General features: G+C 35.9%; 7 protein-coding genes across 9 annotated transcripts; 2 read left to right on the top strand and 5 right to left on the bottom strand.

Moving 5' to 3' along the window:
- Positions 1–4609: 4609 nt before the first annotated feature.
- LOC135849932 (fatty acid synthase-like) lies at positions 4610–45308 on the bottom strand. The gene is made up of 37 exons (XM_065370588.1): positions 44769–45308; positions 28353–28605; positions 27948–28274; positions 27634–27834; positions 23602–23840; positions 23226–23456; positions 22953–23144; positions 22645–22770; positions 22332–22562; positions 21833–22252; positions 21593–21730; positions 21347–21513; positions 21127–21271; positions 19117–19233; positions 18899–19007; positions 18572–18820; positions 18269–18445; positions 17780–17934; positions 17534–17707; positions 17149–17454; positions 16863–17062; positions 16522–16770; positions 16289–16412; positions 16014–16190; positions 15758–15937; positions 15470–15668; positions 15184–15370; positions 13615–13760; positions 13244–13491; positions 12918–13163; positions 12598–12835; positions 12266–12513; positions 7602–7643; positions 5749–5988; positions 5392–5655; positions 5070–5309; positions 4610–4998 (listed from the first exon to the last, which is right to left on the bottom strand). Exons 2-37 carry the CDS (start codon positions 28552–28554, stop codon positions 4876–4878), a joined length of 7257 nt encoding a protein of 2418 aa, XP_065226660.1. The 5' UTR covers positions 28555–28605; positions 44769–45308; the 3' UTR covers positions 4610–4875.
- Positions 45309–60787: 15479 nt separating this feature from the next.
- LOC135849933 (uncharacterized) lies at positions 60788–65053 on the top strand. 3 transcript variants are annotated; one of them, XM_065370592.1, is made up of 5 exons: positions 60788–61091; positions 61396–62708; positions 62739–64335; positions 64421–64623; positions 64717–65053. In XM_065370592.1, the coding sequence occupies exons 2-5, from the start codon at positions 61412–61414 to the stop codon at positions 64773–64775; spliced, it is 3156 nt and encodes a 1051-aa protein (XP_065226664.1). In that variant the 5' UTR covers positions 60788–61091; positions 61396–61411; the 3' UTR covers positions 64776–65053. The 3 variants fall into 3 exon arrangements, with proteins under 3 accessions (XP_065226664.1, XP_065226661.1, XP_065226663.1); XM_065370589.1 differs by having other exon boundaries at positions 61396–64335; XM_065370591.1 differs by lacking the exon at positions 60788–61091 and adding an exon at positions 61131–61323 and having other exon boundaries at positions 61396–64335.
- A 3834-nt stretch (positions 65054–68887) lies between these two features.
- On the bottom strand, positions 68888–71706 carry LOC135849934 (E3 ubiquitin-protein ligase TRIM23-like). Its single transcript, XM_065370593.1, has 9 exons — positions 71496–71706; positions 71263–71425; positions 71070–71200; positions 70594–70984; positions 70298–70524; positions 70016–70195; positions 69677–69916; positions 69488–69613; positions 68888–69409 (listed from the first exon to the last, which is right to left on the bottom strand). Exons 1-9 carry the CDS (start codon positions 71559–71561, stop codon positions 69230–69232), a joined length of 1704 nt encoding a protein of 567 aa, XP_065226665.1. The 5' UTR covers positions 71562–71706; the 3' UTR covers positions 68888–69229.
- Positions 71707–72056: 350 nt separating this feature from the next.
- On the bottom strand, positions 72057–75856 carry LOC135849935 (polycomb protein eed-like). Its single transcript, XM_065370594.1, has 7 exons — positions 75635–75856; positions 75410–75543; positions 75160–75331; positions 74779–75078; positions 74463–74702; positions 74230–74382; positions 72057–72449 (listed from the first exon to the last, which is right to left on the bottom strand). The coding sequence occupies exons 1-7, from the start codon at positions 75689–75691 to the stop codon at positions 72246–72248; spliced, it is 1260 nt and encodes a 419-aa protein (XP_065226666.1). The 5' UTR covers positions 75692–75856; the 3' UTR covers positions 72057–72245.
- A 268-nt stretch (positions 75857–76124) lies between these two features.
- On the top strand, positions 76125–77979 carry LOC135849936 (methionine--tRNA ligase, mitochondrial-like). The gene is made up of 2 exons (XM_065370595.1): positions 76125–76379; positions 76474–77979. The coding sequence occupies exons 1-2, from the start codon at positions 76218–76220 to the stop codon at positions 77959–77961; spliced, it is 1650 nt and encodes a 549-aa protein (XP_065226667.1). The 5' UTR covers positions 76125–76217; the 3' UTR covers positions 77962–77979.
- Positions 77980–80337: 2358 nt separating this feature from the next.
- Positions 80338–87771, bottom strand: LOC135849937 (uncharacterized). Its single transcript, XM_065370596.1, has 3 exons — positions 87186–87771; positions 86686–87103; positions 80338–81577 (listed from the first exon to the last, which is right to left on the bottom strand). The coding sequence occupies exons 1-3, from the start codon at positions 87515–87517 to the stop codon at positions 81170–81172; spliced, it is 1158 nt and encodes a 385-aa protein (XP_065226668.1). The 5' UTR covers positions 87518–87771; the 3' UTR covers positions 80338–81169.
- A 5970-nt stretch (positions 87772–93741) lies between these two features.
- LOC135849938 (tyrosine-protein phosphatase non-receptor type 14-like) lies at positions 93742–106610 on the bottom strand. The gene is made up of 20 exons (XM_065370597.1): positions 106237–106610; positions 105984–106153; positions 105807–105904; positions 105510–105733; positions 105350–105438; positions 105135–105270; positions 104894–104983; positions 104627–104808; positions 104285–104545; positions 99961–100129; positions 99718–99867; positions 99504–99627; positions 98951–99427; positions 98643–98866; positions 98432–98556; positions 98245–98338; positions 97969–98160; positions 97723–97882; positions 94781–94944; positions 93742–94666 (listed from the first exon to the last, which is right to left on the bottom strand). The coding sequence occupies exons 1-20, from the start codon at positions 106408–106410 to the stop codon at positions 94538–94540; spliced, it is 3432 nt and encodes a 1143-aa protein (XP_065226669.1). The 5' UTR covers positions 106411–106610; the 3' UTR covers positions 93742–94537.
- Positions 106611–113014: the final 6404 nt, after the last annotated feature.

Raw genomic sequence — 113014 nt, forward strand, 5'->3', positions numbered from 1 at the left:
GTTTCAAGTTTCCGGTACTGGAATTCTGCTCAACTTCTCTTTTGTTTGCATATTTACCTATAACTTCTTTTTTCATGCTTCGATTATTATGTTTTCTCATTACCTATTATCATAATACTTATCCATAATCTATCTATAGTACCTAGATATGTAATTCATGGAATCGAAATTGTTTCTGTACTATTCGATTCTCATCATGAAAAACCGAACATTTTTGTAGTTACTGTGGTGTCTGTGGGTCTATGAGATGAAACTGAATGAATAATCATGAAAAATATGAATAATTTTCGGGCTATTTTCAGTCACACTTGATGGAGATTGGGTAAAATTTGTCTTGATCGTAAAATTGCCATCTTCATTGTTACGAGAGGAATTCCGCTAGGTAGGTATTTGCAATTTGCAAATCATTGCAATTGAAGTGTTTTTTTAAAAACTTTTATGGAATTTTGTCCAATTTTGGGAATTTCGTTTTATTTTCTGAAAATACTCATCTTCTTTTCTGGAAATTTTCTTTTGTGTAAGCAAGTTTGGCTGAAGTTACTTTCAACGAACATGATGTTCTTTTCTTCTTTCAAAGCTAGGTATGTCTCTAGTCAGTCAAGTTTTCTCAGCTGCGTTGTGATCATATCACAAGTCGAGATCGTGATTATGACAGAATATTTGATGATCTTCTAGTTTTTTCGATTCAAAAAATAAGTTGGAATCATTTTGTTAGAATATCTATAGGTATACTTGTTCTTGTTCAATGAAGAATTTGATTTGTTGTGTTGTAACATATTTTTGTTCGTGATAGCGAAAAACTATTTTTGGAGGAACAAAAATAAAATTACAAAATTCGCAAGTGTCAAAAAAATGGGTGTAAAGTCTCCTATCCAAGGAAAGTTTTAAACTATGAATATTTTTCTGCTCAAATTCACTCAATGTTTGGAATCCTAAAATGAAAAAAGTTCTAAAAAAAATAATATCAGCGAGAATCTTTTTTAAAAATTTGATAGGTAGGTAGGTACCTAATTTAGGTATAGATATGTACAGGGTGCCCAAAGATATCGAGTACCCATAAAAAAGTTTTCTACTAAATATTTTGATTGTATGGTCAGAGTGAATGATAATAATGATAGCACATGATTGGTTAGTTGGACTGGAGAGATAACATTCCACCAATCATATGTATCTATTTCACGTTGCCAACCTATATTTTTAATGAAAAACTTTTTTAGGGGTACTCGATATTTCTGGGCACCCTGTAATTGAATCGGTGAGTGCAGAAAGGGAACAAGTCCATTTTCGCACTTTTCAGGAATAACAAAAAACTGATTTATTTGAAAATCAAAAATTTTTGGTAAACATGCGTAAGGTCATTGAAAGAGGACCCCACCCAAGACACAATTTTTAGCACTGTTTAGAAAAAAAAAATATTCACGTGCGCCGGCGCTGTTGCTGCCTAAACAAATGGGACTTAGACCCTTTCTGCACCCAATTGACAAAATTTTTTTTGAAATTGCTCGGGCACGAATGGGGCTTGATTCTACATCTAAGTACATCATTTAGACTGCTATCTCGTTTAAATTGACCAAAAACCCCTTGAGTTCTAAGACTTTTTGCCGAAGTTGTTAATTTTTTCATCATTTTTCAGTTCAGAGATTAACTTAAATTTCAAAAAATGGTCTTCTCAAAAATGTTAGTTATTTTTCAAGGAATTTAAAAAATTTTACAAAAAAGTCATAAATGCGGATCCGCCCTTTTTCTGCGCCCAAATACCACTTTCCCGGCAGTTTTGCGGAAATCTGACAACACCAGTCGATCCGCCATACTTTGAAACCCCTATATCCGTGAAAAAAAAATTTCCAAAAATGTGACTTGTTCCCTTTCTGCACCCATCGATTCAATTTTGGTAGTTACCCAATTCATTGATTTTTTCCCGCAATCTGTCATATTTGCCAGAAATTCGACAAGATTTTTTCCCTTTTTTAAAAGTCCGACATAGGTACCTAATGTCGAAAAGTCAATATCTTTTTTTCAACGTTTTCAAGAGTCAATCTCATACTGTGATACTGATTGATCAATTTTCTTCCAAGTTTTTCAATTTTAGTATAAAATAATTTTAGAAAGTCAACAATAAGTAGGGAAGTAGGTACCTACCTATATTTTCAAGTTTTAAAAAGTCAGTGTTACATGGGTTACCGTTTTTTAAATTTCTGACATATACCTGTAATTAGAAAAATTTCAAAAACAAAATAATATTGTGTCATTTCATTTTTAAGGTGTAAAATTGGTTTTTCTAATTTCAATACTTATTTTCCAAAGTAGTTTTTTTGAAATTTCAATTTTGAAAAAAAAAACAGAAACAAATTGATACTGAAACGAAGCATAAAGGCAAAAATGCTTTTGAAAATTAATAATTGAAGATGTAAATTGTAAAATAACTTTATTTTCATAACGAATCAATTTTTCTGCTTTTGTGATCTTTTCTTCCATGTGTTGCTATGCGTGAATATTTTTCACTTCGATATCGTCGTTTTTGCGGGTTTTTTTCTTTTTCGTATCGCTAAATTTCTGTAATAGTAAAATAGTTCTTAATTAATTAGTGCTGAATAATTTTTTGTCGCGATAAGTGTCCGTCAAACGTCAATATTTTTTTTTAAATTCCGTGTCGTTTTATTTTTCACGATTGTTGTGCTTTTGCGAAAAGTGCTTCGGAATCACGCTGGCGAGTTTCTTCTACATCGAATGATGATTACCTATGTCAATTGGCGAACGTACAGTTGGTGAGTCTTTTTTACGAATTTTTCTTAGATTTATTTACTTACCTATTTGTAATTTCTGTTGTGGGAGAGAAACACTGTATCTCACTACATTTATGTACTTACTGATTCCTTCGGTTATAATAAGTTGGCAATTTCTTTTCTACTTCTGCATTACGTAGACTGAGCTGAGGGAATATTTCAAAACATTTTTCTTCCTTTTAAATTTTGATATTGAAAAAAAAAAAATTCATGTTTTTTTTTTGTAGTGTTGATTTTACTTATCACTTCATACAATATTATTACACCCTAAATCTTTACAGTCGAACTAATGTGACGATTTTTTTAGGGGGGGGGGGGGGGATTTTGAAACATTATTAAAAAGCCGAGTAAGTACTTGAAAAATAATTGATCAGGGGGGCCGAACCACGTTCTGCTACCATGTAGACCTCTTAAACTTGAAATTATTTTATCTACCCTTGGTTTTTTTGGTTTGGTTAATCAGCAAATGAAAATTTTTCACTGTGATAGCACCAGGTCCTAGAGGAATCAAATTTAAGCTCTACCCATGATCAGCCAACAGTTCGTTATTTTCATTTCATCTAATCAGTGATGATTTTTGAAATTTTTCCAAAAAATACTTACTTTTTTGTCAGAGCTGATTGAAGGGTTGCATACGCGACAGTATTTCAGGAAAAATTCATTCAACAGCTGCTTTTGGCACTTGAAATGAATCTTGGGAAAAGCACCACAAATCTGCTCATCGCCAGAGTATAATTAATACATTTTTTATCTTGATCTTATAATTCTTGGCTTTTTTCAACAGTCGATTTTTTTCCATCAATTTTCTGAACTAATGTGTTTGATTGAGCATGAAAATTGATTCTAGAGCAATTCTTGCCTACCCATGTACTTTGATTTATGTAAGTAAAGTACCTATTTGAATTTTTCAAAATGAGAATGTTATTCGTGGTTCATTATCAGATTTGAAAGGTGAATGACCTGTTGATGAGTGCCTCACAAGTCACAATGTGCTTCTCCGGTACCCACTTGTTGATCGGATCAGTGTCTCGGTATTAATAGCTATATTTTGGTAGACCGGGTGGTACCTCTACCTACCAGTTACGCCTTCAATTCTGGAGACTAGTCAGGACGCCAGAATATGTTCACTATCCTGTCTAAAAAAAATTCAGTGTGAATTTCATTTTTTTAAATTCAACTGAGATACCTATTTTCGTGGTGATTTCAAATTGATTTTTCAGTGTTGAATTCTAATGGATTTTTTTCGAGTGAGGACAAAATGATTTTTTTCATGATGATCTCAAGTGCAATTTTTGTCGTGATATACATAAAATAAATGGTTCAATGATGGTTTAGTTTGGAACTTTTTCGTCATTATTTCAAAAGAAATTGTTTAAAATTTTTTTTTCTTGATTTTTAGAATAAATTCTTGCCTAGTGATTTAGAATTTCATTTTTCAAAATTCAGCTGAAAACTTTTTGTGGTGATTTCATATTGAATTATTGATATTTTTGTGTTGAATTCTGGTGGATTTTTTTCGAGTAATGACAAATTAATTTTTTGTGAGGATTTCAATTTTCAAGTGAATTTTTGTGGTGATTTTGAATAAATGATTTGTTCAATGATGATTTACTTTGAAATTTTTTTGTGATCATTTCAAATCATTTTTTTTTTAGTAATTTTTAATAAGTAAGTTTTTTTGATAATTTTTAGAACAAATTTTTGTTTAATGATTGAGAATTCATTTTTTCATGATGATCTCATGTGCATTTTTCGTTTTTGGAAGGGTGAGAAAGAACCTCTCAATTTAAACATTCGTGTCGTAGATAAGTAATAAAGCACAGGTGTAAAGACAATGGTAGGCTATATTTAGCTTAATATCTTAACAAACAACAATTATACAAGTTACTAGGTAGGTAAGAGATAGGTACATACAATTATTACATAGGCTGTAGTACACTACGTAGTACACACTATACAGTACAAAGTTACAAACTACACACTTACGACATAGAAAGTATCACATAGGAAAGTATCGAAGAATCACCGTTTGGGGAAATACGCGTTTTTCGGTTCACTTTTTTGTGCGTGCTTGTGCGCGACGCTTAACAAATTACTTGGAGCCTTCTTCGACGGCCGATCGGATGATATCGGAGACTTTTTTCGCAGATTCGCCCAACAGGATTCCGCGATGGTTGCCTTGGACACTGATGATTTTCACGGGTTTTTGTACGATCTGTAACGTTACATATTGCATAAGTACATGTACACAGATAACTGTATTACAGGCAGGAGGATATTAATTACCTGATTTAATCCGTAGTCTTGATCCAAAGTTACCCAATTATCGGTAGCTCTGACTAAGATGGTGTCAGCCTTCAGTTTACCTTCGGGTTTGTATTTATCGCCGATGATCAGTTTACTATAGAATGACTTGACGGCCGAAGACAATTCTTGTGGACTGTATGGAGTTTTGCCTTTCAATACTTCTAAAAATCTGGCTTGCAATTTTTCTTCCGAATTCAACGCCATGAATTCTTTTTCCAACTGAAAAGCAAACGTCGAGTTTAGGAAACTTAGTCCAGGTACAAAGTAAATAGGTGCCTCAAGTTAGGTTAGGTTAGGTTACCTGATTATAATCAATTTCGACGAACAAGGCGATAAATCGTAAGTACGCGCCGACGGCCGATTCGTATTGGTCGACGGTGACGTTTTTCCTATTTTTGTACGCTCCGGTATGTTCGGAAATGTAAGCTGGAGAACCGTCTAAACAGATCAGATTCACTTTTTCACCGTATTTTTCTAGTTGAAGGGTCATTTCGCAAGCTACAGCGCCACCGTAAGAGTATCCGACCAAGTTGTAGGGTCCTTTGCTTTGGATTTTCTGCACATTCTATAAAATCGAAACAACACAACGAGTATTATAGACAAACGTCACGTTACTTTTTGGAGATTCTACGTTATGAACTTAGTAGAAGATTCGAACCTGAATGTAAAATTTGGCTAAAGATGGTATCGAGTCGAGTGGAGCTTCTTCGACGCATTCGATTCCGTAAATTTTGAAGGGTAAGGTGCTGGCCAATGGTTTCAAAGCGGTCGTCAGACCTTCGATGGGATGTACAAAGAATACATTGGGTACTTGAGACGAGGTTTTATCATCAGCTTCCGATGGTAGTCTTGTTATTACTTCAGTTGGCATCAATGATACTGCATCCGTGAATTGAACCTGTAAGATTTAAGGGAACGAACAAAATTAGCTTCAAGTATGTAAACAAGTGTACATCGAATAGCGACAGTATTGAATATTTTATGTGTATATCGAGAATATGGATCTCAGGAGAGTAAAGCAACAGGTACAGCGATGATAATGGTGATGATAATGTGAGATACCACAGGCACAAGCAAATTAATAATGCTCCCATTTTTCCACCCACCAAACTACATGATTGTATTCAGCCCTTGGGGAAAAAATCCGAAATTTGATTTCTCCAATTCTTGAGCCCTGCTCCTTAAAGTAAAAAAAGGGAATTTGCTGATTTTGAATAGTTGTGTTAATTTCTGAAGAGGGTTGAGAATGAAGTCGATTGAAAATCGCCTGTTGGGAATTTCTTTTATTAATCAGTGATTTTAGACCAAGCAATGAAAATTTTACAATGTTGCCACGTTTAAAATATCGAGACTTTGAAACAAAATTCTCATGCGAACAGCAGTGTTAAAAAATGGGACTACGATATTTGTAGTTAAATTTGTATGATTGAATTTGACTCATCATTCAGTTTCGAGATAAAGGATTTTTTCTAAGCAGTGGATTTTCAACCAAAACCAAACTTGAAAGATGTACCTACTTATAGAAGGAAACGATAGATAAAATCCTACTTTTCTGCTTCTGAGGAGTTTGAGATTCAAAATAAATTTTAAAAACTGAAATTTCATGAAATGACCAAAATTTCAAGCATGGAGTTTGAATTTGAAAAAAGTTTTTTTTTGGAAATTTTTAGGTCAAGAGAAAGTGTAAAAATTCAATTAGAGAAATTTTTTCCAAGTAGTGGATTTCCAACAAAAACTAAACTTGAAAAATAAATAAATGGGAACGAAAGCTCAAGTGCCACTTTCCTGTTTTTGAGGAGTTTGAGACTCAGAATAAATTTTAAAAGCTGGCATTTCAATAACCACAATTTTAAGCATGGAGTTTGAATTTGTAAAATAAGTTTATTTTAGATTTTTTTTTGGAAATTTTAGGGTAATTTCATTTTGGATTGACCAAAAATTTTTAGGGTGTTTAAGAGAAAGTGCAATGGAAAAATTTTTTTGGAGAGGATTTTTTCTAAGCAGTGGAACTTGAAAGATTCAGAAAAAATTTTAAAACCTAAAATTTCAAGAAATAACAAAATATTTAAGGTGAAGTTTGAATTTGGAAAACATTTTTTTTTTAAATTTGGATTTTTTTTTGAAATTTTTAGGACAATTTCATTTGAAATTTTTAGGGTAAGAGAAAATAAAAAAATTCCAGTGATTTTGGAAACACGTTTCGAAGATGGAGGAAATTAGTCAAGGGTTCTACTTTTTTGGTATGGTTTTCAATTGCTTCGAAATATTATTAGTTACTCGAGTTACAGTAGTTTTTTCGGAGGGGGGGGGGATTAATAAGTACGAGACTATTGAAATTCGGATCATGATGAAATTAATGCATGCACAGACACAACACAACACATACTACAAGTACATATAAAAAATTACAGGCTAATTGTGCATCGTTGAATACGTTATAATGTCGAGTGCCTATAATTAAAACGTAGTAGCCTATAAAAACGAGCAAAATTAATGAAAACGGTAGCTTACCAAAACATCATTTTTCCTTCGTTCGTCGGAATCGTTTGATACCTGATGTAAGTAATACATGACTCAATTAAAAATCAAATTCTTTATAAAAAATATTGAAAATTTATTGTGCAAGCGCAAATTTGACTACTTAAGTAGTACATATTGGTACGAGTACAAATGTAGATAACCGATTCGGTTGCAGGCTCGCAGGACGACGCCACTTAGCGCCACATACACTAGCTCATCACATTTGAGTATTTCGTAGGAGCTCGCTGGTTTACTGAAAAAAATGCTCTGCCTCTCTCTGACTCGTACAAGTAGGTAAGTGGAGGTGCCAAGTAATCAAGCTCATCAGCTTAACCTTAAGTTATTGAAACGAAACAAAATCTTTACACGACGGTGAGCCGAAATTGGATCACATTACAGCCCAAGGCTCACTAGTCTCATCTCGCGATAATTTTATGCAATTGCGTTGAAAAAACGGAAACCGAAACGACAGCGGTGGCGCCCATTATTGGGCCAGATCGAGCGCGAACGCGAGCCTTTGCTCTTGATTTGAGGTTTGCACGTGGAACTTGAACGCGAACAAAGCCTTGGTTCAACCAACTATGTACCTATATGTCTTTCTCTATCTATCCTGCGTGTATGTATTTGTCAGTTTGCCTGTTAAGGTATCTATCCATTCATTCATATAGTTAGCCACATTTTTTTGTATCATGATAATGTACAAGTGAAATATGCATAATTTGCGCATATTTTTCTGAGTCGAGTACGTGCCAACCTATCGCGCTCAATGCACATTCTCAAAGGGCACAGCAAGTACTGTCAATAATGCTCAAGTAAGTCCTTCTGGCTCTTCTGGCAAGAAAGAGTGCTTCGGATTGTCCGATTGTCTTTTTTTTCAAATACGAGTAGGTAACTCCTTCCTTTTTGTTCGAATTTTCAAACTGACGTTTTTAATTGAAACATCTTCAATGTTCAAGTAGCAAAAATTCAAAGCCATGACGAAGTGATGTTTCATGGGAGAGGGGGGGGGAACTAAAATTTTCTCAATTATTTTCGCCAGATTTTCTCAACTTTTTACCACAGACCCCCCGCCCCGTCCAGCATTTTTCATGCCGATTAGCCAAATGTGATTCGAACAAATTTTGGAGGGGGGTGAGGGGTGGCGAGACTTAAATTCTCCCAATTTTTTTTTCGTCGGATTTTCTTCAATTTTTTACTTCAGAACCCCCCCCCCCTCTTCCAGTATTTTCCATGGTAATTAACCAGATGTGGTTCGAACAAATTTTGGAAGGAGCAGGTTGGAAACAAAAATGTTGAAAAATTTTCTATGTTCAAAAACGATGCTTTTATAGGTACTTGACAAGAAATTTGAATTTTATTGTTCTGTTGCCAAATTCGTACTGAAATCCAAAATCCAAAATTCGCAGTTTCTTCGTGTCATTTCCTTTTTTTTTTTTTCAACTCTTTTTCGATTTTTCCCAGCGAAGCAAGGGCAAAGAGCATCAAAAAATTAAAATTCTCAATTTCTGAGGTACAAAAAAATCATTTTCAATGTAAGAAGTTTCAACGGCAAAATTTTGTGCTTTTTGGCATTTTTGAATAAAATTTTGTCCTTTTGTCATTCTTAAAAATTTTTGAAAAATTGTACAGTAGAATTCAAATCTGCACGAGCGAGTCGAGAGCAAAAACTTTGAAAAAATGAATAATTCGAAAAGTAAAAAAACCGATGTAAAAAATTGGTTTACTTAGCTCCAACATTTAAAAATTTTTCCAATAGTTTTCAGGAAGTTGTAGTAATATTTCCAAAAATTAAAATACAGGTCTGAGCGAAACGAGAGGGAGAAAGTTTTCGAAAATTTACGGTTTTTCATAAATAAAACAACAAAATTTTCAATGTGAGAAGTCAATTTTTCAACCCTCTAAATTTGGCCAGAGAAAAAAAGAAGGAAAGTGATCTAGCCCGAACGAAGCGAGGGCGAAAGCTGTGAAAAATTGATTATTCATAACGTAAAACATGATGATTCTTGAATTTTTGATAGCTAGAAAATTCACAATTTCGTTTTTTCATGACACAATTTTTATATTTTCAAAAATAACCAATTTTGTCGAAAATTATTAGAAATTATTGCTTCCGAATTTTCGGCGAAAAATAAGACCATTTTTTTTTTTTTTTGATATTTCAGCAGAAGTTGGCACTTGTACCTAGGAGTTTTGACTGAAATGCATTGGAGACCTTTTTTATTATTTTTTTTTGAAAATTAGTAAAACAACATTATTTTAAAATTTATAATTTGAGAGGCCACTTTTTCTACTCTCTAACTCTGATTTTGATTTTCCTTGCTTACGCAATTTCTTCCCGAATTATACCCAACTTTTTCCAACTCCTCCAACTTTTCCCAAAAATTGGCAAATTTTCGCCTAAATTTTTCTTTTTTTTTGGGAGGGGGGTAGGAGGGAGGGATTCGTTCGGCAAGCCACGCCTCTGTAAAACTTTAGATGAAAAAATTGGTTGTTCTACACAATTAAGTATCATCTTCATGGGTTTTCTTTGTTTCAAGTTTTGACATTTTTTGAATAATTTTTTGAAAATTATAAATTTTTAGAGTGCATATTTTTTTTTTTTAGGGATTTTGTGAACATATGTATTTTTTGAAGGGGGAGAGATATTATTGGTCAATTTTCAATTTTCTTCAATACATTTGAAAAGTTTTCTTTGGTTTTGAGATTTTGTAAAACACTCTGGCATTGGCAATTACTAGTTGATGTACGAAATATTTTTACAGGGTGGCCAGAAATATCGGGTACCCCTAAAAAAGTTTTCGAACTAAATACTTCGGTTGGTCACAGTGAATGATAATAATGATAACACATGATTGGTTGTTGGACTGGAGAGATAACATTCCACCAATCATATGCATCTATTTCACGTTGCCAACCTATATTTTTAATGAAAAACTTTCTTAGGGGTACCCGATATTTCTGGCCACCCTGTATGTATGAAGGTAGGTAGGTAGGTAGGTAGGTTGGTAGGTAGATTGCTTCACACGTATCTCGACGAAATAAGTATGTAATTTTATCTAGAATACCTATGTACACGAAACAATGGCTCAATGGCAATGCTGATGTTGGTATTGGTACTGATGCTCCCGACGACATCAGTGATGGGATGGTTGTGATGTGGTACGCGCAAGATCGATTCGAGTATGCTATTTCTTCAGGAAATATACTCGATAAATAGGTATATGATCAAAGTTGGTCGTCCTGCCTAATGTGGATGATAATGGCAATGAAGTTAACGAATGAAGTGTGTGGGGTTACATTGTTAGTATTCGTATTCGCGTAGACGAATACGCATACGAAGGTTGATACTGGTTTAGGTAAGTAGGTACTTATACTCCGTATAAGTGAGAGAAATACTTATTGAAAATTAGTTAGAAAGGACGTGGTGAAATTTTTTTCGAAACGTTACACGCGTCCATTGAACATGCACTTTTACCATTTACGAACTTACTACCCCATGATATTACTTACTCTGCTATTCTCATACCAGTACATTATGCGTGTATGACGCACGCATTTAGGTAATTTATTGAATATCGAAATCAACAGCAGACGAGTTGACAGAAGTAGAAAACTAAAAACGAATGACGAGACGACCGAGTCGCAGTAAGCGAAAAAGAAGATGAAAGACGAGGAAGATGATTTTTCGACAACAATAAGTTCATTTCCGAATATGTAATTAAGTCGCTATTAGTCGATATCACCAATAAGATAGGAGGAAAAGCGCGAAGATATCGGAATACTGACAAACATTAGCCTCATAACCTCGTTCATACATCTAGAAATACCTCTTTAAAACCAAAAACGTGATTGATAAAGGAAGAAGCGTGAATCGTACTCTGGATTATGCTGTTAATTGTTTTGGTATCATGAACCAAAACTGCTCCAAAAATGCAACAACGATCAGCGACACAGACACGGACAGCTGGAATGACACGCGAACAGAAACAAATGTACAGACCACACCGTTAGTTACCCATACCATGGTCTGTAATTACCCAACCAGAGCCGCAGGCGCGAACAAACGTTCGAAATTACCGTCGAAATTTGAGCAAACGATCTGAACACGCGAATCAACAGGCAGTGCCAAGGCATCAGAGAGTACAAGAACACGAATTACCTGAAAGTATGTACTCGAGGGTACACAGATGCCGATAAGCCTCATCGTCAAAAGAAAGCAGAACATGACCTACGATCGTCGAACATTATTGGAAACCGATTGGGGCGAATGCCAAAAATTTTCACTCAAAATTTCAACACGCTCTCAACATTTGAAACTAACTAGATGAATTCTTCTCTTACAAAATTGAACAATTAGCTACCAAACAGAGAGAGGATCGCATCGTCTGCATAACCAATACAATACCTACCCACACACATTTCCTTCTGCGGCGGATTTCTCAAGACTTCAGATGTCACTGCACCGACTCGGTTAAAAAAAATGGTGGCTCTGGCGAATTTAGGCCTGATTACATTCGGTAGTAGGCCTTAGCTACGCCATGCCGCGCATTTGTTAGAGCCCATTATATGTAGGTACATTGTACGAATATGTACATACGTTAAGCGCGCGTAGAATTAAACTCGAAAGTAAGATATGCAGTATTTCATCATCTTACCTGTTGGTCCTCCGAGCCGGTGTGACCATTTGCGACTCCTGCGGCTGCAGCGGCAGGTGCTGCTGCAGCGGCGCCACCACCTTGTAATTCTACCAATTTGCCCATGGTCAAGTTTCTGATTTCTCCTACGCTTAATACCATATCGAAGTTTCTTTCTAGGGTTTGTTTGATTTCAGCTCCCATCAGAGAGTCCATACCTAATTCGGCTAATGTGGCGGTTGTGCTCATGTTTTTCGTGTCCTTGATACCTGTAAAACGTTGTCGATTCGAGCTTGAGTATTAATACTTTCGCTAATAAGCAAGAGGAGCAGAAGAAGAGAGAGCTCACTTACCCAAAATATTGGCGACAGCATCTACAACGCTGACGGAACTAGTTTCGCCACCAGCTTTACGTTTCTCAGCCAAAACCAGCGAGGCTAGAACCGGATCAGGTTGTTGGAGGAAGTTATCGATGGTGTTCAAACAGGACGGCATTCTCTGCGGCAAGGTACCACCGACGACTGTATCGTTACCACCCATCGTTTCCAAAATCAAACCGACATCTCCGATGGCTCCCCATTGAATGGCGCTCTGCAAAAATCAAAACAATCGACGTGTTGAGCTAGTAAAAAATTTACAATGTGCTGGAATGTTAAACCGACGAGGTACTTACTCCTGGCAGACCAGCAGCCTGTCTAGCTTCGCAAATTCTTTCCATCACCGAGTTGGCAAATCCGTAATTCGATTGTCCGGCGTTACCACGACCGCAAGATACTGAAGAGAACACGACGAAGTAATCGAGATGTGGGCATGCTTTGCGAGAAACCACGTCCAAGTTCTTGGTTCCGATGACTTTCGGTTTGCTGACGATGGTGAAATCGTCGGCTGTCAAATTTTCGATGAAAGCGTCACGTAATACCTGCATCACAATGCAAAACAGTGAATTGAAGCCAATTGATCCAACGATTTCTCATTTAGCCTGATGAGTGCGCAACTTACCGCTGCCAAATTGAAAATACCGCCAACAGGGCCCAAAGAGTTGGCTTCTTTCAGCAATTGCTCGGTTCCGGCGATGGTCACACAGTCAGCAGTCGAGACGAAAACTTGAGTGCCAGCTTGTTGCCACCTTCTGACACACAGAGCTTGGTAACCGGTCTTGATACCGCTACGAGATGTCAGCACGATTTTCTTGGCTCCTCGTAATACCAACCAATTGGCCAATTCCAGACCGAAACCTCCCAGACCACCTAAGAATGAAAGGCAGTGATTAATAAAACGAATGCTATGCTTATGTTCAGTCACTGAATTGAAAAACCAAGCAAGCAAGGAAAAAAACAAAATGAGTAGGTAGGTATTGAGGAAATATTTACCGACTAATATGTACGATTTGTCGGGATGCATGTAGGTACGTGGAATAGCATCGACGTATTTGGCTGCTGGTTTGATGACCTTTTGCGATTCTTCTTCTTTTACTTTGAGTACAACTTTACCAATGTGTTTTCCTGTGGCCATGTATCTGTTCGAAACGAAAAATGTGCACCAAATTAGCAAATAAGTAAAACCATTGATGATATGGTGATTATTACCGTTGAACTGGGAAGGAGTTTAATTTTGGGCTTTTGAAATTTTAGAATTTCAAAGTGTTTTTTTGGGTGTTAGTTTTGAAGAAGAAAAGAGAATAGGCTCAAGTGAGGGCGACAGCTCTTGAAAATTTGTATTTTTTTGAGAAGCGTATAAAAACAATACTTTTAGAAATTCCAATTTTCATATTTTTTTTTTAGTATATTTTTTCAGAAATGCCCATTTGAATATTTTTTTAGAAATTTCAACAATTGATATTTTCTTTAGAAATTTTAATTTTGATATTTTTTTAGAAATTTCAATTTTGATATTTTTTTAGAAATTTCAATTTGATACTTTCTTTAAAAATTTCAATTTTGATACTTTCTTTAAAAATTTCAATTTTGATCTTTTCTTCTGAAATTTCAACTTTTGATATTTTTTTTAGAAATTTAATTTGAATATTTTCTCAGAAATTCCAATTTTAAGATTTTTTTAGAAATTTCAATTTTGATATTTTTTTTTTAGTTTCAATTTTAAGATTTTTTTTGGAAATTTCAATTTTGAAAAAGAAAAGAAAACAAGCTTGAACGGAGCGAGGGCAAAAGCTTTCAAAAATTTGTGTTTTGAGAGTAAAAAAGTGTTTGTTTTTTTTTTTCATCACAGGCTATTCTTTCATTGGGCCCTCCAAAAAGCGCGGGCCTGAGATAAACTGTCCCCTTTATCGCCTTTTTTGACAGCCCTGATCATTGGTGATCATATGGAGTCTTACTGTGTTCCAATAAGATGAGCAAGAATTGTTGAATGTCCTACTTTTTTGCCAGCAGTTGTCAAAAATTAGTTTTTTTTGTCGGGGATGTCTTTTTTTTACTGTTCACCATTAAATCGTGAGAAAGGCCAACTTTTTTTAGGAGAATTGTGGAAAAGCATCATTTTTTGCCAGTATGTGGGAAATTCCAAATAGTCCTGCTCTTTGCAAAAGTCTTGTTTTCTACCAAGGATGGCAAAAATCCTCTCTTTTTATCATAATCAAAATGTCTTATTTTCCAACAAAAATTTCTAAAAAGTGTCACTTTTTTGAAAAAATTCCGAATTTTGGCAATTTCTACCTTTTTTTAAAATTTGTTGCAAAAAATGCTAACTAATTCGCTCAAATTATTGAAAATTCTGCTCTTTTTCAAAAAAAAAAAAATTGATGAGTAGAAAAGATAAAATTTTTGGCTTATACCAAAGCCACTAATTCTTGCTTTTTCATCTGAAATTGCTAAAAATTTTCACTCTCCCAAAATTTGAACGATGATGTCCTTTGACCGACTTCCATGTTAATGTTAAGTAGGGGAGTAATTATCTAATCAAAGCTAATTTTCCTGTCGATTTACCTGAAAGCTTGTTCGACTTGTTTTTCTGCAAATACGGTGGTATTTAACGGTCTAACGGCACCATTATCTATTCCTTCAGTCAACAGTTTAACTACAGCTTGTTTATCGGCATTGTCAGAGCTGGCATCGAACAGCGAATCCAACAGAATACCGTGGAACGTGGTGTTCTTCAAGAATACGGACATTCCTGCGAATAGAATTGCAAGTTAATAATTAATATAATCAAAATTTAATGCGGTGGTTGTTGCTGCAGTATTGTCAATGAAAAGCTGATCTGGATTCTTACCAAGAGGAGAGTTATTGGATAAATCAAGTTTTCCGATTTCCAAGAAGCGACCGTGTTTTGCTAAGCATCTGACTGAGGCTTGGAGTTTGTCTTCAGCCAACGAGTTCAACACTAAGTCAACACCCTTGCCTTTGGTTTGTGTTAGAACATGTTGTTCGAATGTGGTGTCACGAGAATTGGCAATATTATCGTCGGTTAACTGGAATTTAAATTTTACATGCATTAGTAGGTATTTAAGTATCAGACTCATCAATGAATCTATTGGTTATTCATTGGAAATGTGCATACCTTGGGGAAGGTTTTTTTCAGATAGTCACGTTTTTCTTGACTTCCAACTGTGGTGTATACGGTACATCCCATATGCAAAGCGATCGAAATGGCTGCTTGTCCTACTCCTCCAGTACCAGCGTGAACCAATAACGATTCACCCGGTTTCATGTGACCTCTCACGACTAAAGCGTAGTAAGCCTAGAGCACAATCAACGTTAATATTTTGCACAGAATTTACAGGAAAAAAAATTGAAAGACTGAGAGTGATGCTTACAGTTCCATATACTACTGGAATGGAGGATGCTTGTTCTAAAGTCCATTTTTCTGGAACTTCCCACAGGAAACCAGGATCAGCTAATACTGTGGTGGCCAAACTGCGCGCAGCTACCATACCCATTACTCGTCGTCCTTTGGTGTCACGTCCCGAAAATTCTAAACCTAAAATACAGTCCTGCACACACAACAAAAATGGTGTAAATTGAAGTTTAACTATCAATTTCGAATGCATCAATTGCTACATTGTTATATGAGATGGGAACGAAACGTTACCTGGCCTGCTAAATCGCCTGGCAAAGCATCTGGTGGTAATTTTCCAGAAGCCAACATGATATCTCTGAAATTCAATGGCGCGTAATACACTGTGCATAATTCACTTTCTGGGAAGTTTTCTGGTCTGAAAGTTAATAGTGATGATAATTATTGGTATAGGATGCTATTATAGTAGAACTATTACACTAGCATGGGTATGTGAATAATGAACTTGAAGGTAGTCGAATACTTACTGGTAATATTTCAATGGTCCTTCGATCCAGCGAAGACTGGCTAAATCACCTCTGACCAAAGTATTGATGTACGCATGTTCAACTTTCAATAACGATTTCTCAGTAAGATTTTCCAAAGGAAGATGTCTGTATGTTCCGAATACTCCGTTTTTGTACACATTGTGTACTAGATCTTTGCTCAATTGAGCTGAGTATTGCGCTACACTTGGTGCGTATTTGGGTGAACCGCTGCCTTGAATGAACAATGCTCTACAATAAAGAGAACAAAATGAATAAACAATTGAACACACCTACAAATCGAGTCAGCAACAGCTGCAGCAATGCTGGTTGCAGAAGTTTACCTTAAATTGACACCGCCTGGTTCTTTGGTTAAGCAATTGACCAATCCCAAGATACCGTTGGTGTCGTCTCCTTCGGAAACAATCAGCACTTTTTTAGCTTCACGTTCGGAATCTGCCAAAGCAGTCTTGACTTCTTCTACCCAGTTGTAGTTGTCTACAGTTACCTTGATGACTTGTGATGGAGCAACATATTGTCCCACCTGAAATTGATTTCATATTATAATGGGTTGATCAGCTGCACCAAGATGGTGTAGTTGACATGTAGCAAAAGAGAACGATTGCTTACTTTTCTGAACAAATAAGCTGTTTTGCCTTCGGCAGCCAATTTGAAAATTTGATCGAGTCCGACTTTGTTGGCAATGTTTTCTTTGACTTGGGCTGAATCTTCGATGGTAAGCACAAAACCACCGACTTTGACGCTGGCAGCGAGATTGGCCAGGGCTGTTTCGTTATAAGCTGTATTTGAGGCAACTGCCAAGTGGAAGTTTTGTTCAATTGGTCCATTGTTGACGTCTTTAGCGACCACTCTTCCACCGGCTTCTTCAACAGCCTGGTCAACTCCGGCAACCAATGAGGCGACGGCGTAATCCACCTGGAATGCAAACGGTTGAGGTGTTACACCTTATGGAAAGGCAAAGGTAATGAATATGCTGAGAATATGTTGAACTTACACTGAATGTAGGTTCTGATTCGATGATGTCGATTATTTTGTTGGCGTATAAGAGTTCTGGTGGGTTGTCGCCACCAGCTTCAACTACCTTCAACTTAGATGCTCCCGGATTGTTTTCAATTACCAATTGAACGGCGTTGATGAGGGCTTGCTGCAGTCCGAAGTTGATATTGTCCTAAGATGGAAAGAATAGATAGGTTATATTATGCGAGGACCTTATTTACTCATGCAATGTGCTTGACCTTACCTTTCCACTTTCAAATGGAACAAATACGAATTTTTCAAGTTTTGGCGGAGCTTGTTGTTGTTGTCGGCGAGGAGCCAATGAAGCTTTCAAACCTCTCATTTCGACACCTCCGCAAGTCACAACTCCGATATCGTTGTAGTTGTATACGGCAACTCCTGTCACAAAGCCATAGAATAAAAATGAAAAATTATAAAGTAAATAGAAAAATAGCCTACTAATTGTAAAACTAAACTGCGAATGAAGGAAACAAATACAAAATACTGGAACTGAATGCATAGAAAGTGGAAGGAACTGAATCAAAAGCTCATTCAATCGGATTGTTGAATAAATATTCAATCACTTTATGACGAACAAAGTATGTAAAAGTGATTGTTTATTCTTCGGTCGGATTGACGCGATTTGATTAAGTATCCCTCGGCCTCGTTTTCTCCTTCAACCTTCCTCAGTTTCGATCTTGAAATAGAATAAAGTACCTATACGTAGACCTACCTTCTTCTTGCGATAATGATTCGGCGATTTCCTTCTGTTTAAGCGGATTGATTAATATTCTTTGCAGTCTTGTTGGTAAATACAACTCGCGAGTGTTGATTCCGAGTATTCCAAACTGTAACATGGTGTCCATAAAGCTGACGTAATTTCCGTTGAATTCCAATTTTCCACTAACGCCTGGACCGAAGCAAAACAACATTCAAATGTAAAAATTTATAGATAGGTCCTAGATATACTTGGGTAATGTCTTCGTTCAACAACGATAATGACAATGCGATAATATTAGATAAATAACGATTGTACCATAATTGTCAGAAGTTTTGATTCCTCGGAAGATTCCGGAGTAGTCGTAACCACGTAGACTCAATTCTTTGTAAATGTCTGGTGAGTTTAGAGACAGACCTTCCGGTACATAAGGTTCGGGTAGACTCAAGGTCTCTTTGTTCACGTCCTCCGGTACTCTGATGATACCTTTAACGGCTACTGAGCCGGATTCGCAGATTTCAAATTCACCAGTGCCGTCGAAAATGTTTACAGCGAATTTAACCGTACCTGTCAACATAAGGTTGCCATGTGTTAACAATTAATTGAATAAGTTGAAAGAAAATGGTGTAGGTACGTATTACATACCTTCTTTTGGCATTATAGTGGCTCTTAAAAATTGAGCATTTTCAATGAGAACTGGGAATTCTTCATAGGGTTTACCGTGTAAGTTGGCGAAAGTCTGCCATACTAAGGTCTAGAGTAGAAAATTGAACGTTAAATGGACGAATATTTGTACATGACTGATAGGTCAAAAAAACGAAGAAAAAAAATATCGAACTAATGGACTCGTGTGAAAAACGTACCAAATATCCGGTAGCTGGGAACAGAACTCTTCCGTCGATGGTGTGTCCAAGGAAGAAAGCTTGTTCTTCTTTGCTTGTATCTATTTCAATGATCGATTCTCCGGTTTTGTTGCTTCCCTTTAAAATTAAAATTTACTCGTTGTGAAAAAATACATGCGAAGGGCTCCAATTCAGTTAATTTAGCTACTTTTTCAAAATTTTAATTACCTACTAAGGTAGAAATACCTACTTTTTGAAAAAAAATTGAAAATTTGTTTTTTTAAAGTCTTGGCTCTTCTTTTTTGGTGAAAAAAAATGAAAGTGAGAAGCTATTGATTGTTATATTGTTTCTAGAGGAGATGGGGAGGGGGGGAGACGAAAAAGAAGGCGACCAAGAAGTCAAGCCAGATACGCAATGATTAGGTTGAGAACTTTTTTCGAAAAGAGAAGTGAGAAATGAGGTTTATCTGAGCTTCGAGAATTTTGCCATGTTGCCAAACGTCTATATGTTTTCCTAAATTTTTCAATTTGAAAAAAAAATTGATAAAAATAAAATTTTATGCGAAAAGCTGTGCTAAAAAGTACGATTATTATATCTTCAGACAGAATTAAATAATTGAATACTTAATCATTCAGTTTGAAAATTGAGTAGTTGAAGAAAGTAGACGATTTTCAAGAATGTAAGACCTTCTGAAGAGCAATTTATTGTTCCAAAATACAGCAATTTGTCAACTTTTCCGAACACTTTCGGAACCTATCCATGAAAAATTTTTATACCACAAAATTGAAGTGAAAAAAGGTAAGAGGTCCGAGGTTGGAGTCTCAATGTTGAAAAGGTAATCCTTTTGAAGTTTGAGATTTAGAATAAATTTGGTCGAGTTTTGAAAAAAAAAAACAATTTTAGGGCAATCTATCCCCTCACCCCATCACCCAAATGGGACCCTTGGAAGGCTCCAGTTTCAAATCCAACTTCATATTCGTGTTCAGGGGGTTCGATTCATATGAAAACGACACCCACATTGTCAACCTTCATCAGACCCAAAATTGGGTGGGGAGGTGCCCATGGGCCCAAAATGAGATTTTCGAGAAATTGTTGCATTTTCTACAGTTTTTCAAGGATCACGTGCAAAATTTCATAACTCCATCTCATGTATATTTTTTTGCAGTGCTATGACACAAAAACACATTTTGAAGAGTTTTTTGAGTTTTTAAAGATAACCCCCGCCTGGAGAAAAAATTTGAAAAAAATTCCAAAAATATTTAGTACTCTCTAATTGAACATACTTTTGGAAGGAAAATAATTTCGGGCGGTTTCAAGTTTTCTTTGGTCAATATTTCTCCCTCCTACGGGGGGAAGGGGGGGCAAAAAATTTAGAAGAAATTCATGTGGACAGACTCATGCTACCTGTACTTATTTTATGTAAAATCAAAATTTTTTTATTTAAAACTCGTTGAAATGTGATTCCCCCCTTCCAAAAAAAAAGATTTTTGTAATTGTGAACATGGGGGGGGGGGGATTTCGAGTCCACAATTTTTTTCAGAGCTGTCCAAAAATATTTCTTCAAAATTTCAAAAATCCGAGGGCAGGGGTATTTCACCTATTTCACCCGGAAATACTCTTTCCATTTTAGATGAATTTGAAATCTTTGAAAGCGAGCAACTATGGAAAATTTTTCTTGAGCATTTCTCTACAGTTACCCCTCCTGCCACTCCAAAATTTTTAAAACAAGAAAAAAGTTACCGAAGTTTTGAATTTGAATATCTTATTTATTTTCTAGTTGCAATCCCCCCTCCACAGACCTCATGTCAGTGCCCTCCCAGAGCTCACATTTTGAAAAATGTGTGGAAAATTGTAAAATAGTGATAAGACGTGTTTATTCCTATCGAGTTGAGTAAGATAAGGAGTCTTTTAAAATGGAAAAATCAATTAGATATTTTATCATGTCTCGAAGTAGGTAGAAATTAGTCACGTTTTGTAACGATGTATTGATAGTCAAATACGTAGTAGCATGTAACTGATACGAAACTTACCATATCAGAGAAGTCAGCAACACCCCATTCGATGGAATGATCCCATTCGACCATAGACTGAATCATAGGTGTACCTCTGGAAACTGGGAATTTGATCGGGTGGAAAAGATTACTCAATTTAGGCTGTCCGCCGGCATTGAAGCATCTGCAAACCAGAATAAAACGTGATGAATTGCTCGCCAATGCTCATACGCAAGTGTTCGACAACGAGTCAACTCACTTTCCCAAGTTGCTCAACAGGAATTCTAAATTATTGGGGTGCAGTCTTTTAACCAATCCTAAAACAGTGGCGTTTGAACCAAGAGCACGTTTCAGAATAGCTTGCAATAAAGCGTGAGGTGCGATTTCAATAACGATGGCATTTTCGGGAACATGTTGTAAAGCTTCCTGAAAACAGCAACAGAGATATTGACGATTACATTTCGGAAATCATTGCAGCCAGTTAGATAGCTGACTTTGTACTCACGTGGAATAGAACAGGAGACAGAAGATTGCTGACGTGGTAAGCGGCCGACGACAATTGAGCCAATGGTGTACTCCAGCCAGATTCTGGTACCGAGCTACTGATCCATTTGGAGGAACGTGGTTTCGGACTTGGGATGATCTGTGATGAGGGATGAAAAATATGAGAAATTAAAATACGAAGAACTGAAATGACGAGCAAGAGCTACCAACATAACAGTAGCATTGAGGACATGCCACTCACCCTTTCTAAATGCTTCCTCAATTTTGGTCCAGCATCAGCGATATATTTGGAATGGAAAGCGAAACCGGAACTTTTTACTTCTTTGGCGAATACGTCTTCTTTTTGAAGTTGTTGAACGAATTTCGAAATAGATTCAGGAGGTCCGGAAATGGTCACGCTGTCCGTGCTGTTGTGGCAAGCTGCTACGATATCTTTCGGTACACGTTTCTGTGTTTCTTCCCACGATAATCCAATAGCGGCCATGGCTCCCTTGGGCAATTGCGATTCCATAATACTGCGTCCTCTCCAGAAAGTAGCCAAGATAGCTTGTTCGCTGGTGAAAGTACCGTCAGCGTAGGCGCATCCCAATTCACCGACTGAGTGTCCAACAATACCATCTGGTTCGATTCCGATTGTTTTCAATAAATCGACCAAAGCGACCTAAGGCAGGGCAAAAATTCATATTGTAGAATGGATTCACTGATTGGCTGGATTAGTTCACTTGTGAGATGGTACAAACCTGCATGACGGTGATGGAGACGAACGAATTTAGAACGTTATCGAAGGTCGATTCGTCTTCGGATTTCAAAACGTTGTACAAATCGAAGCCTTCAGCTTGCAAGACTTGGGCAGCTTTGCGGATGCTTTGATCGAATTGTGGCAATTTCAGTAAATCTTTGGCCATGCCAGCCCATTGGCTTCCCATTCCGGAGAATACGTACCAAATGGGGCGAACTTCTTCGTTGTAGGACTGTAATATGAAGTTGTTGGATCATTCGAGATAGGCAAATGTAGGTAGGTAAGTATTGAAGCAGGTGTTTAAGAATACTTACGGAGATCTCTTTGGGTGGACTGTTATTCAAAACTGTGAATCCTCTGTACGAATGTCCGGGAATGTTTTGATTGTGAATACTGTGTATTAAAGCGATCAAATCGTCGTCGCGAGATGAATTTATAACCTGAGGATAATAAATGGGTAGGTATATATAAGTTGACAGATTAAAATTCAGTCTCTCTGATCGAATGTGCCCAATGTTTTGGAAGGACGTCAGAAATCGACAATATAGAAAGGATGATCTACTTTTGGTAGGTTCTTTATCGAGATTCAAGGAGGATTAATCATCAATGACAAAACGCTTACCTTGTCCAACATGCTGTTTACAGCGCTTTCAGTTCTGCCCGAAACGCAAACAAGTCTAGGAATTTCATCTTGGATCGGTGATTCTTTGGGTTTAGGATTGGATTTGAGTAAAACGTGAGCATTTGCTCCTCCGAAACCGAACGAGTTCAATGCTACGTAACCTCCATTGAAGGGCCATGGTTTGTTTACAACCTTAGAAAAATCAAAGTAAGATTACTGTGTCACCAAATTTAATAACATACACAATTTCGAGTACAGTGTAGCAAGACGTACTTGTAAGCGTCCGTCATTCAGGCCGGGAATGTCTTTGTTGGGGCTTTGGAAATGTAAATTGGGTGGTATCAGTCCTTTTTCCAAACCGATTAAAATTTTCACCATCGAACACAGACCGGAAGCGGGTTCGGAATGACCCATGTTGGATTTGACTGAACCAATCAACAATGGCGAGCTACGTCCTTTACAAAATACATCTACGATCGAGTTAACTTCTTGGGGATCTCCAACCTGCAAAGCAAATGAAACAAAACCATTGTAATGTCTAATAGGATGGCAAATTACTCTATAATACTAATGTGGATAGACGTATTTGTAGGTAATTGATTAATTAGCTGACGAGGTAGTTGTACGAAAGTGTAAAAATAAAACGTACTTTGGTACCGGTACCGTGCGCTTCGACGTAGGCTACGTCAGCTGGGTTCACGTTAGCTTCGGCGTATACTTGCTGAATCAGATTCTTTTGGCACGCTCCCGATGGAAATGTGATACCTTGTTCTTTGGCGCCATCCGTGTTCGTTTTGGCGTTTACGACCGTAGCGTATACTCTTTTAGCGTCGCTGGATTTTTGCAGATATATCGCGACGACGGCTTCACTTCGTACGTATCCGTTTCCTGCGCAATCGGTGCAAGATTAATATACATAGGTTTAGGTACATCTACATGAGAACTATATACCTATGTTATACGAGAAGTAATTTTGGACTAATTTTGGTTATTCAGCCCTTCTAGAGAGAACACGGTGTCCATTCTGAAGGATACATTATGAATCAGGGATTTCATCCTTGAGGAAAAGTAAACAATAAATTTGAAATTTTCATTCCTAAGTCTGGGAAATTTGATAAAATCGACAATTTTTTTCAACTTTGGGCTTCGATTTAGGCTTCGATCTATTTCTTGTGAAAAATTTTCACCTGTTTCTCTGTAGAAATTTTGTCGCTATTATTTCGTCATCGTAAAAAGAAATTGTACATACTCATAATACACCCCCCTCCACCTCATCATAATTGAGTGTTTAGAGTTTGTATCGTGTTTTCAAGTTTTTCAAATACGTAGATACCTATTAATTAAATGTCAGCAATTTCGAGAATGCGTTTATTTATACGTAACTGCAATTATGAATGAGAAGCTATGAATATTCATGAATGCATTTCAACCTGTCTTCCTAATTGGCTTGTAACTTTATAAATAGGTACATACATACACCTATCCGAAAAAAAGAGGTGCCTGATTGAAATTCAGCGGAAATAGGATAGAAGTCGAGTATGGTGTCGAAATCTCGGTATAATTTGAGTTTGAAAACACAGCTTTTTTAAGTTTATTCAGTTCTTCAGCCCCTGGGCACCTCAATGAGGGTAGTATTGAAGTCGTAATTGTGGAAAAATTTTGGGAAGACTCGTGTCTAAATGTGGTGTTTTATGGGCGAAAAATATACGATTTTGAGGTTATTTATTTGTTCAACCCTTACCTTAAAAACTTCAAAAGAATTATTCTTGACTCAAAATTTTAGATTGGATGAAAAAATGAGATAAGTTTACCGCGAATTTTTTTTTATACTTAAAAGTTGATTTTCTGAACTAATTTCAAAAAAATAATTATTATGAAAGAAAATTGCAGAAAATTTAATTCAAAAACTACCACCAGGGACAAGTTTTTGCTTTTCTTTTTCAAAATTGAAATTTCTAAAAAAAATGTCATTCAATAGTAGGGGAAACCGCATAATCTATAGCACCCCCCACCCGATCCTCCGGGACAACTTTTTTCTTAAAAGGGGAGTCCTAAGGAACGTTTCTAGCCCTTGTCCTAAAAAAAAGTGGCCCTACTTACAAAATGGCGGCCATTCTGATTGACAGGTCAGCCGAAATCGCAGATTTTGCGTTCCAGCATTAGATCAAAAGATCAGGCAAAAATTTATCGTCTGTCAAAATTTCAAGTGCTAAAGTGCAATTTTCGATTTTTGATGAATTTTTGAAAATCAATTTTAGGCCAAAAATGAGGGAAAAAATCAAAAATTTACCAAATTGACCAACAAAGCTGAAATTTGGGATATACCCTATTTTTGACATGCCAAATCGATTGAAAACTGTTTCAAACCGTTTTGAGCAGTTTTGGTGCCTCCAGCGACTTTTTGAAAATTACCGGAGCCTCCAGTAGATTTTTGAAAATTGAAATTTCCCCAAAATTTCGTCAAACGAGGATGGAAAGCCGAAATTTATTCTGCACTACAATTTTAACACCCTCTGAAGACGACTTCAGGTGGATTCACGTCATTTTGGAATATCCACCGACTTTTTGAAAATTACTGGAGTCTCCGCCAGATTTTTGAAACTTGAAATTCCCACAACATTCTATCAAATGGAGTTAGCATTCGCTTCGCAAACTAATTTCAATATGATATGAAGTCGACTGCATGGTGGTTTAAAACGGTTTTGATGCTTCCAGCTACTTTTTGGAAATTTCAATTTTCCAAAAAAGTCATACAACCTTTCAAAAAGTCGCTGGAGGCTCCAAAACGACTTGAAATCTACTTGCAGTCGACTTTGTAGCGAATTAAAATTAGTTTGCAGAATGAATTTAGGCTTTCCATCTCCATATGATGAAATTGTGAGGAAATTTCGAGTTTCAAAAATTTGCTGGAGGCTCCTGTAATTTTCAAAAAGTCGCTGGAGGCTCCAAAACGACTTAAATCCACCTACAGTTGACTTCGTAGCGTATTGAAATTAGTTCGAAGAATGAATTTCAGCTTTCCAACTCTATTTGATGAAATTTTGTGGGAATTCGCGTTTCAAAAATCTGCTGGCGGCTCCAAAATAGCTCAAAACGGTTTGAAACAGTAGTTTCCAATCGATTTGGCATGTGGAAAATAGGGTATATCCCAAATTTCAGCTTTCTTGGTCAATTTGGTAAAATTTTGATTTTTCCCCTCATTTTTGGCCTAAATTTGATTTTCAAAAATTCCCCAAAAGTCGAAAAATGCACTTTAGCACTTGAAATTTTGACAGATGATAATAAAAATTTTCAAAAGTTTTCGTTCTCAATTGGGCCTGTTCTCTTTTTTTTCAAAATTACCTAACATCCTAAAAAAATTTTCAAATTCTAAAATTTTGAAGTCAAAAAAAAAACTTTTTGCATAAAAAACTCGTTTTTAGTTCTCTAAAAATAGGTACACATTTTCAAAAATTGTCGTCCTCGCTTCGTTCAAGCTTGTTCTATTTTTTTTGTTTTTTGTTTTTTTTCTAAATCAGAAATCAAATTTTCAAAATCTTTTGCCCTCACTCACTTATTTTGTCGAGGCCAATTTTTTTTGTTTTAAAATGAAAAATTGATATTTGGAGCTTCCAAATATCCAAAACAAAAATTAAAAATTTTTATGAGTCATAAGAATAAAAATTTGTACTTTTTTTTCCTCATATCGGTTGGCAAATTTTTATTCGAACCTTCCCCCCTTCTCTATCTTCTCTCTTTCTCACTTTAAATTTCTTGTTGAAGTTCCGTCAAATAAGTATCTACAAAAAAATTCAATTTTTGTGGTCAGCACCAAAAAATTAAAAAAATGATAGTAATTTTTTGAAAACATGTAGTGTTTAGAGTTTCCATTCTCTAGAAACGTGGTATGCGTCAGGAAATTTAACTTTTATAAATGTCAGGGAAATTTGAAATTTTTAGCATAAAAACACCGAAAATAATACAGATAAATCCAAAAAGTACTTTTAGGAATATGAATTTTTTCAGCCTCTTTTAATGATTATTAATTGGTAGGCTTTTTTTAATTTGACACCAGTATTGTACTTTTTCTAAATACCTGATTTCTTACATCCTATTTGGATCGCATTTTGGGGCTTAAGGTTGAATGGTCTTCAATAGTAAATGGTGTGATCTAAAAACCCACGTTTGGATGCTACTATTGACTTTTTTTCAATTTTGAATTTCATGCCTCCTCTTTGAAACCAAATTTTTGGTGTTCGAGGTCAAATACGAGTAGGCTTCAAAAATGAGTTCAGTGCCCTTAAAAATCAAGATTTTGATACCCATGTTGTGTTTTTTTTCTTTTTTTTTGAAAATTGTCAGTTTCAAGTTTTGAACCCCTTCTTTAGAGCCCATTTTGAGGTTTGAAGTCGAATGGTCTTTGAAAATGGAATAATACGCCCTCAAAAACCCACATTTTGACACAATTTTGAATTTTGCACTTTTTTTTGTCTTATTTTCGCCTAGGGTCGTATACTTAGTCATCAAAAATGAAATTTGTGCTATTAAGAACCCCTGTACATTGAAGTTCGAACTTTTTCGTGGAAAACTTTTCAGTTTATCTCGATAAATTTTTCATATGGATTACTCCCCTCTTCCCACCCTCAGGGTAAGTCCTAGTACCATCAAGTACTCAAGTACGATTAGCTGAGATTGAACATACCTGATGCGTCGAAAGCTTTGCACATTCCTTGGGGCGATAACATACTAAGTTTGTGAAATTGCAACGAACTGGTTGGTTTTAGTAATAAATTACATCCTCCGACAATGGCAGCGTCACATTGTCCTGTTCTGATGGCAACCAAAGCTTGCTGCAGACCGAATAAACTACTGGAGCAAGCCGTGTCTATAGCGTAACTGGGTCCTATAAGGGGGAAAAAAGAAAATTAAATTGAGCTCTGCTAGGAGGATATGCTTGCATATAGGTATGTATTCGGGTCGCTGTATCAGCTCCCAGCTCGTCGAGCGCGATCTTACCTTTAAAATCGAAAGTGTACGAAACACGATTCGGAAACATGGCTCTGCAACATCCAGTTAAACCGTAACCGTTGACGCGATTCGCTTCGCGATTGTAGAAGTCTTCGGATTCACTGGTCGAGCATCCGATGAAAACACCGGTATTCGAGCCTCTGATGGCGGAAGGATTTACTCCTGCGTCGACGATAGCTTCGTAGGTCGCTTCCAAGAGCAGACGCAGTTGTGGATCCATTACTTCGGCTTGTTTGGCGTGTACGCCGAAGAACGAAGCGTCGAAATGTTTGATATCTTTTAATTTACCGGTTCTTAAGGGTAGACCGAATAATCCTGAAAAAATTCAAGAGTCAGTCACAGTTTGTTGCAGTCGCTCGAAAAGCTAATCAAATACCCTCCCAAAGTATTTACCTGCTGGCCAACGTCTTTCGTCATCTGTAACCATATCGACTCCTTCGTACAAGTTCTTTTCGAACTCCTCGACCGAATCGCTCTCCGGTAATCTGCCCGACATTCCTGAGATGACCACATCGTCTTGATTGAGCCATGATGCCGATCTATTGGATTCCACATCAGCTGGGTGTATGTCTACGTCCGGAACTAAAGCTGGCATGATTAGTATCGTTTGTTGTCTGTAGGACTACGACGACGGTTGCGTCGCTATCTGTAACAATACAATCCATAAAATTAGTATACAGTTGATATGAGATAAAGGACGAAAAAAAAAGTATTCGAATACGACAATTAGATTAGGAGCTACTTGCAGATTTGCGAATATGAATGAAAAACAATCAACGATAATCGCACTACCTACACAATGTACGAGTGTTCGTATTTTAATTGCGTATCATTAGTTGTAATTTTGTTTTCGCAATTCGCTTTCATTTCAAGTTCAACTTATATACGTACGTACGTAAGTTTAGAGTAACGGACGCCCGGCTTAATCACGTTGATTTACACCAAAGGTTTAAATTCCGAGCACGTGTTACGTATTAGACGACCGCGATCGCGACGCAGAAAGGCACCGTGTACTTGACGAGCCATAAAATCTGTACCTACCCAAGTACCCAAGTTAGCCAAATGTGTTCTGTAGGCAGAAATTTAGTAACCAAAGTTGTACTTTTGGAGACCATACGTTTCCAAAAGCTTCATCTGCGGTCCAAAATTTCTCTTTTGCGAATTAAATTCTCAATTTTTGGCAGTTTTTTTTTTGGAAAATTTTGAATTGTCCTGTCGTTGGTATTTGTACGAGCGAAATATCGAACCGCAAGACTATGAAAATGTATCGAGATTGCGTTTGAAACATGGATTCGGCTGACTGGATCGGATTCCAGTATGACGTCGTAATCGATTTTCTTTGGTGCGTCACTGACACAGAACGAACGACTGATTGCCGCAGAGGCATACCTTATAGACCTGCCTGTAGTGTACCTATTACAGTATACATACTACGAGTACATAAACTGTAAAACTCAATTCGGTAAAAAAAAAACAACGTAGGAATATGCTCGATTTTAGTATGATAGCGTACCTACTATACGTCTACATATACACAGTACATTACATATACGAGTACATAACGAACGAGTAATTACCTACATCACGAATATGTACCTATAAATTTACCGTGCCATAAATGCGAAACAGAAAAAACGCGGTGTTCGTCATTCTCTATTTGCCGGCTGCTTGCCTCTCCATACACATCACATAGCACCTTATTTCATCAGTTTGCAGAAAAATAGGCTCGAGTACAGCGCAGAACGCATCACACACCGGTGGAAACGCATTTAGACTGCGAATATTGTAATCCATGAGCCACACGGGGGGTCAAAAAGGAAGAAAATGTCGAATATTCTCAAATTTTTGCGATGAAATGTCCTTTTTTTGGTTTGAGAGGGGGGGAGGGGATCGTGAGAACGAGTTGAAAAAATTCGCTCGCATTGTAATATAGGTACCTAGTCGTAAAATTCGATTTTGATGATATTTTTCATAACGAGGCGAAGAGGAATGATCGAGAAAAGAAATTCGAGAAAAACCACCAGTCGTAAAAATCATTCAAGGTGTGACTCTGAACAAAGTGATCATCAGAAAAATTTAGAATTTTTGCAGAAGGAGACTCTGCAACTCAACATCTTAGTCAGCCAACACTTTGGTTCTAAGGATTTTTCGAAATTGGTATTTTTTGTACGATAAATCGATACACAATCGATAAATCTGACTCACAACAATATTAAACTTGCCTAACATTCGACAAATCGAAAACAAACTTCAACAAAATAAATGTAAATATTTATTACAAACGGTCATTGACCTAACGATCAATAAACCAGACAAAAGAGACTGAGCAAAATGCTCGATGACTTTACTTTACGACGACAAGAATAATATTAACGCGAACGAACTTATTAACTAACGAAAACAACGAAAAAACAACAATAATTTAACAGCCAACAGTTTACGCGATTTTACGAAAAAAACTAAAAAACCATTTTATACGTAACCAACAATATATATATCGCGAAACCGAAATTTATTTTTAATAAAAAATAAAAACTTAAAAGTTACCGAACATAGTTCGTTACGGTTACGATTCCAATTTTGCCAACACCCCACCATAAAAATATTTTCCCTAACACGCGTACCACTAAAATAAACGTAAAACTTGTTGCTTCTTATCATTACCGGTGTTTGTAAACACTTTGAAACAAAGATATTTTTACAGCAAAATTTCAGTTAAACTATACTTAAATTACATAAAAATCGACTCGAAGACTTAATTTAAGCGTTAAATAATGACTCACAGAGTCTGTCGAATACGGTACGTGTCGTGGCTTTGGTTAAAATATCGGCAAGTTGATCCGCCGAAGATATCTTTTGCAAGTAAACGATCTGTTTTGTGACTAAATCGCGTATATGATGATAACAGACATCTATATGTCTGGTACGTTTCGATTCGACCGTATTCGCAACGGCAATCGCTGCATTAGAATCGCAATACACCGGTACGGTGTCAATACGAACTTCTAATTCGACAAACAGATTTCGCCAAGCCAAGACTTCCTTTCCAGATGTACTTAACGCAACGTATTCAGCTTCACACGACGAAAGACTAACACAATTTTGTTTCTTGACTACCCAGTCAATTACGTTACCATAATGTAACACAAAAATTCCAGACGTTGACTTCCTATCTAAACAATCACCAGCGAAGTCCGAATCTACGTACACTCTTACAGAGTGTTTATCGACTACTTCAGGTATTACGTAGGTAAGTTTCACGTCTAACGTACTACGTAGATACCTGAGAATACGCTTACTATATTCGAATAGCTCCTTGTTTGCCAAGTGCTGGTATCTGCTTAGAAAGTTTACAGCAAAAGCGATATCGGGACGTGTTCCCCTTGCTATGTAACTTAAACTTCCTAAGAGACCACGCACTTTGGTTTCATAACTTTTATCGAGCTTGAGATTGGTGATCTTCAAGCCCGGTTCGATTGGAGTTGAGATACTATTCGAATTAGATAAACCGTAATCATTAACTAACTGCTCGATATATGAATTTTGATGTATTTCTAACTTTTCTTTACTACGATTAATTTCCATTCCAATGAACTTCTTGCATTGTTCCAGGTCTCTGATTCCAAAACGCTCATTCAAACGCTTGACCAACCACTCAATTAGACGATCATCGCAACCTGTAATTAGAAAATCGTCTACGTAAACGACAAACACACAACGTAGAGGATTTTCGGCATCGAAATACACACAAGGATCGACTTTACTCCTTACGAAACCGAGCGAAAGTAAGTACTCGTTCAATTTTGCGTTCCACGACTTGGGACTCGTTTTTAATCCATATAACGAACGTTTGAGAATGTATACGACACCTTTCTCTTCGTTAGTCCCTTTCGGTGGGTTGAACATAATACCTCGGTTTATATCTCCATTGAGAAATGCAGTACTCACATCTAGCTGTCTCAACTGCCACTTGTTGACCATAGCTAGATTGAGCATCGAGCGTATTATCGGTTGATTAGGTGTTGGAGCGTATATTTCATCCAACTCATAAAAATGGTTGTCTTTGAAACCACGCAACACCAATCTAGCCTTAAATTTCACCCCACCATTCGAGTTGATTTTTTTCTTTAGAACCCACTTACTGTCTACTTTCGAATAATTCTCTTTATTTACGCTTTTTTCAGATGCTGAATACCAAACGTCTTTGATCTCCATCGCCTTTAACTCTTCATCTATCGCTACACGCCAAAATTTCGCTTCAGGACCGTTTAACGCTTCTTCATACGTAAGGTCATCGACCCCAGCGAGTGCAAAGCAAGCAAAATCGTCGCTACGTTCATCCGAAGATGATATATCGATTAAACTACGATCTACTAAAATATCACCGCTACGTTCGGCTTCAGTCAGCTCATCTGGGTTTATCCATGGAGCAACCAGGAGCTGAATCAACGTTACATACCGGTGTTACCGTCGGTACGATATTTACATCGCTTACACTCACTGATACCGATGTTTTTAACAAATGATCGTTAATAACATCGTGTATCTTACGCGTTTCGTCTACTTCTACGCAACTCGAATTCGTAAATTTATTTCGTAAAACGTCGTACAATACATAACCTGTCTCTGTAAAACCGAGTAAAACCATATCGATCGACTTCTCATCAGTTTTCTTTCTCTTTTCAGGCGGTACCAGAACTCGTGCAACGCTTCCAAACAATCTTACTCTCGATAAATCCGGCTTTCGGCGATTCCACAGCTCGTACGGTGACAGATCGTTCAAGGCAGAATGCGGTAAACGATTGTACACGTAGTTCGCCGTGTATGCAGCGTAAAGCCAAAATTTATTCGTTAACCCGCCTTCGTATAACAGAGCTCGCATTTTTTCCTGGATGGTTCGGAAAAAACGCTCGACGGTGCCATTATGCTGCTTCTCATACGGCTCACTGTTCTGCATCGATATGCCTTTCTCATCGACGAACTCTTTGAAGGTACCTCCGATAAACTCGCTAGCGTTGTCGCACCTTATACGCTTAACCTTCGTATTCCATAACGTTTCACTAATATTAACATATTTTTTTAGGTAGGTACCTACTTCGGCTTTACTTCTCATTCCGAACGTTACTCCCCATCTCGTACAGTCATCTACGAAGCCAATCAAGTATCGCTCGCCCTCTAGTCCTTCAGTAATAGGACCCATTACGTCTATATGAACGAGATCGAGCGGATTCGGATACCTATACCTACTTGAATCGTAGGTATGTTTCTTTTGTTTTGCTTTACAGCAAATTTGACACTGATTGAAAGGTGGGCAATCACATCCACGTAACTCAGGAATCTTATCTAGTACCGTCTTGCTCGTATGAGCCAACCTACGATGCCAGATGTCACCTTCACCTTTTAACCTATTTACTTTCTTTTTATTTTTCAGATTTACATCACTGTCACTACACGTACTGGTATTTCCTATACCTACACTTGAAACGTTCGAAACTACGACTCCAGAATCATTACCTATCGTCGTCGAGGTATTACCTACACTTGTCGAGTCACTGTTATCGTTTGTAATCAACGCAGATGAATAATTGGAACAAGAATACAAGAGAGGAGGTATATTGATCATAAATTGAATCGTATACAATCCATTATCGTTAAGAACTAATCTAGATACTATATTTCCCGCAGGATCGACCAAACGAGGATCTTCATCGAAGAAGAAACGATAACCGTTCGCTACGATTTTCAACACGGACAGAAGACTAAACGAAAGACTAGGTACATAGTATACCTCGTTTAACCAATAGACGTTTCCGTCATCGGCTAAGACTCTCAATTTACCAACTCCCTCTTTCATCAGAGATACCTCACAATGAGCGGATTGCAAACTCTCGTTTACTTTCCTCTCATCGAGTAGGACTCCGGGATGTTTTAGAAAATGCGAAGTCGCCCCACTGTCGACGACAAACGTGATAAAATCGACGCCGTCGTCATCGTTTGTCTCGACATACGCATTTTCTTCACCGAGGTTTAAAGCGGTCGAGTCACCTAAAAAATAATTCGAACCGATATTTACATTACGCGAATTTCCGAAATTTGAAATCGCGATACTATCACCGAAACTGCTACGACCGAACCTATCTTTCACGAATTCATCTACGATATTACACCTACGACCTTCATCTAACGAAAAATTTTCTTTTTTTCCAGATGTCGGCGGAAAAAGACCTAACGCGATAGACGGACGAGGACCTGACGAACCGGACGAACCTGCAGTACCAGACGTACCCGACGTACCACTCGACGAACCGTTACCACCGTTATTACGCGACGAATCACCATTCTGCGGACAATTACGACCTATATGCCCGGTTAGATTGCATCGATAGCAAACGATACTTCCCCAAGGGTTGGTATCGTTTCTATAATTCCCTCCGGCGGATCGACAAGACTTGGCCATATGGCCACGTTTGTGACACTTATAGCAGGTACGATCTTTGGCTTGTACGAAGCCACTATTACCGTTACGATCACCGTTACCGTTCGACGAATTACCGGACGAGTTCGAACTACGATTACGCGACTTATTACGATTACGATTACGACTATTATTATTTTTATTACCGGATTGATCGGATGCGGCCATCGCTGAACCGGTACTTGTCGAACTCTTCGAAGTCGAGGAGTTCTTCGAGGCATCTTCCAAACTCAAAAGCAACGACGAAATCACTTTTGGATTTGGGTCTCCAGCTGTGACGTGAACTAGTCCTCGAGCAGTCATACGCACTGACTCGTACTTAGGTGAGTTGCCTAACGCGTTGATCAGATACGTATAGATTTCCGATGGAGTCAATTTCACGTCCAAACTCTCCATATCGTTTACTAACGTATAAAATGCCTCCAAGAACTCCTTCGGACCTTTGTACATATCGATGACAATCTTCGAAATACGAGTTCGACAGTCGATAATTGCTGCTTGGTTTTCCGCCTGGTACAAGGAGTTGAGCTCCGTCCAGAATACGTACGGGTCCTCTGTCTCCTTGACCAGTCGGAAAACGTTCTCAGCTACGTGCCTAATTAAAATTTCGAGAGCTTTCGCTTTTTTACGCGCCGATAACATATTTACTTCGAGAATCGCGGTTTGAAGTCCTTTGGCCGCCAAAATGACCTTTATTTTTCTCTTCCAGGACACGAAGCCCGTACCGCGAAAAACCATCGACTCCATTACACGATTATCACCGGCACCGAACATACTACCAGACGAACTACTCGAATCGGATTCTACAGCTACGTCGTCGGACTCGTCGTCGCTACTTTCACTACCTTCGGACTCGTCGTCGGATGGACCAGGAGGTGGAGGAGGTGGAGGACCGGATGGTGGATTAGACGGAGGAGGAACTGAATCAACAGGGATCGTCGGATCGTCGGATATCGAATCACCAAAACCTGCTGAACTTGGACCAGCTTCCGAATCGCCGGATGACTCAGATACATGCTGTAACTTTACTTTACTTTTACCTTTCAACTTCGGTATACTTTGTTCTGGTTTTTCCTTTTCAGAAAAACCACGAAACTCGGCGCTCGATTTACGCTTGTCTACACTACTGTCGTCGTCGTCTACGTTGACCGATTTTCCTGACCGCAAATAGGACAGGACTGTCGACATTTACTTCGTCGAACACTACACGAACCAATACGCTGAAGCTACACAAGCCAGAAAATTCCACACAGGACGTCGAATTGCGAGACAGAGCTTTCACGAACTACGCTCTACGCTACCATGTACGATAAATCGATACACAATCGATAAATCTGACTCACAACAATATTAAACTTGCCTAACATTCGACAAATCGAAAACAAACTTCAACAAAATAAATGTAAATATTTATTACAAACGGTCATTGACCTAACGATCAATAAACCAGACAAAAGAGACTGAGCAAAATGCTCGATGACTTTACTTTACGACGACAAGAATAATATTAACGCGAACGAACTTATTAACTAACGAAAACAACGAAAAAACAACAATAATTTAACAGCCAACAGTTTACGCGATTTTACGAAAAAAACTAAAAAACCATTTTATACGTAACCAACAATATATATATCGCGAAACCGAAATTTATTTTTAATAAAAAATAAAAACTTAAAAGTTACCGAACATAGTTCGTTACGGTTACGATTCCAATTTTGCCAACATTTTTAAACAATTTTTTCATTTCCACGAGAATATTTAAAAAATTCAAAAATGTGATTTTTTTGAGCATAAGGTGTCTGGCCAAACTTCAAAACGAAAAATCAGGATTTTAGCAGGGCATTTTTCAAACACTTTACAACTCCTTGTATTTAAGGTAAGAAGGCGGGTGGGGGGGGGGGTCAACATTTTACACGTCAATTTTTTACTTTTTTTAAAAATGTCTTTGGGCACTAAGATTTTTTCGGAGGGAGAAGGGTGTCGAAGCGACCTTTTTCCACGATCTTTTTTTTAGAGCTTCCTCTCCCTCCTCAATTTTTTTAATGAAAAAAAAATCAAGTGAATTTTTTTGAAATGAACAACTTTTCAACAGTTTCCGACAGGAAGGGAGGGGGGGTGGGATCAACATTTTATACGTCAATTTTTTACTTTTTTAAAAATGTTTTTGGACACGAAGATTTTTTTGGAGGGACAAGGGTGTCAAAGCGACCTTTTTCTACGACTTTTTTTTAAAGCTTCCTCTCCTTTCAAATTTTTTATAACGAAAAAATGATCAATTAAATTTTTTTTGAAATGAACAACTTTTTAACAGTTTTGTAGGGGGGGGGGGATCAAACTTTTACACGTCAATTTTTTACTTTTTTTAAAAAATGTCTTTGGACACTTGAGATTTTTTCGGGGGAGAAGGGTGTCGAAGCGAACTTTTTTCACAACTTTTTTTTAGAGCCCCCCCTCTCCATCCTCAATTTTTGAATGAAAAAAAAATCAGTCACATTTTTTTGAAATGAACAACTCAAACTGCAGCATGAAAAAATGAATGAATTTAAGTACATACCTATATGTACCTACTAGTTTACCTTCTCAAAAAATATGAATAAAATTAATGGAGGAAAAAAATATTCTTGATTCAAGGTTAGTAGAAGTGGAATCCAAAATCAAAATTTTCATGCTCTTTTTAAGCTTTTGATCTTTGAAAATTAGAGGTTTTTGAAAATTCATAATTTGAGATGTACCAAAACAATCATTTTTAATTCAAAAACTTTCAACATTGAAATGTCGTATTTTTGGATGGTTTTGAATGAAATTTCGCACATTTTTTCCTTATTTTGCGGTGCGTAGTAAAGTTTTGCATTTTTTTGCATCGTTTTTAGCAAATTTTGGAAGATTTTTGGTGAGAAGTTAGATTTTCTGGCGATTGTAGCGACTTACGCAACTTTGTAGACATCCTGTGCTTTTTAAACGTTTTTTTCCCCAAAAAGAAAAGAACAAAATGCATTCCTAATTCTTCAAATTTTGCATAGTTCCAGTTCCATTTGCTAAAAACTATTTTCTGCTCAATTTTTTTCACCACTTCATCAGTCAGGAGGAAAAACAACGAAATTTTTTCGAAATTCCATAAAAAAAGGGAAATACTTATTTGCATTGAAAATTTTAACTCTGCCTGAAAAAAGCAGCACATTTTAATAAAAAGCACTAAAAGTAGAATAAAATCAGGATATGCAAGATTGTAAAAAAAAACCAATAACATTACATCAGATTGTTTTGGTACAAAACGAAAAATTATATTGCCAATTTGTAATATACATAAGATATGAATTTTTACTCATTTTTGGGTTTTTTGAGTTTTTTGATTTGCAGGTTCTCAACTTTGCAATCTCTAGCTAATCATGGAGGAATAGTCTCAATTGAAAGGAATTTTTAAAAAGGAGAGCGAGAAATGGAAAGAGCATCTGAAAACCTTATAAATAAGCTGAACAAAATGTCAGGAGTTGAATTCAATTTCTCGATTTTTGGCAAATAAAATGAAATGTCGTCCTATTGAAAATTGATTGAATTGCGATAGTGGGCAGAAATTTGGGTTATGCTCGTGTGCTTCGATATCCTGAATCAAACTGTGGAGGTTTCGACTAGTTCTGGGACCTTCATCGGGTTTTCAAACTATCTAGTGTTTGAAAAAATGCCACTAAAATGCAGGGACGAAACTAAGTGGAAGGGGGGTTTGAGGAGTGGGCCGTTCGTCTCCCCAAAGTTAACAAATTTCGATCTGAAATTTCTAAAAACAAACATTCAAATTCTAAAATTTTGAAACCAAAAAAATCACACTCCTCGCATAAAAAAACAAAGCTTTTCACTTTGCCTATCAAAATACGAATTTTTGAAATTTTTTTGCCCTCAGTTCGTTCGGGCCTGTTTATTTTTTTTCAAACTTGAAATTTCTAAAAAATAATCATTCGAATTTTAAAATTTTGAAAACGAAAAAATTAAACTTTTTACATAAAAAACTTGTATTTATTTTCATTTTTCACGTATTAAAATACGAATTTTTGGAAACGTTTACCTTTGCTCTACAAAAAAAATCCATGTTTGAGGCCCCCCCCCCCTAACAAAACCCCCGTTTTGTCCCTACTAAAATGCAAATTAATTTGAATATGTAAAAACGAATTTTGAAAGTTTAGCCCTGGATCAATCAAAGAAAATAACAAGAACGGTCAATTTAATTTTGTGTTTGTTAAACCTGATTTGAGCTTTTTAGGTGAATTTTTTTGGAAATTGGAAAATCAACGCGTCCGGAACTAAATTTTAGTTTTTTGCTTCACATTGGTCAAATTACATTCGTGTTTGTTGTTATTGTTGCTGTTTTTGTTTGTTTGTTTTTTTTTGCATGAAAAACGAGTCCCTGAATTTCCAAAACCTGGCAGAAATAGACAAAATGAAATTCGTCCTAATGATGAATTTTTTCGGTTTTTCATTCAAGTTTGCTAAATTTATTTTTGAAATTGTGATTTTATATGATACACACGAAATGACCCCCAATGTGAAAAATATCGTCATAATCAAATTATACGACCCAAAAAACACTCTTTTTTAAATTTTCTGTAATGACCCAACCTCTTTTTTCAAAATAAAAATTTCTGTTCGGTATTTTCAAATCAATAAAAAAATGGCTTTCAAACAAATTTATCTCGAAGATTATGAATTTTCGACATTTCTCTCGCCATTGGACCCAGTTTTTCGCACCTTTACAGTTTTGGTAGGACCAAAATGGGAATACATTGCCTAAAAATTTGGAAATCAGTCCCAGTTTTCAGTTCATTCGGTACCATTTTGATTTTTCTTCAGGTATGGCTGTTTTTGGATTATACATAATTTAGTATACGTAGTTATGTACTTACTTGGGCTTATCACCTCTACGTAATGTACAAAACGTAATAATTTGATAAAATTAAAAATACGCGTTCGGTTTGATCGATTAAATAAGAGTTATAAGCGTCCGTTTAATGTTTTTGCTTCGTCTCGCATCGCGTAATTTCAAGATAAATCGCGGGTTAATTAAAGGTACCCTTAAATTCCCCTTTACAAGGTGATACGATTAACATTAGCAAAAGTGAAACTTTTTCACAATATCAACGACTTACGCTTCTTTTGACCGTGACCTTGGAATCATTAATCGAGGTAACGTTCCAAGAGCAATAACTGAGTACCTACGTAGGTTACGTAGGTAAAAATTGAAGTACGAAAATTTCTGCGAAAAACGAGGACAACTGACGCGTAATTTTCAATTTGCATTCTACAATCTCCGTAGGTAATTATTATTATTGGTGGGGAATTAGATTTAGGGGTATATTTGGCGCAGAATCTCTTCGAGTAGGGGGTTGGTACCGGTTTCAAATTATGGAAAATAATTAAAAAACAAGACTGGAATTCTCATAAGTAAAGATTCGGAAATCTAAAACTCAAACTAATTCGCAGTTTCACTTTCGTTTTAAAAATTCTGGTCAACTTTGAAGTCTTTCGAATGCGAAAAATGATCGAAACTCGATTTTAAAGAATAATTGGAAAGTGCTCGCTTCGAGAATTATCCATGAGCCGTGACCTTTTGAGTATTTAATATTTATCATTCAAATGTACCTACCTAAAATGATCAAAAACACCGATTGAAACGCGAATCGCAGAATTTATTAAAATTCGTACTCTGAACGTCGATCGAGAAACCATAAAAAATAACGCGAATGCTGACAACTTTGCAAAATGCAACCGTACAAGTGTCGCATGACGCCCATTTCGCTGGATGCGACGATGACGACATTTATACAGACCTACGTATCATTATGTTTTATTGCTTATGATACCACTGAATACGAAGGGTTGATTTAAAACTTTTAAAAAAAAATTTGATCAAAGCTACTAAAAAATTATGACCGAATGACCTCGGTAATAGGTCAATGCCTAAACTTCATGTTGAGGATTCAGATCCTATAGAGCGAAATAATTTCTCAAAACACAACAATTCCTCTTCTTTTTCTGACACGTTCGTAAACTTGAGAGAAAATTCTCCATCTGATCTCAAAATTGAAAGGAAACTAGGGGAGAGGTTCAGGTAGTTCGAGGGGGGGGGAGGAAGGCTCGAATTTGAAAAAGTGTTGCTTTTTAGTTTGAGATTCAGAATAAATTTTTGATAAATGCTGAAATTTTGAAAAAATCCTCCAAAATTTGAAGCAAGAGTTTCAATTTGATTTTTTTTATTATTTTGAATAAATTGGAATGTTTTAAATGAAAAGACAACTTTTAATAATGAATGCAAGAGCTGAATGCTTCCATATTGATCACTTGAATAAATTACATAATAAAAACACTTTCTCATTTTCTGTTCAATGAACTAATTTTCAAAAATATGATCTCTACACCCTCGAGATGGGAAGGGGTACGAAAGTCTTTAAAAATTGTCTCATTTCGTTTCTATTCGACCCCTTCGACCTCTCTTTTCCCCTCCAGCAGTATCTCGAACATCTTCATTACCTATTCTAAAAAATTCTAAGTAACTATTTTTATACGTCGCTCGTTTGTTCGAATTTCGAAGATGCTGAGTTCGAATGTTCGCTCACTTTTTGGGATACGACTCTTCGGTGACTTATCTCTCCCCCCCCCCCCCCCCCCAGAAAAAAGAGCCGAAATGAAAAAAAATAGCATAATTTGATCTGCAATTTGATTTTTACTCATTTAAAAGTGCATGAATTCGAAACTTTTCTTCATTTTCAGATTGCAACTCCCTTACAACATTTTGAAAAATTTATGAAAAAAAATTGCGAAGGAACTGAAGGTGGCATATCTGGGAAATTCAATTTAATCTGAAGTGCCTTACGAAAGTTGAAAGAAATTATTCACGTTTTATAACTTGATTGGTTTGGTTTCAGCTAGTTCTTGATTGGGTACTTTTTCAAACATTTTTGGCTTCTGAAGTTACCTACTTTTTCCCCCGGAAAAGTCGATTGTGCGATAGAATTGAATCCTTAATTAGAGAGCCATTATAACTCATAAATTTTTTTGGAAAAGTACACACAGAAATTTTGCAGGGTGTCCAACTGTCCAACAGTCCAGTAAGTCCTCTTTTTCAACAATTTTATCAAAAAGTCCTGCTTTTTCTTTAACCATGACTGCAAATTTTCAAATTATTAACCCTTTTTCGTGGAATTTTGAAAAATGTCGTCGTTTTCCCACCTTTTTGACAAAAAAAAATTACGTAGAAATAGTCTTTAGTGGATGGAAAAATACAAAAATTTCCAAATCAAAAATTTTCGGCACTCGCGAAACTGATTCCTTTACTCTCTTTGTTTTGCTGTAAGTTATTTTTGAAAAACAATACTTAATGCATTTTTTTTCAACGTTTTAAGAACTTCAGAGTATTTACGAGGACTCCAAAGTCGCTAAAATTGGGTAAAAGTCTAAATTTTCCCCAGAAATCGTCAAAAATTTGCTGAAAATGTACGTATTTAAAAGCATCCAAAAACACGAAAATTTACGTTGGAACTTCTAATGTTGAAAATAACGTATCATTTTGGTAGCTCTCAAGACTCAAAATTGTAAATTTTCAAAAGATTTCACCCTCGCTTCGTTCGAGTAAAATTATAAAGTTTTCCAAAAATTTTGTCCCTTTGCTTCACTTGGCAATAAATTGACGTTCACTTCTCTTTTTTGATTTAATTTTCCAAGATCAAAAAATGGACCTCGAAAAAAAAACACGAGAAAAGAAAAAGTAGTGCGACTTTTCGATTTCGAATTACCTAACAATAAATTAGGAATGTTTTTTTCGTTCATTGAATCAAACTATACTGAAGTTATTGGGTTTTTTCATATTTCTCGAGAGTATGTAAATTATACTTCAAATTCATACATTATTTTTTAATGTTGAGTGGGAACTGTTGATATGTTGAAATTTTGTCATTTCAAAACCTCCTAAAAATAATACGTATAAAAAAGTGTAAATTTCATTGGAAAATATGTTTTTTTTTTCATTGAAAAAATTTTGAGGGGGAGGGGTTGCAAAAAATGTACCGAAATAATCTTGGAATAAAAAACCGAATGATTGACGTGTAAAATATTGACCCATCCCCCTCTCCAGAAGTCGTAAAGTGTTCGAAAAACGTCCTGCTGGCTGCTGGAAGTCCTCTTTTTTCCCCATTTTGAAATTTTATAAGCCACCTTATTTGAATTTTATTTTTCGATTTTTGAAAATTTACAATACAACAATATCTGAGACATTAAACGTCAATTCGACCAAGAAGTGTTAAGGGGGGGAGGGGTCGGCGATTTTTTCGAAATTTTTCCTGCGAAAAGGTTGAAAACCCCCCTTCACTCGATAAAATAAAATCATCACAAAAAATCAAAATTCGAAAAAATTCAAAAAATTCGCGAATTTTTATTTTTTTGCTAAGAGTCTGATTTTTATCAACTTTTTTATGAAATATACGTCAGAAAGAGGTCTAAATAAGACTACTGAATAAATTCAAACCTTTCTTGATGTAGGGAATTGAAAATTGAATTTTTTCGAATTTTGATTGTTTCGTGACGAGTTTATTTCATCGAGTGAAGATGTTTTTTCAACTTTTTCAACGGATACGTAAAAAAATAGGGGTCAAATGGGTCAGCTTCACCAGTCAAAACTTTTTTTCATGTTTTTAAATCAAAAAATCGAATTTTTTCGCAAACTTTCATTTTTTTAAAAATCGACTTTACGAAATAACGCCATTCCAATTTTATAATATGTTGTTCAGCATGAAAAGTTATCCATAATGTATTTTTTTCAGCATTTTTGAGTATCGGAACGATATGAAAACTACGTTTTGAAACTTTTCGAGCTAACTTTTTGTACGAAAAAAATTGGCAACACTGATTTTTATGATATCACCGAAAAGTCTTTCAAAAGTTCAAAACCCCTAACTATTAGAAAAAGTTGAATTTTGGTAGGTATCGCGGTTATCGAGTAATCCACTGCTGAAATGGGTGATATATTTTCAAGTTCACTGAAAACTTTGACACCCCCTAGCAGCCTTTAAAAAAGGGTTAGAGCGCTGCGATTTGCGCCATTTTGGTCATTCCTTCGAACACCGACCCCCCCCCTACCACTTCTTGGTTGAATTGACGTGGAATGACCCATCTGAGTTTTTTTGATCGTATATTTTTTGGAAACTGAAAAATCAATAAATTTACCAAGGGCCCAACAAGGACTGAGAACCATCTTCATTCGATTTGGAAAGTAGGAAATGCGACAGGAACGAAATTTCAGTTTCTCGTTTCACCTTGATCAAATTCTATCCTACTTTGTTGCTATTTTTTTTTTTCACGAAAAGCGAGAATTTGAATTTGTAAAATTTCCCCACGTATCGTAACATGAAATCAAAATCCTGAAAGTTGGTTGTTGTGATGCATTTTTTTGGCATCAGCGTTCAAATTGTACTCAAATTTTACAAATCTAGACTCTATTATGATGCAATAATTTGGCGATTTGTGTTTGAAGATACTCCCTTTTCAAGCCCCAAGGTGAAAAATATCATCGTAATCGAATTTTGCGACTCGAAAACATGTATTTTGATATATCACACGCCTACATGAGCGAATTTTCTCAACTTGCCCCTGCAAACCCCCCCCCCCCCCAACAAAAATGTTGAGAAATTTCACATTCTGAATATCGTAACAACTTTCCAACACTCTATACCTAGGTACAGTTTCAAAATGTTTCTCACAATTATTCAATCATCACGTGGATTTATACGAATTTATTGCGAAAATTAAGATTTTCTGGTATTTCCCTCCATTTGCACCCAATCTACCGGACCTTTGTCAACCTTGAAGTGCGGCAAATCAACATAATCGGATTCTACGTGAGAAATTTTACAATATGCTACCATTTAGAACCGTCAATTTCCTATTTTTTTGTTCAAAACTCTCGAGAATTTCGAGCTTTCGAGCTCTCTCTGATTCGTAGTTTCTGAGACCGGTCTCAACTTTCATTTCGTTGGTCAATTTCATCTGCAAGACTGGCTGCCCAACTATTAACTGTATTGTACTGGTTAGTTGCACGAGATGTAAACTAACGGTGACACACAACCACCGAAGAGTAAAGATACCGGCTATCTGAGTAATTGAACGTAAGAGCCCCCTCCCAGCCCCTCCTCCTCCTCATCCTCCAGGAAAACACTCCTTACGTAGGTACGTTTATTTCGACGAATTATTCAATAGATAGGTAATCGATATTATAGACGAAGAAATTCGATTTTTTTTTCATACTAATCGTAATTATTATTGAATTGTATATACAATGTACACTTGGCACTCACTTGCACTGTAGCAGAACGTTGATCGAATGAAGCGGAAAGTTTGCTAGGTTCTTGTGTCGGTAGGTAGTGCTATTCCTAGTCGTAATTGCTGGTACTGGTACTGGTAATGATAGCTGTAACGGTGGCTGGCGTATCGCTGTTCGCTGGTCAAACGCGAAACAATATGGAGAAAATTTCGAGAAAGTGATAAAAATTTGGCAAAAAAATTTACGACTATTACTCGAGCTTATTTATACGCGGCGGATATCTTTTAACAAATATGTAATTTAGGTAATTGAAAAACCGTTTCTAGAAGTGGTACCGATGAGGAGGGTATAATAATAATTATTACGATATTTGTACGCGGTACGATTACGAAAAACTCGCAGCAGAGTACTCGAATGTATTTGCTTATGGTATATTTTTACGTACGTACGTACCAGCTACGTCGAAGAAAAATAATAAAAAAAATATTACGCAGCCCGAAATTCGAGTTGGAGTTTCAGGTAGGTACGTTCAGATGCTCGCGAGTATAATCAATACACTAACCGACAAAGCGAACGCGTAGTAGACGGTAGACGCTCTCGGATTTATTGAATAGCTTATCTCGTCTGATATCGTGCCATGTGATTTCGACCAATGGAAATTCGCCGTATCATCCCCTCTACCGGGATAGCACGCGATCTCCGTCGTGCGACGAGTGACGAGTCGGGAGTCGACGCGACGCACGTTGGGCGGATGTGGTGTGGGTGAGGTAAGAAGTAGCGTTCCTTTCAAGGGGGGTAAAAAAAAGTGATTCTTCGCGATCTGAAAAGAAAACTAGTACGATCGACTCGTAGATCGTGAACGGTGAAATTTTTCGCGATATTTTTTTTTTTACTAGCTTGTACTAAAAGTTCCATGTTTTCGATTTCAACCCATTTGATGCATTTTGCATCATCTCTCGGACATTCCAATACAATATTGTAGGTACATATTTATGTAGTACGTAGGCGTGTGTACTGTGTATGTACGTGTAATGTGTACGTACATACGTGTACATAGGGTACGTACGTAGTACCGGTACTTTGTATTTATTTACTCGTATCGATCCCGTACACAGCGGTACCCTTGGTAAATAAATTCGGCTTTTCGCATCAGCATCATCAGTATAGGTAATCAATCACTAATCAGTCATCACCGATCATCATAAATGTATGACCGCTGCCACTGCCACTGGTCATTGTGACACCGTCCTCTCGTCTCCTTATCTTAATGTACACTGTATAGTGTATACTCGATACTGTGTATTCGCAGTCGCGAATTTCAAATCGTACGAACCTGGGGAAATGTCAGATGACTCACGAATGCTTATGTGTAGGTATTGTGTGCCGATTTACGCGAAACGCGTAATTTGTACTCGTAATTGATTACATTGAAATATTCCAAGTACGGTGTGAGGTCAACTCTTCGCTCATCGTTGCTAATTCCAAAAAAATTGGAAAAATACGAGAAAGTTTGACATCGTATTATTTTCTTTTAAATTGATGACAGTGTTCCAAAATTTGTACCATGTGTTTTCCGAAATATTCCACCTGCTGTAGATAATGATATTCTATAGTAATATCTTTAGATGTTTTGGCGTAATTCATGCCTTCATGATCCTCCCTCTTCCTATTGGGAATTCACATGCAATCGTGTGGTAAAATCTTTTTTTTTCCATTACAGAGGCGTGACGAAGTGATGTGCCCTGTTGTGGGAGGAGGAGGGGGGTGAGAGGCTGAAATTTTCCCGACTTTTTTTCCAGATTCTCCCAATTTCTTATCTCAGATCGTCCCTCTCCCTGCAGTATTTTTACTGATAATTAGCCAGATGGGGTTCGAACAAATTTTGGAAAGGGGAGTTGGAAACAAAAATATTGAATAATTTTGAATGTTCAAAAATGATGCTTTTATACTTGACAGAAAATTTGAATTGTTTTATTGTAAGGTTCGTTCTGAAATCCAAAATTCAAAATTCCCAATTTTTTTTTTTAGCTTTTTGGCCTTTGAATATAAAATTCAACGATTTCAGAGGCGCGACAAAGAGGTGTGTCGAAGGGGGGGGTGGACTTTTTTTGCCAGATTTTCCCAATTTGTTATCTCAGATTAGCTCTCCTCAGCAGTATTTTTCATGCTAATTAGTCAGATGTGGTTTGAACAAATTTTGAAGGGGAAAGTGGAAACAAAAATATTAAATGACTTTAAAAGTGTTCATAAAATGATTGTTTTATTTTTGATAATAAATTTGAATTATTTTATTGCAACTGCAAGGTTATTCGTACTGAAATCCAAAATTCAAAATTCGCAACTTTTTTCACTTTTTTTAGCTTTTTGGCCTTTGAAGATCAAATTTAACCATTTCAAGAGGCGTGATGAAGAGATGTGTCTTGGAAGGGGAGGGGGGTGAGGCGGAAATTTTCCCGACTCTTTTTTGCCTGATTTTCTCAATTTCTCATCCCAGACCTGACCACCCCTTGCCCTGCAGTATTTTCAACGGTAATTATAGCCAGATCTGGTTCGAACAAATTTTGGAAGCGAAAGTTGGAAACAAAAAATTTAATAATTTAAATGTTCAAAAATGATGCTTTTGTACTTGACAAAAAATTTTGCAAGGTTCACACTGAAATCCAAAATTCAAAATTCGGAATTTTTTCGTGTTTTTTTTTTAGATTTTTGCCCTTTAAATATCAAATTCAACAATTTCAGAGACGTGACGTAGAGATGTGTCGGGGGGGGGAGGTGGAGGTGGTGAGACGGAAATTTTCTCAACATTATTACCCAGACCACCCAATCCCCTTCAGTATTTTTCATTCCAATTAGCCAGTTGTGGTTCGAAAAAATTTTGGAAGGGAGACCTGGAATTAAACAAAAATATTGAATAATTTAAATGTTCAAAAATGATGCTTTCATAACTGACAAAAAGTTTGAATTGTTTTATTGCAATGGTTCGTACTGAAATCCAAAATTCAAAATTCAAAATTTTTTCGTGTTTTTTTTAGATTTTGGCCTTTGAATATCAAATTCAACAATTTCAGAGGCGCGGCGTGACGAAGAAATGTGTCGTGGGGGGGGGGGGGGGGTGAGAATGAAAGTTTCTTAACTTTCTTCGCTAGTTTTTTACAACTTATTACTCTATACCACCCCTTCGCCGACGGTATTTTTCATGCTAATTAGCCAAATGTGGTTCGAATACATTTTGAAAAGGGGAGTTGATTGTTCAAAAACGATGCTTTTATAATTATGTACACTTGATGAAAAATTTGAATTGTTCTATTGCGAGGTTCCTAGTAAAATCAAAAATTTTCGTGTTATTTTTCGTGTTTTTTTTTTGTTTTTTTGTTTGTTTTTTTTGTTTTTTTTTACTTAACCCTTCGGTCTTTGAAAATCAATTCAAAAAGAGAAGAGACAATTTTAAATTATTTTTGCACAGCTAAGCGAGGACGATATAGCTTCAGAAAATTTGCCATTTGTGAAGTACAAAAAAATCATTTTCAGTACATATATTAAGAAACTGTTTCGCAACGCCAAAATTTTGCGCTTTTTGGTATTTTTGAATAAAATTTTGCACATTTTTGCACCGGTATCAACCTTATGGATGTTGATTAGATTATGTTCCTTGATTTTCTGAAGTCACTTTTTCATTCTTGAAAGCTTTTGAAAAATTGCTCAGTAGAATTAAAATCTGCCCGAGAGAAGCGAGAGGAATATACATAAGTTTGAAAAAATTTATAATTCGAAAAGTAAAATAACTGATGCAAAAAGTTTATTTTATTCATAGCTTCAACATTTAAAAATTTTTACAATAGTTTTCAGTAAAGTATAATATTTTCAGCCAAGCGAGGGCAAAAGCTCTCAAAAATGTACAATTCTTCATTTTTTTAGGACATAATTTTTATACTTTCAAAAACAACTAATTTTGGCGATAATTAGACATTTTTGTTTCCGAGTACTGAGTAGGTATATTATATGTAATATCTAATTTTGCAAAATTGGCATGGGCCTCCCCCCCTAAAAACATATCCATGCCAATATTTCCCCAGTTTCAGAGATGATACGAGTATCTTTCCTTATTTTGGCATAATTCTCGTAATCTGAAATGTTTGCGAAGAAAAAAATTTTGGAATACGAGTTTATAGGTCATTTTTTGATATTTTAGCAGAAGTTGTGAGTTTCTGGAAGTTTTGACTGGAATGCACTGGAGAGATCCTCCCTTTTTTTTTGGAAAATTTCGAGTAAAATAACGTTACGTATATTTGATGTGAACAATCAATTTTTCTACCCTCCAACTTTGGCCGGAAAAAGGAAAAGTAGGGTAAAATGACTTTTGAACATTTATTCATGGTTTTTGATGATTCTTTGATTTTCCTTGATTACACAATTTCTTCCCAAATTTTCCAACTCGGCCAATTTCCCCCAAAAATTTCAATTTTTTCGCTCAAATTTCTCTGTTGGGAGGGGGGGCACACCTCTGTTCTCTTTTCCAGTATTATTCGAAACGGACTGTTTTCACCTTGAAATCCCAACGATTCGTTTTGAACCCGAAAATGGGTTTATTAAGGGTGGGGAGGGGGAGAGAGCTGAAGTATCTTAAAATTGAGGCCAAAATATGAAAAGATTCTTGTTTGAGCAAAATCTAGCCTCGTTTGATTTCTTGATTGTACATAAGGTAAATAGAAAACTTTCAACTTTCGCGCAAGATGAACATCGTTCATTATTATTGTGATCCTATGTGGCGTATTTTGAGAAGGGGGAGGAGGGTTCCTGTTCCATTTTTTTCCCAAACGACAGAAATCGTCGAATCCAAGAATTTTTTGTTGGAAAGTTCAAAGTAAATTTATGTACATACTTGAATTGTATTATTGGGATACGATGATGGACTTATTCATGGCTAATGGTGGGGGGGGGGAATTAAACGTCGATTGAAATAATTTGAGAATGAGTTTCGTTATTTTGTATTTTTTACGGTTTTTTATGGAATGTACGTACTTGATCCTAGTAAGCTAGTACTGAAAAATGAGCGAACAACGAGCCTCGAGAATAATTTTGAACCCTTGGGACTTTTTTTCGAGCAAGAGAGGGTTCGTGTGTGTCAATTTTTTTATGACGAAAACTTGCCTGATTCACGAATTTTTGCGACTGAGGAATCCATGTATCGGTATGCTTGAAAGGTATTTGGAATGAGAAGGACGTGTATCTGAACAAAGTGGTGCGAGAGGAGCGTCAAACGTCCTTGGGATTTTTGAACTGAGTATTTTTGTAATTTTGTAAGTTTTGTTATCGATTTGACCTCTTTGATCCTGATGCTGTAAAATGAATGAAAAGCAAGCCTGAACAATGTTCGATTCCGTGAGATCCATTTTGTCGGAGGAGGGGAGAGGGTGTCATGTTGCTCGAATTTTTTTCATGAATGACGAAAATTTGCCCAAATTGAAAATTTCTTTTGCTGAAAAATCAAAGTACATGATTATTTAAATTGCATGTGGGGTACGAAAGACCCAAGACGAACTGGGAACATGAGAGGTAGCTTGCATACCCTTGAAAATTTGAAAATGAGAATTGCAGAGCACGTACTCGGTTACTTTTTCAAGTAATCAAATTACTGAAAGTAACTTTTGGGTACTTTTTTGTCATTTTGGTTACTAAAGTTACTTTTTTTTGCAAATTGTCAGAAATATTATTTTTTTATGTACGTATCTTGTAGAAGAAAAAAATTCATAAAGTAAGTGAACGATTAAGGAAAATTGGCTCAATTCTGCGCTCAAAATCTTCAAAAGTGCTCCAAAAAGTTTCGATGAAAATTTTTGATTTTCATCCAGAATTTCAATTTTTTTCGATCGGTCACGTGACACTTTCCTATAATCTCGAACACTTAGACTTAATTTTGTGCTTTAAATTCTTCGAAAAATACTTTAAAACTCACTTTCATTGAAATATTTGAATTTCCAGCGGAATTTTAACCCAATTTGATACGTCACAAGGCTACTTTTGAAAAATTCCACGTTAGTTCAATTTTACCGAAAACTGAAGGGGGATCTCATCCAACTGAACACTTGTTGCCAGTTGCACTATAGTGTACTCTACACGTAAGAGGGTTGGAGGTCAAGAATTTCAGCCTCTTAAAATGAGGTACATCTTAGCACTCTGTACTAGGACGATCTGTATTTATTTATGTACCTACTCTACAAATACCAAGTACATAGGTACATCTCATACACCATAGAGATAGACGATCGGCCTCGCTCTTGAAAACATCGAGTTAGTTAAACGTTAGACGTTAAAACAGCATACGTAGCCGGTTAGCGGGTATCGGTTACGTTGACCTAAAGCTAAAGACATTGTGTTAGGTTTTTCAGCGTTAGCATTAGCGGGTTAGCGGTACAGCAGCGGCGCATGCGATGAAAACTAGTGCGACGTGTGGCTTTGGCACCGCGCGCGCGGTACGGTGAAGGGCAAACAGGCAGCAGGCACAACGGTAAAAGTATAACGATCAAGCGAGAAGTTCGATAAACGGCTCGCCGATAAGCAAATTACATATTATGATTATATTAGAGGTGAAATTGCAACTTTGATCGCAAAAGAAAAGCGCAATGGTTAAACTCGACTCGAATCGAGTACCTATAGGTACATACATACACATAAGTTCGCACGTGCGAGTTTCGTTTTTAAATAGCATCCAACTATACACGTATGTATAAAAGTACCTACATACTCGTAGCAGGTACTTGACAGCGTGATAACAGCGGCGCTGGGCGCTCGTCGTTCCACAATCAACATCCAGCCTCATGGACCTTTCGAAAACACGCGTCAAAAGCGTGATAAAAACGTTTCTTTCTGCAAATCGTCTTATATTTATTTAACATTGAAGTACATACTTCATCATACCGCACACTATAAACTTTATGGCTACATCTACGTGTGTACCTAGCATAACTCTGCTTACATTGTTCAGTATTCTATGCTAGTGGTGACGGGGGGAGGGGGGGGGTCCGAGAGTACAATAATAGATATGCAGTTTATCATTCAAAATTATTCTAAGGTGGGCAAACCCTCAGCTTTCTAAACTTTTGGGGCACAGATCCGAAAAAGTCCACGAAGGAACAGATGAATTGCTTGCAAATGAGTGTCAAACTGATTTTTCAAAATTTGGGAGCTTTCGACATCCCCCTCCCCCTCCCTTTCCCTCTTATTCGCTCCAAGTCTTTCGTAACTATCCCTAATACGAGCGAAATATTTCGTCAAACGAAATCCTCAAATTCGGATAATTTTCGTCACATAAAAAAATTTAGTGCAAAAAACCTCCTCCCTCCCCCCTCATGGGTTTCACGAGGATACTCCGGGATCGTTTTTCAATCATTTTTCAGTAGGTCGATTAGGAGTTAGGACCAGAGAAGTCGATTTGGTGACAGAAATACTCGACTTTGAATGGTAAATCATCAAAAATGATCAAAAAATTACTTTTTTTAAAAAAAATGAATACACAAATTTACTTGAAAATTTTTAACGAAGTCAAAATTTTATTTAATAATTTTTAAAACTTTATTTTTTATTTAAATTTAATCATTTTATTTATAAAAATTTCTCTTTCATTAAATTCAAAAACTAAATTAAAAGAAAACAGCGAGACTTGGAAAATTTTTGGAACAGGGTGTTCACAGGTCTGGAAAACCTGGAAAAGTCAGGGAAAAATCAAGGAATTTCGTAATTTTCACGCAAAATCCCTGAAATTTTGAAAAACCATCAATTGAAAATTTTGAATAAGGACCTGTGATGAGAGAAAAACACTGTTTTTTTACTTCTCGAAACGCAAATTTTCAAAAGCTTTTGCCCTGGCTTCGCTCGGGCTTGTTTTCTTTTCTTTTTCAAAAGCAGCATGAAAATTTCTAGATTATAAAAATCAACTTTTTATGCCAAAAAATGAACTCCTCACGAAGAAAACATCGTTTTTAAGCATCTCAAAGTACATACAAATTTACAAGAGCTTTCGTCCTCGCTTGGGCCTGTTCTGTTTTATTTTTCAAAATCAACTTCCTTCAAAAAAAAAAACATACTTAATTTAAATATTCTAAAATTTTAAAAGCCAAAAGAAAGCTACTCGTCCTCACATAAAAAAACCGCACATCCATTTCAATATTAAAATTTAAAAAACAAAAAAATAAACACTCTTCGCATTCAAAAAAAAAACTCGTTTTCAGGCATCTTGAAATGAAAATTTTTGAAAGTTCTCGCCCTCGCTTCGCTCGGGCCAATTTATCTCTCATTTTGAAATGAACGAATTTCACATTTTGAGGCCTTCAAAAATCAAAAAAAAAAAAAAAAAGAAAAATTTTCTTCAGGTAAGTGTATGAATACATAATTATGTATTTCATCAATTGGCCAAACTTGATGCATGTTTTATTTATTTTTAATTAGAAAAGTTGATAATCAAAGTTAAGCTGTTTTTTTATATCCGAAGAAGTATCCAGTTCGAAGAGAAGCTTATGAAAAAAACCACCCCCCCCCAAAAAAAACCTCTTTAATTAAAGTATGGAGTGAGCCTAGGAAATTGAGAAAAATGATCTGGAAAAAAGAAAAAATTAGTCTGGAAAACCTGGAAAAGTCAGGGAAAATCATTTCCAGAAATGAGTTGGACACATTGTGGAATGTTTTCCAAAAAATTAGCTGTTTTGTTGGAGAACAAAAACTTTTGTCATTTTTGAAAATGTGAGAATTTTTGAAATTTTTTTAAATGAAAAATGCAAGATTTGGACAATTTTAGCGAGGAAACGCTTTTCGGCAATTTCCGAAAAAAAAAAACTAAAATTTTGGGCAATTGTTTAAAAAAAAGGGAAATTTTTTGGAATTTTTGGAAAAAAAGTTAACTTTTTCAAAAATTCTGCTGCAGCGAGAGTTTTTGTCAATTTTTTGCAGAAATGAAGTCTTTTACAATTTTAGTAAGGAAAGCAAGACTTTGAAAATACTTTTTTGAAATGTTGGTGGAAAAATCATAAATTTTGAATATAAAATAAAATATTCCAAAATTTCTACAAAATTTCAAAAATGTGACAATTTTTGTAAATTTTTTAAAAAACAAACGAGAATTTGGTTAAAATTTGACGATAAGCAAGACTTTGACAATTTTAGCTAGAAGCAGTATCTTCAGTTGGATAATTAGATGCTAAAAAATAATATATTTTCGCAGTTTCTGACAAAAAAAAACCAAGATGAACAGTTTTTGGAAAAAATGAGTTTTTGGAATTTTCTGCAAAAAGACAGAAATTTTTAGCCATTTTACTAAAAAAAAAAAAGAAATTTCGTCATTTTTGAAAAAGCGAGAATTTTAGACAAAAAACAAAACTTTGACAATTTTAGCAGAAGGAATGGCTTTTGTTGGTAATTTTCGGGAAAAAATTAAACTTTTGGAGAATTTTTCAAAAAAAGGGAGACTTTCCGGAATTTTTGAAAGAACGTGAAATTTTTCAGCAACTTTTGCTAGAAAGCGACGGTTTTTGTAAATTTTTGGCGAAGAGCAAAATTTCGACAATTTTAGCTAATTGCAGGACTTTATAGCAATTATTGTGAAAAAATGTTGTTTTTATGAATTTTGGTCGAAATAACGAGAATTCTGGACACTTCCGAGAAACACGTTAGTATGACTTTTTGAACTAGGAGTTTTCTGCAAAATGAATTACAATCGTTTGCCATTTTTTTGTGAAAAATCGACAAATTTTTAGAAACAAATAAACATGCGTAGTAACACATTCATTTTTTCCATTGTTGCGCACTTGATAGAATTTTCCTATCAGTATTCATTATGAATTCAAGTTTTCAAGCTAATTTATTCCTTATGAGATATGAAGTAGACAACCAATTTCACAAGAGTGATCATAAAGAGGTATTTACAAACACAAGGATACCTATTACGTATGACATGTTGACTGTTGAGATACGTCCTACCAGTAATGATAACACTTGTTTAACAAAATGGAAAATTTAAATGATTTGAGTGGAAAAATTTGTTGAAGAATTGAAATTACGTACATTGTACGTACAAGCAATAATGATAAGAACACTTGCGTAATGAATGGAATAATTATTCGAAGTATTTGAGTGGGAAAATTTTTTGAACAGTGAAAATTATGTGCCTATGTGGTCTCAAATCTCAGGTGATTTTAGGACAGGTTATTACTTATGCTGGTGGCATCTGGGATCATTGCAGGGAAATGTGAGAGTGGTCTGCATCGAAAAAGTATGCCTTTCACCCTTCGCCATCGCTTCCCTTTGTTACCAATAGGTAATAAATAATAATAAATAAATAATTACCTATGTTAATAAAAATCATTTTTTAAAATTGATTTTTTATTAAAACAGGCAAGTTTAAAATTTTTGATTATTAAATTAATTAGAAAAAATTTTTAAAAAATTGATTTGATTTCTTATGTAAAGTGTAAAAAAAAAATTATACCTAATGGCCTATTTAGAATTTCAGCATCAAGTTGACTTGAACGTCTTTGAAGAGGAGACTTCATTCCATTTTTCATTGAATTTTTCACCTCGAATTAAAATGAGTTGAATTTGATTGAGTGTGTATTTATTTGTTAAAATGATTAAATAATTCGATTATTAATTGTATTTTTGTTTCGTTTCAGGTGAGTAGCAATTTTAGCAGTCAGTATATGGTAGGACATAAATCACCATTACGTCGAAATCGGTAAGTCAGTTTTTTAATGTTTTTTTTGTGGGGGGGGGGGGGTTGGCGTTAATTTTAAATTTAGATATCACAGTTCTTTAAATATGATTGATTCCCTCGTTTGCGATGACTGGCCTGGTTATTTTCAAACAAATATTTCGCGACCGATTATCAACTTCGACTTGACCATTGATCAGAATTCAGAATTCATTTTTTAATCCAATAATGACTCGATTTCTATCTTTATTTCACTCTGAAAAACACGACTCTGGTATACCATCGAGATCAATTTGGACTTGAACAATTGATCAAAGTGCAGTTTAGTTCGATGACTCAATTTCTGTCCTTGATCCTTATTTTGCCTGGAGAAGTTGACTTGGGCAAAAAAAATGATCAGATGACTTGTGAGGTAAAACAAATCAACGTTAAAGCTCGAGAATCTAGATGGACGTAAGGTGGTTTTAAAATTAATCATTATTCTTCTGATTTCTGAAATTCGTACTTTGAGAACTTTTAAAACAATTTTATTTTTAATTAATTAATCATTTACTCATTGTTTACATTCAAATTGTAGTCATTAATCGTTTCTTCTGTCTATCCGAAACCGATTGAGAAGCCGTGGTCATTAAGAATGGATAATTACTTCAATGTTGAATGTACGTAAGACGTATGTACTTATGTATAAATGTACCCATATTCTTTCAAGTTCGAATTTTTTTCTAATTTTATAAGATGAAATAACGGTATCTAAAATTCTAGATGAACGAATCGAACTGAATACCTACTCGTAAATGCATTCGAAAAGCAGCTGGGCAATGTATTGTTCATTTCATTTGTGATGTATGATGGAGCAATTCATTTCCTATACATAGAATGATACCCTTCAAATTTCATTTTACTCAACTCTTCGCAAAATAGAGTTGAATTGATCAAATTTTTTGTATTTGAGTCAAGTAATAAGGCCCCAAAACAGTGTGAATAATTAAATTGATGGTCATAAATTTGAGACAAATTGAAAGTACATTTATACAAAATTATAATTAATTAATAATGTATGTACTTACCTATTTACATTACCTATTTAGAATTATTTCACTGTTTTCATTTTTCTCATTCTCAAAAATGCATTGAAATCAAATTAATTTCCCTTCAGAGGGCTGAATTTTTTTTTACATTTTTCTAAATTAACTTAATTTTTTCAGACAGCAATTTAATGTGCAGCTCAGCAGCTGGTGTTGGTTTCTGTAGGATTTTTTTTCAAGTGAGTGTTTCTGGAGAATAGAAATGGTGCCCTTGAAAATTAATTATACTCAATTTCCCTCATAATAAAGGTGATTTTCTCAAATTTTTGACGTTTTATTCAACTAAAACGGCTGAAAACTGAGTAAAGGGCTGAAGAGATTACCATGAATTTGAGACCATTCAAAAGAACACCGATTTTCCTTCAATAATGACGTAAATTCAAATTCGTTACCTTTCGGAGAACAAAAAATTCCAATTCCACGAATTCGTGTCATTTTTTTTCAAAAAATAGCATTTCATAAAATCGTCATTTTCTCAACTAAAAATAATGATTTTGGTGTAATTGGAAAGAGAATGAAAGTGTTTTTTTTTTTTTTTTCTAATGCAGCATTGTGTATGAATATCCTTTATTATAGTACAAAAAAAAATTAAAGGGGTGGTATAAAGTGATATGTTGTGGGTTGGGAGAGGGTGGTGAAAGTAAACATTTCCCAACTTTTTATTCCAGACCCCCCCCCCCCAATAGTTTTCATGCTAATTAGTCAAATGTTGTTCGAACAAATTTTGGAAGAGAGATTTGAAAACAAAAATGCTGAATAATTTTAAATATTCGAAAACGATGTTTTCATACTTGTCAAAACATTTGATTGTTCTATTGCAAAGTTGACGAAATCAAAAATAAAAAATTCGCAATTTTTTCGCGTTTTGTGTTTTTAGCTTCTTGGTCTTTGAAAATCAATTCAAAAAGGGAACAGAACATTTTCGATTTTGCCCGAGCGAAGCGAGGACAAAAGCTTCAGAATACTTACAATTTGTGAGGTACAAAAAAATCATATTCAAAATAAGAAGTTCGCATTTTAAATTTTCAGGAAAACCTCTCAAAAATTCAAAATTTTTCATTTTTTTCAGGACTAATTTTTTTATAAGTTATTTATTTTTCAAAATTCAAAAACAACCAATTTTGACAAAAATTAGAAATTTGTTCGAATTTTTGGCGAAAAATAGGACATTTTTTAATATTTTACAGAGGTTGGTCTTTCTGGCAGTTTTGAGGGGAATGCATTGGGAAGATCTTTTTTTTACACTGCTGTGTACATAGACTTTGAGAATTTTTCTAATTTTTCTGAGCAATATTAGAGCGATTCTTTCACAGTTGGTTAGGTATTTCAGTGATGTATTTTCAATAACCGCATGCTAATGGAAATCAACAAAAATCCATTTTTCAATTTTTGATGGAAAGTTTTAGACTTTGGTAGTTTAATGTAAATGCGGAATATAAGCAACGTGTGAAATATTATTCAATTTATCGTCTTCATTTTTTTTCCAACAGAAAATGTTATTCTGGTAATTATTAAGGAAAGGTAGGTACACACTATCGCTCATTCATCACAAATTTTTTATACTCCGATTATACTTTTCATAACTAACCCTGAAAGTTTGTAGACACTGTAGTGTACATTGCGAAGTATCCGGAAACTACCCACAAGAATAGTACGTGCACTACAGTGTTCGTTGCGAACATTTGGGTAATAAAAAAAGGCAATAAAACGCGGTGTCAAACTCGTTTACAAACAAAATGACAAAAGTGACTAATACCTATAGGCATCTACATGACTTTTTATTGCCGTTTGTTTTATTTTTTCATATTTTTTTTATTACTTTACTGGGAATTGCTGAGAATGCTGCGGATGTTGATGGTTCTCCATTCTCCTTCATTTTAATATTTTCGTAAAAATCATTCATCGAGTGTTTCGTTTTGAAAAGTATGCGTTGTTCTGTCTAGTGTGCTTTGGGAGATTGGTTTTTAAATTTCAAGCGGTAAAGTACCTTTTTCGATTTTTGGCGAATTTTCAGAAATCAAATTTTGGCCAAAATTAGAGAAAAAAACCAAATTTTACCAAATTGACCTAGAAAGCTGAAATTTGGGATATACCCTTTTTTCGACCTGCCAAGTCGATTGAAAACACTGTTTCAAACCGTTTTGAACAGTTCTGGAGCCTCCAGCAGATTTTTGAAACTCGAAATTCCCACAAAATTTCATCAAACGGAGTTGGAAAGCTGAAATTAATTTTGCAAACTAATTTCAATACGCTATGAAGTCGACTGCAGGTGAATTTCATGTCGTTTTGATGCCTCCACCAATTTTTTGAAAATTACTGGAGCCTCCAGTAGATTTTTTGAAACTCGAAAATCCCACAAAATTTCATCAAATGGAGTTGGAAAGCCGAAATTAATTCTGCAAACTAATTTCAATACGCTATGAAGTCGACTGCTGGTGAATTTTAAGTCGTTTTGGAGCCTCCAGCGATTTTTAGAAAATTAATGGAGCTCCAGTAAATTTTTGAAACTTGAAATTTTCCCAAAATTTCATCCAATGGGGTTAGCAAGCCGAAATTTATTTTGCAAACTAATTTTAATACAATAATATCAAGTCGACTGCATGGTGGTTTCAAGTGGTTTTGAAGGTTCCAGCTACTTTTTGGAAATTTCAGTTCTGCTATAAATGCCATGAAACCTTTCAAAAAGTCACTGGAGGCTCCAAAATTACTAAAACCCACCTGAAGTCGTCTTCAGAGGGTGTTAAAATTGGAGTGCATAGTTATTGTGATTTCTAATTATTCGTTTTAGAAGTACCTAGACCTGAATTTAAAAGTCGAATTATAAAATGATTCATCTACAATTTTTTTCGTGATTTTTTGTGTTTCAAGATCACATTTCTGAAACTTCACGGTTTTTAATTTTTTAGGGGTGGGGAGGAGGACTAGTCATCGAAGTTCCTGATGAAGGGGAGTCCATCCCCTTATTGGGACATAAAGCAGAGGAGAAGAAGACCAGCGAAATCGAAAAAATCACTGCTGGTTTGGGAGACGAGCCGCTTATTTTCAATGTCTTGTGACATGCTGTTTATAATTTTTCATATCATTCATTTTCCCAGAAACTTGCGTTTTTTTGTCGTCCATTTCTTCATTTCTTTTCCGTGCACATTTTGCCGTTGAATGTATTATATTATAGACGTGCACTAAATTATTCTGTCGGGTAATATCTTACATCGTCGTTCAAATGCATTTACTGTCGTTTGAAAACTTTTCTCGTCGTGGCTTTCCATCTCCATTTTGAGGAAATTTCAAGTTTCAAAAATCTACTGGAGACTCCAGTAATTTTCAAAAAATCGCTAGAGGCTTCAAAACGACTTGAAATTTACCTGCAGTCGACTTCATAGTGTATTGAAATTAGTTTGCAGAATTAATTTCGGCTTTCCAACTCCATTTCATGAAATTTTGTGGGAATTTCGAGTTTCAAAAATCTGCTGAAGGCTCCAGAACTGCTCAAAACGGTTTGAAACAGTTTCCAATCGACTTGACAGGTCGAAAATAGGGTATATATCAAATTCCAGCTTTCTAGGTCAGTCTGGTAAAATTTTGATTTTTTCCCTCATTTTTGACCTGAATTTGATTTTCAAAAATTCACCAAAAATCGAAAAATGCACTTTAGCACTTGAAATTTTGACAGGTGATGAATTTTTTCCTGCTCTTTCGATCTACCTTTGTACGGTTTAAAAAATTTTATGCTAGTTCTATGTTGGAACGCAAAATCTGCAGTTTCGGCTGACTTGTTAATCAAAATGGCCCCCATTTTGTAAGCTGGACCACTTTTTTTGTTGAGGACTAGGGCTAGAAATGTTCCTTAGGATCTCTCTTTAAGAAAAAAGTTGTCCCGGAGGATCGGCAGGGCCGCATGGGAGGTGCAAGTGATCCTTATGCGGGCCCTGGTCTATACTATGTCGTCTATGTCTATACACAATACACAACATGCTAGGAGTAACTAGTTCAAGATCAAGTGTTTGTTTAATTAAATTATGGAAATTAGCTTCACAGATAATGGAGGATTCGCCATCCTTTAATAATAAGGCGCAAAACAAAATGCTCTATTTTTAAAAAAATTTAAACAAAATTTAAATATAAATTCAACGGCACCTCCTCCCGAAATAACGTACTAAAAAAAAATACAAATAACATGAATATTGTGTAAATCGTGAAAATACCGGTTTTTACGCGTTTTTTACAATGTGCAACCTTTTTTCTTGGGGTGGACCGATGTGTACCTTGCTTTCCAGTTTCCCTTCCCTGATGCCAGTGATGCCTTCCCTACCGTCCCAAGAGATTGCGATTTTTCAAACTGAACAGTTGAACTACAAATTTATTGATAATTTTCTCGATGTAAAAATGTTCAAATTCAAAATCTAGTTATAACTTTCATAACTTTTCGAATTAAGAAATCAAACTGTGATTGTAGTATTACGTGTGCAGAAATGCGATTCTTCGTAACTTCGAATGCATTCAACTCAAAAACGACATTATCGAGTACTTGATTCATATTATCGAGTTCCATCGAACACCAGCTAGCGGAACACCGTTCGTAAGTAATACTTATTTATTATGCGTCGTGTTTTTCTCTCACAAAAGTGTTATAATATCGAGTCACACATTTCGAATTAGCATCGACAACGATCAACCTCGCTTCATGTTGTGTTATTGCGTCGTCTTTGGCAGCTGTCATTGTCAACGTTAATCGTTATTCGTTGTCGAGGTGTAAAGGGAATGTGGCCGAATACCGAGTATTATTCTCTCATATCGTGCGATATCTGTCTGTATGTGACATGGAAGTTATATTTACAAAATTATAAGTACGCGTGTTTGATTATTGGTCGTGTGTTGTTCAGGTGATACAGTAGAAGAATGGGACCTCGACCTCGAAGCAAAGCAGCCACTGCCCGACGTAAAGCAAAAGCAGCGACGAAATTACGAAATGCTCAAAGATCAGCCGGAGAACCGAGCCGTCATCGTGGTAAAGCAAGGAATACGTTACGCGATCGATTGAAACCGAGCGCTCGATCGAAAGCATCCCGAAAACAGCGTACAAAAGCGGCCAAATCGAAGGCAGCTCGTATCCGTAATAAAGATACGGCGATCGCTACCAGATCAGCTGTTGGAAAACGCGGTAAACGTAAACTGGCTGTTAAAAGGCTTTCTCGATCTTACGATACGGCCCCATTTGATCATAATTTTAGGAATAATTTCTCGCCTAGGAAAGAAGTCGAACGCAGACAACGTTCGGATATTTATTTTCTAGATTATACGCACGAGACGAGGCAGGTTTATCGAGGCGAAATCGCCGTGAAAAAGAATTCGCGATCGGGGAGACGTGAAACGCGTTACCAAAACGAGATTTCGTTCGGTCATCGAATCGTTCGAGACAAACACGATAGACGATCGGTCGAGCGTACCGTACAACGTAACAGTTCGTTGAAATATCGCGATAGTTTAGTTAATAGTAATAGTAATAGTAATTGCCGTCCGCAGAGGATATTATCGTCGCGTGAAAATCATTCGTCGTCGAGGAAACCAGATAGATCGGCGAGTCGACGTCGAGACGAAGATTACACTTCGAAGATACCGCCTTTGATGTCAAAACTAGTTGAAAGGTTATCGCCTCCTATGATGGAAAATCGCTATCGAAGATCGATGTCACCGGCTAGAAGAATAGTCAACGATTGCGATCGTCGAAGACCGCCGTCGCACACGTCGCCCAAACGATACGATAAATTTGATAACTATTCTCATCGTAGAGCTCCGCCGTCACCTCCTGAAGAAAGATCTCGTAATAACGTGTCTCCGACGAGGAAGAAATATCTCGATTCGGGCCGGATTTTTCCGCCGGATCGACGCAATAGTATGTCTCCAGCTCCGGGACGTCGTCCAAATCCGTCTCCTGCTCCGAGTCGTCGTGCGAATGCATCTCCGCCTAGACGTTGCATGTCTCCGGCTCCGAATCGGCGTGCCAATTTGTCTCCGCCGAGACGCCGTAATATTTCGCCAGCTTCTGGTCGACGTTGCAGTTTATCTCCTCCTAGACGTGGCATGTCACCGGCTCCTAGTCGGCGTGGTGTGTCTCCTCCGGTGAGACGTGGCATGTCTCCGGCTCCTAGTCGGCGTGGCAATGGATCTCCGGTGAGACGTGGCAACATGTCGCCGGGTCCGAGTCGACGTGGCAACATGTCTCCAGCTTCTGGTCGGCGCGGATCTTCTCCAAGACGCGGTAATATGTCTCCTGCTCCTGGTAGACGTGGCAACATGTCTCCAGCTTCTGGCCGGCGTGGCAACCTGTCACCTGGTCCAGTTCGGCGTGGCAATTCTTCTCCACCAAGACGTGGAATGTCTCCAGCTCCAGGTCGACGCGGCAATATGTCTCCGGATCGACGAGGCGCTCGTTCACCGCCGAGACGTCCCATCAGTGCAGCACCAGCACGACGCAGCCCTTCGCCTTCGCCGAGAAGGCCCATCAATTCTTCTCCAGCTCGACGTAGCCATCCATCTCCTCCGAGACGTATTGTCAATTCTTCACCAGCTCGACGCAATCATCCATCTTCACCGAGACGTACTAACAATTCTTCTCCAGCTCGGCGCAGTCATCCATCTCCACCGAGACGTCACGTCAATTCTTCTCCAGCTCGACGCAGCCATCCATCACCACCGAGACGCATGAATTCATCACCAGGTCGGCGCAGTCCACCTCCGCCAAGACGAGGCGTATCTCCGGCTCGGCGCAGTTCACCTCCACCGAGACGAGCCGCATCTCCGGCTCGGCGCGGCTCACCTCCGCCAAGACGAGGTGCATCACCAATCAGGCGTGGCTCACCTCCGAGACGAGGCGTATCTCCAGCTCGGCGCGGCTCACCTCCACCAAGACGAGGTGCTTCTCCGATCAGGCGTGGCTCACCTCCACCAAGACGCGGCGTATCTCCGGCTCGGCGCGGCTCATCTCCACCAAGACGAGGCGCATCTCTGATCAGGCGTGGCTCACCTCCGAGACGAGGAGTTTCTCCAGCTCGGCGCGGCTCATCTCCACCGAGACGAGGCTCACCTCAATCAAGGCGAGGCTCACCTCAATCAAGGCGAGGCTCACCGCCACCTAGACGAGGCTCACCTCAATCAAGGCGAGGCTCTCCTCCACCTAGACGAGGCTCACCTCCATCAAGACGCGGCTCACCTCCATCAAGACGAGGCTCACCTCCACCTAGACGCGGCTCACCTCCTAGACGAGGCAGCAATTTATCTCCAGCTCGGCGTAGCTCTCCTCCTAGACGCATCGTCAATTCATCTCCTCCAAGACGCAGCGTCAACTCATCACCTCCCAGACGTAATAACAATATCGGTCACCCTGCCCCGGTCCAGCGTCTCAACAACAACCAGTCTCCACCTAGACGTCGCCAAAACGCATCTCCGGCACGAAGAACCAGATACGAATCACCTCCTCCGCCGCCTCCTCCACCTCTACCTCCACCCACGTCACCACCGTCACCACCGCCGCCTCCTCCGCCACCTCGCGAACTAAATCGATTCAAGAGACCTCGCGACGTGTCACCGGAAAGGTCTCGCCGAAGACCTACCTCGCCTCATCGTGCTAATTCTCGACCTCCTCCGCCTAGATCGGGCGACTCGTTTCCACTTGCTAAACTCGCACAAGCTCCTCTGCTAGACAAACGTGATAAACATTTAAGCGAATTAGCCCTAGGCGGTAGTTTAGACGACCCTAGAGCCGTTAAAAAACGTCTACTTCCGGACAGCCGACTTCTACCCGAACAATACGCTCGTAGTAGACAGTGAGTATCAAGTGCTGACGATTACTCCAGCCGCAGCGAAGCCGCACTGCGCTCCTCTAATGTACTGTGTTTTTCTCTATTGAAGCGCCAACGCCGCCGCTACCGCTACCGTTGCTAAATCTCGTCGTCGGATTGCAACGTCGTCGTCACCATCGCCACCACCACCACCTCCGCCGCCACCGCTGCTCAGACGTAAACATCCGGATGACGAGAAACCGACCAGAAAACGTCCCAGAAGTCCTCCCACCAGGCCGAAAAAATCATCTTCCGAATATCAGTCTGATGATGGTGAGTTCATCTCGTCGTAATTTCACCTTGAAAAATATTCGACATTTTTCTCTAATCGTATTCTTCTTTTTCTTTTTTCAAATCAATTTACAGATATTAGGCCGTCTCGAAAATCTAGGCCGAAACCCGATAAAGAAGATCGTCGATGGTGATCTGATCTACGTAGATGTGTTTAAATTGAATAATACGGCGATTGCGATTCGCCATCTCGCAGTTTATATTGTGTACTTGCGTAATTAGCAATTATTACGCATACCTCCCTCGTTGTAATTTTTTTTTCTCCTATTCATTTTCGTTAGATATTTATGTATTCGATTTGTACATAATTATTGTACATTTCGTGTTTGTAAGTATTAATTTTACGCTCGTCGACGGCTAATTTTAAATACAATGATTGTTTTCATTTTGAAATTACATTTTTTATACAGTTTTTCTGCTGTTCGATGTTGTTTTTGTTTTGGTTTCACGCACGAATAGTAAACAGAAACAGTTCACGATGAAAGGTTGATATTCGATAACATCGTATCGTTTGGTTATACATACAACGTGACGTGAAAGATAATAAAGAACGGATTGAATTTTCATCTATACAGGGTGTCCAAAAAAATCTCACAATTATTGTTGAAAAAAAATCGGAAGAAAATGACGTATTCCTATTTTAAAGAATAATAGCTGGAATTTGAAATCGATCAAAAAGCTTAGAAACTTTTCAAAATGATGATTCTCAATGCTTAAAACATTCGAATATTATTGAAAATGATTCGACGATTCTTTGAATATGATTTTTCAACAAAAGATACAATAAAATTTAACAATAGCTCCGATACAAGTTTTATTAGATTAAAATCACGATAAAACATGCCACAAGTTAATTAGTGAAATTTTTTCCAATAAACACAGATTGAATAGAAAGAGAAAAGATAAATACCCGAACCAGACTGCCATAAATACAAACGCTAAGAAGAATAACAAAAGGTAATTAAGAGAGAAATAATCATTAACAAATTTCTATAAAATTCTAATCCCTTCTTTTCCTTTTTTCACATTTATGAAATATTATAATTTATAACTATAATTATATGGACGTTATACGTAAATTCCTTTAAATTAGAGAAAGAAGCGTAACTAATGAAGGATTATGTAATAAAAACCAAAATTGTCAACACGCAAAAGGTTGTCAATTTGTAAAAAAATTTTCAATTTGCGAAAGACTGTTAATTTTCAAAAAATTGTCAATTTTTAAAACATTGTTAAAAAAGTTTCAATTTGCAAAAAACATAGGTTTTGTAAACTTGAAAGAAATTTCCAATTTGCAAAAAAAAATTGTAAAAAAAATGCTTCATAAGAAAGTGAGGGTTTTTAAAAAATGATCAAATTTCAAAAAAAAGTGTCAATTTTTCTAAGAATGTCAATTTGCACAAAAGTTGGTAAGAGTTGAAAAATGTTGATTTTTAGAAAAAAATCATACTTCAAAAAATTCCATCAAAATTTTAAAAAATTATTCATTTTTATAAAATTTGTCAGTTTTTAAAACATTGATAAAAAGTTGTCGATTTTATCACCCAGAAATAAAAAAAAACAGTTTGCAAAGAATTGTGTGTTTGAAAAAAATTGTTTACATTTAAAAAGTGTCAATTTTTGAAAAGTTGGCAAAACTCAAAAAACTGCGTCAACTTTTAAAACATTGTCAAAAGGTAAGTCAATTTTACAGTCAAGAAATTTTCAATTATAATGTCAAAAATTGTTCATTTTCAAAAAATTGTCAACTTGCAAAAAACTTTTAGTTATCAAAAAAAATCGTCAATTTGCAAAGATTTGTTCATTTTTAAAAAAATAGTTACTTTTTTAAAAAAATGTGGTCAATTTTAGTGTAAAAAATTGTCAGTTGGCAAAAAATGAGTCAATTTGCAAAGAATTGTTCATTTTCAAAAAGTTGTTGATTATTTCAAGAAAGGTTTTCAATTTTTAAAACGTCGTCAAAAGATTGTCAATTTTATAGTCAATTTGCAAAAAAAAAGCATATATTCTGAGTTATAAAATGTCAGTTTTTGAAAAATGGTCGACCTTCAAAATATTCTATGAATATTATTAAATTAGAAAATTGTCAATTTTACTGTCATAAAACTGTCAATCTTGATGTTTAAAATTGTGAATTCTCAAAAAGTTGTGAATTTTCAAAAAATTATCAATTTGCAAAAAATTGTCTGTTGTCAAAAAATGAGTCAATTTGCAAAGAATTGCTAATTTTTAAAGAGTTAATGTTGATTTTTTCAAAAAAAAGTTTTCAATTTTCAAAACATTTTCAAAAGGTTGTCAATTTTGTAGTCAATTTGCCAAAAAAAAAAGTTCCGAGTCAAAAAGTGTCAGTTTTTGAAAAACGTTCGAACTTCAAAACATTCTGTCAATATTCAAACAATTGACAATTTTAGTGTTGAAAATTGCCAATCTCAGTGTCAAAAATGGTCAATTTGCAAAGAATCGTCAGTTGTAAAAAAATTGTAATTTGCAAAAAGTCGTTAACTCGTAAAATAATTGTTCAGAGTTGAAAAATGGCAGTTTTATAAAAAGTAGTCAAGTTTCAACGAATTTCTAATTTAAAAAAAAAATAAATGTCATTTTGCAAAAAAAAAACATCATTTTTAAAATGTCAAAGTTTTCAAAAAAAATTATAATTTTTTCCCCCATTTTTATTTTTTTTCAAGTTTTAATTTTTAAAAAGTTTAATTTTTTGGAGATATTTTTTCTTAAAGTTTTTGGTTTTTAACAATTTTTTTTTAAAGCTTTAAATTTTAAAAAATTCAATTTTTAATTGCATTTGAAGAGTGATATTCCAAAACTCGCTTTGTCCATTTTCACAACTTTTCAGGAGAGAGGAAAAACAGTTTCCCTTTAAACGGGTAAATTGGCTTTTTAGGCGAGTTTAGCACTTTATTTGGGTGGATTTATGATGTAGGAGTGTAGGTATACATTGCATCCACTAAATACTGCTGAAAAAAATTTCAATAAAAATGGACAAAGCGCGTTTTGGAACATTATTTTTTTTTCAATTTTTAGTGAATTGGCTATTTAGGTGAGTTTAACACCTCATTTTGGTAGGTTGATGATGTAGGAATGTGAGTTAATACTTCATCTACCAGGTACCACTGAAAACCCAACTTTGATAAAAATGGACAAAGCGAGTTTTGGAATATCACTCTTCATTTTTAGTTGTTGGATTATTACACTCATTTGTTAATTTTGTATTTGTTGAGAAATCACGATTTGCAGTTGACCATCTTTTAGCCCTCTCCTCTTCACGTCATTTCAGAGGGATACTTTGGAATTTGGTGTTTTGGACGTGCGATAAGTAAAGCAAACTGAAAGTAGTGAGAGGTAAGATGCTCTCAAAATTTTAAAACTTGGTATGTAATGTACCTACTTAGATTTTTCAGTTGTTCTTGCTCATTTCATCTTTTTCACTGATTTCTGAAACCCTGAACCCAGAAAATATATGAAAAAAATAACCATCGAGAATAATTATGATCATAGTCATAGGAGTCCATTTAGGAGAGCAAAAGGAGTTATGTGACTAGAATTTATTTTTCGTTTTGAAAATTTACTTTCACCTCGAAGAAATTGTCAACTCCTGTTACTTATCAATGTACAAATTCAACGTAGACTAAATTTTTTTCGGCTTGCTTCTTCTCTTCCTCTCCCTCCTATTGCGATCATAATTTTTTGAATTCTTAATTCTAATATTGAGCTGCAAAGTGCAAGGCGTTGCATAGGCAAATTATTCGACACTGGAGCACTATTGCGAGGAATTTACATAACATGTTAATTCATGTTAATTTAAATATCTCAAGTGCTTATCATGCGTGGGAAATAATTGGTCGATCGTTTGTAAATTCGTGTTTGAAAACAACATGTTACATCATACTAATTCATTGCTCTGTTCAGAAGATAAAGTTAATGTTTCATCGATGCAATCGTTAATTGAAAACTAATTATTTTTTAAAGGATTCCAAAAATTTTGTTCAACGAAATTTACTTTTTGGTAAAATTGACGAGTGCAAACGCTTTCTAAAATAATGATTTAAACATTCGTAGTGATTATAAAGAATGTTATGCAACGAGGAATTACTGTCATCGCTTTAGATAAGTTGACTCTTCTGAGCGTTCGCTCGCTTGATGACGATATACTTTACTCCTGATCGAATTAGTCCGGTCACGTGATGATGAATGCTCACTATTTGATCGAATAAATAAAAATGCATTTCGATAATAAGCTTTAAAATTATAGAATATTTTATTTATCAACTATAATCATAGTTTATTAAATTTGTATCACATTTGATTAATTCGTTAATTCACGTTTTTCCTAAACAAAGATCAATTCGATGCAACAATATACAAAATAGGTAGGTACCTAGTACAAGTAACACTTTGTTTCATGTCTCAATTATTACCGTAACATTCTACAGTAAACCTGAGCAACACCGGTCAACGATATTAAATTTATATAAGATAACGTACTAAGTACGTCAAGATCTACAGATATTTGGAGCAGCGATATATAATATAGAATATTTCGAAGCAAGATCATAATAACTCGGTTAATCCTGCGTTAATTAACATCGTACACTCCTGTGGCTAAAAGCTGTCTAGAAAGCCAGTCTAGTCCATCGTGTAAACCATTACCACTTTGAGCATCACACGCTCTAATATGCCAACTCCTTCCACAGCATAATTTATACAAAGAAAATCGTTCGGTAATCGATTCTATCGATTCACAATCTTGAATATCCTGCAACAAAATACATTAATATAGATTATTGCAATCAAATATGTAAGTAGGAAAAAACTGCATCGAAACGAGCCGAACCTGTTTATTGGCCAATATAAGTAAAGCAGCATCTTTCAATTCTTTTTCGTTCATTAATTTCATCAGTTCTTCGTGCGCTTCGTCTAGTCTTTCTTTATCGCTAGAATCGATGACGAAGATGATAGCCTGAAATGTAGATTCATGAGTAAAATATAATTTTTTAAAAATATTAAAAATAATAATACGTACCTGAGTATTCAGGTAATAATGTTTCCATAAAGGTCTAAGCTTCGGTTGCCCTCCGACATCCCAAATTGTGAATTTTAAATTTTTATATTCCACCGTTTCTACGTTGAAACCAATGGTGGGAATTTGAGTGATGAATTCGTTTTGTTTGAGTTTGAATAAAACGCTGGTTTTTCCAGCACCGTCCAAACCCAGTGTTACGACACGCATCTCCATTTTTGGGCCGATATGGACTCGATTATCCTGCAAGAATTTATAAGAATAATGTGAGTAATGTTCGTAGAAAAAATTCAATAATTTTACATTGAAAGGAAAAATCAAAAAGTTTTTACGGTTACTTACTTTGGTGAAAGTGATGGGAATATTTGGATCAGGGTGTCTACGTTCGGGTCCTAGTTCATTGAACTGTTGCTGTTGTTTTTCAATCGATTCCATCGCTTCGTTGATTTCACAAGCTGCAGAAAGAACTCGAGCATCATCTTGCAGAATAATATAGTCACACTGGGCACAAGCCAGAGCAATCTAGAAATAAAATCTGGTTAAAACAATTTGAAATTTTACACAGTAAATGGTCGAAGATGATTCCCAATTGAAGTAACAAATCAACGAGTATTTTTTATTCACCTGGGACAACCAAGCTACCAAATCTTCCTGTAACTGTCGAATTGAACACAGTCTCTCACGGACATACGTTTCAACTGCATTGATAGCAGCACCCTCTTGTATATTTAACGTCGATCTCAACTGATCGAAATACGTTTGGACTCGTTTCTTGACCAAACTACCAGTCCCTTCTTCGAGAATTTCGCCACTCTCATCGGTCGTACCTTCTATACGAACAGCTACTTGACCTAAACATAAAAAAGAACCGTAAAACACCCTGTATCAACTTGAAAACCAGCTTGAGAAATATTAAATACCCAATCGATGCAACGTTTCTCCCATTTCCTCCATTAAACTTCGCATATGCAACGCTGTATTACGAACAGTCGATCGAATATTATCAGCTTCGGTCTCGACCAAGGCGTGTTTATGGTTTTTATGACGTCCGTAGTCTTTGCACAAATAACACATCAGAGTAGGGTTCGCTCTGCAAGTCTCTTCTAGACAAGTGAACTCAGCCACGTGAGAAGGATGCGATTGGCACCGAGGTCTTTCTCGAGGTTTCTCCGATAATGGTACTCGACGATGTTTGGCTAATGTTTTGGTAGAATGAGTGATATCGGAACACGATTCGCATAAATGAGTCGCACATACCGTACAGTAAATCACAGCGGTGTGTTCGTCGTTTTCGTCGCAATGAATGCGTAACTGCAGATATTGAAAGATGTCGATTAGTATAATACTCAGCTTCTCTGGATCAGTTCAAAATGGGAACTTCTAATCACGAACTTACACTGCGTTCTTTTTCCAACACTTCGGAACATCTTAGAAAAGTCGCCGCTTCTTTTTCATAACACGATTGTAATCTTTCCAATAATTCCAGCAGAGCGAAATTTTTCTTCAAACCCCAAACTCCTGAAGCTCCTGTGTGCAATAAAAGTCGTTATTTTGCTCGTAATATGATACACCAGGCAGTATTTATTTACCTATGGGAGTTGGCTGTCTGTCGAAGGGACAACATATTGCGTCTTCGTTCGGTGTAATGTGAAGCAGACAAGAATGGCACACTGTATGCCCGCAATACAACAACCTTGGTACTTTGTCACCTTGTAAAGTGAAAACGTCTTCGCAAACGCGACATTCCAATACCTAGAATGAATTTTATTCGATTAAATTGTTTGTACATTTCATAAAAATGAAAATATAGGTATTTACTTACGTTCGGTTTCTTTTGCGAGGAGAAATTACGCATCAGGGATAAATTTTGGAGAGCATCGCCGGACATGCTGGTGCTGTGGATGTTCACAAACAGGATCGAACGATTTTAATCATACTACGATTGAATTATTTCAAGATTTTTTGAAACGATTTACTAAATTTTTTTATCACAGCTTCGTGTTTTATCAGTTGATATTGGTGTTTGCGCATGCGCAGGACGCGCAGAACGATTACAAAATTTGAAATTTTGTCATCGCTGTTTCGTCAAGTTTTTTGAAATAGCTTCCTCTCTTGAATTTTTTCTTCATCCAAATTCAATTTTTCTAGTCATAATAGTCAGCTAAACGAAGAATACGTCTACAGAACTATTGGAATTGAGACAATCTGTCCTTCAATAGCTGCAGCAGTACCAGCCTACTACAGGTCATTGACCTGATCATAAAACAAACAACCAGAGAGACACGTAATATCGATGATTAAAGGCAAAAATTCGTATCTTGAATTTAATTCATCAGAAATTTGCAACAGAAATTAAAAAACCAGGAATTTAGCCCAAATAATATCTCACAAACATGAACTATTCAACTATAACATAACCTACACAAATAAAAATCTATCACATTTTATTTTTTACACGATGTTAAATAAAAATAAATATCCTTACATTAAAATAATTTCAACTATAAAAATGCCTTCAAACACAATGATTCATTACGATAAACGTCAATTATAGAAAGAAAAAAAATACTCCTCACGATGCTACCCTATCCCAACGCCAAATAGTCTGATCATCGCAAACTGCCAATAAAACAGATCCATCTCGACTCAGGCTCGTCTGTCTGATAGCCGAAGTACACCGAGGATGCGTCAATACAACGGGACGAATACTCGAAGGATCGTTAACATCTAAATCCCACACGAATAATTTTCCAGTCTGATTGCCCAAAGCTAAGATCTGCAAATAGAAAACACAATCATCAGTTGCTAAGAAGATAATCTCCGATTAGTTGGGGAGCCCGCTTAAGGATCTATTGCACCCCTCCCCCGTCGATCCCCCGGGACAACTTTTTTCTTAGAGAGGGAGTCCTAAGGAACATTTCTAGCCCTTGTACTAAAAAAAAGTGGCCCTACTTACAAAATGGCGGCCATTTTGATTGGCAGGTCGGCCGAAATCGCAGATTTTGCGTTCCAACGTAGGACTTGCACAACATTTTTCAAAACGTACAAAGGTAGATCGAAAGATCAGGCAAAAATTTATCACCTGTCAAACTTTCAAGTGCTAAAGTGCGTTTTTCGATTTTTGGTGAATTTTTAAAAATCAAATTCTGGCCAAAAATGAGAGAAAAAATCAAAATTTTACCAAATTGACCAAGAAAACTGAAATTTGGGATATACCCTATTTTTGACATGCCAAATCGATTAGAAACTGTTTCAACCCGTTTTGAGCAGTTCTGGAGCCTCCAGCAGATTTTCGAAACTCGAAATTTCCACAAAATTTCGTCAAATGGAGTTGGAAAACTGAAATTTACTCTGCAAACTAATTTTAATACGCTATGAAGTCGACTGCAGGAGGATTTTAAGTCGTTTTGGAGGCTCCAGCGATTTTTTGAAAATTACTGGAACCTCCAGCAGATTTTTGAAACTTGAAATTTCATCAAACGGAGATGGAAAGTCGAAATTTATTCAGCAAACTAATTTCAATACGCTACGAAGTCGACTGCTGGTGGAATTCAAGTCGTTTTGGAGCTTCCAGCGACTTTTTGAAAGGTCGTATGGCGTTTTTTGAAAAAATGAAATTTCCAAAAAGGAGCTGGGAGCTTCAAAACTATTATAAACCATCATGTTGTTGACTTCATATCGCATTGAAATTAGTTTGCGAAGTAAATTTCAGCTTGCCAACTCTATTTGGTATAATGTTGCGGGAATTTCAAGTTTCAAAAATCCACTAGAGGCTCCAGTAATTTTCAAAAAGTCGCCGGAGGTTCCAAAATGACTTGAACCCACTAGAAGTCGTCTTCAGAGGGTGTTAAAATTGGAGTGTAGAGTAAATTTCAGATTTCCGTTTCCATTTTTGATGAAATTTTGTAAAAATTTATTTTCAAAAAATCGCTGGAGGCTCCAGAACGACTTGAAATTTGCCTGCAGTACTTCGTAACGCATTGAAATTAATTTGCAGAATAAATTTCAGCTTTCCAACTCCATTTTGATGAAATATTGTAGAAATTTCGAGTTTCAAAAATCTGCTGTAGGCTCCAGAACTGCTCAAAACGGTTTGAAACAGTTTCCAATCGATTTGGGATGTCAAAAATAAGGTATATCCCAAATTTCAGCTTTCTTGGTCAATTTGGTAAAATTTTGATTTTTCCCCTCATTTTTGACCTGAATTTGATTTTCAAAAATTCACCAAAAATCGAAAAACGCACTTTAGCACTTAAAATTTTGACAGGTGATAAATTTTTGCCTGATCTTTCGATCTACCTTTGTACGGTTTGAAAAATTTTGTGCAAGTCCTATGTTGGAACGCAAAATCTGCGATTTCGGCTGACCTGTCAATCAGAATGGCCGCCATTTCGTAAGTAGGGCACCTTTTTTTTTTGAGTACAAAGGCTAGAAATGTTCCTTAGGACTCCCCCTTTAAGAAAAAAGTTGTCTCGGAGGATCGACGGGGAGGTGCAATAGATCCTTCAGCGGGCTCTTCGACTAGATGCTAAAAGTGGATGAAAAACTCAAAATACTTTTTGAAAATAATCCATCGAAAATCGTATAAACCAAATTTCGCAGTCTTTCAATTCCAATTTATGTATAATAGATACGTTATTATCGCTGTTCTTCGTTTCGCCATTTTCACCACGGCCTGGTTTCCAAAATACCACGCAGTTTTCACACGACTATAAATGAATGAAAAAATTGATAAAAAAATATTTCAAAACGATCGTCGAAATTATGCGAGTACAAAAATTATACCAACTTTAGATATCACGAAATCACCGAACCACCTAACGCAGTCCACGTAATTACGATGAATATCTCTCGTAGAGAATTCTGGGAAATGTTCCTCGGCAGTTTGAAAAGGTCGCGATGAACGACACGCGATAAATTCGTACGATTTTGTCACAGCTGTTCGAACATCTTCGGTATCTAATTGCCATAACTTTAACGAATGATCCATTCCGGAAGACATGATACGAGTTCCTGATAAATCGAAATCCTAAAATGAACATTTACCAAAAAAATAATCAAAAATTTGTTAAATTATAACAAAATTATACGCAATTATTACTTACAGCTGAAAGTACTTCATCACGATGCCCTTCTACTCCTCCGAAAATCGCAATACACACATCCGTTTTGATATTCCAAAGTCTCAAAGTATGATCTTTACTTATTGAAAGTAGCAAATTGGTATCTTCGGGATGAAATTTCAACTCATTTATCGAGTTCCCGTGACCGGTGTAATCTTTAATACAATTCTGGGTGCTTATGCTCAGGATACGAATCACACCTCGATAGCCAGCGACTGCGAGAATCGGTTTATGATTTTCACTATTGTACGACCACGCACACGTGTAAAAATTTTCCTCTGGCTGAATTATTCAAATTAAAGAAATGTATCTCGAAAGCGACTGATTAAAAAAATGCATTTGCATTAATCATAAAAAGGATACTTCAACTGCAGGATCTGCGTAACATTGTAGAAGTTTCATTTTCCCATTATCCAAACACTCGTAAACTGAAACACGATTACTTCCAACTGTGGCAAAGATAAGTGGTTCTTTGATCAAATGATTGAACAGTACACTGAATAATGGCTGAGAATGATCTTCTTTATAGCTAGATCTGCGTGAAGAAAATTCAACATTATGGACAAAGGCAGATAGAGTTTTGTTTATTGTGACAAATAACTAAGCTGCGTACGAGAATTTATACTGCAATTTTGATGCATTAGTTATACTGTGTTTCGATCTCCCTTTACGATTTTTTCTACTTCTGTACGTTGGTGTAGCATTACTGGTGTCTGTATTTGCACTCCCTACGCTGGAAGTATCGTCCTAAAAACATCGAGAATTATTTCAGGAGATAATCTTCGAACATTATTCTTATCAGATGAATTTCAAAGAAAGAAAATAATGGTCAACTCACATCGTCAGATTCCTCGATATTCTGGTCGGATGAATTGTTAATGTTCTTCATCTTCATGGTGTCAAATTTACGGAGTCACTTGATCAGTGATGATTGAAATTCACTAGAATACTCGAAGGAGAAGATAACAATGAAATTTTGAACCGAAAATTCCGAAAATTTGAGAAAAGAAAGCGAAAGTTGTCAGTGGTTTTACCTCCCTTTCTGCAGCCTGGCAAAACACAAAATAATAAACAACCCGGATGCGTATTTCCGATTCTAGAAATGTTGGATTTTGATTTTTCTTTTTCAAAAAAACTCATTGCCTCAAAGTAATTCAATTTCAAATTCAAATTTCAAATTAAAAAATTTTTCCATGCTGCAAAAATCAAAATTTAATTGCAAAAGTTTCTAAAAATAAAAGAAAGTTGAAAAAAAATTCTGGTTTTGGTTTGGAAAACCGGAACCAGGAAAACAGTTGAAGCTTATCAATCGACGTTTCTTTTCTTATCACCCGGTTTTTGAATTTTATTTCAAATTCAAAATTTTCAATTTCGGTTCAATTTTCATTAAAATTTCACTTATATCGGATGATTTTTCCAAAATGAACAACATTCGAGTGAGAAGATACCCTCAAGTTTTGAGATTTTGCAGGAAACACTATTCCACCAGCTTCGTAACTACACCAATTTTCTACGTAAATGCTGCTCCTCACATAGGTCATCTTTACAGCGCAGTTATAGCAGATGCATATCATCGATTTGAGGTATTCTATTGTAACAAAAAAATCCTCCACACATGCACGTTAAAGCTCCCCAGCAAATTATATTCGATATGGGAACTTAATATTTCATTTTCAGGCCCTAAGAAATCCGGACAAAACCGCTATTTTCAGCACAGGCACCGACGAACACGGTATAAAAGTCCAACAAGCAGCCGGAAGCAAGGATCCGATATCGATAAAGAAATATTGCGATACAATCTCCACCAAATACAAGGAGTTATTCGACTCGAGCGGTGTAAATTACACCCATTATATTCGTACAACCGACTCGGATCACAAAACCGCTGTACAAACATTCTGGAAAGAGTTACAATCAAAAGGATTCATATACAAAGATCACTACAGCGGTTGGTACTGCGTACCCGATGAAATGTTCCTTACCGAGAATCAACTCGTCACTAAAGTAGAAAACGGACGCGAAATAAAACTAAGCGAAGTATCGGGACACCCGGTAGAATGGAACGAAGAAGAAAACTATATGTTTAAACTAAGCAAGGTGAAATCCGATGTGCTATATTGGTTAAAAGATGAAACCAAAGTTACCCCTTCGAAATTCCACAAACAACTTCTAGTATGGCTTAATGAAGATCACGGATCTTTCGATATCTCTATTTCTAGACCAGTTTCTCGTATACCTTGGGGTATCCCTGTACCAGATGACGATTCGCAAACAGTATACGTTTGGTTGGACGCATTGGTTAACTACTTGACCGTAGCCGGATATCCAAATTGCAGAACTTGGCCTCCAACGGTGCAAGTCGTCGGCAAAGATATACTCAAATTCCACGGTATTTATTGGCCCGCGTTTCTAATAGCTGCTGGTTTAGAACCACCTAGAAAACTATTCGTTCATTCGCACTGGATGGTGAACGATGAAAAGATGTCCAAGTCGAAGAACAACGTCGTCAATCCGTTCGAAAAAATTAGTCAGTTTACTGCCTCCGGTTTCAGATACTTTTTACTCAAAGAAGGCGTTCCTCACAGCGATGGAAATTACAGCGAGCCTCAAGTGATCAACATGTTGAACGCAGACTTGGCCAATACGCTTGGTAATCTTTTGAACAGATGTACGAGTAAATCGGTGAATTTGCAACAGGTGTATCCGTCTTTCGATCAGGATCAATTCGGCGAAGTGCTCGGAAATCATCCATATAGGCTCAAGTGTTTATCAGATAGTGTTTACAAGTTACAAAAAGCGATCTCGCAACCGTATCAAGAGTTACATTTTTATAAAGGTATTTACGAAGTGCTCAACGTATTGTATTTAGCTAATGCATTTTTCGAACAATGTAAACCGTGGGAAATGAAGAAAATTCCCGAACAAGCTGCTAATTTGTCGATGGTCTTACACATAACTATGGAGGTTTTAAGAATATGTGGTATTGCTCTTTTACCAATTGTGCCTGAAATTTCGCATCAGTTGTTTCGAAAGCTTAATATTTCGCCGAGTAGAACTGGTTGGAAGAATATGAAACCGAGCTGGCTTGATATTACTGTTAAATGTGAAGATATTCCTTTAACGAACGAATCAATTGTGTTGTATAGAAAAATTGTTAATAAATAGGTTTTTTTTTGAAATGTTGATTGACATATTTTTTTGAATCGTTTTTTAGGGTTCCTCCTATTAAAATTGCCACGAAGAATCATGTTGAAAGAACTAAAAAGAAAGATGTGTTCACTGTTTTTCTTTTTCCATTTCCGCGTTTGCTTTATTTGCAAGATGAAGAGTTTGGAACAACATTTTTTTTTTTTTTTTTTGAAAAAAATCTGAACAGGGTTTTTTGTTGAAACGTGTTTTTTTGTTTAAAATAAGAAGCTGAAAATTTTTAAATTTTTTTTATCAATTTTTTTTTCTAATAAATATTAAAAATATATATCAACAAAAATTGACTGAAAAATTTGAATTTTTTTTTCAACTCTATATTTTTTTTTTTTTTGTTTTAAACAGTTTTAAACATTGTCTTGTTTAAAACGTCTGAACATAATTTTCGAATTATTTTCATTTTGTGAGATTGCATTTCAATTTTTCAAGTTCTCACCTTAATTTTACCAAATTAGCAAATCCAATATGAATATAGTCGGGGGACCCGCATAATGATCACTTGCACCCCCTGCCGATCCTCCGGGACAACTTTTTTCTTAAAGGGGGAGTCCTGAGGAACATTTCTAGCCCTTGTCCCCCCCCCCAAAAAGTGGCCCTACTTACAAAATGACGGCCATTTCCATTGGCAGGTCAACCGAAATCGCACATTTTGCGTTCCAACACAGGACTACCATGAAATTTTTTAAACCGTACAAAGCTAGATCGAAAGAGCAGGCAAAAATTCATCACCTGTCAAAATTTCAAGTGCTTAAGCGCCTTTTTCGATTTTTGGTGAATTTTCAAAAATCAAATGTTGCCCAAAATGTGAGAAAAAATCAAAATTTTACCAAATTGACCTAGTAAGCTGAAATTTGGGATATACCCTATTTTCGACCTGCCAAATCGATTGGAAACTGTTTCAAACCGTTTAGAGCAGTTCTGGAGCCTCCAGCAGATTTTTGAAACTTGAAATTCTCACAAAATTTCATCAAATGGAGTTGGAAAGCCGAAATTAATTCTGCAAACTAATTTCAAGTTGTTTTGGAGCCTCCAGCGATTTTTTGAAAATTACTGGAGCCTCCAGGAGATTTTCGAAACTCGAAATTTTCACAAAATTTCATCAAAGGAGTTGGAAAGCCGAAATTAATTCTGCAAACTGATGTCAATAAGCTATGAAGTCGACTGCAGGTAAATTTCAAGTTGTTTTGGAGCCTCCAGCGATTTTTTGAAAATTACTGGAGCCTCCAGCAGATTTTCGAAACTTGAAATTTCCACAAAATTTCATCAAATGGGGTTGGAAAGCCGAAATTAATTTTGCAAACTAATTTCAAGTTGTTTTGGAGCCTCCAGCGTTTTTTTGAAAATTATTGGAGTCTCCAGGAGATTTTTGAAACTCGAAATTTTCACAAAATTTCATCAAAGGAGTTGGAAAGCCGAAATTAATTCTGCAAACTGATGTCAATAAGCTATGAAGTCGACTTCAGGTGAATTTGAAGTCGTTTTGGAGCCTCCAGCGATTTTCTGAAAATTACTGGAGCCTCCAGTAGATTTTTGAATCTTGAAATTCTCACAAAATTTCATCAAATGGAGTTGGAAAGTCGAAATTAATTCTGCAAAATAATTTCAAGTTGTTTTGGAGCCTCCAGCGATTTTTTGAAAATTACTGGAGCCTCCAGGAGATTTTTGAAACTCGAAATCTCCACAAAGTTTCATCAAAGGAGTTGGAAAGCCGAAATTAATTCTGCAAACTGATGTCAATACGCTATGAAGTGGGCTGCAGGTGAATTTCAAGTCGTTTTGGAGCCTCCATGGATTTTTTGAAAATTACTGGAGCCTCCAGTAGATTTTTGAATCTTGAAATTCTCACAAAATTTCATCAAATGGAGTTGGAAAGTCGAAATTAATTCTGCAAAATAATTTCAAGTTGTTTTGGAGCCTGCGGCGATTTTTTGAAAATTACTGGAGCCTCCAGTAGATTTTTGAAACTTGTTTTATCAATTGGGGTTAGCAACCCAAAATTTACCCTGCAAACTAATTTCAAATAAAATAGTATGAAGTCCACTGCATGGTGGTTTCAAGTGGTTTTGAAGCTTCCAGCTACTTCTTGGAAATATCTATTCTCCTGAAAACGCCATGAAACCTTTCTAACTCATAATTTCATAATGTAGATTCGAACATTCGAAGTCATTCTGTAATGAAGACTAGCGATTTATAAGTCAGAGTCCTAATTTCAAAAGACTCGTGTTCGATAATTCCGAGTCTCAGTTTTCAGGGATTCGCTTCACTTCTGATTAAAATAAAATGATTGTGAACAAGGTTCACTATGAAAGCAAACGAAACAAAAACAGGTACAAAATAGAAGACTCAAATATTTATTTACATATAGCAGTAAGTAACTTGAAAACACAAAATTTAAACAGGAACTTTCACAGCAAATCTTCACCACATTTGTTTGCAAAAAATAGTTTCTTGTGAAAAACAACGTGTTCATTTGGTGGTTCGGGAATTTTGAAGCCCCAGAAATACGTCTATCTACCTATTTAATTCTTCGATGAAAATTTGTCAAATAAGTACAGAATCTCTAGAAAATTCTCAAGTTGATTTTTCAATCTTTTTCAAGCAATGAATACACCAATGTTGATGCGAAGGGCTCTTTTTGGCGTGATTAATTAATAATTTTTGAGAAAACTTCGAATTAGGTTGTTATACACGTTTAATAACACAGCGAAAAATGGGCAGTAAAATAATTAGCGAATGAAGGGTACAAAAATTAGAAAACGGGGGTAGAAAAAATAGCGAACTCATTTTTTGTAATTAGGCAGGTACCTACTAATTTTTTTCAGTCAATGTCTAATTAAATGAACGCGTTTGCAAATGCTGATTTAAACAAGCTTTTTAGTTTGTCCTCTATAGCTTCACTAGATCAATAGTTTTTCCAAGAAATTTTCTGAGGGGGCTAAAAAAAAATATGGCATTTACTTCTACATTTATGTAACGCCAAAAAAGACACCCACGTGATTTACGTACATACAATTACCATAACGAAATCGGAAGAAAAAAGAAGTATGGGAAGAAGGGCTTATCATTTTCGAAGCCCATATCGACATAATTTCCACAAAATGCGCCTACTATATACAGCATACTTAGGTAGCGTTGGTTTTCGCTCTCATTTTGTTTTCATTTTTTATTTTCAATAAGTCTCAACTGAGCATTCATCCGGCTCCAGCGTGAGTAACCAATTGAAAATCATCATATTTCGATCGTATTTGGATAACGGTTGTCCTCGTTCTCTTTCTACATCGTTGATAGTCAGTCTTTCCTCAGTCGTGTCTACTAATGCGGGGGTATTTTTCCACTGACGTCGCGTGCCCGATGAAACGCCGGGTACCGAGAGTCGATTCGAAGCTGTGCTCTGCCTCGACAAATGGTCGCCGCTGAAGCCAGCCGTCGAGTTGCGGTTTTCTTGCAGGTTTCCGCTGGTTTTTGTACTAGCCGCTGCCTCCAGTTCTAATTTGTCTAGATTGAATTCGCTTTGCGAGAGTCTTTCGAGTGCTTTGTAGGTGGTCATTAGTCTGCGTCTGATGTAGTGTTGCCTCACCTGCAAATGAGCATCAATTAAGTATTATGTGCATGTATGGTGTATGTATAATGTCTCGAATTATTTCACTTTACATAAAAAATCACTCAAAACTTTTTTCAGATCTTTTCAAAGACGATCCGAAACCCCGAAAACGAAAGGTTAGGTGAATTATTGAGATTTGCTTTGAAAAATCCAAACTTCAAATTACTAAAAGGAGATATTATGTCAGGTAAAAATTTGCGGACCATTTAAGTAGGTAGAGGTACCTAGCTTTATGTTTTTGCTACATTTTGTCGAATTATTCACTGAAATTTCGTTACTCTATGGTCAGTAATTTTCAGTAAATTTAATTATTTTTTTGAATTTTCAAAAATACAATATTTTTTTGAATCTTGTTTTTCGACGAAATCTGCGAAAATGTGTCACTTTTTTCTCAATAATTTTGCTGCGAAATTGCAAAAAAAATCTCACTTTTCCCTCAAAAATTCAGTTTGCAAAAGTTGAGCGTTTTCCACAAAAATTACAGGACTCGTACTCGGTTATATGTACCTACTGTTCAAGTAATCAAGTTTACTTTTTGTACAAAAAAAAATGCAAAAAAGTTTTTTTCCCATTAAGTAGGTACTTATTGACCGAAATTTCAGCCTTTTTTTGTCAAAAAATGTCAAAAAATCTCTCTTTTTAACCGGAAAATTGAAAAAAGTGTCCATGTAATTTTCAGCAAAAATTGCAAAAAAAAGTATAATAATTTTTTCGCCAATGATTACCAAAAATACTCACTGCTATTTGCTAAAACTGTTCAAAAGTCTAGCTTTTTGTAAATTGCCAACAATTACAAAGTATCGTTTTTTTGACCAAATAAATTTCCAAAAAAGTCTCTCACTTTTCAGAAAAAAAAATGCAATTTCTTTCCCAATATTTTCCAAACATTGCTAGTCTCTACTGAAGTAGTCAAATTTTTGCTTTTTGAAGAAATTCTCGTATAACTGGTAAAGATTTTCACTGTTTTTAAGCCACAATAATTAAAAAGCCTCGATTCTTTTGCACATATTGCCAAAAGTTCTGCTTTTTGCAAAAAATTGTCAAAAATCTCAGTTTTTTTCTTTTTATTAAAAATTCTCTCTTTTTATAAAAATTGCAGTTATATTGTCTCCCCCCCCCCCTCCAAAAACAAATATCGAAAAGTTTCGCTTTTTTGCAAAAAAATATCACGTATATCACTCACTTTTTGCCAATAACTTCCAAAAAGTCCTGTTTTTTTGCAAAAGCATTTTGCAAATTTGCTATCAAAAATTCCCTTTTTTCAGCAAAACTTCCAAGAAAATTCATTTTTTGTGTAAAAAATTGTAAGGAGGGCTGCGTTTTGCTAAAATTTATTGTCGAAGTTTCGTTTTTTCTCTCAAACGTAGCAAAAAATCTCGCATTTCGTCTAAATTGGTAGAATACCCTGATTTTTTGTCAAAAAATGTTGAAAAATCTATGTTTTTTTTTGTAAAAAATTTCAGAAAATCTCCTTTTTTTCAAAAATTGTCCTCATGTGTCACTTGTTTTACCAGAAATTGCTGAACATCCCTTTTTTTTAAATAAAATTGTTCAAGTCTCCTTTTTTTTCAGAAATTACAATATCCTTACTTGGGCTTGTTCTGTGAAAATGAAAAATTTATTAGCAAATTATAATGTTAGGGTTGGTCCTCCCAAAACTCCAAGTTATGTATCAAAAAATTGGCCTTCTCTGCGTTCAGAAATTCTTCTAAATAATTCCTTTTTTATGAAAGGAACCTCTCGTGGTCAAAATTTTCTCATTTCTGTTCAAAACTCTTCTGCTTAAGAGTTTATTTTTTTTTATTTTTTTTTTTTAGAAAAATTTCTTTTGACCTGCCCTTTCCTTCCCTCCCCCTAACAATAATATCACTTTCCTTGTACGGAATTCAACAAAGATTTAAAAAAAAATGAAAAGTTGAAGTCTGCAACAAAATTTTCTAAGTATGCTCAGACTTATAAAAACCATTTTCTCAAAATATTTGTAGTTATAGAACATCAATTTTTGACTTTTTTTCAACTTTGATGGGCTCCACACCAGTGAAATGGTATTTTTCTGAGGGGAAGGAGGGTTTTTCTTAAAAAGAACATTATTTAGAGGAATGTTGACCAGAAATAGAAAATATTCTCCCACTTTGATTTCTTCGATTTTGAAAAAAATTTCCAACTCGGAAAAGGCTCGAATACAAAGGGATAAAAATAGCTTGGGAGACCAAGGGATGTTTCTATTTAGAAGTTTCTACTTATAAAAAAGGATTATTTAGAACAATTCTAGCGCAGAAATGGTAAACTTTTGGAGAACTTGTTCTTTTTTAATGTTTTCAAATGGAGGGGGAGAGGGGGCTGCTGGCACTATTTTTTGTTCAATTTGAAGGAAAATCAGTAAAAAGGGAATCACTTTTATAAAAAAGTGAAATAATATATGCCTCAAAATGTTACGTTTGGCGCAAATCGCAAGTTTCTAGTTTTCCAGGGGTTCCCAAAATATCGAAATTACGAAAAATTGGATTTTTTAGTACTAGCTCAAAATTTGGTAGGATGAAGGTTAAATAACTGTAAAAATTCTTTTTAGCGGGATTCAAATGGGTACGTTCGAAATTTGTGGTTCCAAAATTTTCCAAAAACCAACCCTCTTCCCATTTCTGCCATACGGGGGTCGAAAATAGGAAACTTACCTAGCATAGATATTTTTTTCGAAAATAATACTCAGTGGTTCCTAAAATTATTTTTTTATTTGCAACTTTGGGAACCCCTGAGCCCAAAAATATTTCGGGTTAACTAACCACGGATTCGTATTTAAGACATTTATTACAACATTTTAAGAGTGGCCCGACGGAGTGGTCGAGTCGATAACTGTCTGGGCACTAAGCCCAAAAAATGGCCTTATCTCATCTCAACTCCTCATTTCAGCCTCTTTTTTCGTACCACCGACGGGTGAAGATGGACGGATTTTCAAGGTAGAGGGAGGGGTGGACATCTGAGTTGAATTTCTTTGTATTTAGTCGGGGAGCCCGCATAAGTAAGTATCAATTGCACCCCCTGCCGATCCTCCGGGACAACTTTTTTCTTAAAGGGGGGGGGGGTCTTAAGGAACATTTCTAGCCCTTGTCCTAAAAAAAAAGTGGCCCTACTTACAAAACGGCCGCCATTTTGATTGACAGATCAGCCGAAATCGCGGTTTTTTCGTTCCAACATAGGACTAGCATAAAAATTTTTAAACCGTACAAAGGTAGATCGAAAGAGCAGGCAAAAATTCATCACCTGTCAAAATTTCAAATGCTAAAGTGCCTTTTTCGATTTTAGGCGAATTTTCAAAAATCAAATTTTGGCCAAAATGTAAGAAAAAATCAAAATTTTACCAAATTGACCTAGAAAGCTGAAATTTGGGATAAATACCCTATTTTCGACCTGCCAAATCGATTGGAAACTGTTTCCAACCGTTTTGAGTAGTTCTGGAGCCTCCAGCACATTTTTGAAAATCAAAATTTCCACAAAATTTCATTAAAGGAGTTGGAAAGCCGAAATTAATTCTACAAACTGATTTCAATACGCTATGAAGTCGACTGCAGGTAAATTTTAAGTCGTTTTGGAGCCTCCAGCGATTTTTTGAAAAATACTGGAGCCTCCAGTAGATTTTTGAAACTTGAAATTTCTCCAAAACTTCGTCAAATGGAGTTACTTAGCAAGCCGAAATTTACTCTGCAACTAATTTCAATACAATAATATGAAGTCGACTGCATGGTGGTTTCAAGTGGTTTTGAAGGTTCCAGCTACTTCTTGGAAATTTTAATTCATGCTAAAAACGCCATGAAACTTTTCAAAAAGTCACTGGAGGCTCCAAAATTACTTGAACCCACCTGAAGTCGTCTTCAGAGGGTGTTAAAATTGGAGTGCATAGTTAATTTCACCTTTCCATCTCCGTTTTGAGGAAGTTTTGGAGAAATGTCAAGTTTCGAAAATTTACTGGAGGTTCCAGTAATTTTCAAAAAATTGCTGGAGGCTCCAAAATGACTTGAAATTTACCTGCAGTCGACTTCATAGCGTATTGAAATTAGTTTGCAGAATTAATTTCGGCTTTCCAACGCCATTTGATAAAATTTTGTGAGAATTTCGAGTTTCAAAAATCTGCTGGAGGCTCCAGAACTGCTCAAAATGGTTTGAAACAGTTTCCAATCGATTTGGCAGGTCGAAAATAGGGTATATCCCAAATTTCAGCTTTCTAGGTCAATTTGGTAAAATTTTGATTTTTTTTCTCACATTTTGGCCAAAATTTGATTTTTGAAAATTCACCAAAAATTGAAAAACGCACTTTAGCACTTGAAATTTTGACAGGTGATGAATTTTTGCCTGCTCTTTCGATCTACCTTTGTACGGTTTAAAAAATTTCATGCTAGTTCAATGTTGGAACGCAAAATCTGCGATTTCGGCTGACCTGTCAATCAAAATGTCCTTTTTCGATGACAAGGGCTAGAAATGTTCCTTAGGACTCCTCCTTTAAGAAAATAGTTGTCCCGGAGGGTCGGTAGGGGGGGTGCAAGTGATCCTTATGCGGACCCCTCGACTATTTCTATGTAGATCTTAATTAAAGACGAAAAGGTCTGGTTCTGATGGTGATTTGTAATTTTTTTTTTTTTTGAGAAAAATTAATACGACCCCTTCTTGTATTAGGAATGTATACTTCTATTTATGTAGGTCTATGGGTCGGGTCGACGCTGAAAGTTACCACTTTTCATAATCCAATTAAAACATCTCGCTCTCATTTCTCTCGTCTCTTCTCTTCACGTAGGTATGGTATATCGAGAGCCTTCGTTCAACTCGCGTAAACGATCGATTTTACATCATAATACGTACACAAATGTATAGGTAAACTTGACACTGTTGCTGTCAGAGCGTTTAATTATTCAGTCGGCTTTTTGGCTGCTTTTAAGTACGTTACGTCACAGACGTGCGACGCCTACGCGCCGAAATGAAATCGTGATTCCTTTATTCGGCATTTAATCTCTCTAACAAAGTACCCAACTTTCATGTAGGTATAGGTCTAGGTATGGTGGCATTTGGCTTATGTATACTCATATTGTTCGGCTCACCTTTTTATTAACGGATCGTATAAGGTCGGCAGGAGTGAAGCTTGGTCCGCATGCGGGCGTATTGGAAGTGAGCACGGCCGATGGTACGGCGCCTCCGTGCGGCGACGGTAACTGCGAAGTTGAAGGCATATCTCCGACCGCTACCCAAGTCGAACACGATCTCGAAGCGTTGTCTAATTTGACACTTTGCTCGAACAGATATCCGGAGTGTTGGCTGGCACTGATGGCTAACTCGGAAATGGCGTTTCTTTTGACCGGTAGGAAGCCATTTTCTGCGTTATCTTCGTCGTTGGTCAGTAAATCGGTTATGTCGCTTGTGCTGAAACTTTTCGATAGCCCTACAGCCGAAGAGAGCGCCGCCATACCTCGTATCATGTCGTTGGATTCTTCGAACCAGACTTCTTGAATGTTCTCTGGTCTGTAGATATTTGAAATAGGTAATTGTAAACACAAAAATTGAAAATTATGTAGGTAATTCCGTATCTTTGTGCGAAGCTTACCTTCTTCTGCGATCGAAATTCGGACTCGGGCCCCTCGATATGCTCCCATCTCCGGGTATTTTGACCGACAGCAGTTTCATTCTGCTGGTCAGCTCGGACGCCAGCGTGGACACGGAAAACAAAGAGATATCCGTACCTACCGATTCTCTGCTCGGCGACCTAAGCATATTCATCTTATTCGGCAAGACGTATCCGCCCCGTTGCTGTTGCTGAATGCCTGTAACCGAAAATACTGGCGTTTGAGCATCCACGCTGGACGGCGTGTCATCGTTTTCCACGTTCAAAACAGTCGCCGATGAAGATGTGGCCGTATCGTTGCTTTCCAGAGACATTTTAATCGTCTCTCTTCGCAGTATCAAAAATTCATCCCACCACGTTGGGCGTTAGCGTTTTGTTATTTGTACGAAAGCGATGATAAATTTACGAAAAAATCGAGTTATATAAGGAAAAGCTATTATAAGTATAATAAGTACACATATAAGCAGCGCGCCAAATCGATACGAACTCGCGTAAAAATTTGAGGTACTTGTACTCGTCGTAACCGAACGTACATACTTACTCGTATATATCTACACAATATTTTGTTTTAGACACAAAAAAAGGGCGGTCACGTGAGCTTTCGAGGATTCTTGCTCTCAGTGCGCAAGTATTAAAAGCTCAACTTTCAAGCAGTGTTGCTCCAAGTTCAAACGTCAACGGTACACGAGGTGTAAATTTATCGTTTTAAAGAAGTAAAGACCAAAGTACAGCGGCGACGAGACGACGCAGTACGATCGGATTAGCTGTACGTACTACGTACCCCTCTAATGTGATAGCATGTGAACATAAGGAGCTGTTCTAGTTCATTAGGATTATACACCTGTTGAAATGTGAAACTGTCTTCGAATTTATTCGGTACCTACTCGCGAAAAATCAATCGTATGGTTGAATTTTTTTCAAAACGGAGATTTTCAAATTTATTCACTACCTACCTACCTACCTACCTATACCTAGACCTACCTATCCCGCAAAGGTGCAAACTTTAAAAATTCCTCCAATTTTTTTATGAAAGGGGCTACTAAAGTTCATGAATTTTTTTCGAAGATGTCGTTAAATGCGAAATTTAAACCGATTTAGTTCCATAAGGAAGCAGATGAGACTCAAAAACTAAATTCGTGGAATTTTTGGACCCCTTCCAAAAATCTTTGAAATACGCTTACTAGTCGGGGAGATCGCTTAAGGATCTATTGCACCCCCCTTCCGTCGATCCTCCGGGACAATTTTTTTCTTAAAGGTCCTAAGGAACATTTCTAGCCCTTGAACTCAAAAAAAAAGTGGCCCCTACTTACGAAATGGCGGCCAACGTGATTGACAGGTCAGCTGAAATCGCAGATTTTGCGTTCCAACGACTTGCACTAAATTTTTCAAACCGTACAAAGGTAAATCGAAAGATCAGGCACAAATTTATCACTTGTCAAAATTTCACGTGCTAAAATGTGTTTTTCGATTTTTGGTGAATTTTTGAAAATCAAATTTAGGCCAAAAATGAGGGAAAAAATCAAAATTTTACCAAATTAATCAAGAAAGCTGAAATTTGGGATATATCCTATTTTAGACCTGCCAAATCGATTGGAAACAGTTTCAAACTGTTTTGAGCGGTTCTGGAGCCTCCAGCAGATTTTTGAAACACGAAATTCCCACAAAATTTCATCAAAATGGAGTTGGAGAGCCAAAATTAATTCTACAAACTAATTTCAATGCGCTACGAAGTACTGCAGGTGAATTTCAAGTCGTTTTGGAGCCTCTAGCGACTTTTTCAAAATTCCTGAAGCCGCCAACAGATTTTTGAAACTTTAAATTCTCACAAAATTTCATCAAACGGAGATGGAAAGCTGAAATTTACTCTACACTCCAATTTTAACACCCTCTGAAGACGACTTCAGGTGAGTTCAAGTAATTTTGGAGCCTCCAGCAACTTTTTGAAAATTACTGGAGCCTCCAGTAGATTTTTGAAACTTGAAATTCTCGCAACATTTTACCAAATGGAGTTGGCAAGCTAAAATTTACTTCGCTAACTAATTACAATGCGATATGAAGTCGACTACGTCGTATGTATTTTCAAATGTTTTTGAAGCTTCTAGCTACTTCATGGAAATTTCAATTTTCCAAAAAACGCCATACAACCTTCCGAAAAGTCGCTGGAGGCTCCAAAACGACTTTAAATCCACCAGCAGTCGACATCGTAGTGTATTGAAATTAGTTTGCAGAACGAATTTCAACTTTCTATCTCCGTTTGATGAAATTTTGGGGAAATTTCAGGTTTCAAAAATCTACTGGTGGCTCCAGTAATTTTCAAAAAATCGCTGGAGACTCCAAAACGAATTGAAATCCTCCTGCAGTTGACTTCGTAGCGTATTAAAATTAGTTTGCAGAATTATTCGACTACCCAACTCCATTTGATGAAATTTTGTGGGAATTTCAAGTTCCAAAAATGTGCTGGAGGCTCCAGAACTTCTCAAAACGGTTTGAAACAGTTTCCAATCGATTTGGCATGTCAAAAACAGGGTATATCCCAAATTTCAGCTTTCTTGGTCAATTTGGTAAAATTTTGATTTTTCTCCTCATTTTTAGCCTGAATTTGATTTTCAAAAATTCACCAGAAATCGAAAAACGCACTTTAGCACTTGAAATTTTGACAGGTGATAAATTTTTGCCTAATCTTTCGATCTACCTTTGTACGGTTTAAAACATTGCAAGTCCTATGTTGGAACGCAAAATCTGCGATTTCGGCTGACCTGTCAATCAAAATGGCTGCCAATTTGTAAGTAGAGCCACTTTTTTTCGAGTACAAGGGCTAGAAATGTTCTTTAGGACTCTCCCTTTAAGAAAAAAGTTGTCCCGGAGGATCGACGGGGAGGTGCAATAGATCCTTAAGCGGACTCTCTGACTAGATGCTAAAATTCGAAGAAAAATCTCAAATACTTTTTGAAAATAATCCATCGAAAATCGTATAAACCAAATTTCGCAGTCTTTCAATTCCAATTTATGTATAATAGATACGTTTGATTTTTCCCCTCATTTTTGGCCTAAATTTGATTTTCAAAAATTCACCAAAAATCGAAAAACGCATTTTATTTAGCACTTGAAATTTTGACAGGTGATAAATTTTTGCCTGATCGTTCGATCTAATACCTTTGTACGGTTTGAAAAATTTTGTGCAAGTCCTATGTTGGAACGCAAAATCTGTTGCCTCTTAGATTTTGCCCCTTCAATTGTCAAAATAGGCAACTTGTTTGTCTTGTGTTTTGTTTACTCGTATCTGGATATATCCAAATTAGCAGAAGTTTGTAACACCTCTCTTTCTTAAAAAGGACATCCTAAGGAACATTTTAAAGCAAAATTGCTGAAAAAATGGCAGTTTAGCCGAAATCGCAGATTTTGCTTCCCAACCTACATAGTTTTTTGAACTTGGGCAAAGCTAGATTGAAAGATCATTCAAAAATTCATCTCCACCCAAAATTTCAAGTGCTAAAAAGCATTTTTCGATTTTTGGTGAATGTTTGAAAAAAATTAAACTTTAGCAATTTTAATAAAAAAGTAAAGATTTTTGAAAAAAAACAAGAGTTTGATAATTATAGCAAAAAACAAAACTTTATGGCAATCATTTGCGAAAATCGACACTTTTATGCAATTTTTGTAGAAAAAGCGAGAGTTTTGGGTAGTCTTTGAAAAAAAAATACTTTTTAGAATTTTTTGCAAAAAAACTACAACTTTTAGCCATTTTCTTAAAAAGCAACATTTTTTGTCAATTTTTGAAAACACAAAAATTGTTGACAATTTTAGCAGGAAGTAGAAATTTTTAGAAATTATTGGTGAAAAACGACATGTTTTTGCAATTTTTGTGAAAAAAACAAAACTTACACTTTTTTGTCAATTTTTAAGAATACAAAAATTGTTGTCAAGTTTGGCAGGAAGTAGACATTTTTAGCAATTATTGGCAAAAAACGACACGTTTTTGCAATTTTTGTGAAAAAAACGAAACTTTTAATAATTTTTGGAATTTTTTGCAAAAAAACGACAATTTTTAGCCATTTTGCTAAAAAGCAAAATTTTTTTGTCAATTTTTGAGACTACAAAACTTGTTGACAAGTTTGGCAGGAAGTTGACATTTTTAGCAATTATTGGCGAAAAACGACAAGTTTTTGCAATTTTTCTAAAAAAAACGAAACTTAATAATTTTTGGAATTTTTTGCAAAAAAAACGACAATTTTTAGTCATTTTACTGAAAAGAAAAATTTTTTGTCAATTTTTGAGAATACAAAAATTGCTGACAATTTTAACAGGAAGCTGGCATTCTCAACCATCATTGGCGAAAAACGACACGTTTTTGCAATTTTTGTAAAAAAAGCAACCCTTTTCATAATTTTTGGAAAAAAGTTACTTTTTGGAATTTTTTGAAAAAAAAACAACTTTTAGCATACCTAGCTCCTAAATTCCGAAAAATTTTAGAACTCACGCAGGCTTTCGCCGGCCCGGGATTTACTAGTTTCCAAAAACGCTGCTGGAGGCTCCAGGAACGACTTGAAATTCATCTGCAGTCGACTGCATGACGTATTGAAATTAGCTTGCAGAGTGAATTTAGGCTTTCCAACTGCATTTTGATCAAAAAATCGGCTGGAGTCTCCAAAATGACTTAAATCCTGTTGGAGTGCAGTGTGAATTTCGGATTTTCAACTTTATTTGATAAAATTTTGTGGAAATCTCATGTTTCAAAAATCTTCTGCAGGTTCCAGCTGTTTCCAACCGGTTTGTCTGGTTGAAAATATGGCATATATAAAATTTCAGCTTTCTAGGTCAATTTAGTAAAATTTTGATTTTTTTCTCATTATTTTTTGGCTTCGGTAAATTTGTTTTTCAAAAATTCACCAAAAATCGAAAAATGCACTTTACCACTTGGAATTTTGACTGGTGATAAATTTTTGTACGCTTTTTCGATCTAGCTTTGTCCAGTCCAAAAAATTTCGTGCTAGTCCTATATGTATGTTGGAAAGCAAAATCTGCGACTTCGGCTGACCTGTCAATCAAAATGGTCGCCACGATCTTTTTCGCGGAAAATAAATCAGTTGAATTTTTATATCTAGGTACTAATGTGTAAAAAAAAAACAAATCATCAGTTATAATAATATTTGTATTTATCAAAAAAAAACTTGAACATGATTTAGGTTACAATATTCGTTATAATACCTACTTATTCAATGTTTGATTTTTGTTTTTGTTTTTTGACACATTTCATACCTAATTCGTTTTACTTAAAAAATTACAATATTAAAAAAACACACACACAATTTCAGTCATACGTGTTATTCTACAAATTGAATATAGGTACAGGTATCGGCGCTACTAAGGGCTGAACATAATCAACGCCTACCGGAGTATGAACATTTTCGATGATTGGATTCACTGCAGCATAAGCATGACCTTCAATTGTACTGTACGCAAAACTTCCGCCTATGCGATCAGATTGTATTATAGCCGAATCTTGTTCTGGAACTCGAATTAATGATGTAATCGGTGAAATGATTGGATTTCCTTTGCAGTACGCCAGCAAAAAGAGTACCCATGCGACGTACTTTCATTCGAAGCCACACATAAAAAATGAAACAAAAATTGAAGAAGGATTTTCAATACTTGACTGATAATAAATTTTCAAAATGAAGTGATGGTAAATTATATTAATAAGTAATTAAATAATTCTTACTTGAAACATGCCAGCAAAATTCATTTCTATAAAATTTTCAAATTGATTTTTTTCTACAAGACGTATCAAAACACAGGTAGGTACTTGTGAAATGAAACAGCGAGTCACCAGCGTACATAAACAACTGATCATATAGTGTATATCTTCTTGGTTGGAAGTGCACCTTCTATTCTTCGAATAATAAGCCATCGGCAGAATTGTATTGCTTTCATTGTTATACCTTTATTCACTTCTCATGGTCATGTTATTAACCCCAAAATACAAACAAAGGTAAAGAGTTGCACGTTTATTAGTGGTTTCAAGTTTACATGCTCGAGTTGTATGTACCTCTATACCTACCTGTCGTTATGAGGATAAAGAATCAAAATTCTTTTAGTTTTTTAATGCATCGAATCATACATCGCAAATGCAAATAAAAGTCGAATGATTATTCATTTAGAATTATTAGTTCAGTTATGTAATAATAATGATTTGAGAAATGAGAAGTTGTACTTGTGTGCTTATTTGGCCATGATTTTTTGCTAGCCTTATAATATTTCATAATCATATCTGTTTTTCGACTCATTTTAAGCCATCAATTCTTAGTACGTGTGGACTGAAATTTTCATTCAAACAAAAGCAAAATATTGTCCTCAGAAATCAACAGGTCTCAATTACTGGTTTTTGGAGACTTTCATTTCTAAATGATTGAGTTAGATTCCTTTTGGATTTCCGACGTTATTTTGCAATTTATGGAGAAAAGATCTCTCGGTGATATGAAATTATAATTTTAGGTATTATTACTCGTAATAAGAACCGCGTACAAAATAATCCTCAAAATAAAAAAAGAAGGTTTTATTCGGTAAAATTTATATAGGTTAGTGGAATAAATAAAATATTGTCATACAAAACTCAAAAAGACAAAAAAATAAAAACGATAACCATACAATATTAAAAAGAGAGATAAAACAAACAAACAATCAAATCCGCTGGACTTGATGAACGAGCCTAAAAAAATCAACAAGAATCGTCTACAATAACATTCCAAAATAAATAAACAATTTTATTACTTAAAATACCTACATATGGTAACAGTTATAGTATAAAAAAAAATAATTCGCGAATAAACATTATTTTTGTTCCATCTAGATGGGGAGAAAAAAAGTCAAAAATCTACACTTAAAAGTTAAAACGTAAAAAATCGTATAGTAATTGTTTCGAAAAAGTTGCCCTGTCTTGATTTCTTTTTGATCGTCAAATATCTTTGTTGTACTTGTACAACATAGAGGGGGTAAAAAATTACAATCGTAAAAAATCAATATATAAAATTTGAAAAAAAAAATCGAAAACGAGGTAACAACGAGCCTTTTAGGCGTAAAAAAATCACTGATACCCTGTATCAATTTTCAAAAATAAATGATATGGAAGAAAAACATATCTCATAATATAATATATAAGCGATTAAAAACGTTCGATTTGTCCATCAGTTAAAAAAATTATTAGATTGTCTTTTAATCTATCGAATAATATAAAAAAAAAAGAAGAAAAAACAGTAAAAAGGCAGTGAATAATATTAGTACACATTAATTGACTTATTCGTAAAAATGATAGACAAAAGAATGAATATAAAACACCATTATATAAGTCTAGAATTTTTCAAGTAATATGCTAATAAACTATATACAAATCTGTACTGTGTAACTGTTTCGATCATCAGCATTCTTTGGTGGCGCATTAACAGCACAACTCTAGCGATATCCAGTTCCTTTAAATTGAAAAAAAAAAAAAAAAAAAAAAAAAAACGTTCCGTTATTAATGATTGAAAAACTAAGACGAAAAATAGAGAATAAAAGGTTGACAAACTTCGTTCAACATTTACCTGGTTATGATCTAAGGTATACAATAACAAATCGCTCAAAATGGTCACCGCTGTTCGACCAATACCAGTGCAGCAATGTACCAAAACAGGTGGATTTCTATTATGTTGCGATGGGATCTCCGTAATTGTATGCTGACGAACGGAACTCAATTCTTCGATAAAACCTGAAAGCAAATGAGAAAAATTGAAAAATTAATTCGATTAAAAAAAAATAGAAGGAAAATTTCAAAGTTATATCGAAACAATGAAAATAGCCAAATTTTTTTTAGGAATTTTAGCATAAAAGTAGAACAAGGACTGGCATTCAATTTTTTTTTTTTAAATCAACTTTTGACATCAAAAAAGCTCGGAAAATTAGACAAAAAAGTGACAAAACATGAGCAAAACATTTTTCTGTTGAAAAAAACGACCTAAAAAACCTGATTTTTAATTTTAGAAAGTTGGACCAAGTATTTTGCAGTTTTTTGAAACAAAAAAAGCGAGACTTCTAGTTTTTGGGATTTTTTTTTTGCCAACAAGGTGAGAATTTTTGCAATTTCTGGCGATAAACAAAGTTTTGACGAGAAGCGAGATTTCGACAATTTCAACAAAAAGGCTTTTTGGAAATTTCTGAAAAAAAAAGGTGGACCATTACCTACTTGGATAACTTTTGAAAAACAGTAAAATTTATTGGAACTCTTTGCAAAAAAAATTTTTTTTAGCTATTTTTGAAAAAATGAGAACTTTTGGCAATTTTAGCAAGAAACGCGTGTTTTTGGAATTATTGACAAAAAAGTGATAATTTTTGACAATTTCTACCAAAAAACCGAGACTTGGGTAAATCTAGAAAAAAAACCTTCGATTTTTGTCTGAAAGCAACTTTTTGACAATTTTAGCAAAAAGCAGAACTTTTTTTGTAAATTATTATTTATCAGTAAAAAATGATATTTTTCGTAATTTTCGTCAAAAAAGCGAGACTTTTTGCAATCTTTTGTTTTAGAACAAACAAAACGTGCTTTTTGCATCATTTATGGCCAAAAGCTAAATTTATTAGCAATTTTGAAAAAAAAGGACGAATTTTGGCTAATGTTTGGCAAAAAAACAGAATTTATCAGCTCAGCAGTTTGGTCAGAAAAATCAACTTTCTGATAATTTTTGAGCAAAAAAATGATACTTTTAGAAATTTGTTGCGATTTTTGGCAGAAAGCAGGATCTTATAACAATCTTAACAAAAGGCAGGGCTTTGTAACCCTAAAATTGAAAAAAGCAAAAATTCTCAAAAATAATCTGACATAAAATCGATTAATAGAAACGACTGCAAACATGATAAAATATCTCTCTCGAAATGTGCGAAAAAAATGTTCAAAAATTTTTCAAGATGACTGAAAATTTCCAAAAATTGATCAAAAACTATTAAAAATGAATAATAATTTATAAAAATTGCACGAAATATCATAAAAACGATTAAAAACTATGTAAGAGTTGGCAAACATCTTTTAGAGTATCAAAAATTGGCATAAATTCATCATTTCATCAAAATCGAATGGAAAATTGTCTAAATTACACAAAATAGTCCTTAAAAATTGTCAAAAGTAATGAAAATGTGAAAAAATTTTCCTTACTTATTTCCAAAAAAAAAAAAAAAAAAAAATGTAAAATATCGGTAAGAACAAAAATTAGCAAAATTTCCATCGTTAAGACCTATTAAAATTACGAAAATAACAAAGCATCTCGAGATGCCCCCCTCCTCTATTCGAACAGGAACCCGATTTTTGAAAAGGAATACTCTTAAACCCTCATAATCAAAATTTCACCTGCTCAAATTGATTTTCGAATTAGGAAAATTCTTTAAAATTCAAAATTGGCTCATTTTTGAAAATTCATAAAAAAATATTTGCGAATATTATAATTATTCAGTAAAAATTACGGAAATTTGTCTTGAAACTAGTATCAACTCCTTCGAGCCGAGTTTTGCCATTTCCAGTCATTTTAGAGCCTCCAGCGTGATTTTTGATTTCTCCAGAAGGCGTGAAAATTAATTTGAGTTGCTAAAAATCGAGTTGTGGCTCATTCCAGACCCATTTAAATGCTGGTCAAAAAAATACCATTGATGTGTCGCTCTGGAAACCTGTTCAGATGAAGATAAATGCTCCAAACAGGTTAAGAATAAGTCACAACGCGATTAGTCTCTGTCTAAATAAATCTCCACACTTTCTGGAGAAATTTTAAAATTCTGAAGAAATCGAAAATTCTGCTAGTTTCCAGAATGACTAAAAATGTATAAATTCCCGAAAATAATCAATTTTGAATTTTCAAAAAATCGCCCAAAATCGAAAAATCAATTTTGACTGCCAAAATTTTGGTTATGGGGTTTCAGACCATTTCCTGGAAAATGATTAAAATGCCATAAAAACATCGAGGCAAAAAATTGATGTAATATTATTTGAGGGCAAAAAATGCCCAAGATATCAAAAAAATGTTGATAATTTCGAAAAATTGATCAAAATTACATAAAGTATTATTTAAAAGCAAGAAAATTGGCATAAAAATGACTAAAAATTAAAAAAATCCCATTTTTCAATTTTCCTAGTGACACGTGTTTCTATTTCACTTTTGCCCTCCTTTCCTAAAAAATTTTTATATCATCTCATCTTGAAAAAAAATTACATATAAAATAGAATATACAAAAATTAAAATTCAATCATTTTATAATTTTTTTAAAACTAAAATTGTATTTAATAATTTCAAATCTATTTATATTTTTATTAAAAATCAATTATTAATTAAACATAGGTAAATATTAATTTAATTTTTTTTTTAGAATTAGAATTTTGGAAGAAAAAAAAAGTTCTATTATCCGGCCAAGCAAAGGGCAATACGTAAATTTGTTCCCAGCAAATAAGCAAACAGAGGGTGCATGAAACTAAACACAAATATGCAATAGAATAATTCATTCCACTTACCCAAAAAATGAGCTACATCTTTAGGACATCCGTCGTTTACCCATTCGGTGTACTGTAAATGCCAAATACCTCGAACACGTCTGGACGAGCTATGAAATACACGTAATTTAGTCGTAATACAATGTCCGGTCTCTTGCGAAAACTGACTCCAGACTTGGAACTGTAAAATTTTAAAATAAACATTACTATCGATTTTTTTCCACCAGTCTTCGTAATATGTATATCGTGTCTCCTTAATTTACATACCTCTCCGCTTTCGAAAGGTTTATCCGTCAACGTAGAGTGATAATAAGGAACGGTGTTGCAGTCGTTTAAATCGCTCAAGTTTACCACCAGGTATACGTCTGTTTCCCAGATCATTTGCCAGAAGTGGTTAACTGTCGATGGGAGGGGACTTTGAGCAGCAATGTAGAATTTTTGTTGATTACCAACCGAAGCCTGAAACACCCAACAGCAGGTTGTAAAATCGACACGTTTCAAAATTTATGTTTTCATTTTCAAAATAATTGACATGAATAGTACCGTGATATTGGAAGCGTTAATGTATCCGTGTTTGTTTTCTTTGGTAGGACTCAAACGTACACGATTTTCTTCGTAAGGTAAAATATCCTTATGCCTGAAAAAAAAAAAACACACAAATAGTTGAAAAACCATAATTATTTCACGTTAGAGGAAAAAAAAAGATGTTTTTTAGAAAAATTAAATTCACCTATTTCGATTGATATTCTCCGGTAGATGAGCGGTGGTAAAATCGGTGTTGCTTTTGAACCTGGGAATTTTCTCGAATTCGAATATCAATTGACTATCTTCCAATTTACGTTCCAATAATTGACACTGAAACAGATTCTCGTAATATTACACACACCCCTCTTCGAATAAGGAAACGGGGTAGAAGGAAGACGATAATTAACTCTACTAACCATAGCTTCTTTAGAGATAGAGGTCGGTAGCGGATGTTTGGGTAGCGTATCGTGTAACCCTGCACCTGGCCGAATCCCGTCAACCATATCGTCGTCGTGACGATTACCATGCTTGTGTTTAGTACCGCCGCCGAGAATTCCGCCCCATTTACGACGTCCTTTCTGACCACCACCTCGATCCTTGCTCAACGTTCCGGAGTGATTGCTATCGAAATGAGACGAATCTGTAACGTAAACCAAAAAAAAAAAAACACATTATTCGATCTTCCGGTGCAACAATATTCCACAAGTCGAACAGATTCACTCACCGAAGGAGGTATTAACCGAATGATTAGCCGAAGTAAGTCTGGACGACGACGATGTAGAGGACGGATTCGAGAAAGAGATACTTTTATTAGCGTCTGCGCCGCCGATACTGCTGCCAGTGCCCGAAACCGAAGCTTTCATTTCGTCAACTGTCACAGAAGCTGCCGATGTAATGGTAACGTTCGTTACGTTATTTCGATCCGTTGTCATCGAAGGACCAGTCGAACTAGTCGCCGTTGTCGTCGTTATCGTCACCGTGCTCATTTCCGGAGCTGATTGTATACTGGAAGCTCTGCTACGACTTTCGACCATGCTAGATGATGCACCGCCACCGGCGCCGAGACCGACTGCGATCCCACTACTGCTGCTACCTAGTCCTGCTATGTTGTTCGAGGTGTCGATCGAATGCTGCTGCTGCTGCGATGGCGGTGGCCATGGTAGAGGAACGTTTTCGTAAATAGGTTCGGAGATGTTACCAACTGAAATGAAATCGAACGAGATTATAAAATGAGTATTGGAGGGCGTTGATTGGTTTCGAAAAAAATCACCACATACCGCCATTATAAAGATTGCTGCCGACCATGTAGGATGTGACAGGAGTTGGTGAGAAAACACCTCCGTTTTGTCTCTTCATGTATAAACCGACCGGATCTAATTTAGCTTTCAAATCGTTTATTCTCTGAAATTCAAAAATCAATAAATTAATTTTGAAACCATTCCATTTTTTCAGGTATCTATGCACAAAAACAGTGATCTGATCATTTCTTACTTGTTGAGGATCCAGCATAGCTAAATTAGTATACGTTCGATGGGCTTCAGCATTAGGTAACATGTTGGAATACTGCAAATTACGATAATCGGTATATGGCAAATTGTACGGTGACCGAGACGATACCAAATCAGGGCTCGATCCGCTGACCTGAACGTAAAAACAAAAGTTTACAAATGAATCCACCACTATGGACTAAAAAATAATTCAAAAACTCTTCCAGGTGATCAATTGATCACTCACCTGCGAACTTATAATATAATGACTATGATGAGCGAACGTCTGCGACGCCAAATCGGGCGTACTATTGCTACTCGGTCTATTGATCGGGTACGGTGGGGGTGGTTTGCATAAATGCATCATTTGCATACCTTGGATTAGGTTATTGGTAACGGTATCCAATTCAGGAGTGCTGCAATACAAAACATCACCATAATGTAGCCAAATCGCCAACTAGTCAGGATGATTGATTATTGTTCTACACCTCAATACAAAGAAATTTAGCCCAGATGCCCATTTTTCTACCTCACCATGGAACTTTTCAATAGAAAACTGAATTTTCTGATTGAAAGTTGCAATTTCCAGTTGATAACCAAACTTCCCAAATTTGATGGGTTTTCCAAAAACAAAAGTTGAGATTTCAGAAAAAAACTGAGAACTTTCTTAATGAACTTCAACTTCCCACATAAAAATTGAACTTTACCATTATTTTCATTTTTAAACAAAATAATAAACATCATTATTCTGGCGATTTCTTCACCAACGATTCGCCATAAGAAAGAAGAAAATCCGCATGGTGATTTCTGGTAAATCTGTCACCAAGAAGGTCATGGGGAAATTCTGGTGATTTCTTCATCAACGATGCGCCATAAGAAAGAAGAAAATCCAGGTGGTGACTTCTGCTGAATTCTGGTGAATCTGTCAACATGAAGTCACCAGAATTCACCAAGGCGTCACCTGAAATTCAAGAAAATTTTCAAGGGCTATGAGGACATTTTTTCACTAACGATTCGCCATTAGAAAGATGAAAATCCTCAAAGTGGCTTCTGGTGAATCTGTCACCCAGAAGTCACCAGAATTCACCAAGGAGTCGCCAGCCATTCAAAAAAATTTTCAAGTGTCAGGAGGACATTCCAGTAATTTCTTCCCCAATTATTCGCCCATAAGAAAGAAGAAACATGGTGACTTCTGGTGAATCTGTGACCAATAAGTCACCAGATGGTCAAAAAAAATTTCAGGGGCTATGAGCACATTCTGGTAATTTCTTTACCAATGAATCGACATAAGAAAGACAAAAACTCTCATGGTGACTTCTGGTGAATCTGTCACTAAGAAGTCCTCAGAATTCACCACAGAGTCACCAGACATTCAAAATAAATTTCATGGATCATGAGGACATTCTGATCATTTCTTCATTCTCCATAAGAAGAAAATCCACGTGGTGACTTCTGACGAATCTGTCACCAAAAAGTCACCAGAATTCACCAGAATTCGCCAAGGAGTCACCAGACATTCAAAAAAATGATCAAGGGCCATGAGCATATTCTGATTATTTCTTCATCAACAATTCCCCCTAAGAAGAAAATCCATGTCGTGACTTCTGGTGAATCTGTCACCAAGAAGTCACCAGAATTTACCAAGGAGTCACCAGCTGTTCAAAAAAATTTTTTTGGGTCATAAGGACATTCTAGTAATTTTTTCACCAATGATTCGCCCACAAGAAAGAAGAAAATCCGCATTATGACTTCAGATGAATCTGTCACCAAGAAGTCACCAGAATTCACCCAAATTCACCAGGCATTCAAAAAAATTTCCAAGGGTCATGAGAACATTATGGCGATTTCTTCACTAATGATTCACCCATAAGAAAGAAGAAAATCCACGTGGTGACTTCTGGTGAACCTATCACCAAGAAGTAACTAGACATTCAAAAAAAATTTCAAGGGCTATCTCTGAATGTCATTTATGTCATTGAAGAGATTGAGACCAAACTGAACAATATTCCGACCTAGAGCCCTGCGCCAACGACGAAATGATCGGCGGCGGCTATGGTGAGCGCAGCGTTGTGGCTGGCGGCGTAGCCGATTCCAGCCGACGTTTCCGGCGGCGGCAAAAATTTTACTCGGCTGCGGCTCAGCCGGCTACAAAGATTGAAATTTTGAGGTAATTTTCCGTAAATCATAAAATTACCTCAAAATACAAATTTTTTGCGAAAATTATTCAGCTTCTCAAATAAGCATTTAGCATTCTTTTCCAAGCTGAGAAGAGAAATCCTTCTAGGTAGTGCGTGGCAAAATTGAAAAATTTAGCCACTTGAAAAAATCCAAAATATGAGGAAAATTTCCCTGAAATTTGCCGTTTGAGTGATTTAAATCGGCTCAGCCGAGCAAGGCGGCTTCAAAAATTTTTAAAGCGGCGGCGGCGGCTCAAAAAATGTGTGAAAAATTGGTGGCGGCGGCGGCGCGGCGCGGCGGCGCAGGGCTCTACCGACCTCATTTGGTTTCAAACCAAATGGGAAAAGTATGAAATTCAAACACAAACTTCCTTCTGTCTCAGTTGCCAAATGCTCAGAATAGAACAGAAATTAGACCCAAAAATTGACCTTATAGTAGATGGAGAGACTAGATGCCAATGACTATGTCTGAGTCCCTGCCGACGGTGCATGCTTGAAAAATGGTGACGTGATGGCAACAGTAGGTATAGGAATATGTTTTGTGCCAGACTCATTATTAAACATCTCTGAACACATCACTGAGTCAGAATACCAAATTCCCACCAATCTTACAGAGCTGATTGTGATTCGCACAGCCCTACGAATTCTGAAGGAAAATGGTATCAAGAAAGTGAAATTGTTGAGTGGTTCAAACCAAGCGACTATGGCACTCAATAACACTATTTCATGTTCATGTTGGTAGATGAATAATTGGAAGAATTCTCAAAATAAACCAGTGCACCATGAACAATTGTTTAAAGAAATTCTTGAGTTATGTAAAGAATTTGATAGTGTTGAGTTTACCCATGCATTTACTAGGAGGCATGAATATACCAACATTATTGCAGATTCTCTTGCTAAGCAAGCTGTCTACACTCGGACATTCTGGTGATTTCTTCACCAATGATTTGCCCATAAGAAAGAAGAAAATCCTCATTGATGACTTCTGGTGAATCTGTCATCAAGAAGTCACCAGACATTCAAAAAAATTTCGAGGGCCATGAACATATTCCGGTCATTTCTTCACCAACAATTCTCCATAAGAAGAAAATCCAAAATCCACATGGTGACTTCTGGTGAATCTGTCACCAAGAAGTCACCAGAATTTACCAAGGAGTCACCAGACATTCAAAAAAATTTCCAAGGGTCATGAGGACATTCTGGTCATTTCTTCAACAAGAATTCGCCAAAAGAAAGAAGAAAATCCGCATGGTGATTTCTGGTGAATCTGTCATCAAGAAGTCACCAGAATTCACCAAGGAATCACCAGACATTCAAAAAAAATTTCAAGGGTCATGAGGACATTCTGGTTATTTTTTCATCAACGATTGCCATAAGAAAGAAGAAAATTCACACAGTGACTCAGGGTGATTTTGTCACCAAGGAGTCACCACTTCACCAGCCATTCAAAAAAATGTTCAAGTGTCAGGAGGACATTCTGTTAATTTCTTCTCCAATGATTCGCCCATAAGAAAGAAGAAACATGAAGACTTCTGGTGAATCTGTCACCAAGAAGTCACCAGAATTCACCAAGGAATTACCCGACAGTCAAAAAAAATTTCAGCGGCTATGAGCACATTCTGGTAATTTCTTTACCAACGATTTGCCATAAGAAAGACAAAAACTTTAATGATGACTTCTGGTGAATCTGTCACCAAGCAGTCGCCAGAATTCACCAAGGAGTCAGCAGACATTCAAAAAAAATTTCAAGGGTCATGAGGTCATTCTGGTCATCTTTTCATCAACGATTCGCTATAAGAAAGAAGTGAAGAATATCCACATGGTGACTTCTGGTGAATCTGCCACCAAGAAGTCACCAGACATTCAAATAAATTTTCATGGGTCATGAGGACATCCTAGTGATTTCTTTGCCAACAATTCGCCATTAGAAAGAAGAAAATCCACATGGTGACTTTTACTGAATCTGCCACCATTTTCAACCAGCCAATTGAGAGAGTTCAACTTTCAAATTAAAACCCGAACTTTTTAGCTGAGGGCTCAACTTCTAAATTGAAATCTCAAAATTCCCATTAAAAGCTGAATTTTATAGTTGAGAGTTCAATTTTTCAAGTGAAAACTCAACTTTCCAATTGGAAGCTGGATTTCAATAAATTGAAAGTGAAACTTACTCAACAAAAGTTGAGCTTTTAAAAAGTGGCATTTGCACTTTTACAAATCAAAGTGGGAGGGGTCCTCAGAAAGTGGAGGGAGGAATATGGGAATCTGAGCTATTTCTTTATATTGACCGATTGACGTGTAGAACAATAATCAATCATTAAATTGCTTTCGACAAAAACGTACTGAGATCTGATTAAACTCTGATCTCATACCACATCAATTCAATGCTCAGCTTACCTATACGTGTGAATGACCTGATCGACATGAGGTACTGGTACATGCTCCGATCTATACAATCGCTCTACTTGAGCCACGTCCGGATAATGCTTATACATGTGATTGTGTTGCTGCAAATGAGCCGCCGAATGAATATCTGGATGACTACTGTACAGTACTGGATTCGGTATAACGTTACGAATTTCGTTACGATGGTTATGGTATTTCTTTTGGATAGCCGTCTCGTAATCTGGAGCTTGACGGTAACCGGGCAGTAAAGCTCTGCACAAAAAAATCACCAGCAATGTTTGAAAAAGTACTTTGTAATTTGAACGAACGAAATAATCCAAGCTTCGTTTTTACCTCAATCGATCAATTTCCGGATTAACCGATGAAAGGTCGAGACAAGAAGTAGATTGCGCTTTTTGCCTTTCCCATCCCATAATTGAATTTTCTTCGATCATTTTCATATTTTTATCTGAAACTTGCTCGTCCATTTTATAATCTCCGTCTATTTCTTCGTGGCTGCTATTCATATGCAATTCCTGCGCATAAAAATAATACAATTGAGATGAATTAATTTAGAATAATAGAGATGATTCGTAATGAAACCTGAGAAAGTCTACTAACATCCGGTGTATTTCTGGACAGCAAAGCTTTCACAATTTCCGCCGCGTTGCCTTGATCAGCTGATTGACCGTATTGAGCGAAAAATGTATGCTAAAAACAAAATCGTGATAATTAATCTCCGTAAAATAACCCTTAAGCTTTCCACTAGAGGATTCACTTTGCGTGATGATTCATCTACGGTAACATGACACCTTTCACAGAGACAGACGATTTAAATACCATAAATCTTATTAACGTTTACCTGATGAACGCACATACGCCAAACGTATTTGGCCGATTCCACGTCAGCGAATTGATAATGCACGGTTTCTTCGGGGATTTGACACTCGATACCGAAATACCGTTTATGATTAACTACGTTAGTAATATCTCTCCATCTGTGCGCATAAAATACGTATAAAATGAAAAAATGATCCGGAAATGAGACAAATAAAGGTTCCAAAATTGTGATCTCACTTGTAAAATTTGGCAGGTTGGGATACGTCGCTTCGAACAGTGATTCCAGTCAGTGAAATTCCGATCAATACTTCGTTACTACTTCCATCCTAAAAAAAAATCACGTTAAGTAATCTTGTAACGAAATCATTCTCATCAGTAAATGATTGTTTTAGCTTACTTTCGCAGTAAACGTCTCCTGTCCATATCCTTCTAATTGTTGAGCTGCTAAAATATAATACTCTTCGGCTGTACCTTGAGGTAACCCGGCTAAAGCTGCATGCTGACAAATAACAGCCTCGGTCAATTCGCCTTGATGACCGTTGATGATGTGTTTCGGGAACAAGACGAATTCTTTCAAGTACTCCGGCGTGTGCTTCTCAACGTCATGATTGCCAAATTCGGCTACAAAACAACATCGTTTAGTCAAACAAGCGAGACGAAACTTACGACGAAAATAAGACAATTATCTCGATACCTTGCATACTGTAACTAGCGAGTAATATAGCTTGTTCTGTATTACATTTTATTCGTCCTTCTATAACATCCGATTTGAGTTGTAAAAAGTAATGATACCTATAGGAATCGTAAAACGAGTCGATTAATGTACCGATAAATAAATCAATCAATAAGAGCGCCATAAAGTGAAACTCACCTAGTCATTTCATCAGTCAACAAATTGATACCGGAGACGTAGTACATGATTCGCAGATACAACGTGTACTTGATCGAATGCTTATCTAGCTGCCGTTTCAGCGGACGATCCAATTCAACCCATCTAGGAGCCCCGTTTCGAGAAACGTACCTTAATCCGAAAAACTCGGGCTGAGAAGAAAAAAATCATCGAGATCATTAGTCATCAATTGTCGTGGATTATGAAACAATTTCTTTCTCAGAACAGAACGTACCTGTTGGAATGAGAGTTTTTGGCAAATATTATCCAGACATTCCCTTCCGAGAGATTCGGTCGCCAACGTACACTCGACCGATGTGCTGTCCAGAAGTTCGACTCCGACGACGAATAGTGATTTTGAGACGACATTGTACTGGCGGCTTCTTTTCAATCGTAACTTGAATGGCATTTTTAGTCTCGATCACAGCTACATACGCGATCACCGTCTGTTGTAACGAATTTCAAACGTCCTTACCTTCCTGCATTATTGGTCTCGTTCACTGCTCGGTTAAATTTAGCGTATTCGTTGTGTTTCTTTGCATTATTATTTGTCTCCGTCAGATTAATTATTACGTACTATCAACAAATCGTATAGTATGATAATTATAGCACAAATGAATTGAAATTCCTGTGGCGTGTTTTTTTTTTATTGCAAGCTAGATGCGTTACGTTGAGTTCTAATCATGGCTAAATTGACTCTTTAAGCAGAAGGGTCACGACTTTCGGACTTTCTGACTTTCTTCCTTTGACAGTTTGACTATAGTCAAAGCTTTCTTCGTTATCCTGTTCGCCTTCGGCGTTTGCCTTTCGCCGAGTCATCAGACTCAGTCTCACGTCTCAGACTCAGACCAAAACATCTCCGCATCTCCTAGTTGAAATTTCTGCATTTTGTTGATGAAAGTTTTGCAATTTATTTTATTCAGGCACATCAACTTCTCTTTCTCTTCTCTTATCTCTTTCTCAGTTGCTCTGACTTGCTCATGACATGATGACGACGATGAGAGATCATCAAAATCAAATGACAGTAGTTTAGTTTTTCTGTAAACAGTGTAAACTACTGTACTCTGTACCTACTTAGTATGTACATTGTATGTACCTATCTGCAAAGGAATTGAGGCAAGATCTCATCGTTAAAAAGTTGGAGATGGAGAATAATTTTGAGTTTAGACTGACAGAACAGACAGAACTAAGAATACCTAAGTACCTACTTGTACCTACAATACAATGAGAGCAATACATTTAATAGCAAAAAAAAAGTTTGAAGCATTATACTTCAGTTCAGTTGAGTGAATTTATAAATTGACTCGTCGTTTTTCAATTCCAATACACTGCTGACAGCCATATCTGTATTAGTTTGCTCATGCTTTTTCTGATAATCATTATCGAATTTATGCTTACAATGTTGGGTTCCATTTCTAAAGCAGATATTTTTAGGTTTTCAGTTTTTTTAGAGAGGAGTGGTGTGGTGTCGACTGAAAATTTGTCGATTGATGGGTTGTACTTATCTTATGTGAAATTTGTTTATTCTAAAATGAGAAACGAATTGGCCCGAGTGAAGCGAGAGTGATAGCACTTGAAAATTTTCATTTCGAGAATTCAAGATGCCTAAAAACGAGAGTTTTTATAATGCGAGGATTTTATTTAAATTTTAGAATTGGAATGATGGTTTTTTTGGAAGTTAATTTTGAAGAGAAAAGAGAACAGGCCCAAGCGAGGGCGAGAGCTATAGAGGTCTTGAAAAAAGGTATAAAAAACTATATTTTTTTGTGAAAAATTTATTTTTTGACTTTAAAACTTGAGTTTTCTTTGGAAGTTTCCATCTTGCTCTTGATTTCTTGAAAAAGAAAAAAAACAGGGCAAATGGTTTCGAGAAGTAAAAAATAATATTTTTCTTTCAGCATAGATGGTGATACCTACCACAATTACCACATACCTATTTCATTTTCATTTCGTTTTTTTGATTATGATTTTTAAATGGATCAAGGAAGAAGATGGAATGAAATCAGCGAGACCCTGGTGCATTCGCCTTGGTCCGTCGTATTTCAATTTTGACTTTTGAGTATCTTATGAAGTTGAAACCGAAATCGAAATAATAAAATTAAGCAATTCTTTTATCCTGTGCCTGTGTCTGTGCGACGTGCGTGATTCTATTTATTTCACTATCAAATATAAAATTATGGAATATTGCCTAATAATATTTACCTATTTAATATTTTAAGGCACAATGTTGAAAAATAAAATAAAAATAAAATAATACAAGTTTGAATTTGAAGTTACGCGATTTAAAAATAAAAATAAAAATTTACTGAGGATTTGAATGACGTTAACATTTGAAAAGGAACGACTGAATCACGAATGACTCATGTGACGCATTCGACATGCAATAAAAATACATCTAAAATTTTCAAAATTTTTTTTGAATACTTTCGGAAATTTTCCAGCAGAAACTCAGAAAGTTACGTTACATAGAAAAAATATATTTTTTCCGAACATGAGGTACTTACTACTTAGTCCATACTTATTTTGAAAAAAAATGTGAGTTTGAAAATGTTATTTATCAACTAACTCCAAAGTAATAGATTTCCTATTCCTATTAGGTAGGTACCTAACATCTATTTTCAAATTTTTGAAATTTTCCTTCGTTTCAAACAATTTTATCAATATTTTGTAAAAATTAAACACTTTTTTTTTTACTATTTTCTCAGTTGATGCGGATAGGTACATGTTTACCTCATCATCATGTTGTTGAAATCTCATTGAAGAATGAATTACACGATTAAAGTATAAGGTTAGGTAAACTGCAATTTCATTTTTACATTCGCTGTAGTGTACAATACGAGTCATTTCTTAATGCGTGTTTGTCAATTTTCCTATTTATTTGCAGTCGAATTGTAAATTATTGTAACAAGCAATACATTCAGCTTTTCTTTCATAATACAGTTGGTCACAATTATTATTTCGAATAACAATAAGAAATTCATCAGATTTGCGAACTCGGTGCAAATGCAAAATCTCGAAGAGTTATAGTTTTCCACGATATAAATGAATAAATTGGCGACCGGTGCCTTGTAATGACCTTTTTTTTGTTCTTTATTGTTATTCGTTGCTGCATGTATTTATTATGTACTTTGTAATGATTATGAGCGGTTTGTTTTCATTTCTCAGCTTGCAATTTTACATTATTCCATTTTAATCAAGCTACAGTCTGACGATTATAGATTTTTTAGATTTTTTATGAAATCTTGGAAGATTATTTTGGATTTATATGAAAAAAATTTAAATAAGTATCTTAGACCATCTCAAAACAAAATGATTGGATCCCGGCATTCCATGGACCCAGTTTAATTGACTTATTGAACGGATCTAATCAAACACTAGATATTTGCTGATTCAACTGGCGAGACTTATTGGTGGCTCTAAGCAGTCATGATTTTTAACATTTCTGAAAAAGGTGTCATTCAGCTTACCTATCAAAATGAGTCTAAATTTCGAAAGAACACCAAAAATTTCAGTCAGTACTTTTTTTGAGTAATTTTCGGTTCATTCCAAGAACAGGTTTTTTGAGCATTTTTGAAACATTTTGAGCCCAAAATTGGGTTATCACTCATGATTTTTAAGATTTCATGAGAAAGTGTCATGCTAGGTACCTATAAAAATGGGTCTAAATTTTGTCAGGAAATCAAGAAATTCAGTCAGATTTTCTTTGAGGCACTTTTGGAGAATTTTGAGCTCAAACTTGGGTAATTATTTATGGAATTTTTGAAAAAGTACTGCGCTCATTATCAAACAAAATAGTTACTTTTTTTGGAGAACATTAAACGTTGGTGTGAGAAATCTTCTTGAGAATCTTTGTGGATTTTGTCGAAGAAGGAATATCGAGCCTCTAAGTCTATCAAAGTCTAGCTGGTAGAAATTATACGAGAAAATCAAATTATTTATATTGTTTCAGATTCAGAATCTACTGAAAATTAATGAAAAATTTTTGCATTATAATATGGAGACCAACGAAACAATAAATAGGTAAGTACCTACGCTAAAATTTTTCCAAAAATAAAAAAAAACTTGAAAAACTCATTTCCCAACATAAAAAATTGATTACTATAATCTATAATCATCTTTATTGGCCTAATCTTTTCCACTGTTTTCATAGTTTACCTACTCAGTTTCAGAGTCAAAATCTTTCAAAAGTGATTTAAAAACTGAAATTTTTGATTTTCTATCGAAATTTAAACACAATTTCATAAGTTGCATGACATTTTTTCAAAAATTCCAAGAATCATGACCTGACGATTTTGAGCTGCAAATTTTTCAAAAATGCTCAAATAATGTTTGTAGAAAATAATATTGATTTTTTCACGAAATTTTATAGTCGTGGAGCCCGCATAAGGATCTATTGCACCCCCCTGTCGATCCTCTGTGACAACTTTAACTTTTTTCTTAAAGGGGGAGTCCTAAGGAACATTTCTAGCCCTTGTACTCAAAAAAAAGGTGGCCCTACTTGAAAATGGCGGCCATTTTGATTGACAGGTCAGCCGAAATCACAGATTTTGCGTTCCAACATCGGACTTGCACGAAATTTTTTAAACCGTACAAAGGTAGAGCGGAAGATCAGGTAAAAATGTATCACCTGTCAAAATTTCAAGTGCTAAAGTGCCTTTTTCGATTTTTGGTGAATTTTTGAAAATCAAATTTGAGCCAAAAATGAGGGGAAAAAATCAAAATTTTACCAAGTTGTTCGAGAAAGCTGAAATTTGGGATATACCCTATTTTATTCGACATGACACGTCGATTGGAAACTGTTTCAAACCGTTTTGAGCAGTTCTGGAGCCTTCAGCAGATTTTTGAAACTCGAAACTCTCACAAAGTTTCATCAAATGGAATTGGAAAGCCGAAATTAATTCTGAAAACTAATTTCAATACGCTGTGAAGTCAACTGCAGGTGAATTTCAAGTCGTTTTGGAGCCTACAGCGATTTTTTGAAAATTACTGGAGCCTCCCGTAGATTTTTGAATCTCGAAATTCTCACAAAATTCCAATTTCAATACGCTGTGATTGTGAAGTCGACTGCAGGTGAATTTCAAGTCGTTTTGGAGCCTCCAGCGATTTTTTGAAAATTACTGAAGCCTCCAGTAGATTTTTGAATCTCAAAATTCTCACAAAATTCCAATTTCAATACGCTGTGAAGTCGACTGCAGGTAAATTTCAAGTCGTTTTGGAGCATCCAACGATTTTTTGAAAATTACTGGAGCCTCCAGTAGATTTTTGAAACTCGAAATTCCCACAAAATTTCATGAAATAGAGTTGGAGAGCCGAAATTAATTCTGCAAACTAATTTCAATTCAATACGTTGTGAAGTCGACTGCAGGTGAATTTCAAGTCATTTTGGAGCCTCCAGCAATTTTTTGAAAATTACTGGAGCTTGCAGTAAATTTTTGAAACTAGAAATTTCCCTTAGATTTCATCAAAATGGAGATGGAAAGCTGAAATCAACTATGCATTCCAATTTTAACACCCTCTGTAGACGACTTCATGTGGGTTCAAGTAATTTTGTAGCCTCCAAAATTTCATCAAGTGGTGTTAGCAAACCGAAAGTTACTCTGCAAATACAATAATATGAAGTCGACTGCATGGTGGTTTTCAAGTGGTTTTGAAGCTTCCAGCTACTTTTTCGAAATTCCAATTCTCCTGAAAACGCCTTAAAACCTCTCAAATAGTCTCTGGAGGCTACAAAATTACTTGAACCCACCTGAAGTCGTCTTCAGATGGCGTTAAAATTGGAGTGCATAGTTAATTTCAGCTTTCCATCTCCATTTTGATGAAGTTTTGGAGAAATTTATAGTTTCAAAAATTTACTGGAGGCTCCAGTGATTTTCAAAAAATTGCTGGAGGCTCCAAAACGACTTGAAATTCACCTGCAGTCAACTTCACAGCGTATTGAAATTCGTTTTCAGAATTAATTTCGGCTTCCCAACTCCATTTGATGAAAGTTAGTGAGAATTTCGAGTTGTAAAATCTGCTGGAGGCTCCAGAACTGCTCAAAACAGTTTGGAACAGTTTCCAATCGATTTGGCAGGTCGAAAATAGAGTATATCCCAAATTTCAGCTTTCTACGTCAATTTGGTAAAATTTTGATTTTTCCCCTCATTTTTGGCTCAAATTTGATTTTCAAAAATTCACCAAAAATCAAATAAGGCACTTTAGCACTTGAAATTTTTACAGGTGATGAATTTTTGCCTGATCTTTCGATCTACTTTTGTATGGTTTAAAAAATTTCATGTCAGTCCTATGTTGGAACGCGAAATCTGTGATTTCGGCCGACCTGTCGATCAAAATGACCGCCATTTTGTGAGTAGGACAACTTTTTTTTTGAGGACAAGGGCTAGAAATGTTCCTTAGGAAAAGAAGCTGTCCCAGAGGATCGGCAGCGGGTGCAAGTGATCCTTATGCAGGCCCCCCGACTGCTAAAATTTTTCCAAAAATCAAAAAAAATTGAAAACCTTATTTTCCAACAAAAAAATGATGATTATAATCATCTTCATCGGCTTAATCAGTTGATCTTTTGCGCTGCTTTCACAGTCTACTCAATTTCAGAGTGAACATTTTTCAAAAGTGATTAAAAAAATTTCTGACTAAAATTTTTGATTTTCTATCGAAATTTAAATACAATTTGATAAGTTGCATGACATCTTTTTCAAAAACTCCAAAAATCATGGCTCGATTTTGGGCTCAAAATTTTTTAAAAATGCTCAAAAAAACATGTTTGAAGAAATATTTGATTTTTTCACGAAATTCCAACATCAATCATGACCCAATTTCGGGCTAAAAATTTTTCAAAAATGCTCATGGAAATGTTTGAATTTCTCGCGAAATTTTAACCTGTTTTTATTGATTGGTCACAAGGCACATTTTCAAAAATTCGAAAAATCATCAATCATGACCCAATTTTCGGCTCTGAACTTTTCAAATATTCTAAAAATGAATTTATCGCAAAATTTCAACCTATTTTGACTTAG

The sequence above is a fragment of the Planococcus citri genome, chromosome 1, assembly GCF_950023065.1.
Source record: "Planococcus citri chromosome 1, ihPlaCitr1.1, whole genome shotgun sequence".
In the NCBI taxonomy this organism is placed as follows: domain Eukaryota; kingdom Metazoa; phylum Arthropoda; class Insecta; order Hemiptera; family Pseudococcidae; genus Planococcus; species Planococcus citri.

Excerpts from the sequence above, each read along its gene's own strand:
- LOC135849932 (XM_065370588.1), bottom strand. The coding sequence starts at position 28,554 with ATGCCAGCTTTAGTTCCGGACGTAGACATACACCCAGCTGATGTGGAA. Across the intron at positions 21,272-21,346 it reads CTGTTGAGCAACTTGGGAAA|ATGCTTCAATGCCGGCGGAC; the intron begins GTGAGTTGACTC and ends TCTGGTTTGCAG. Across the intron at positions 17,708-17,779 it reads TTCCATTTGAAAGTGGAAAG|GACAATATCAACTTCGGACT; the intron begins GTAAGGTCAAGC and ends TTTCCATCTTAG.
- LOC135849933 (XM_065370589.1), top strand. The coding sequence starts at position 61,412 with ATGGGACCTCGACCTCGAAGCAAAGCAGCCACTGCCCGACGTAAAGCA. Across the intron at positions 64,336-64,420 it reads CAATACGCTCGTAGTAGACA|CGCCAACGCCGCCGCTACCG; the intron begins GTGAGTATCAAG and ends TCTCTATTGAAG. Across the intron at positions 64,624-64,716 it reads CGAATATCAGTCTGATGATG|ATATTAGGCCGTCTCGAAAA; the intron begins GTGAGTTCATCT and ends ATCAATTTACAG.
- LOC135849934 (XM_065370593.1), bottom strand. The coding sequence starts at position 71,561 with ATGTCCGGCGATGCTCTCCAAAATTTATCCCTGATGCGTAATTTCTCC. Across the intron at positions 70,985-71,069 it reads TGTTGGAAAAAGAACGCAGT|TTACGCATTCATTGCGACGA; the intron begins GTAAGTTCGTGA and ends CAATATCTGCAG. Across the intron at positions 70,525-70,593 it reads AGAAACGTTGCATCGATTGG|GTCAAGTAGCTGTTCGTATA; the intron begins GTATTTAATATT and ends TTTTATGTTTAG.
- LOC135849935 (XM_065370594.1), bottom strand. The coding sequence starts at position 75,691 with ATGAAGATGAAGAACATTAACAATTCATCCGACCAGAATATCGAGGAA. Across the intron at positions 74,383-74,462 it reads GTGATTTCGTGATATCTAAA|TCGTGTGAAAACTGCGTGGT; the intron begins GTTGGTATAATT and ends ATTCATTTATAG. Across the intron at positions 72,450-74,229 it reads CGATGGATTATTTTCAAAAA|ATCTTAGCTTTGGGCAATCA; the intron begins GTATTTTGAGTT and ends TTCTATTTGCAG.
- LOC135849936 (XM_065370595.1), top strand. The coding sequence starts at position 76,218 with ATGAACAACATTCGAGTGAGAAGATACCCTCAAGTTTTGAGATTTTGC. Across the intron at positions 76,380-76,473 it reads ATGCATATCATCGATTTGAG|GCCCTAAGAAATCCGGACAA; the intron begins GTATTCTATTGT and ends TTTCATTTTCAG.
- LOC135849937 (XM_065370596.1), bottom strand. The coding sequence starts at position 87,517 with ATGTCTCTGGAAAGCAACGATACGGCCACATCTTCATCGGCGACTGTT. Across the intron at positions 87,104-87,185 it reads AATTTCGATCGCAGAAGAAG|ACCAGAGAACATTCAAGAAG; the intron begins GTAAGCTTCGCA and ends AAATATCTACAG. Across the intron at positions 81,578-86,685 it reads TACGATCCGTTAATAAAAAG|GTGAGGCAACACTACATCAG; the intron begins GTGAGCCGAACA and ends GCTCATTTGCAG.
- LOC135849938 (XM_065370597.1), bottom strand. The coding sequence starts at position 106,410 with ATGCCATTCAAGTTACGATTGAAAAGAAGCCGCCAGTACAATGTCGTC. Across the intron at positions 99,428-99,503 it reads CAGCAATCTTTATAATGGCG|TTGGTAACATCTCCGAACCT; the intron begins GTATGTGGTGAT and ends ATTTCATTTCAG. Across the intron at positions 97,883-97,968 it reads AACCTTTCGAAAGCGGAGAG|TTCCAAGTCTGGAGTCAGTT; the intron begins GTATGTAAATTA and ends AAAATTTTACAG.